The sequence below is a fragment of the Gavia stellata genome, chromosome 18 (assembly GCF_030936135.1).
Source record: "Gavia stellata isolate bGavSte3 chromosome 18, bGavSte3.hap2, whole genome shotgun sequence".
In the NCBI taxonomy this organism is placed as follows: domain Eukaryota; kingdom Metazoa; phylum Chordata; class Aves; order Gaviiformes; family Gaviidae; genus Gavia; species Gavia stellata.
In genome coordinates, this window is record NC_082611.1 from 8,422,694 (window position 1) to 8,535,726 (window position 113,033).

Here is a 113,033-nt window from a genome sequence, read left to right on the forward strand (position 1 = left end):
CCTGCCCACATAACGCCCAAATAAATAGATAGCAGAATCAAGTGTGTCTGTTCATGCTTTCCTTCTGCATTTTGCATTGTGGTCCAGCTTCAGTAAACTAAGGCTGCTCACCACATTGCCCGCAGCCTGTGATTGCAACATCCCTCATCTGCATCTAAATTTTGCTGATTTGGGGAGCTGTGAAACAGACTATTATTGTAACTAGTTAGCATAATTGAAAACCAGAATATAATTTTCAGAACAGACCTATTTTTCTGGTTCAAAGATTATGACAATCTGTGCATTTAAAGCTTTTACCAGCGAGGTGATAAATTTTCTGTTTAGCTTTGAAAGTCTACAGACTGAAAGGTCTAATGTCCCTCTGACCACCGAGGAGCCAAGAACTGAGTCTGAAAGGAGAGACCTTCCCCAGTTTCACACATCTGATGTCAGAACAATGAGCAAGACCAAAAATTTACATTAACATCTGAACCTTTACTTTTAAATCTACAAGCCAGATACCAGCTTGCCAAGCTGTCCACTGTGAATGGGACTTCTGTGTTTGTACGAAGCCACTGTCACGACCTCACACACCTGGAACACTTTATAGAATCAGTATAATCAATGATCAGTAATCAAGAAGTACAAGAATACAGCCCATACAGTTTTAAAATATCTATGCCTTTATTGTACTTTTTACTATAATCTTTACTCACATAATCAAAACATTGTTTCTTAAAAAATCCAATATAATATTATGAACTTTTCTTAAGGACTAATTTAGAACTGTGCACGCTGAAGTGATTTATATTTTAATTCCCATGCACTCATCTAAATTGAATTTAATCTGACATCTTATTACCGAGTTCTAGTACATTCTCCTGGAGCTCTTAGTAATCTTTTCTAATATTGCCTAATTTAAATAAATTTATGACATTACCATGTATTGACATCCTGCTTTTCACTGTTACTCTAGGCAGATAACATAGTAATATATCGGTCGGTGTACAAAGCCCCAAATAACCCCAATGTTTGACTTCTTTCTAGTCCTTCCCAGTCAGAGGTCTTGCTCTTTACATTTTCTACCTCTTCATGTGTTTTGCATGACTGGCAAAACTTTCTCCCTGCCTTAATTGCCTCAATTTCCCTTAATAATTTTGTATGAGTTACTTTAGCAAAAACCTTTCAAATGTCTAAATATATTATAGCTCTCAGTCTCTTTTATTCTGTGTTTCATTAAATCCTTCAAGAATTTGTAGCAGTTGAAAAGATGTCATTTAACTTTATAGAAGCTATGTGGATTTGTTCTTTGAATTCCTTTACATAATGTCACTCATAAATACATATATAGCAGATTTTTGTTATCTTTTACGATCTTCTCAACTGCTTTCCTGGCTCTGAACAACAATCCTTCATATTCTTCTAAGATGAATTGCTATCTTTTAAAAGGATGACTACAAACCTGAGTACTCATCAATCTCTGGCACAGACGCAACTGGTAATAGAAAGTTATGGTCTTGCTATAACTGTTACTCTGAAAAGTCCTGTAAGATTTCCACGAAAACTTCCACTAGACATTTATCACAATATAGATTTGAAGCCTAATTTCTTTACTTTTTCCCTCCTTTCTCTTTTCTCAATTTCACTCCCAGCAGAGTAAGTACTATCTTCCTGGGTCAAACCAAATGAATGAAATATCAGCTAGCATTTCTATAATGTCTTGAAGAACATCTTTATTCTCTTTAACATGCTTCTTTCATACTTGCTATGACTTGATGAGCAAACAGTCTTCATGTCATGACTGAGCTCAGCCTCAACTGGCTAGTCTTGAAACAGACACAAAATTAAATAAGCCTGTTGGGCCCATTTTTGAAACAACAAAACCTGTGGAGTTACTCTAAAATTGCACTGTTAAAGTGAGAACAAACTGCCTTCTACTGCCATTTTTAATTAATATGTCTTAAAATTACAAAATTTTGCTTAACTAGAACACAATTTATGTCAACATTATATAAAAAAGCCTCTAAAAGCATATCACTGGTATAGTTACTACTGTGGTTATTGATTAACACTTTAATGAACAGAATAATGCTGCTACAGAGCTTTAAAGATGAAAAATAACTTAATTTGCAGAATATTGAGGCAATACATGTTTTATACATATCTGGAAAAAATCTTATTTAAAGATTACCTGCTTGAGAAGGATAGAAATACTAGCAATTCAGAGACAAGCTGTACGTAACACCATATGCAAAATGCTATTTTATTCTGCTAGATATTAGATGGCTTGATGAAAGCCAAAGGTATTGCAGGTTAATAAAGGAGAAAATCGTGTTAGTACAGAAGGATAGCAATCCAAAACATATGCAGCTTCTTCTAATCTACACATTACAAAAGAATTTTCTTTTGAATTACGTAACTGTGAAGGTTTTAACCATTACTAAAAATGAGAGATGATCACACATAAATAGAATAAATTATAAAAGATCAAGAACTTACAAGTTCCTTTTCTTCTTCTTGACTTTGCAGTAAACTTTGTACAAGTTTTGTAAGTTGCTTAAAATAAGCTTTAGATTTCCTATCTCCACAAAGGCCTTGAGAGGCCTAAAAAAGGTTTTGATTGAAAACATCTGCGTTTGTAGTTAAGCGATACTACACGAGTGTAAAGAATCACTTTACTGTTTCCATCAGAGATAACAAGAGTGTTTCTGAATTAATACAAATAAATGGATCGGGAACAAAGCTATCCTACAAATGCCAATGAGAGAGGACAACAATTTCTTACCTAAAATATAGACTTCTAATGAATTACAGTATACTCCCACCAGCAGTTATAACAATTTTTGCTAAAGAACAACTGTATTACCTGCCTCAGGTCTCTGTTGATGTGGCAACACATTGTCATTAACTGAAACACAAAACTATCATCAAATAAATCCAACATTACCGTAATGGATCATGCCGCTATTTTAAAACTTTTAAATGAAACTGCAAATGAATATGGAAAGGCAAAACACTATCTTCCTAGAGAACAGTGTGCCTGCAGCACGGATAAGATTCTTCCATAACACAGGACAGATGCCTACACATGCTGGTCAGCACTGAAAAACACATTTACTTGGCTTTAAACACTATAAAAGCCTGTTAGAGGAATGATTCCTCGGAACAACAAATATGACAGATGGTATACTCATTATTCTAAGATTGAGTAAGTAGAAAATAGAGAAAGGTGCTGTTCTGCAAAACACAGTAGAATAAAGGAGAAAGGATGCAACAAAGGACTCGGCAACATAAAACCTAAGCTCAGCTAGCTTTTAGGGGTGACCTATGTTCTATACAAAAAATAGAGGGAAAGTTAGACCCCTCAAAATAGCATGCAGAACAGCAATATGCTAAGCACAGAGATGCCTAAAGTCAATGCTTGAAGCAGTTGTCAAGAACAAAACATTGGGATCCATAAGGATAGGTGCAATCCCTATCTAAATAAGAGGGCTACAAGAAAGACATGGAGGTGCTGGAGCGTGTCCAGAGAAGGGCGACGAAGCTGGTGAGGGGTCTGGAACACAAGTCTTATGAGGAGCGGCTGAGGGAGCTGGGGTTGTTTAGCCTGGAGAAGAGGAGGCTGAGGGGAGACCTTATCGCTCTCTACAACTACCTGAAGGGGGGTTGCAGAGAGGTGGGTGTTGGTCTCTTCTCCCAAGTGACTAGTGACAGGACTAGAGGAAATGGCCTCAAGTTGCGCCAGGGGAGGTTCAGGCTAGATATTAGGAAAAAGTTCTTTACTGAGAGAGTAGTGAAACATTGGAATAGGCTGCCCAGGGAGGTGGTAGAGTCACCCTCCCTGGAGGTATTCAAGGAGCGTGTGGATGTGGCATTGTGGGATGTAGCTTGATGGACATGGTGCTGTGTGGTGTTGGGTGGGTTGGTTTTTGGTGTGTTGTGCCTTGTTGTTGTTGTGTGGTGGTTGGCTTGCGTGGGTTGTTTTGGGTTTTTTTTTTTTTTTTTTTTTTCCAGGTTGGACTTGATGATCTTACAGGTCTTTTCCAACCGTAGTGATTCTGTGATTCTGTGAAAACACTACAGCCGCAACCATATTTATAATAGGAACGTGATACTACTTGTTATTAATGAAAAACAGGTATAGAGATTATAGATACCCAGGTACTTCTCTCATACTTTCAATGAACTGCCATCACCTAAATCCTGCTGGTTTTCTTTCAAAAAAATTACAAAAAAGGGCTACCTACATTCTTCCAAAAAAAGTTGGAGACACTATGCTCATTCCATTCAGTTTTACAGCTCTTACCCAACATACAACAGAGCCAGGTTCAAGTCCTGCCTCAAGGTGAAGTATCTCAAAGCTATAGTTGACATCTCTCACAAGAAAATTATTATGCTCAATTAGAGTATCGACTGTTTCTGTATTTCATGTAAAATAGTTACTGGGTAAGCATTAAGTAACTAGGCAAAATAGAGAAACAGCTCTAGTAATAAGATCTAGATCTGAAGGTTCTCCACTCACAGCTGACTTCATGAATCACTAAAATATTACAATCTAGTTCATCCCATCCTTATGTTCGGTAATAATGAATCTCAAATATTTTTCATGGATAGTGGCACACTTCTGACCAAAAGAACTGCAATTTCAGGTGTCCTAAAGTTGAGGTCTCAGAAAGTTTTAAGATCACGATTTTAGACAGGAGAGCCTACACTATAGCTAAATTTACTCAGCTTAGAATGTTTTTTGGCTCTAACATTATATTCCTGAATAACTGAAATGCATTAACTGTCATTTTATAACACATTCAAAATAAATGTCATATCGAGACTTCATATCATTTGAAGACTAGAGTTCCTCAAAGTTAGTGGAAATTGTGACATTTGGCACACTAAAAGACGGATGGTAAATGGGGGCTGAAATTGCACTTATTTGCCTCCCCTGCTCTCCTCTCGTGAAAATATTCAAGGTCAGTGGCAATGCTTGGGCTTATTGTAAAGAAGACAGATATCTGTAGAGAAATGTTCCCCTTGGAGTTTTTAAAAATCCATAATAAAGAAAATAACAATGAACATTATTTGAATATAAATTGAAAAATGTATTTCAGTTCTGTAAGTTAATCAGACTTAAATCTCCATGGGAAACTTGCAACACTGTTCTCAGTTTAAACGCCTCCCAACAATTTACAGCTTCATTTTGCACACTTTCCCCCCAACCAAACTCCCCTGAATTTACACCACCTAGAAGGATATTCATACAACAGCTGCAGAAAGCACGCGAAGAAGAGATTTAATATGTTAATGAGAAATAGTGCAGGAAAAAGCAGCAGCAGTTCCTGAAGAACTAAAAGATAATATATTATTACAGTAAGTATATTCGGGTAGATTAAGTAACACCTAAGTTTCTGTGCCTAGTTACTTCCGAAAAGCAATGCAGAGCCCAGGTAAAGCTCTGAGCAGGAAGCCACCAGTGGGAAAGAGTACGGCACTGAGACTCAGGTGGGATCAGACCATCTCAATAGAGTATCTTCTAGAAATAAACCACACACTGGATATTTACTATGTTATTTTCTTGCACTGTAGAAGATGCTACCTCACCCTCAAATGCCACCTACACGTTTTAATCTACATCATGCCAATACTTATGCATGTAACTATATATACTTAACTTTATAATAAAGAGACTGAAAAATAAGAACAAGAGATGTAGGCAGCTTACAGTGAATGTGATCTTCTAACCGGGTATAGGCCTGGGCCCCTTCCTGATGCTTTCGTGTCACAACACTGGGAATGTGTAAATCAGGGCCACTGATTGAGAGAATACAGCATACAAATTCCATATCCTGGACAAAACTGCAAGACAAAACAGCATCCTGAAGAAAGGCTCCAGGTGACCATGACTAGGAGCTATATCTTACACCTACATTTGCCAAAGCAGAACAATCTGCTGCTGACTTTAGACTTGATTCCATGCAAAGTGGACTTCACTATATGTACAGGCAATCACAGAAGTAAGCATTCCAAAAAAGTAAGCGGGTTCAGAGATTAAGGACCTCCTAGTTAAACAAACTATGAATTGTCAGCTTTGGCAAACAACAGGAAATAATGTGTATACATTATCACAATGTATTTTTGTTATACTGCAATATTTTTCAGTGTTTTCAATTTATAGTCCAAAAATGCTAGCACATCTCTTATCTTACACAAATAATGTTCCTATTTTACACAAATATCCAAGTTGCATACTACTTTTAAACTGCAATTCCAGGTGCCAGAAGGTCTATCCATTTCATTTCTAGATAAAATCAAAGGTCCTCCTTTTTATTCAGATGAAAGATGCCTTAGTAATGGATCACTACTTTCGACATTTTAGATCAACATTTGCACATCTCTCTATGACCAGAAATGTTAATTATCATTAGGTTTCTTTGACCTAAAGGCCATCATTTGCATCAAGGTGAGAAAATTATTAGGAAGGGGGACAGACGGAATGAGGCAAAAGCTACTTAAAAGATGAACAAAACTTATTAGTTTCTCGCGCTTTGTGTAGATCTGCTAAATTGATTCGAGCTGTGAAGCTGTCAGAACATAGAATCTGTTCAAAATCTGTTATATGGAGACTAGGTAAAGAGGAAGTGTGAATCAACAATATAGTATAGCTTAATCTATTTTTCATTTTCCTCTCTGAGCCAAAGTATAAAAATGTATGATGTTGGAGTAAATGCCAACACCGTTAGCTTCCATACATTTTACTTACAACGTACTTAGGGCTTTTTGATCACCATAGGAAGGCAATGCTGCCAATAGATCAGCAAGTTTTGATGATCTATGTTCCTATCCAGCAAGCAGAAACAAAGACAGTATATGCTGGATTTTCTTACTAGCCCCCAAAGAAAAGTTAATTCTAAAAGATGAGTTTTGCACTTAGATACTGTTTCAGTTCATGAAATGAGCAAAAACTGAATCAAACTCTTAGTGCTAAAAGAATGCTATGAAGGAAGAGGGCACCTGCACCATGAAATCTACATGTACACCGCTCTGCTGGAAAATTTTTTTCTGCTCCTCTTCATGTCCTCTTTCATACGCAGTCACTGTGCAATTTCCTGTACAATACAGTTGTTACATAAATGTCTAAGTACAGAGAGAAAGAGATATAGCAGGAATCATGAAGATGGATTCATGTTAGGATATGGTCCTTGAAGTGGATTTTGTGTTCAGTGATGCTTATTTGAATATAATCAGAATACACACACACATATATGTTTTGCAGTAAAAAGGAGAATTTCAGCTGTATTTTCACTACATATTTTGGGGGTTAAAATGCGTGTTTCTATAGCGAAACAAGACAAAAAGGCAAAAATTAAGAAAGAAAAAAAAAATCAGGAACAGATAGTTCTGTTCCCAGCCAAACAAACTGTATCCAACAAAAAATTTTTGATGTAACATAAAATGTTTCAAAATATTTATTTCAGATTTTTATCTTATTTGAAACAATATGGAGAAATCCAAACACAAAAAGATTTTGTTTCACTGTAATAAATGACATCTAAGCAATATCAAAACTAAAAAAAAGATACTTTTTTTTCCAAAAATTAAACCATCTCTCATGTAAAAGTTCAATTTCAATTAATTAGTCTTTCAAACAACAACAACAAAAATCAGAAAAATAATTAACTGTTCCAGCTACCAGTAGCTTCTACACAATTGGCAGTTATTTGATGGCTTTCTGGCCAAGATACTGGGAACTTCATGTGCATCCACTAGTTGCCCAGTGTTACATGCAGCTCTTCTGGAATTGAATTTTCAGGCTAGTTCCTTCAGCGAAAGACTGAATTCTATTTCTTGCTTAATCACTGGTTGTATTTGGTTATTATTCTCACTTTCTTTGCAATAACTGTACTTAAGCTGAACTAACTTGCCTTCCCCAGGAGCAACTTCTGCTACAAGTCAGTCAACAGATTAAGTTCCTGTCTCATTTTAGAAACCCTGCATGACAGCACAGTATTTGTAACTGCAATCCAAAAGTCTGCATTTATATACAGTACTAACACTATTGCACTGACCTCTGATGATTACTTTTAATTTATATACAGGTTAGTCCTTTTTCACCTTCTGGTCTTTAAGACTATAACAACACAGCAACCTTGACAAAATTGGAATCAACTGTTAATTAGTATTCCATTTAACAGAGATGAAAGCCAAAGCATTCTGACTAAGAGGATACTACACTTATTACATTACATTAAGCTATATATAACTGCATCAAATGGAATATTTAAGCATTTTAACTTGAGCATTTTATGCATTAGTAATTCACTTAATTATTTTCTCTAGAGAACAAGTGATATAATATCATGCTGATGCATGGGGAGTTATACGAATAAATCTTCAGACATCAGGATAGGATCAGATACCCAAGAGCCTCACTTAAATCAATAAAAGCAGGAGGAAGAAGTGGGAATGATGCCGCTTCCAGCTTATTTCACATCACTGTATGTATAGCAGGTACACAAATCATGCTGGAGACCTTGTTGCCTTAACTTAATAAAAATGTAACTCAAATTTTCACACTTTCATACAAAATAAAGACCTACCTATCTATGTTACATTCTCATTTAAAATGTATCTGCTAGCCCTCTTGCTTCATGATAATCATGTTCTAATGAATTTGAGCTATTTAGGTCACATTATATTTCTACACGGTCACTACAATCTCGGAGAACAGGTGAGAATGAATCAGTAGAAAGAATGAAAGGGCATAAATGGGAAACTTCACTAACGATTCCCTGCAGATAAATAAATTAATGTGTCACTATTCTCCAACACATAACCTCACTAACTCAACTAAACCAGCCCCTCTCTAAAATTTTCTGTACTGTGGCCTGTTTTTATAGCTCTGAATTTGAGGTGGAAAATATTACATCTGTGATCAACTAATGCAGAGAGAAATTGAGATGGGAAGGAGCCATAAAATGAGCAGGGAAGGCAAGGAGGAAGGGAACATAATGTTAGAGATCTGAAAAGGGGAAACAGAACTTCTGTTAGTTTCTGTGTATGTGGTTTATTTTATACAATATTTTCATTCTATTATATTGGTAAATACTACCTGTAGGTGGGGCAGGAGAAATTGAAAATTAAAGAAATAGAGTAAGAGACTGACTCAAAATTGGCAAAGAAAAAGGAGCTCAGAATTTGAAGTGTACCTGATCCCAGCTGCATCTGATACTAGAGGCTGGGTGGCAGCCAGGGAGTTCCATTTTCAGACCTCAAACTCCATAGCAGCTGTGATAAAATCTAGATCACAGTGTGAGTCAGACCAGCATTAACATCAAACAGAATTCAAGCTATGGTGTTGCCCTAATTCATATGCTGGCACCCACTTTCTTGGTGGACTGTGCTGATAGCTGAGACCAACTCAGAAGCAGAAACAAATTTCCAACTCTTGTTTTGCTCTGGAATTTCAACAGATTGGACACTGGAGAAAAGTTTACAGTAAGCTGCTATAGTAGTTGTCTGTTATCGAGGGATTCACCCTATGTAAGTGGAATTCCTACCTAACCACTTTGTCTGCCTTTTCACCTACTTTCTGCTGCTGCTGGAGAAGAGATGTGATTTTGGCCCACATTGTCTAGAAACTAAGAGCTAACAAAAAATTTCACATTTTTACATTAACCCATTAACATTAACCACACAGCACAAACTGTTGGCTGCACTTAGCAAGCTGAATATTTCTGAATATTTTGGGGAAAATATCCAGCTGCTAGCTGGTGAATCACCATAACAAAATGTTCATTTCTCTAAAAAGTTATCCATCAGTGTGAGCAATGCATGGTTTTAAATTGCCAATTACACAGCCCATTTGACTTGGTCATTTTGACGTCATTCCTTACGTGATGCTAGGTAGTTGCCATAGTTCTCTTGAAGGCTTGGAAAATTCCCCACAGTGAAAGAAAATCAAAATAAATTAACTATCCTTTTTTCCCTCCTTGCCTGCAGTTATTCCAGTAACCAGTTTCACTGTTGCTACTAATGAAGGTGTTCAAGATCTCCTGGTCCATTTGCTACAATACTGCCTATCTTTCACCTTTTTGTTTTCCGTGAGTACAGATTTTGGTCCTTGACTGTCAAGGATAGGATGCTTTTATTCTTTTTACAAGCATTATTCCATTATGAATACACAGCCAACCATAATAAACCCAGATTTCAGGCCTCCCCTTAGCAGTCCTTGTAATGTTGTCATTGTTGCACTGTTAACAGCTCTTATCTTACCTTTTTAATTTGCAACATCCTTTTTTGCCTAAAGAGCCATCCATGGGATACAGACAGACCTAAACTGGTCACACTCCACAGAATGCAGCTCTCACAGTAAAGTAGTTCTGCTGCTGAAAGTCTACGGGGTTATATAATAAAGTTTGGGGAAAAGAGGTTGTAGATACTCTCCCTGTACATTTCCCCTGCAGTGCTGAAGAAGTACTACTTGTATCGATATTTTCATCAGCAGTATTAATTCTACACACTATCTCATCCCTTAGAAATTTCCAGAAAAATCAACAAAACAGGTTAATACTGGAAGTGTTACTTGAGAATTAAGTTGAGAATTAAAATGGACTAGAGGTATAGGACTTCTTGAAAGAAAGACCTATCCCCAGTTCCTCACAGTGGGGATTTTGAAGGGATTCAGAAATTGTAGGAGATAGATGAACCATCTGTTCTGTCAACTGGGGGAGGAAGGGGACTTAGTATACTGATCTGGAATAAGCTCCCAGTAAAATACTACATCTTCTCTGGGTACTCCAAAAAAGGGGACAATCATAATCGTCTTTTTTGAATTCATTACTATGTATGGTAATATTTTTGTTTCATCCTTGTGTCTTGGTCTGTAAATGCTATATACAGAACACCCAAAAGCAGAACCAGGTCACTCTGATGACTTTTCACACTTAAAAGTAAGAAACTGATGCCAGATCCCTGAACTTCTGGACATTTCAGATCCAAACCGATATCTGAATTTTGCAGCTTCTGCCCTTCTCTCTATTGTAAAGAGGGGCTTTGAGTGGTTTTTTGTTGTTGTTCTTTTGATTTAGTTGCTAAGCAGTATTACAATAGTAACAATGTGGGCAGAGAGATAAAACTTTATATAAGGCTTTAGCTGTGAAGTATGTATATTCCTTGATATTAATGAAAAACAGCTTTTCAAAGAAATTCCATCTCCATACACAGCACAACCAGCTAATTGATGAAGAGCAGGCAATAAAAACGTGGCATGTACAACAGCTATCTCCCAATATTTTAAGAGTCAAAAAAGGAGGAAATAGTATCAAATTATGTTTCACAAATCCTATCAGTGTAAGAGTTTCTGAGGAACTGTTTTCTCAGGAAACTTAAAAGTTCACATTACTTGAAGTTTAACACAAATCAAGAGAATAAAAATGAAAGCTGGGCTTCACTGAAATACATTGAAAACTCCCATTGATTCTAGTTCAACCAAAATTTTATCCTAAATTTAAGAGAGACATGAATCTCATAAACAAGACTGGTCAAAAGAAGACCTACTACAAGCCTTCTTTCCTAGTTTGGACAAGCAGTATTGTACAGGCTTTCTATATGAAAAAGAGCTTCAAAATTTAACATATCATCCCTTTAGAAACCCATGAAGTTAATGAGAATCTCTATATTCAATTCAGTGAATTCTAGGGTGGAGCAGCAGCAATAAGCAGCATAGAAGAAACTCCATTTATCTCCTGCACCCAGACACAAGATTCTCTGGTTCCAGGACAGAGTTAGCTCTAAAAGATCCCCAGGAATCCCTGAAACTGAAACTATAGTCTTTATGTGGAAAGGACAAAAGAAATAGTAAAATCCTTCTTCCTCAGAAGCCATACAACTGAGCAGCTGCAATGTCTATATTGTAGCACAACACAAACAATTCTTACCTAACACGTTATCTACAACTCTAATAATTCATTGGCTTAATATTATGGAAGAATTATGCCTTAGAAGCCCACTGAAAGTCAGTGGCCCACTGCACAGTCATCAGAAGCCAAGTGCTTTCTTCTCCTCATGTGTCAGGTGAGGATGACAAATAAGCTCCTTAGGTCACTCCTAGATCCCAGTCCCCTGATCACCTACATAACACATTACATGCAGGATCTCTTATGCTGCTAACTTACCTTTAAAATGAAATGTGAGCTCCACCCTGAGAAAAGCTCATTGCAAGGACCCACCTTTAAGGCCAAACATGTACAACCACATTGGATTTAGCTGCCTCCACCCAGCACACTGCTGTAATGCTGTGGAGCTCAATCCACCCTCAGACTCTCACACCCCTCGTGCCAAGCTCCAGGGCATGCACCACATACCTGCAGTATCGCTCCATGCAAATGCTACTCAGGCAAGCTACAACACAGCCCTCAGATTAGTTCAGACACTTTGAACTAAAAAAACACAAAACAAAGTAATGGTTAAGGGTTTACAGTCCTACGGGTGGAGCCCAGCTGGAGCCCAGCGGTGACCCAAACCAAGTGTTAGCCAGCATGGATGCAGTCAGTATGCCCTACACCAAACCCACCAAGAACCACTTTGTCTTGAGGCTAGGAATCACTCCTTGTGATATAGCCCACATTTTTTATTTTCAAATGAGAAAGCTGAGCTGGAATGATGAAGGTGAAGCCAAACTTTTTTAGCAAATGCATAGGAACTGTACTGACTTCAGTGGAGACAGGTAATCAGGAGCTGAAAAGCCACCTGTAATCACTCCAACTTCCTTAACCATGTTTTTTTGCCAATCTCAATGGGACTGGAAGTGAGGTTGTTTGACCCTGGAGCTACCACGTTTCAGACAAACAGATTAATCTTCCTCTCCATCAAAATCCCCAAGACTGCCTTCACCAGTCTAATCTAATCATCACCTTCCCATCTTTGCAGAACAGCCCACTGCCTCCAACCATCTCCCTTCTCAGGAGGTTTGCAAGCCAGATGTAAGACCTCAAGTGGAGACAGTAACAGTCAGCGCCTGCTTTGGAGTCTGCTATGGAGACACACTCAGTGCACACCATCAGGCTGCACACACGCTTGTGATAGGCGTGATTATAAATATCCATCATAGGCTGCACGGATTGCTCCCAAGATTTGCACTGTTGAACATCTACCATCACTGCCAATACATTTTCTAGAAAGCATTGCTAGTATTGCCACTAGCCAGTAGGTGTCTAGAAACAAGGAGCAGGCAGGCACAGCAGTGTTATATTCTACTTCAGCAGCTTCCTGGAACAGCAACTGAACATAAGAGGAGAGGGCAGGCTCATAAAGAGTCCATACAGAGAAACTTCAGTATGGTTCAATCCAAAATATCCATGTATGGTTTTGAAATCATCATATTTTTATTACCAAAAAATAAAAATAGATTACTTTTTTGGTATCAGTACAGCTTCTAAAAATGTTCACAACTAAATGGTAAGTTACAGGAAGAATGTAATGGTATTTTCTTTGAATTGTTTATTATTAATACAGTCTTCCTTGAACATGTTTCTAGTAATTCCCCATTACAGTAAGGCTGCATAAAAGAGAGGGGTTAATGAGCTACAAGTTTCTTTTCAATATGGAAGTGCAGTTCTAGGATTTTTGCCATTTTTAAACTACAATCAGACTACCAGTATTATGTACTTGTTCTATCTTTTTCTAGCTGTGATAAGGAAGAGGTAAGGAGAGCACCAAAATTTATGTTGGAGTTATTTCAAAATACTCACAGAAATGCTACTTTATACCTGGTGCACATTTAGTTCCTAGACCAGCAATAGTATCACATTCCAGTTGAGGTCTTTATGTTCCACCCCGTAACAAACATTGGTAATTCTTACTCTGGTTATAATATGCACTCTATTGATATTACTAAGATCAGCAATGTGCAGATGCTATGTTTAGCCGCAGTACTCTACACTCAGCCTCAGGCAAAACCAGTTTATCCATTTGGAACAGAGTACACCTGTTGTTAGTTAATCCCCAGCTAACAAATTACAAAAGGGAGAATAACAAATATGTAGTTATTTAAAATGTTTTTGTTTTTTAAATGTATTTTTGGCATGAGTCACCTCATAAAACCCTGGAACCTAAATGGATTAGAAGTTTATAACAACAGTTTCACCAGGATGTTGGCTTGCTCCTAGTGCTGACTTCCAAAATAAAGTTACAGATCCCAAGGCATATTTAGATTCTAATAACATGAACATCCCAACAGCACTTACAGTCTGGAGAAAAAATTCCAAGGCTGTGTATGAGCAATATAAAGGCTGTTCCATTTGCTTACCACTAATATCTATCTTATAACATTATAAAGCACTTTGAGAAAGCCTTGAGCATAAAAATTATGCAAGTTGATTTTGTTCCATCATACATAGCTTGCTTGCCATCTAGTGGACACAGCATATGAAATAAAGTAAGCATATCTACTTTCAGCAAGAAATGAGCAGTCACAAAATGTGTGGGTGTAACAGTTTTGAATTAAATGTTTCAGTTAGCAGCAGAAAAAGATTAGGATTGCTAACAGCACTGACTATTAGATTCCCCTGAATGCTAAATTTTGTCTAAATCCTAGGCAATCTCAAAGAAAAACTTTAAAAAAATGCACTCTTCTGTGCCATACATTCTTTCCAGTCTCAAAAAATAAACCACAATGAAGAAATCAGATTATAATTCATTTTATAATATTGCCAAAATAATTTGCAACGTGAAACAATTGAGGCACAAAATAGAAACATCCAAAGCATTCATCTCCAAGACAAAACCATCATGCCATTTTTAGTCTGGAGAAAGAAGAGTTCATAAAAAGCATTTTGCACCTCCTTGATTCCCATCCAACCCCTCCCCCCCTCGTCTAGTACACTGAATTAATTACATGTTCAAATTAAGTATTTGATTAAGTGTTTTCCTTGATTGGAGAGCTCAGTATCTTATTGAATTGACCTGTGGGTCTGAGTTACAGCTCATTTCCTTGGAACCAGCTCAGGACACCGAACAGCAGGGAACAAAATGATTTTGTGCTTACTTGCATCAGTTTAAAAATGGAGTAACTCCATTTAACTGACCATAGCTAAATCAGACCAAAAGGTTCAGTAAGCCTTCAAAAGTTTTATCTACTTCTTTTGAATGACACTTTGTGTCGGTTTTAGTGGGCTTTTGTATCGTCAGCTTGAAGGGGATTAAATACTTCAAAAATTCCTTATAATTGTCAAGAGAGGACAAAAAAATATGTATCAATCAGAAAAACAAGCTGGTAGAGTCACTTTAATTTCCTGTTCAGAAAATTGTACTCTGAGTCTGAATGTTGTTTGATATCACTAAATAACGCGCTGTGTACATATCTTTTTTTTTCTTAATCTAGTTAATTGTCTGCTAATGACCACAGGGAATGAAATAGGCCACAGCTGGCTATATCATGCATATGCAATTGCTGCTTAGCCACAATTTATGTAATTAGTTACAGTGATATTAAGCTATTTAAAACACATGTTAAAGATCTAATGATGAGCTGACATTAATGGGTCATTACAGCATGCTTAAATCATTTCCAAAGAATATTTGAATATGCCACTGACATGCAAATACGACACTTACAGAAAACAATCATACATAAAAGTATTACTGATTTTAAAGAAATATGTATATTTACTCAAAGGAATATTTCTGAGTATGTACTTTTTCAAAAGATACATCAAAGATACCATTTTCTCATTACAATTTCAGTTCTATAAAGCTGGCAATGCATGGGGAAATTTTTATTGTTGCTACTCATGTTCCAAAGCTTAAATGCTACAAAAGAGAATTGGCCTTCTGTATGGAATAAATATAAGCACTTATTTTGAGTTAGTCCCTCGGCAGCAGTTTTGCTTCCAAATCTATGCGATTCTGCCTTTGGCCAACATGGAATCAACTGCCGCATTCGGGCCCAGAGCATGCACTTCACAGAAATACATGCAGGAAGATAGGTTCAGATGCAGACGGCCTCAGCTCCCAGGCAGCCCCTGTGCTCCCTGCCTGCTCCTGGTAGCAAAGTACCTGTGAAAGGCCAGAAAGCATCTTAACCATTGCAAGGACTAGATCAGGAGACCCTGAAGTCCAAGTCATCTCTTTTAAACTGCCAGTATCAAGGGGGTCTGCTGGAGATTATGCATTATTACAGGCCTACAAATATTTCTATTTGACATCAGGAAAGTGTCATGTGAGGCAAAATGACAGGTAGTGAGGAAGGAGAGGAGTTTTGTTTTCTCAATAGGCAACGTGTTACTGTCTAGTATCAAAGCTCTAGTTACAACATGGAGGATGTCTGTCAAGGATAGGCAACTCAATTGGAGCGGTAACATACCTCAAGGTATAGCCCCACATAAAACGTTACAAATATTGTCTCCTATAACACTGTAGAGGATTTTCTTTACTTACCAAGTTACAGGTTGTTTCAAATAGAACTCTTTTTCAGTTCTGTTCCTCAACTTTTGCTTCCTGGAGACTTTCAAAATTCAACTGGACAAAGCCCTGAGCAACCTAATGCTGAAATTAGCCCTACTCTGATGGGGGACTGGCAAGCTATTAACCTACCAGGTTCCCTCTAACCTGAATTATTCTTGAGATGCAGTTATTGCTTGAGATGCAGTACAAAGAGTCAACAGACATAATTATGCCATAGGATGGATTCACCACCAAAGTAAGAATATTCCCTTCTTCGTTTTTTCTGGCCATCAAAACAATATATGTTAAAAGTAAGCATGAAAAAAAGTAATCAGATTAATTTATTTCCAATCAGTTCAGAGAGCTTATATGATTAGTGATAACAGCTAGACTCCTGCTCTGAATTCCTCCCCAGAGCAAAGTTAGCAAGTACTCTTTCGAGTCTCTAAGAAACAATTCCAAAATGCACAACCCTGAGTACTTATACACTGCTGCACCCAAAATTCAGTGCTGTCGATGAATACGATAAAGCAGAAACTTCTAAATAAAAATAATATATCTCATATCAGTATGTTTATTATGAATGCGTACTGTAGTATGTAGGCAACAAAGCATAAAGATGTATTCATTAGGGTTTCAGTTTTGCAACCTATTACATATTCTGTCCTGATCAGACAAAACTCTTTGGTATGTTGCTAGAGGACTACTGCACACATGTTTAAATGTACAAGCATCCTTAGGTAACTTGCAAAAATGGGAGCTCATTCAACCGTTCTAAATTCACGTTGTTTGCACAGTATTAATTCCAGCTAAGTCAGTAACGTAACACTAATCTTAACACAATGTAAGATCAAAAATCCCCTATTAAGAGAAAAATTATTTCCATTTGTATTACAAGTTCAAGCAGACTTTTTTCCTAAATTAATTTGAAAATTTATAATTTATAGCAAAGGTCTGGATACTTCTGAATTAAGAATTGGATTTGCCTGTCAAGTTTCAAGTTTTTCAGTCACACAGTAAAACACAACACTAAACTAGAACAGAGCAATGCTACTAATTATTATGATTGATACATAAAATATTTCTAACACCACAACAGAAACAAAATACAGAAAATGCTTCCAAATGCGGTATACACTTGTAATATTCTCAAGATTTGGGAAAAACAATACAACACTATGGTGACAAAGGAAAACATGAATAAAGATACAAAAATTATCTTCCACACTATTGTTTTTATACTAGCATCTAATTTCAAGAATAAAACAGATGGTTGTTTTTTCCCTCAATAAACACACAACCTAATCTCATAATGGTTCTGTAAGTTATTACTTCCAATGCTCATTTCAGAAATTTGAAGAAAGCTCTGTTAATTCTTTTACTGTAAAAGAAAGGTCAGTCCTGCTATTTTCCATTTTTTCCTGTGTCTCAACTACTTATGGTCATTTTTATTTTAATCTGCACACAGATGAATAAATAGAAACAATCACTACCCCAAATTAAGGATTCTTCCTTGCTAGCTTCATTTCCCACTTAGGTATTCTTTAAAAACTGCTTTTTCTTGTTTTCTTTTTTTTCCTCCTCTACTTCACAATTGTATTATTAATCTCAATCTTTATTTTCCTTTTTTTAATAGTCTACAGTACTAAAAACTTCAAAAAGATCATGTAAAAACTCTAAAAATTGTATGTACATGAAGACGACAGAAACTAATACCAAAGGTCAAGAACACAAGAGACTACAAAGTTCAGTAGAACTTTAAAATATTTACATCTGCTTACAAAGTAAAAAGACCTTCAGAAATGTGTATTTTGAAATGTTGAGCATCCCCACGATATGTTAAGTATCATAACATTTTCAAACAATTCTGCCTATATAAATTATCCATAGAGTTTCTTTCTGATATGCATATTTCATTAATACTTACGTTGCCACTTACTATGACTGACTTTAGCACGCCAACTGGAAACAAACACACTGAATCCTAGGTGAGCTCCCAGAGCTCCATAATGTTCAGAGGAAATAAGACAACTGCTTTGCCCCTAACAGGAATAATACGCTGCCTGCTATACAATATACTCCAGCTCCTTTAGCAGGAGTCAAGAAAGGAAAAGTCTTTTTCTACATCTTCCTTTGGGTACCTGCTTCCTCAGATTTGAATGTCAGCCTGTTAGGGAGGAACATCCTTTTCACGCGTTGGCATATGGTAACACAAAAGCAGTAGTACCCAGGCACAGTCTGTTTCCAGAGTTGTAAAAAACTCTTCAGACAAAAGACTTGGGAATAAACAGTGTGATTCTTCATCCCACCCTCAGGTAAGGCTGCCATATCACATTCGAGAGAACTGTTTGTATGAGCAAACACTGCTTAGTGGGAACATAAATTGTAGACTTGGGCCCAAAATAATTCACTATACCTATAGGATAACATTATAAATTAGATTATTACAGAAAGGTGATTAATACCATAAATACCAGAAGTCTGCAAAGACTTTACCTGGGAGTATGAAGTCTCATAAAACTCCCTCTCTGCCCAGCATTTTAGCTGTATTCAAGATAACACTCTAAGTGCCCACTTTTTTCCCAGAAGGTAAATTGTAGTTCGAAAGGTATAAACACCTCCACGTGCTTGAATGAAAACATTTTTACAGCTCTGGAAACTTGATAACAACCTCCTCCCACACCAGAGTCCAACATCTAGGGTTCTGTTCCAAGTCCAGTTTTTGTTGCATGCCTGCCATGATTTATTGCTACAATAAGGTGGGAGAAACAGAGGGAGAGACAGGGACCAAGAAAAGGATGTCCAGTGTGTAAGGATGTTGATTACCCCTCACATACTCAATGTGTAGCACTGCATCTGAGTTTTAAACAGCCAAGATTATGAAATTCCCACGAGGTCCTTCAAGATAGTGCTGGTATTACGTTATCAGAAAGATATTCCAACTAGCATACTTTAAATTAATCTCACAATCTCTGGACAGTTTATGGTCCACAAAAATTTATAGCTTACTCCAGCCTTCCTTCCCCCCGCCCCACGAAGGCCTCATGAGTCATTTCACAGAGCAAAGATGACTGAGGGCACTGTTTTATTAGTGTAAATTTAAAAGAAATAGAAAACTTAAGTGTGTAGGATGAAGCTCAGGTGGTGCACCGGAGCAGGATTCAGGAGAAAGACATTTTTGTCCTTGCCTGAGAGGCCCTGAGGAAACCCCCCACACCTCTCCCTCATGCGGGGCTGCTGTGGAAGGGAGAAAGGGGGCAATTCTCAGCCTCACCAGCATCGCTAGGGCTACGCTAATGAATTCTGACAAGGCTAATTAATTAATTCTTACAGAACCCTCACTCAGTTGCTGGGAGGCAGAGTTTACCTCCGACTTCACTGGGCGCCCACAGCACGGCTGCCTCCTGGAAAGGCCTCCACAGGGCCCAGGCTGCGCTACGGCACCGGGGTACTCCGCGGGGCCACGACCCCCAGAGCCCCGATGCCGTGGAGGAGAGGCTCGGCGGGGGCTCCCGGAGAGGGAGGCGGGGAGGAGGAGGAGGCGGCACCGCGGACGAAGCAGGCGGCAGCAGCTCAGGTAGAGGCGGCGCGGGCCGCCCGCCCTCCCCGCTGTGGCGAGGCGAGGCGAGGTGAGGCGATTCCCGCCGCCCCGCCCGCCGAGCCAGTCCTGCCGCGTCAGGCAGCCGCGGCCCCGCAGGCCCCGCCCCGGCGGCGCTGCCCGGCTGGTTCCACAAGTTTTTGACAGTTTCTTAGCGGCGGAGGGAGAAGCCGAGTTTGCTGTGGCGGCGCTGGGCTGGGGCCGAGGCGCTCTCCGGAGGACGAAGCTCTCCCCACCGGCCGCCTCCCCGCCGGCACCATGTCTCGGGACCCCGAGGAGGTGAACAAGCTGACGGAGAGCACTTACAAAGTGAGTACGGGCTGGGGAGGGGGCTGCCCGCCGCCGCCTCGCCTGAGGAGACGGCGGCCACCTTTGCCCCCGCTGGCCGGCACCGGGCGGCTGAGGCGGGGGCCGTTGGCCGCCTGTCCGCAGGCGAGGGCCGGCGGGAGGCTCAGGGCAGCCTCGGCTCCTTACGCAGAAAGGGAGCAAACTTTTCTCCTTTCTTTCTTTTTTTTTTTTTTTTTTCTTCCCTACCTCTTTCCGTCCCTTGTGAGTGATCTCGCCGATCCCAGTGTGTCAAACGCTGCTCGGTGCTCGCTTGTAAATAACCCGAAAGGGCTCGGGGCGGGGGCAGCGGGGAGGCTCGGCTTCCCTCGGCGTGCTACGGCTGAGGCGCTTCGCGCCCCGCAGGGAGGCCCCGGCGCTTCGCCGCAGCCCCCGCGGGCGGGCACGGCCGCGGCCCCGACCGCACGGGTTGGGCCGCTTTACAGCTGGGAGAGACAGCTCCGGGACAAGGCAGGCTTTAAGACTGGTTTCTCCCTCTCTAGCAGGCTCAGTTCTCCGGCGAGCCATAATTCTCTCAGTGTGTTTTGATGATGAGGTGGTTTGGAGATCTTGGTGCTTGCGGTCCTCTGCTTAAACCGTTTCTTCATACGGGCCAGAGCCTAAAAATGGCTTAACGCTGAATTAAGTTGCTTGCCTGCGTCCTGAGCTGCTAATCAGATTTATCATAGTATACCCTAGCACTGCCTCAAAGCCCTGACTGGTGAGGGTAGTCCAATTTACGTCGGTAGACTTTTAAACTTTGCAAAATGCCTCATTATCTGTAGAATTAAAAATATTTTGGATGTGGGCACTAGACACTTATAACTTTTTCTCTCTATAAACTTGACCCTTCCAAAACGCACAGATTCTAATTGGGCAGAAGTCCCTTAAGAATCATACTTTTGGTTGAGTAGCAATGGCAGTGTTGGATCTGTAATCTTCATTTTGTGCAGTGTGTTGTACTAGAGAAAGCACTTAAATTTGCAAATGCATTTAATCATGCAAATGAACACAGCTGCAATGCATTTGCAGCTTTGAGCCCAAAGGAAAGCTTTTGGGGGGGGGTTCTTCTATTTTACTATTTACTAAATCTTGCTGATTTACTATCAAATGTTTTCCTGTTTCTGAAGATGATGTTGTTATCATTTGAAGGTCTCTAAAAACATTTACTGGAGTATTTTGCTGTTGGTTTTGTTGTTCTCCAACATACTTAAGTCAACTTTAATGCTTCAAGTAGTCCAGTTATATTGGTGTCATGTTGTATTTGCTGTTTACTTTCTTTGGACTTAGATAGCGAAAACCATTAAAACCATTAAAAAAATGAGATGACTTGGCTATAAATTTTGTCCTCTAGAATTGGTGCAGGTCATCTTAAACAGTCTGGTGCTTTTTGATATCAGTAACATTCATGGCAAGGCCATAAGCAACATAAATTCCTTTTTCTCAGAAGAGCAAGCAGCCTGTAAATACAGGCTTACAGAAGAGAAACCTGGGAAGTTGACTGTTCGGGCTGTGCTGACAAAGGAATGTCCTACCCTGTCTGTTGACTTCCAGAATGTAGCTAAAACAGTTTTACAGAGGAGAGGGAAGAAAATCTCCTGTGTTTTAATGGACATAATATAAAATAGGCTTTAAAGGAATGACGGACCTCTAAATAAACAAAGCCTTCCCTGTTATTCAGTACTTACTTCCTGGGAAAGTTTACCCTTTTGTTTTGTTTTTTAAACTAATTCAAAGGGATACTTAAGACTGAAACAACCAGCAAAAATACAGTAATATGAAGTTAATGTTGACAGTGTAATGAAATGTTTTCTATGTGAGTATTTGGAGAGGTCTGGTATGTTGCATCACATAGCTAGTACTCACAGGCCTGGAAACCCTCCTGCCCTGCCCTCATTAAAAATTGAAACTTTATCCAGATAAGATGTAAAGGCTGCTTCAGATAGATAATGGATTCTGGGTTTACTTTAAAGTAGTTATTTCTATATTGAAGTTAAAATCTTGAAAATAGTTCTTAGGGGCAGAGAGCACTAGCCTGTGTATTCAGCATTTGCTGTGGCTGTAATCACAGCTCCCTCATCTAAAACAAATGAACACCTCTTTGTGCTGTGCTTTAGTCTGCACTGTGACCATGCTCTTCTTTGTTTAATAATGTTCATGTAACTTCTCATCTTGCTGTGTGCCATCCTTAGCAATACAGCGCTTAAATCACCATGCTGGTATTGACAAAATCAGGAGCGGTGTTTGTGTTTCTCCTACCAATAAGTAGAAAGGCTTCGTCTGGGGAAACCAATTCAGTGTAGTGATGGCATCTGTGTGCTGCAGGACAAAACACAGGCTTTTGATGTCTCAAAAAAAAAAAAAAACACCAACCTTTGGGTGACCTGGAAAAATAATAGAAAATGAATGCCATGCTAGTCTGTTTTCTTTTTTTCATTTTCTTACAGTGCTAATCCATTGGCTTTATTAAATACATAGTAACCTGTGTTATACAAAGCTTCAAAATACACTTACAGAAGTCATCATGTGGCTAAGTAATGCCCTTGTATTTTTATCTTATTCATCCTTTTTGTTGGCAACAACATCGGAAAGTGAATACCTCAACATTTTTTAGCTAACCTGACTAAATAAACAACATAATCCACAAATACGTGCCTGTGTGCACACATAAAAATCAAAGCTGACATTTACTCTTTATGTAATACCTGAAGAATCACTTTAATGCATGATAGGAATGGCACGTGCAAAATGAAGCCTAAGGGTGTGGAAGCCTATGACTAAAGAGGGCCACAGCCTCCCTTTTGCCAAGGAACTGCTGAGAGGTTCACTGGTATGACATTGCCCTGCCCTGGTAAGTCACTGCAGTGATGTGGCATGCTGTGAGGGGACATTGTATGGCCCCCCTCACACACACCGACTATGTCAGTTGGTAACCCCCGGAAAGTTGTTACGTGTTGGTATGTCACCACAGCTCATACAGTTTCATTTTATCTGCTGTATACAGGGGACAATTACGTGGCATCCAGCTACAACGCACACAGTGCAGGGGAAAGGGGACAAAACAGGGAAGTACCGAGTTACTGACCTGTCATTCTGTCTGTATGCTCTAAGGGCTGGGCAGGCAGCTCGCATATTGCTCCTGCGGTTTGAGGCTTCCGGAGCTCTTGATAAATAGTGTGATAGCTGTAATTCATTGGTGTTGGTAATCTTGGCTTTTGAAGATATATTTCTCTGTATTCAAGTAAATCTTACCCACAAATTTTGATTATCAACCAAAGTGTAATAAAAAACACAACAAACAAAAAAACCCCACACCAAAAAAACCCTACCAACTTTGTCTGTTCAATGGAGTGCTCTGTTCTCCTGACGGTCATGTGCTCTCTACAGGGGCATATAGAATTATTTTGGTAGACTGTATTGTTTTATCATGGAAGTATCTGATAAATTCAGTTTAAAGTCTTAAATTCCATGTGTCTGTATTTTAAAAAGACTTGCAATTAGGGTAAACTACCAGACTCATTTACCAAAATCAAAATTCACCTATGGTCCTAGCACATGCTGCAGTAAGGCTGTTGGTTTGCATCACTGAAATATAAATGTAATCTGGGGAAAGAGGAGCCTTTGGGAATTTGTGTGTGTGTATGAAAACCAGTTCTATCTTAGTGCAAATTATCTATTTTGACCTTACTTAGAGTTATGCCTACTTAGAGTCTATCCTGGGTCATGTGTTCATAACCTGAAAAAGTTTATATTTGAAACACACTGATGGATGATGTATTAATGTTTCTCTTAAACAAGAAATGTTCCATCAAACTGACTAATAATTAGTCATAAGAATTAGTCTTTTTGAATAAACACTGTCATCCTGATTTATTTTTTTCCATTCTGTTAAACCTGTTTTAAAACAATATTAAGCTAATTTACAACTGAGATAGCTTAATGTGAGATGTGTTGAGGGCTTAATCATGCCCTTCTGAAAATTGTATTGTGGATTTCAAAAGCTAAAGGAGGAGATTAAATGCAACAATGTACAAAATGCTTCAAGTACAGTAGAGCACAGTATGATTTACTCTCTATACAGCTTTTCGAATCTTCTCAAGTGGGTTCTCAGACATAGTGTAGCAACACTAAAGACTTTTTCCAAAAGCTTAATTTTACTGTTTCCCAAATTGAGGAATAACTATTTAAACTAAATTATTAGTAGCTATGAATAGCTATAGTGATAGTAATATGAGTAATGTTAGACATTAAGATCTGCTTTTCTGTGCTAGTTTTATAATTTCAGTTTTATACCCAAATACATTGTTATCCACTCTTGCAAAAGTGCCTGCAGGATGTAAACTTGAAACTACAGGGAGTCTATGCATTGTTTAGTTGTATTCATACCTGCTGAGCTATTGTTCTGCGAGGTGTGTCTTTAAGTAAAAAGCAAAGCTGAGCATTTACAGGAAGGCATTTTTACAATGGCTGTCATTTGTTTTGAAGATTAACATTGTTTATATGACTATCAGGAACTGCGGAAGATAGAATACCTATACATAACAAGTGGAAATATAAGGCTTGTTCCTCTTCAGTCAGCTCCTTGCTACCAGGCTGGTTAGCTCACATTGGTTTTATGTGGTGAAAGGCTCATAGCAACTTTCATACTGGATTATAGGAGGATTTAATGACTTGAATGACCAGAATAGATTTCTCTTACGCTTTTTCTTGGAAGGTCACTTCTGCAACTCTAAAATTCTCTGCATAAAAAGATGTTTCCTGTTGCCTGTTTTGAGTGTTTCCCTTTATTTCCATTCATCCTAAATAATAGAAAGCTGTAGGATCTCATCATGTGCCTCTTTTCTAGTTAATTATTCTGTTCATGAGAGGTAGTGTGTCACTAGAATATAGGACAGTAGATTGACAATTAGGGGGCCTAATTTGTGTTCCTCACTGTACAGGCAAATGATGTGTTGTGAACTGCTTTGTCTCTCCCAGCTTTTTTCTTACTTTGTCATGTCTATTTGGATTAAGACAAAAGCTTTATTCCCATGACTTTGTACGGCATGGCAGATAACAAGATTGTGATATTTTCTGAGACTTTTGACAATTTTAAATTAGTGAGTCTCTTGATCAGAAATTCTTCCTTGCTCCTCTGACTCTGCTTTTTTAGAAGTTTTCAGATCTGGCTTTAATGTATGACTTGCGATTTTGCAGTCCCAGTCATTTTCATGACTTTTTCTTTAGACTGCAAATAAGGGAAGCTATAGAATTGTAAGACATCATCTGAAAATAAATAGCTATACAAATTGATTTCTGAGTGGCTGTTTTCCCTATAACTTCTGAAGTTGAACAAAATATTGCCATCATTTTAACTGATCTGAAATGCCTTGGCAATATCAAGTTTGTACCTGATCCTGAAGAGGGAGTTGCCAGTGATAGTTTCACTTTTTGAAAAAGTGCTCTAGATATTTCTGCCTGGACAGTACTTCAAAGACAGCAACAGTGGTTAACTGTATAAAAAGAGCACTAGAAGCACAGCCAGGTTTTTGTTTGCTTTGAGAATCTAGTCTTCAGTAGAAAGGAAAAAATACATATTATGCTCCTTTCTAATGTTGAAGAGAGGAAAAAAATCTAAGAATTATTTCATTATATCATTGGGGGAGGAGGGGCTAAGTCTTTCTATCAAACACAAACCTTGGTAGAAGAGTAGATGAGCCTTGCACAGTGCTGTGAGGATCAGCTAACTGTACCCTGTGTTAAACCAAGCAAATTCCAAAGGGGAATTTCCATTGCGAAGGTTTTTGCTGCGTCTCAGGCGTTCATGTCTAGAGACTGGTGCAGACGCTTCTGCTAACAATCAACCACTGTGGCAGCGTGAAGACTGAAAAACTTCCAGAGACTGCTTGGTCTGATGGAGGAAAGATCCATTAGTTGTATGCCTTCCAGCTACTGAAGGCACTGAGCTATAAATTGTTCCTTCATCTTTCCCAGCAGTTTTACATATACGTTGAGCAGATGTGATGTACTGGAGCTCTTCCTCAGAGTTCTTTGTTTCAGTAGACCTGTTGTGTTTCCACAGAGTGGTCTGTATCTGCTGTACATGAATACCCAATATATATCAAATCGGCTAGTGAAAATATAGAGCTATGGGGTCTGGCTTCAGAGAGGAGAGCTGTTGAGGGCATTTTTGCTGGGTTTTGTTCACTTCCTCCTAAATGAAAACAACTAATGACACAGGTGTAATTGCTGTTTTCTGTTTGAAATCTGAATTAGAAGATGTCAAGAGAACTGCAGTCTTACCCCCAAATCCTTAAGACAGTCATTCCAAAAATCAGTATTTCAAGACCAATAATTATCATGTTACTGTTAGAATTTTTGGGTAGGTGGCAATAAGGGTTTTAGTCTTGTTGCGAGGAGCAGGGTAAGCAGGGATAGGATCTCTTTCAAGAAAAATATTTTCAGTATAGGGTGGCAATTCAGGGTGGCATTGGGATTCTTACCTGCCATGTATACACACGGTTTCTATGTCATGTATGCCTTTCTTCTCCCCCATATCCTTGGAATACAGGACTCTCTATCCTAAGACGATCCTCTAATTCAGCCATATTATTTTTTTTTATGATTCACTGACTCCATATATGCCAACAGACATCATCTTTAGTACACTGCTGGGAAGAAATGGCAAAAAGTTGGAATAGGAAGAGACGACTTACCCTTTGGAACAAAAGCCTCACAGTTGCACTGCCTCAGCTACGGGGAGGGCAACAGAGGCACAGCAGCAACATTTACAGTAGTAAATTAAAGAGTTGAGGCAGGAGGGGGAATGTTCCCAGACACTAGAGCTTGAAAATCTTAAGTTGTTAGAGTAGCCCTTGGCATTGTTGGCCCAACCTGAAACGCACTTTTCCAAATGATTTCTGGATGTGGTTTGTGAGTTAACACAAATCAAGGGCCTGGAGACAATAGGGAGTTTGCTCGCAGTGATTGTGTTTGGGTGGGTGAGAGTTTAATGGTATACACCAGAAAACAATCCCAGTTGCATTTAATTTGTACAAATAAAGGCAGTGGGGCTAGGTATTGTTGTTCTGTGTCTGCTTTTGATATTGTATATACTATGCCAGTATCAGAACCTAGTAGTTTTAGATCTTTTTTTTTTTTAAATATCTCTTACTCAATATGAATGAATGTTAAAGTATTATTGGTGAAATCTGGAGTTAATTCTTTTCTTCACTTTTTAAATTGACTGGAGTTCACGTATAGCACTATACTTAAAAAAATAATAATAAAGTTATGTCTGAATGACCTTGCCTGAAGATAGAACAAATGTGATGGTATTCCTGTTCTTCCTGGGTCCATGTATGCACTAAATATTTATATTTTCATTCTATTAGTAGTATAACAGACAAAAGCTTGATACTATTTCACTTGTCTTGTATTTCTTGTAAACAGAAAGTGTCTGTTTTGAATTCCTTGAACTTGAAAGTTCTGCTGTGTGAAGAATATCTAGGAAGATGTGAGTTGTGTCATAAAAATAGTAAGAATAAGAGAATGATGTTTTCAGGTATCTCATGATCTTCCTTTCATGACGATAAAATTTTACAATGTAATGTCACAGCTATAGTTTTGTTAGGAAGATTCTGGGAAAAGAAGGTCTAGAATCTGCAAAAACTTTTTAAGGTTCTCCTCTATGGAAATATAGGACTTATACTAATTTTATTTTTAAAATAAAATATTCATTACCAAATTGTTCCTGACACTTAGTAGCTGGTGTTATATGAAATTGTATTTTGTATGGAAGAGAGAAAAGAAAGGATTAGAACATTGCCGTTACTTCACTATTAAATGACCAGGCACATACGGCAAATTCTAGAATACTTGTTCAGAGGTAGTTATTTACATACACACAAAGAGTGTTTTGTTAAACAAACATGCTGTGTCTTTTAATTCAGATAGCGATTCTACCTGAAGAAACCAAGAAGCCACCAAATAAGTGAAGCTCAGAGGGCTCTCTTTCAAACTTATTTAGCGTTGTTCAAAAGTTAATTGCAACATCCAGTATTTTGTAACAGTGCTATTTAAGCTACATATGTTCGAGACATCTTAAAGGGCATGATTATGAGGAGTCTAGAACTACTGCATGTATATCAGCATGTCAGCTTTTTTTCAGTGCTCATAACAACATAAGAGTAATTCTGGAATATTGGGGCGTGGGGGGGAGTTATTGTCTTTGACCAGGAAGCGGGAAACTGAAGCTTTCTTGTAAGTAGGGACAGCTCAAACTCTGTGGGCGATTTTCCTTTTTGGAGTGGGCAAAAGCTTCTTCTCTTTTCTTCACCCCCCAACTTTGGGAAGATTGAAATTTGCATTTGTACTTCATGGCTTAATTTATTTTCTACTTTTTGCAAAGACTTGAAACTTTTCTATCTAATAGTGTAGCTGTTTTCTTGCACTATGAAACTGCCAATCACAATTTCTACCACTTCATTGGTTTATAGAATTTGCTAGGTATGAGAGTAGTCATGCTTGGAGCTGCTGGATTTCAGATTCTGGCTGTTTCAGCCAATAATTGTATTTAACAGCCAAAGCAGCTGCAGTGGATGTTTTTTTTCCTCCTTCTATTTAAATAAGGTAATAATTTTCATTTTCTTTCTGAAAGAACTATGGCTTTGCACAATAAAATGCAGCATTTTTGGAAAAAAAAACAAAAAAAAAAAAAAAAAACCAAAAAACCCAAACCAAAAGCCAACAACGAATTTTGCTAAATGTTGTCTATAACTTAGATTAATAAAGTCCTTAGTTGTTCCATAATCAGATATCTGGTGAATTTATTTTCTTTTTTTCCTTTTCCCAGCATTATTTTTTCTCTGCGCAGGGTGGGGGGAAAGAACTCAAATCTTGAACCATTGTCAGAAAGTTTGTGGTATTGTCTGACTTTATAAAACAATTAGTGGATAAAGGTTTTTTCTCATTCTTATTTCACCATCACCTACCATAAAAGAAGGATCTGTGCAAACTTTGATCACATACTTGACATCCTTTTATACTGTAAACAGCCAGATTCCTTTTTATCCCTATTGAAATAGTTTACCTTTTTTTTCCTGTTTGTTGATCTTAAATGTTCAGTTTCTTCTCTCTTCCATCCTTTGCTTTCCTCTTTCTCCCAAGTCTTCTATTTTTCATCCATCCACAAACTTCTCAGATGTATGCTGTATATATGAAACATAAAACTAGACCTAAGTGACATTGAGAGAAATACTTTCATCCACTGTTGAATTGCCTTGGTTATTACACAAATTTTGTTTTCTGTTCACTAGAATGTTATGGAACAGTTCAATCCAGGACTGAGGAATTTAATAAATCTGGGGAAGAATTATGAAAAAGCTGTTAATGGTAAGTCTTCTAACTTTAGAAAGAATGTTTAATTTTAATTTAAATACACATTTTGGATATCAGGGTTGTATATAAGCTTAATTTCCAAGTTGAATTTTGGATGTGTTTGATTAGGGAAAAAAAAAAATTGCAAACACACAAACATATGTATCTTCTCCCCCTTTTTTTATCTGTCCTGCAGAAGTTGCATCCCAAACACTTTGGCACAGAGCTACTGCAAAATAAACTGAACATAAAGTGTAAATAACCTGCATTAGAATAATAATATAAATGGAAAAAAAACACTTATGTAAATTAGGTGTTCTCTTTTTTCTCCTGGAAATATCTTCCAAAGATATTTCACATTCTTAGATCTGTTTCTGCTCCCCTATACACATCACTACCTAAGTAAACCTGTGAACAGAACAACTTGAATGAGTAAGAGTTGCAGGAGTGGATTAACTTTTTTTTCTTATCCATACTAAACCTGATGGTATATTTTTAATGGAGTCAAAATCCGAATGAATAAACTTGAATCTAAGGACCCAGTCCCTCAAACTTTTTCTCATGTGGTTGTTTACTTCCATTATTGACTTCACAGAAACTATCTAAGAATGGGTTTCCAAGACTGGGCTCTGGATTCCCAAGGCTTAAATTGTAGGACCTGTTAGAGCTTGCTCCATTTCACCAATGCAGACCTGTTGAGCTGCTTGATATTGTATTAAAAGCAATGTAAAATCTCTCTAATTTTGCCTCATTCAAGTCTGTGGTGTATATTTCCCCTACGTGTAATCTAGTACTGTGAGAAATGTGATACTGCAGAAGTAGTGCATAGCCAAATAGACACTGAAATCTCTCTTCATGCAAATTTTAGACCAGGCTTGAGGAAAAGATAAAACCAAAGCCTGCTGCAGATGAAAACAGGGAAATGTTGACTTATTGGCAGTAATGCCTAACCTGATGGCTTAACATTGTGGTTACCTAATACCTAACCTTAGGGATTATAGGTAGTACCGGAAGTAATAACAAGTGTTTTCATGTTTGGCTGAAAGATTTTTATACCTGTTTCTGAGGGTTCTGCTTTTAACATGCTTTACTGTTGATATGTTACATTGTGCCTCTTCTCTTTTAATTCAATTTGTCATCAGTAATTCACAATATAGCTGTGCACAGCAACACTGGAGAGGCTGATAAGTGTTGTGTTCTAGCAAGTTTGCCTTTTAAGACTGGCTGATAAAGCATATCCAACACGAATGCTTAATTTCAAATGAATCAATGTTTACAATGTTGCAACAACTGTTGAGAAACTTCATTAAAGTCATCTTTGGGCTCTCATAAATTGTTAATCTTTTCTCCGTAAGTTCTGCATGGTATAAATAGATCTGTAACAAGGAGTAAATACTCTGTTGCTAAACAAATACTTTGCAGCTTTCCAAACAAGTCAGAGTAGGCTGACAAAGAACGTAACACTTACAAGAACTTCTGATAGGTTTATAATGTATTTTTATACATTTTGAGGATAAAAGGCCAAAACTCCTTTTCTGCATAAGTAGTTTACTAGCCATAGTAGTGGTGAAGAGAATATACAAGTGGAGTTCTTGATTAGCACAGCAGAAATCACACACTTTCTTTCTTTTTAGTGCCTGTATTAGCATAAAAGATTGACTTGGGGCTATCTTGAGAAAACATTAGATAGGAAGAGTTGCAATGGCATAAAATCTTCGCATACGGGTGGCATACTGCTCTATCAGTAGCACCAGTATAATTCTTCGGTTCAGAAAGTTTGAATATAGAGCACCTATGAGATGCAGCTTAGACAGAAATTACTCTTGTCTAATGCAACAGAGCCTCAAAAAACCCCTTTGTTTCATTTGGAAGTTTCAGGCTTCTCGGTGAACATACTGTTAGGTAACCGAAGATGTCACCTTTGCTGGTAAAAACTATAAAATACAGACCTAAAATACTATAATTGGCAATTGCCAATTATATTCCTCTCAGAAAAAAGTATTCTAAAATAAACAGTGAGAGTTTGCTTGGCTTCCACTTTAGGTTAAAAATGTACTACTACAAAAAATTATGAAGAATTACTTCAATAAGTATTTTTTCACTGCCTTTTACAATAAAACCTTGCCAGTTTGTCCTTGTTATTTCTTTTCTTTGCAGTGTGCAGGTCAGTTCTAGATACTGTGAAGATGCAAGGCAACCATTGCGTGGTGTACAGCTACTACATCTGCAATCTATTTCTCACTACTGGCCTTCCTGCAGTTTGAATCTTGATGTTTCCGTGTTCGTTCTAGCAAAACTGGCTTTGCTGTTTAAATTGGCTATAACCAGAAAATGATTAACTGAGAATAACTGAAACCTCAGTGATTATATATAAAGAGCTTACTGGTTCCTGTAAAACTGGAATTGAACTATAAACAATAAAACAGGGGGAACTGTCCGGGGCGGGAAGATGAGCATCCAAGTGTCAACTAGGGTCTGTCTTTTTGGTCAGGAATGTTAAACGTTTAGGTTTCTTCTTAAACTGCATATGCGCCTGTTGCCTGAGGTTTTTATTACTTAATGTACTTGGAATACAGATTCCTCTGCCATACTGAGTTCAGTGACAAAGATAAAAGTAGGCACTTCCCTGGAGTGTCAAAATAACTCTGTGCAGAAATTGTATATATTGATGCTAATTTTCCATGTCTGTCCAAGAAACCAGAGACCTTCCAACATTTAAGTTCACTAATTTGCTGAACAATGTAATTTATAATAACCTCAGGAACATTGATGGTATATTGAAAATTGAGAAAAGCATGCCAGATATGTTATCTCCACAACCTGAAAATCATCTTTCAGTGACTTAATTTTTGAAGTTTTAGCATTTGAGGCTTAAAATTTCCTTAAAGTGGAAAAGTTGTTGTTTATATGTAGGATCCTCAGATTTCAGTATATTGTTTTGACAAAAAATCCTATTTGTTGTTGCAGAATATGATAACTGTACAGTGGTATCCATAATGATAATCTTTAGGAATGGCTGTATCAGATGTATTGAACCTTTCACATTTCGCTTTTCTTTTAAATATATCGCACCAGGCAAACTGTATTTCATCCTAGCTTTTTGAAGCAAGTTACTCTTTCAGCTAACTTAAACAGTAAATGATGATGTGCTTTTGAAGGGCTCCATGTCACCTTGTTGCAACTGTAGGTCCGTTGTCTCATGGCCAGGAGCCATTTCTCAGATCAGTGGTCTGTCTGGCTAATACAGGCCAGAGACACTGGCATTTCTAGTAAGTTTGAGATTGCATTTTGCTTTTTTCCAACAGTTTTATCTATACCAAGGAATTTTGTTATGTCCTGACCAATGGCTTATGGCTAAACCTACCCACTGGATGCTGATTGCTCCTGGAACTAAATAACAGGCTGAAACATCATCAATGTGTTCTGTCTTTTGTCACCTGGTTTCACAAATTAGCAGGTAGCACAGGGACTTGTGTAACTTTCTCTGATAGCAGGATTTCCTTATTGCTATATACCCCTCTTTCGCTATGTGCCCTGGAGTACAAAATTTCATAGGATCATAGAGTAATGAAAATGGAAAATACTTTGATTTTTTTTTTTTTAAACATCTTTTTTTTTCCCCCCCTCTGTCCCCCCTAGCTATGGTAGTGGCTGGAAGAGCATATTATGATAGCCTTGCAAAGATTGGGGATATATCAGCTGATTCTCCAGTTTCTAAAGAATTAGGTAAGTGAAATATCTTTTTTTTTTTTTTTTAAATTACTTCAAAATATAAACTTTTTTCCTGCTGGCAGTTCACAGAACTAATGTGAAGTAGAGAAGGATCGGAAAAAGTGTGTTTTACGCTTAAACAACGCATAGATGGAAGGGATTAGATTCCTTTAAGGTATATTATTTCCTGTAACTCACAATAGTATGTTAATTTAGCTGATAAAAAAGGATGGTTTTAGTAAACTTTTTTTTAATGATTCTGCTTTAGCAGAATTTAGGAGAAAGACTCTTCTTGAATGGTGGCCACTGGTTTCTGTGTGCCTGCATACACTTTTATGATTTGTTCTGAAACCACTTTTGTGTGAGTGTTAACATTCTGTGTTGAAAGTTGGGAGCGGCAGAACAGCAAACAGTACAAAGCAAACAGTCCTAATGTAGTCGCTTTCTGTATTTGCTTTGCAGGTTGTTTACAGAAAGCAGAGTTGCTGGTTTCAAACTACAGAACAAAAGTATGAGAAAGTTAAAAGTAATAACCATGCAGAGTCTTATATCAACAAGTGCATAATTACAATTTTTGCAATCAAGCAATTAGTCAAATGCATGGAAGTAATCTATTTATTGAACTTCGTATGACTGTGGGATATTGTCTGCTTGTTTGAAAATATTAACATCGGGTAGTCTTGAGCTGAATTCTGAAAATAACTGTTTTTCCCTATTATTGGGGACAATACAGATTTGTGATTGAAGATATATTTTTGTTTAACTATGAATTCTTTCCTGCACTTATAAACCTTTATCTAGATATACTGTACTGAGAAAGCATGACCTTCTTCAGTGTCAGGCCTCTAACACTGCTCTCTTCATCTTAAACTGTTACTGCAGAAAAATCTTTTCTTATGAAGGAAACTAGCAACTCTGAATTTCTTCCAGCATACCTCTAAATTAAGTATTCTATCAGAGAGTAAGGAAAGTCAATGGACATTGGAAAAGGCAGGATAATGTGGTTAGGAGTCTGAGAGAGATCATTTGCATTTTCTTGAGAAAGTCTTAATAGTTCTGAAGCTGGGCTACAATACTGAACTATTTAGCAAAGAAATATGATACACCCCAGATGTGTCTATAAGTATCTTTGCTTAAAAAGAAAAAAAAGTTTACTTCACCTTTTAGTATTTTAAAAATATTAAGATGCATGCTGAGCAGTATCAGCTGTGTAAAGACTAGATCAAACTTTGCTGTGATTTGCTCATTTGTGGACCCTATCAACCCTAGTGGAGTTACTGTAAGCCCAGCCCACTGTGGAATTCTCTGTTCTGTGAGTTCCTTTGGACTTGCCAAAAGACATGTTATTGGCCACTGACAGCTCTATCATGCATAATACTTCAGTTACCTTTGCCAAAAAAGAGGTCAGTAGTTATCAGTTCAGTTTTGTGATATGCCTGTGAACTGCTTTTCTGGAGTGTGTTCTCTTGAGCATCAAGTGAGCTGACACACTAGCTTGTTTTGTAAGAGCAACGGTTTAAAGGTGACTAGCAAAGAAGCAGAGAGGAGCAATTTCCATAATTTTATGTGTGCGTGTTATCTGTATCCAAATCTGATGTTAGGAATATTTCTGTAACTTTTTACTTTTCCCTTGTTTAAAATTATATTATAAGGCCTTTTCCTAGATCCTATATTAACTGAAATCAATAGCAACATTCCCACAGATGTCAGTAGGAGTTCATTATATTTTTAATATTTAAGACATTATCCTGGCTCTTCACAATGAACTAGATAAACCAACAATGACCAAGTTCTAAAGTGTTTTGGAATGCTTTAATATTTGAGCACAAATTGAGGTACTATGGTCTGGATTTCCAGTGTTTAGGTCTTTGGACAACCAGAAAATGTAAATGTTTTCATCTGAGTAATAAAAATTTGAAACATCCAAAGTAAATATTTAAACTAATGCTTGAAACTAATCTATATAAAAACAAACAAGCCCCTCCGCCCCATGGCTTACCAATTTAACCACGATCAGGACAACTGGCTTATGGATGGCAAGACTTCATAGTAGTTAGAAATCCATGGTGCTAATTTTTTAACCTCATTGTATCATCTACAGCAGAAACTAAGGGAAAGCATATCTGCCAATTATCTTTGACTCATCTTAAATGTACATGCCTCCTCCATTAGCTTTGTGTTTCACCCATCAGCCACTAGGTAGTTTTTGGTTGTAAAAGAAGGTGTTAGAACAAGATTCCCCCCTTTTCCCCTTTTGCCGATAGCAAATCAAGCTGTAGTTTTTTTCAGATGCAGTTCACATTAAAATCAGTTTTCTGAATAATGAACAGGGGAATGAGGTAGGAACCAAGGTTTCAGGTCTTTCCTGTAGCAACTTCATCTTTAGTAGTGGCAGATGAAAAATAATGTAGTATTCTAAATTCAGTCGTGTTGCATTAAACTTCTTACACTTAATTACAAAAGGACTACAAGGCTCAGACAGCTAAAACATAATATTCTTCAGAATTTATGGAGAGTCTTTACTGGAATATTGCACTAAGTCATTTTACAGTTCAAACCCAAACCTGTTGGGTGACCTAGAGCATATTTACTGCCAAGTGTGATGTAAAGATTTGTATCAAACACAGTCAATCTTTCCGTCTCATAAGGAAACGCAGAACATGGTCTTCCTGTAATGAGACAGTAAAATGGATACCAACCCCACGGGCAGGGTAGAAACAGAAATGGAAAAGAAATATGGAAGAAAACTTTTGAAATAGAGGATAAAAAGCATAGAGGACAGACAATCGAGAGGGACAAAAAATCAAGTAAAAATGCCAGAAAGTGCTTTCTTCTGTTGAATGAGATTGGAGCAGAAGAGGGAAACAAGAGAATGAAATGGAAATCTGGATATTCCAGCTGATTCAGGGCTTTTGTACTAAGTATCTGTATCTTTCAAGTCTGAATTATTTTAATACAGAATAACTTAATATGAGTAAGTTGAGGAAGTACAAGAATATACTGCATTCATAATACAATCCTTATGAATAAGGGATAAGTTGATTTAGGTCAACTTTCTTTCTAACTTTTTATTTCCTTAAATTTCTAAGCTTGTAATCCGTCAGACTTGGCTATGAGCATTTAGGAACATAACCTGAATTTATGTAGTGCAAGTTATTCTGCAACATGGAATTTGCATATCTTTTTCCTAGATGCCTTTTGGAAATCCCAGTAGGAAGAAAAGATAGGAAACAAGAAACTGCACATTTAAAAATGTTAAGATTTCATACTATTCAAATTTCAGCCTACTGCATCAGCACAATAAAAATTTGTGTTTCAATAATGCACTAAAAATAATTTTACGTAGATACTATGCCACTGGTAGAGTCTTAAAACAGTAACTTTCATTATGTGTTGCTCATCTTTTTTGTCTTGACCAAAATACAGGTCTATGAGGCTTCGTCTTCTCAATTTTTAGTGCTTATAATTTTAATAAACTCTCTATTCTAGTAACATAGGCTGTCTTTGTAGCCTTCGCTAGCTCAAGGAATCAGGAAGTTTTCCTGCTTACTCATTGAATACTACTTCTCATATCTTCCCAACTATCCTCTTTAGCACCTGCCAGTTGTTGTAGCTACAACTCATTATATCGTGGGTGTAAAGTCCCAATTTGTTTGTTGTATGGCAACAGTATCTATAGCAGTCACCCACAATTATATTATGGTCTGTACCTCAAGCTTATTGCTCAAGAACTAGTAAGTGTAAACTATTCCTTGCTTGTCAAACTATAAAAAGCCAAACTGTAAGAAAAATATTACATTGCATGGTCTTGACCAACGGAACTAAACTGCAGAAGTTCAGCATGTTAAAAGAAAAATCGGAGGAGACAAAATCTCTTCCTTAATCTAACCAAGACTGATAACTTATTTAAAGATTACTCTGTGTTACAGGCTTATTTTTTCATAGTCTCATTCTGTTAAAACTTAGTTGGAAACAGGTATGCAAACGCTTATGCTCATCTACGGTCTGAAATGTAAGAATTGGGAGGAATTTGGGTTCTTTTCAGGAGAAATTTTCTGGTTAAAAACCACTGCAGGCAATCTACAGAAGAAAGTATTGGACTAAAAGATTGCTCTGTGTTGTGGTAGTCACAAGATAGGGAGAGGTGGGGAGAAAAAAACCCAAAAACTTCTAATGGTGTGCATAGTAAGCGGAATTCTTCTCTGACAGAGGATGACCCCTGAGCTTGATATTCCTCTCATGCACAAAAGAAAGGACTGTTCTTCGGGTCTAAAAGACAGTATTTTAACATATTCATGAAATGCAGTTTTGCTTATAAAGTTGTGTAATTTTAAAGGTCTCCACAACTTTGTCGTGCTTTGTCAAATACAAAATCTCAATTATGAAGTCATACAGTAATGTAGCATTTACAGTAATACTACAATGTGGATAACTGAGGGCAGGGGTTCTCTATATACACGTTTCCTTTTTTTGAGAGAGTCCTATCTGATTCTTTTTTTTTTCAGTGATAACCACTTCATTTTATATTTGCAACTAAGAGAAACCCTGTGGACTTTCTCTCTCTCTCTCCTCATTTCTGTTTGCAGAAACGAGAGATTTTTCTATATCAGAAACTGTGAGCTTTAAGTGGCCAACTGATATAGAAAAATTTTTGGAACGGAATTGGAAAATTCTTTTTTTGCTAAAAAAAAACCATACCTCCTTGCTGAAAAACGTCTAATCGGACTGTAATGTAAGGCAATACCATTGTTTTAACACTTACCTTGCAAGTATTAGTCATTCAAAACTGTCTATTTCCTTCCTGATTAATAAACACAATTGCCACTTGAGCAGGTACTTTTCAAAGCTATAGCTCTCTCTTGCTACTTCTGTGATATAGCACTTAAGTGTCACTCTCACTATTGAGAAAGCGAAGCAGAAAAAGAGAAAATTCCATAGTTTAAGATGAATGTAGCTGGTTGCACTTCAGTTAAAAAAAAAAAAAAAAAGGGGGGGGGCAGAGTTGTTGGCTTACTTTAGCATATAAATTGACCCTTTCAGCTGGAATCCTATTCTATTTGTCTTAGAAAGATGACACCTAGCACTCTTCCCTTCACCTGCTCATTTAAGCTAAAGAAGAGAGATCTGTCATCTTGTCCCATCTTCCTTACTGCATCAGTGTTGTCTCTTCTATAGTATAAATGTTCTGCTTTTGGAGTAGATTAAGTTGGAGAGAAAGGCAAGTGAAGTGTGCCAGCAACTACAGAACCCCTTTAGCACCTCATCTGGTGGAAACTTCTGGGAAACGAGCTTAAAGGCTGCAGTTTAAGTAGTTACAATATCAGGCCAGCTTTTCCTATGGAGCATTAATAAAACGCTATTCTACTATATTTATAATAAAATTGCATTGCAAGAAGCCACTTCATTCTTTTCCTATGAAAGGGAAGTACACAGAGAGCTATCTTGAAAAGGAAATACAAAGTAGTCGTGTGGGTTTTTTTAGGAGTGAGGTTTTGTAGCTTCTAATTTTATAATAACATTCTGGGTTTGTGCTATATAGACCTCCAGTCTGCTGTAAGAAAGCTAGAGGAAGATGAGCCAGCCTTTCTAGGTACATTTCTACCGATGAAAACAGTAACTGGATTAGCAGAAACTTCCTGCTATTCATAGTTCTACTTTTCAAGGTCATGTACAAGGCTAAAGCAAGCCAAACAATCATATTGACAAACTTTTCTCTAGAATCAGTACTGTGGCTTTTGATGTTCAGTATTCTGCATGTAAACTTTTGATGAAAGTCTGCTGGAAGAAGGGAAAACTTCAGTCTTAGATTCTTAGATATGAACAGCTTAACTCCACATCTAATAATTTTCCTGACCATCTATTGCAGAGCTATTGGAAGCTGTGTATATTCACTGATTTATAAATCGATTTAACTATTCAGGTATCCATAAGCATGTGCCCTGCCAATGGCCTGGCGTTGCTCCTGCAAGTCCATGTTCATGAATGGTGGAGAATACTTGGCGCTGTGCTATTAATAAACTAAAAAGAAGGTTGCCGCAAAACGTGTCCTGGACAATAAGTGATCAGGTGGCATCATACAATGAAGCTGAACAAACAGTCGTTAGCTTAAGATATTTTCCTTGTTGTTTTTAAGTTCTATAATCTTACCCTGCTAAAATATAAAATAGAAATGATCCTACCAAGAAACAGAGTGAACAAGAGGAGGGTTTGTTATTAAACATAAAGAAAGTAAATGATTAAAAATGGATATTGCAGCTCGTTCTTGTAAGACTACCCCGAAAAAAAAGTTTGTTCTGTATACAGTCATGTTGGTAGAACTTCTGTTATGTAGACTTCCTGGTTCTAGAAATGGCTGAAGGGAGGAATAGAATATGAAAATACATGAGGCTCTTTGGGAACAATTGCAGGGCACTGATGTTGCAGAATACTAGCACCAGGGGAAGAAAAGAAGACAGATATTCATAGAATGTAGTGATATTTTTCCAGGTTTTTTTCAGATTAAATTCTAGATAATTGGTCATATTTCTCATTCAATTTCAGTATTTTATTCCTTTTTTTCTTACAGCAAGTTGTAAGCTGAAGCTGATTATCCTGATTTTAGTTAGTGATAAGATATGGGTATAACACTCTTACAGTATATAGTCCTGAATTTCTCAGGGTGGTTGACTTAACAGTTCATAGGTAGCATTGGCTGTACTGTTCCTTGTGATGCAGTTAGTGTTACGTTATAGTGTTACAGCTGTGACACCCGTGCATGTGTCTCTGCACCTGCTACTGTAAGCACACCTACTTGTGTGACTTCGGAGTTTAGCACAGAACATTCATAACGATACACGTGACCACACACCCTCGAGGGGAAAAATTAGGTATTCAAAACATCTACAGTGAGTGTGCATTTAATTGATCTCTTCATGCTATGCCTCAAAGGCCTGAGAAAATAGCGAAAATACCACGAAGGGCATCCTTGAAGATTTTCTGACTATATTGGAACAGTTAAATTTCACTTCAGTCTCACAGGTAGCGAAGACATCTTTCATCTTGCAGTGGAAACCCTGGAAATGATGCCCTGAACTTCACCTATGTGTACACACACTGTTTTCTAGACTGTGGCTGGTGTCCGTCTAGAAAGGAGTAATTCGGAAGTGTGGGAACAGGCATTCTGCATGCACAGCAGGTGTGTGTTCCGTGGCAGCTCTTTGAACTTACCCAGGCATAGTACAATCAGAAGGCGCTGGGGCTAGTACAGCAGGCAGGAGGCTGTTCTCTCTCAGCTGATGCTTAGCAATCATAGCTTTTCTTCACCGCCACCCCCAGGTAGGTCTGTTGGCAAAGAAATAAGCCTGAGAGCCTGTATAGAGGAAAATATCCTTAGCTGTCTCCTCAGTGAGAGGAGCAGACGGAAAATGGAAAGTAAATGACAACACTGCGAAGAAAATTACATCATATATGTAATTAGCTTGTAAATTCTTTAACTGAAGGTCTAACTGTGTTTTGTATGTACAATCAGCTCTTACTGATGAATTATTTCTAAGCAAAAAAAAAAAAAAATTCCTGTATCAGTTGTAGATGTCATTAATGTTCCCAAGATGGGGGGAAACAGTTGTCTTGGACTTCTGAGAAAAAGACTTTTATCAAAACTTTCAGCTCAGTTTGGGTGTGGATTTTTTTTTTGGACACTCTAAGACTGGGAAACTCTATGGCAGTTCCAAAGTGCTGTAATAAAAATTGCAGTGATGCCTTGCATTTTATTGAATATCATGTAACGTTTATAATGATAACTTAAATATTTATCCTCTCTAGTACTGGAAACTGATAAAGAACTTCAGTTTTTGCTGTTTAGCGTGATTTGTTTGTCCCAGTCCTGCTGAAAAACGGAGATGAGCTCTGTTGTATGATCTTCCCTAACTAATCTGCCTAAAACCAGCAGGGCTTCATACAGGCAAGTTCAGGCTTGTGGCTGTATTGTAACTTATTTTCTTTGCACCTGCCTTGTGTAAGGATTACAAGTCACTTCTTTAACACCACTGCAGCTCAAGTATGAAAAGCTGTTGTATATAAGGCTTCCGAGGCCCTATGAAAGATGTCTCTGACATACATACCTTAATATATTGTGGTTTTGTATGTTTGGGTAAAAAAATACCTGCAGCAGCCTTCATATATATTAGTAATGGAGTAGCAGGTGGAAAAACAAGTTTGCCATTTCCGTGCATTATTTATGTGGCGTATGCTTTTCCTTTCCTTTTTTTAACATTGAAATTTAGTTACTATGCTTACCAATAATCTGAAACAAGATGAATATTTCATGTTAATTAACATCTATTCAATGATATAGTAGGTTTAAAAAATTCTAATCTCTGAATTTTTTTTGACTAAGAGATCAAAACAGCTTGGGAAAGAAAGGGGAATTAGACTAGCAGACTGAACTTGCTAAAACTGTAATAAAGTCACATTGCTTTTTAAAATATAATGTAAGATAATATTTTTGTTCTGTTTAAAATTGTAAAATAGGAGCATCACACCAAGAACAAACTTAAAGTAACTGGAAATTGTAATGGTCTTTATAATCTCTTAAGTATTCACTCCTGTAGTGTCTTATGTGGGAATAGCTAATTTATGAACAGTTCATTGCCCACTTTATAGCATGTAATGCGTGGTATGAATTTTTTAGTACTTTTTAAAATCACTTGTGTCAAGCTGAAAGAATTTGGCATTAATTTTAGTCTGAGTAAAGTATATTTAAAAAGCAAGTTGATCCTTGGGTTTAACTGAGTATGGCTTTTTTTATAAACAGTCGTAGACTTTGATGTATAAATAGCTGAGGAGTTCTGTGTATCTCTTAATACTTAAATATTCCAAAGTTTTAAAGAAAAATTGTAATTTTAATTCAAGTAATTTTAATTCTGTCTTATGTATTGGAAAAGTACTTCATTATGCAGTTTTACAGTATTTTCTTTCACATGATCATCAACAAAGATTTAGGACAACGAAAAGATTACTACATAATTTTGATCCTGAGCTACAAAATAAAATGGTATCATAAGTAAGTGCTAGGTGCTAGGCTACTACAGTAGAAGTGAACTGTGCTCTATCCCTTCACTGTTTGTCTAATTATGAAATGGGAGAAGGATTTTTGAATAGCAGGATTCTTTGATTATATTCCTCACGCTGAGAGCAATGTGTAATCTAACGGTAGAGGAAGCGTTAAAGAGAGTATTGCCAAGTATGTGTTCTAGCAAATTTTATTCCAAATAATATACAGCTAAGCTGCTGAGAACTGGTGGTTAGGCTTTTGTTTTTCCCTTTAGAGCTATATATGCATTTTGGGTAAAATCCCAGGCATCATCTTATAATTGGTCCTGAATGCATTTTTCCAGCCAGTTCCACAACATAATAAGCCTGGGACTAGAAGATGGAGGTCCTTGAGAAGATGGTGGCCACAGTTGATGGTGGTCACCACTAATGCAGTTTATCCACTTGGCTCTATGCTCCTGGCTGGGTCCAAGCAGCTTGCTAGGAGAGAGGATGACCAAGAGAATACAGCAGTGGCAGGCTGCTACTAGCTACCTTTATTTACGATTTTTTTTCCCTGATGCTCTTTGGCTCTGGTGCAGAGGGAACAGGCTGTCAGTGAGATATAGATAGGTATATTTGTATGTGTATGCTGTATATGTACATACAAATATGTACATATCAAAATAAAGCAAATATTTTGGGAAGCATTAAACTTAGTGTACAGCATTTGCTGTAAAAGTAAAATGGTAAAAGGTCCTTTTCCTCTTGTTAGAAGAGAAGTATATTGTACCTAGAGAGTAGTCTTTGCTAATTAAAACAGCTGTGGACTCCTGTTAAATTATGTTGGCCATGATGTAGCTGGAAAGAAATTATTTGACTGGATAAAAACAGAGGTGATAGTACTTTCTTTTTGAAAGTTGATGAAGTTTTGATTGTGGTCAAACATACATTAAAACTCTGTGCATGGGGTAGAATATGTTTTTTCACTAGGGAGCCATAGGAGGAACACAGGCAACGAAGCCCTATGAGAATGAGGAAGAGCACTATGAGTTCATCACCACCTAACAGCATAGGTGCCCAACTCACAAAATTAGCAACAGTGTCTTGTACAATCCTCTTTATTGCCTACTGGTTTTGTCTGGACGTGGAGGTAAGATACTTAGACTTAGGCATCTTCCAGGGTCTTACAAACTTTGGAAGACTGTTTCTCTCTTCTGTATTAATGAGACTGTAAAATATCTAAAAGGGTTTTAAATATTTAGGAGTAATGGAGCTTGTGAAAAAATAATGATAAAACTGAGCTATGAAGAAATTGAAATTTCTTAACTCTGAGCATTAAATCAGTTTCAGATAATTACTTGAAATATTGTGAGCTAACTTCAGATGACAAGTGATGCTTTGAAAGCATTTTATATGAAGTTGCTTACGTAGTTAAAGGAGAGCTGAAAGCATGAGACTATTTGTATTTTAAATGAATAATTGCTGCAGTTTATTTTGTGTGGGAGCCTAATGTGAACAACTTCGACAACACATGCTGTTAACAGGACTACATTTTTATATCTTTATATATCTTTAACTGTATAGTACTTTAAATTATATTTTTACATGCCCAATAATATCATAATGCTCAGTTTCATTCCTCATGGTTCATAATCAGTATCACTTTTGGATATTATTTTACTGGACTAGTACATGAATACCCAGATTTCAGCCATTGTGTTGTGGAGGTTTTTTAATTTCCTTTAACCTGTGTTTAATCTGTTTTAAATTAATTAACTTATTTGCTTGTTATAGCACAGAAACATATCTGTTGCTCACAGCCTTAGTGAGAACTGTGCATATTTTAAAATAAAAATTGATCCGAGAATGCCAGTTAGAATGTGAAGTTCTCTTTACTTCTGTTTTTGTTTTATTTACAGATTTTTGTTTATTTATTTGCTGTTCTAGCAAAACATAACTATCTATTTGGAGGTGCTGCTTCAAGGCACCACATCTAGCATGCGGACTTAAAATACTTTATGATACTCTGAAATCTCTTCCCCTTTTCTCTGTTTTAAGTTTTATTCTTTTTTTTATTCTTCACCTTCTGCAGTCACCTTCATAAAATGGCATTGAATGGTCATGTGTCAATGCCATTTTATAAAATGAACTACAGAAAGATTTACTCCTTGCTTCTTATTTCATGTTCATCCATGCAGTAAGGAAAGGCAGACGACCTAGTCCTATTGATTTATGTGCATATTAGTATTAATTCTACAGATTGTGGGGTTTTTTAAAGCATTCTGGACAAACTGTATTAGAAGTAAAGCACAGTTAGAGCTTGGCAAGTTTTGCATTACTTTGTCCTTCATTATGATTTTATTCGTTCACATTAAATTCCATTAAGGCTTTTTGCCTTCTTTAAAGCATCTGTTGCACAATTAAATCCTTCTGCAATAAATCCTTCCTATGACAGAATGATAAATTTACTGCATATGAGGCTTAACAGATCTTTTGTTCAATCATACTTATTTGTTATACTTTATTCCTTTGAAACTTTCTATTTTACTACCTTTCAGGGGCTACTGGCTTCAAAGGACTTTGTTTCTAACTTTTGTCATAAATGCCTTTCTTCTGGGCAAAGGGTAACTTGGAAGAAAGAGAGCATCCTGACAGAAATGGCATCTAATAATAGACTTGAACTATTGTCTCCATGTGTAGCTTTGACTCAGCCTTTCATTCTCTTCTTTAATGTAAATAATTATGTGGTTTTGTCTCTAAGACATGAAGTTACTAGACCTGTCCTGAACGCAAAATAGGACAACAGGAGACAAATGAGTGATATAATTAAGCACTTTGTCCATTCCCAGACATCTAAGAAGGTCTCTCTGTTAAGAGACTTTAAATTTTTCAAGAGCAACTGCCTCTAAATAAAACAAATTTGAAGTATATTTCAAGTAAGGTGATGCAATTAATACTTCTATTGATTCTAATATAGCTATTTAGTATTTTAAAAGTTTAAGTAATTTTGTTGGTTGCTGTTAATATTTGTTTCTATGACAGAACTCTCTTAACTGAGTTCCATTTTTGTTTCTAACTTGAACTAATTCTTCTAGTCTTCTACTCATAAAAACAGTCAACATAAGCTAAAAAGAGAAATATCCAGTACAATCACCCAGTGTGAACAGTGAGGTTGAAGTGTAACTGCTGCAGAAGTTCTGTATTCCAGCCTTACAATGAGTATTTCTGTTAGAAATTGCTTTCCTTGTTTTTCATCTACTGTGAAGACAATCTTTTAAGGATGTCTTCTAGTTCATGGGATACTGTGTATGGAGAAATAACTGTTACACATTTTGGGTTAGTAAAAAAAACCACAACAGCATTAATGGAATTCTAGTCTGTCTTATTTTCTCAATAGAAAATACAAATACAACCAACGGCCTTGGTTAAGCCTAAAAATATTCCACAAATTCCTGAAGTTTCAGCTTAAAAGATCCTTCTACCTGAACCTATTTGAAACTAAAATAAATTTACCATGGAACTTGGCATTACTGTTCATGGTCATATTGCAGATTATAGCTGTATTACGCAGCATGGTTTCAAGAACCATACATGAGAAATATTTGTTTTATTTTTAACTTATTTAAGGTATTTGAGAAGCTCCCCCAAAATCCCTCTCTGAAAGAGATTGTTTCTTCTCTTCCCTGTAGTGCATTTATAAGGTAATAGCAAAATAACAGAAGAAGTATCTGTAAACATTTACAACTACATTTCCATTTTCTAAAACAAATGTGGGAATATTTAATGTACCTCTACTCTTTTAGTCACAAAGATTTCACATTCAGGATGTGGGGGAATGGAAAGCAGGAGTAAGTATCTTTGAAAGGCAAGCATTTGAATGGTTATGTTTATCACCAAGACCCCGGTGGTTTTGGTTTATTAATTCATTGCATAATATGATGCCTAAAACTGTTTCAAGTTTACAGTAAGTCTGTCTTAAGTGGTCTGTTATCATGCACATCATCTTTGATAGGTTTGGGGTTTGCCAGTAAATGATGACAAGGTTAATATTTGGTTATTGTGTATTATGAGCTCTCATATATAAAACCTGATCATGAACAGCTTTAATACATAGCAAAATATTTTTAGTTGATGTGAGAAACATGTTTGTCTTCACCTTAAGTAGTTTTCTGTACCTTTTTACAAGGTGAATAATTACTGAACACTAGAGCCTGGCCTTAGGTTATGCTGTTATTAATCCGGAGTAACCCATTGTCTTTATTAGAGCTATTCTATGATTCACCATTGTAATTAAAATCAAAATATAATATTGAAGTTTTTCAATTTCAATTCCACTTGGACGCTGTTACAGGGGTTGTTTTGCCTTCCCTGAACTAGTCTTCTACAAAAATTTGTCTCTTTGTATGAATCTTATTTGTGAGGGTCATCAAAATGTGGCTAACCCATTATCATAAACTGGCAATAAAAGACCATGGTGTATGTTCACTTTAACAATGTTCTCTATTTATTCAAAGTGCAGAATATGACCTATGATTTAAACTGTAATTTAAATCTTAATAGGTCAGAGTGTGCTTACTATGGGTTCTTTTCAAAATGTTGATTCAGAACATGAAAGAGGAAATTAAATGGGTGAGCCAGTACATACAGTGCCTGTGGATTACCAGTCGCGGTAAGGAGATTCCAGCATAAAATGGGGTTTGCCTGATGCACAGCATACAGGGCGTCTTTGAGAGAAAAAGAAAATGCAATTAGACATACAGTCACTGATATCTAAAAATGCTATTTTAAAGTGTTCTAGAACACTCTAAAATAAACTTGTAAAATAATTCAGCACAAACCATTTAGAAGGAAGTGTAGTTCTTAGTTCTCTTCATTTCAGAACGTGTTTTGGCAGTATTCTTTGTAATAAAGATGAAAAAACCTGTTTCTAACCAAGCGTTCAAAGACTTGAAGGCTGCAGTCAGTTCAAGTGCTGCATGAGACAAAAATAACAACCTCTGAGCGTCAGGTTTTCCATTCTTGACGCACCAGGTGAATGGGTTGTTTTATTGAACGTTTACACTGTGGTGGCAGGGCCGGCCAGAGGAAGGGAGTGTGAAAGAGCGATGCGAGAGCTGAGTCAATACCCGACGTTGTTGGATGTCTGTCAGTACTTGGAACGCTAGGGCCGACTGCGTTAGCATTGCCAAGTATTAGCTAAGTGTGCTGCTTTGGCAGCAGACTCTCAGAACGTACTTTTTACAAAGAGTGAGAATAAGTTCATTTTAAAAAGCATAAAAATATATAAGGGCAATTATTTTGAGGGCCATTTCAACACTCACCCTGAATTCCTGTAACTTCCCATATAGCTTTCTAGTCTGCGTATTTAAAACGAAAGAAACTTTGTAGTTTTATTTGTATTTCTTGATTATTTTTTCCTGACTTCTTTTAACGCTTATTTTCCTTTTAAAGTTGCAGATAAGTGTTTACAAAATTCTTCTAATTTTAAAAGCCATTCACAGTCTAAAATGTGTATTTTCAGTTGAGTTTGGTGGAACAGAAACACTATGGACTGAAGTGCATTCATTTCTACAGCCTTAAAATAACAAGGTGGCTTACTCATGTCTGTTAATTCAAGTGTTTATGTAACTGCATTGTATTTACTTTTCTATTGCATATGAGCAACTAATTACTATAGCACCTCTCACTTCTCATAGTATTTATACTTCTGTAGTCACCAGCAACTTTAAATAGGAACAAAAAAGCATAGCATTCTGTAGGCTGTACAGGACTCAGAAAAACTATATATGGGGAGGAAAAAAAAACCAGCACCCTTCTGTCTCTCCTATCTACCAACCTGAGTGTGAATTCCTTTTTCTTGCTAATCAAGGGATTGACTGTTCTCATTGTATTCTGATTCCTTCTTCCAAGTCTCCTGTAGTCTGTTGTGCAAACAGGCATAGAGGTGGGGATTGGGGCATGAAGAGGGATTCCTGAAAAGTCAGGAGACACGTTTTCTTCTTGAACTGTCTGATGGTTCCCCATAAACAATAACGCAGACCCACATTTTACATTATTTAGTTCAAGATCTGATGTGTTGTATTGCTTCACAGGACAGGAGATACGGTTCTCATTTCAAAGAAACTAAAATTTCGAGATGTTGTAACTTAAGAATGACAGATAAGAAGGGAGAAAAGTGATAGTACATACCCAGGCACTATGGGAATGCATCTGTGCTATACAGGAAGGTTACCAAATCACTAACACGCACTATGGGGAAACAGGTTTTGATGGCTGGGGAGGTGCTGAAAAAGGAGAAGATGAGAAGGATCTCATGAAAAGTTCTGTCATTCATTTTATTTAGGCAAACTTTTTAGTTAGCTGCACTTTTTGGGAGCTTCTGTGTGCACCTGAAGGATATGAAGCATTATAGGAGAAGTTTTTGCTGACTAACTCAGGAGAGGTTCTCCATATGGATGGTAGAAAACAAGATTTGTAAAGCAGCGTGTTGAACAGTTAATACATCCTTTTTTTTCCTTTGAAAAAAGGAAACTGGGAATCATGCAAGATAACAAATAGGAGGGGAGACACACAGCATTCCCGTGCAGTGACTCTGCCAGTGATATGTAATCAGAATTACAGAATTGTGTCTGTACATTAGGACAGCACTATTGCAGGTTTAATGCTGCAAGCACCTGTATGGCAAATACTTCCCAGTGGGGTAACTCCAAAGTTGATTGAGGAACAGACAGATTACTGGAGGGGGTGTGCCACTGTGGAACTGAACCTGCCGTTCTTGCCATGGAAATGGAATGACAGCAAAACACATCTCTAGTCAAGACTCAGATGCAACATGGTTTAGGAATCTGGTCATGGCCCTGGCACTTTCAGTTTTTTTTGTAAAGGCTCCTGGTTGAGACCTGGTAACTATATACAGGTCTAATTTGGGTGAAGTCAATGGGCACTCAGGACACTTCCCACTACTCTTCTCAGCAGTGTGTTGCAGTCTCCCAGACAAGACTGGCAGACGCTCGGTGTGTCAGTGCCAGCGCAAAGAAGGGAGTGGGGATGATGTAGCGTTCTGTATCTGGAGCACGATGATGTGGCTGCTTGCATACCAGGCAGGACCGCAGCAGGCATAGTTTACCTTGGTTTGCACATAGAACCACACCCAAAGGATTGAGGTATTTTTTCCTCTATACCCCCCCTAAAGCAAAATGAAACAGTCCAGCTTTTAACTGCTCGCAGTTAAGACTAAGCTGTGTAACTTTGTGCTGGAAGACAGCAGAGCATAACAGGCATATTTAGGATCTGTTGAGAGGAGGCTGAGAAATCTGCTGCTGCTTGGCTGTTAGTTAATGCCATACAGTCAGGCTGTAACCGCTGATAAAACACATGGGAAATTAATCAGCATATGTATCAGATCTGTTTTAGCAGGTGTGCTGTGAATGAATGTGAAAGGTTACTTTGTTAATTCTGAAGGTGCAGTTAGTTAATAAACATTAATTTTCAGACTAAAAAACAGCAGCTATTTGGATAGTAACAACTATCTCTAGTTCTTGTGTGCTGTTCTCTGACGTGGCAAGAAAAGAGGCTGTTACTAAATCAGTATGAGGTATTCTGGAGAGAAGGAAGTGTTTATTTTGTCTAGCACTCCATGTCCCTTTTGAATAATAATGCATGATTAATTATTCTATCACTTATGAGCTTCTTGGTTTGTCTGTGGCCATATCTAGTTATTTATTTATTTAAACTTCTGTAGTGAGCAACAGCAAGAAATTTCTTATCCCTCTTAAATACATTCTAGTTAATAAATATATTAGTTAAATATATTTTATTACTGCTCTTTGTTAACTAACTTCAGAACTCTATGAAAGAAACAAATATGGCTGTATGTTTATCAACAGGCCAAGTTCTCATAGAAATTTCAAGAACACACAAGAAACTTAATGACAGTCTAGAAGAGAGTGTAAGTTAAACAATTTCTTTTTAAATTTATTTTCTTTTTGAAATGATAAGCTATTTCTGATAATTTTTAATAACCCTTCATTCATTTTTTTTAAAGTTCAAAAAATTTCATAAAGAAATTATATCTGAACTGGAGAAGAAAACAGACCTGGATGTAAAATATATGACTGTAAGTAAATTAAATTCAAAAAGTTGTATTTTATTTATCTATTGCTAGTCAAAGAATTTTTCAGAAATTGTTCCCTAACAGTTAAATAATCAATATGTTAGAATCGAGCTTTAGATACATAAACATGGTAAAAATTTTCATGCTTATTTTGAGTTTAAAAGGGACCCAATGCATGACTTAATGGCATTTTAAACTAAAGTTGGGAAAGGCAATTGCCTAACACTTTTGATGTGTATTAGCAGTATCTCATAGCTTATAGTAATACTTTTTAGTTGCTTACCCAGTTACATTGCTGAGTGCATTATGAGATGTTTTAAATGCTTTGATTGCAGGCAACTTTAAAGAGGTACCAAACTGAACACAGAAGCAAATTAGATTCTTTAGAGAAGTCTCAGGCTGAGCTGAAAAAAATCAGAAGGAAAAGCCAAGGAGCACGAAATGTAATGAAATATGAGCATAAAGAAATGGAGGTCAGTGTATTGTCTCTTAAGTTACTTGTTTCTTTCTTTGTATAAGAACTGGTCAACAGAACATGTTAAGCTATTACAAGTCACATCTAAGTCTGTTTTAAAACTTGACTTCTGAAGCTTACCACAGTTTTTGTATATGCAATGTTATTAGTTAATACACATAACTCCTCTGTAAGTTGTTTGGCACCAGTTAAACTCTACAATTTCAAAGAACGTGCATTTTTGGTTCCTCAAAGTTGATTTATATTAAAGGCAGTCCTCGAGTATGTATTCTAGTCAAAATTAAGCTCTAGAGTGCTCTGCTGTACATATTCAGAGACTTCTGCTTCAGTTTCTAGGTTTCATCCCTTGACTACCACTTGATTTTTTTTTTTTTTAACTACACCTTTATGCAGAGGTTTACACAGGGAATCAGCTATGCTATGCAAATTCAGTAGTAATTTGCTATAAATGAATTTCCCAAAGTAGGCAAATGCCAACTTCTGTTATCAGTTGTTACTACCTTTCCTACTGCTCTTAAAACAGCATTGCCATCTTGAGGCAAAATAAGAAATGGCAAGGCAATGAAGAGAAACTTTATTTTAAATAGTCAGTCATATTCTGGTTGTCATGTATCTCTCAGAAAATACTTGCCATTGATATTTTTATTTGCACAATATTTTTTTTCATGCTAGCTAATATGTTTTTTTCTCCATATTTTTCTATTTTAATTTTCTTTTCAAAGAAAGCTTTGTGTATAACACGGTGCAGTAAACATAAATAGTACTAGCGCCTATTTCTTCTACCTATCTTTTAACCTGCATTCATAACAATTCTTTTTTTTTTTTAAGGTATTGGACTGAGAATTCAAGGATTAGGATTTAATCACAGTTTAGCCATGAATCCTCATAGCCTCAGACAAACACAGTTTAGTCTTTTTAGTGACTAATTTTTCCCTCTCTAAAATGAAGTAGAGATTCATCATAACTTTGTGAGAGTAAATTTAAGTGTTATGGAGCAGATGAAGATAATCTGTCTAATTAAAACACCTGTGGCCTAAAAATTGCTCAGCACAGTTGCTGTGTTGATGTCATATTCTTATTTACTGCAGCATTTTATTTAGAGGCTAAAAACTGTTTCTTGTTTTGCTTCACTCCCCCCCCCAAATAGATTATTGATTGCCTGTAGTAAGAATATACATTTACGTGATGAGATCAGAGAAGTTCGGTGTGTGCATGAAAAGAGAAAGACTTGGAAGCAAAGCCACCCTACGCCACCCCACCTTCCCAAAAACTTTTTCTAAGGCTTTTGGAGTTTGCTTCAATAATTGGATGTAGTATCAAATAAAACTCAGAGACTGTATGTGACTTTTTCTTTTCTTTTTTTCCTTAGTATTTGGAAACCGTGAGCTCTCGACAGAGTGATATTCAGAGATTTATTGCAGAAGGCTGCAGAGAAGCTCTTCTCGAAGAAAAAAGAAGATTCTGTTTTCTGGTTGACAAGCACTGCAGCTTTACCCAGCACATGCACTTCTATCACATTCAGGTCAGTGGCATGAGTGTAAACAGAAATGAAACTCCTGAAATTTAATCATATAGGAGATCAGATAGCACTTAGGAACACTGTAGTGCCAGACAAGTGATCAGGTCATAGAAAATGTTTACCATGCAATATTCTCTTAAATGTAATGTAGCAACAATAAAGGGTTACTGTGATTTTTCTTAAAAATCATATACTAAGAAAAAAATGCATGGACTGATCAGGTATTTCCAGTATCTGACCCTGAAAAAGGACAGTCTCTTTCTACAACATATTGTTTCAAGGAGGTATTACTTACAAAAATCTTTGAAAATATTTCCATTTTGCTGGTGTTACTATTTTGCTATAATAAAAATTAACAAGTAGGTCTGTGCAATTTTATGAAAAAGTGTATCTTTGACAAGTACCTTTTAAACTTGGATGCAGTGTGCGGACTTCCTAAAATCCAAGCTGCCTGGGTGGCAGGAAATCTGTAGCGATGCCACCAAAGTGCCTGAAAAAGTTAGAATGATGATAGACGAAATAAGGACACCTGGTTCCACGCCAGTATCAGGAACTCCACAGCCTTCACCAATGATAGAGAGAAATACCATGGTATGTTGTTCTTCGATGGTTAAAGGTTCTTTCTCTTAAATGGGAGCAGAGTGGCTTCACGAGCTTCTTTTGTACCTAAGCATTTGGGATCAAGTCTATGATGTACCTCAGTTGGAATATACTGGGGTTGGGTATGAAAGCAAAATCATTATGCTGAAGCTCTGCTACTGGAAAAATACACAGTGTAGTAGGCAGAAGCACATACCCAAAGAGGGCCTAGTTTTCAGTTGGGTGCCTAGGACTTTCTGCAGAGCCCAGCCTCAGGACTACTGTTGTTCTAATCATTCCACTTCCTACATTCTTATCTGTAAGCAATAGTAATTATGTATGACAAAATACTATTTTCTATTTTCTTTCCTTCTTCCCTCCATGATTCTTATTAGCATATTAGAGTACAGGTTAAATTCTAAATTCTACCTATGTGTATGTTGTGTCACCATTAGTTGTTGAATTTCTAAATTGTATTAGTAAACCTCTAAAAAAAAAAAAAAAGAAAATCTGGAGATTATCTTGGTGTAACTGTGCTATCTGTGGGGGTAAGAAAAAAGGTTATCATAGCATTCCCACTAACAAATATTTATCAAGGGACAGAAGCCTCTTTAAAAACTATTCTATCAGCAATTTCATGGGAACGTGAGGACTTGCTGATGGGTCTAAATATGTATCATCTGGGAATATTTAAGTATTTCTTTCCAGAATGTAATGTTACAAGTAAGTTGTCTCCTCAGTGTTATAATACTGTTGTTTTTGCGACTCTAGATTGGAAATGATTTTTATCCTCATCATGAAAATACATCAAAGGTGCCCCCTGCTCCTACAGGTAGGGCATACACCAGTCCACTGGTTGATATGTTTAACAATCCTGCAGCAGTTCCAAAGACACCTACCGAAAAACTAAATAATTCAGCAGGTGAGTGTCACTTTATTGTGAACTATGTAAGTGTAAATGACATACAATAGTGTTCGACATTATCTTAGGACTTCTTGACTACTATGATGATGTGAATTCCAGGACATAGAGGAGTCGAAAATGGTCTTTACAAAGTATTTATATAAGTTACCTAACAAGAGAAATATGTGTTATAAGAGGAGAAGAATTGTTTGCAGTAAAATACAGGTCAAGGTAGGTAGATTCTATTTTAATGACTTTCTGTATGTCCCTGATTAACCCAGCTTAACTGCTCTTATGACTTCCAATCTTACCAGAAGAATACTTTCTATAATTTTGAACAAGATACATCTGAGTGATTATTTCAGTGCACACAAATAAACATGAACTACTATTACAGTCTTGCTTTGGTTTCCTTTAAGGGTGTGCAGCAGTTAGAGAAGAATGCACATGGGACAAAATGAGCACAATCTTGTATTTCTTTCCTGAAATGTAAAATCCTGTTAAGATTAGTTTCCTAAGTTTGTAATACACTGTTTTTTTTTTTTTTTTTTTTTTTCACTTTCTCTGCTATAGGGAAGGAAGGGAGAGAACTAAGCCTAGATCACAACATAAGAAATGCAGAACTCTTCAATGTGATAATAGCAATTCCAGCATTTATTCCTTAAAAATGCTTTTACAATATATTGTACTGGTCAAATAACATACAATTTTGAGACACCCTTTAAGCTATCTTCTGGTAAACATCTGGTGTCTGGAAGGTGCCAAGTATCTGCAATTCCCATCGATTCAGCAGAAGCTGAGTCTTAAGGCACATTTTCAAATGAAATCTTGGACTTTATACACAGCTAAATTTTTTATTATTTTTTTTTTAGAATGGGAAGTTTCCAAAGGTCTTTTACAGCTGTGAACGTTTAGCATTTGTAATGCTGAAAGAGGAAAGAAGTAGCAAGTTAAAACTTACATAACTTTTTACGCCTGTTGGTTCAACTTTAAGGGGTTGTATATAAATGCACATGTTATTAAGAACTTCATGGTGATAAGAAACACTGGCAGATAATTGAGAGGTGTTTAAGTGGCAACCAAAGCAGCACAAAGTCTCAGAACTTGATTTGCACTTCCATATTCCTTTATCTACTGTTTTTCCTGTTGGACTACTAATTGTATTTAATTTTGTTAGTGTGTGGCTAATTTTCCTTTTTTTTTTTTTTTTTTTTGCTTGCTTGTTATTTTTTGACAGAGAATTCAGATGATGCCAGTTTATCACGTTCAACTTCTGTTGCCACGGGACTAAATATAATGAAAAGGCAAAAAGTGAAGACAATCTTCCCACATACTGCTGGAACTAACAAGACGTTGCTTAGCTTTGCACAGGGGGATATCATCACACTTCTTGTAGCTGAAGAAAAGGACGGCTGGCTTTACGGGGAACATGACTCAACTAAAGTGTAAGATAATCAATATATTGCCCAATTTGAATATGAAGGAAAAACATGTCTCATCAGATTCTGTTAGCAGATATTAGTAAATGGTTTTCCACCTTTTTTGCTGGCTGTCATTGACTGGGGACTTGGCATCTTTCTGTAAGGTAAATCACCACACTTATTTTAGGGAGATTTTGTATGCTAATTGGGTATTATCAGAAATCAGGTCTTTAAAAGTTTATCTCAGTTTGTTGAGTCTAATGTTTTGTCCACTGTTGTCTTTTGAAAGATCTTTCCAATTTTGTATAATATGACATTGAAAAACTTTCCTATTGCAGAAAAGGATGGTTTCCATCATCATATACTAGACCACTAGAAGAACCAGCAGAAGAAAAAGCATTTGTCCCAGTGCCAAGGTAACATTTTGGGTGGGACTTGCAGAAATACCCAAATCTTCTCTAACATTTATTAAAAATGTTATTTTTCTGCTCATGTTCTCTGTTATTCAATATTTTATACAGTAAATACTAACAGTCTGAATTATGATGCCTTGATTACATTAACATGTTTTAATGGTTACACAAAGACCCAAGAACTAGCTTTACTCCAACTCTGTAATTTAGAGTCCCACTGACTTCAATGGGATTGTACGCCTTTATTAACTTTCAGCTTAGGCACTTTTGTGCTTTCCTGGGGCTAAAGGTAAGTGAGAGAAATGTATTATAGGAACTGAAAATGTTATTTGTTGGGTTCTGCCTTGCAGCCCTGCACCAATCCGAAGTATTAGTTCTGTAAATCTTGTGGAAAAAGGTGATGTTGTCCTCCCACCGCCAGACTATCTGGGGTCTTTGCAAACAGATAAAAGAATGGAGTCTTCCAAAGGTACTACTGTTAAAACACCAACCGACAGACCAGAAAATGCAGGTCCGGTAAGTAATCAATACCATGAATCCAAATGTTCTGCCCTGCTTACTTTTCTGACCTACTTAACTGAGCTTTTAAATGAGGCCCTGGAATATTCTACCTTAGCTACTTGCACTTGACTTCAGTGGCCCTTTGATGCGGCTGTCTTCAGGAGTATCATGGGTTTTGGCAATTCAATCCATCTGTAGTAGTAGGAAGGGAGAAGAATTGTTCAGGGATATAGCTAAGAGTACGAGGAGACTTACTCTGCATAGCAGACCTCTTGGGAATGACATCTGTGAAACATGAAAAGAAATTCTCACAGAAAGTAGTACAAATCCATCATTTGAAGTTATTTTAGAGCTATAGGGGGACAGGGGATTTAAAACAGCATAAACTTGGTATTCAGGAATGCTTTACGCAACCCCATGAAAGTTAGTGTTGTTTTTGTGGATGTCACCGAGGGATATATGTAGTAACTAATGTCTATTCAGGAAAACCACAGCTGACTGAAAATATTTTTATGAATAGATAATGCTATATAAAGATACAATTTCTGCTATTTAGTCTCAATTTTGAATCATTGTTTGAATGCTGACTTACCTAATCAAATTAAGCAATTACTAGTCTTTTTCTTGCTGCTTGTTTAACTAAACATTTTGCTGACGTGTATCTAATGGTGATAAATGCTTTTGAGACTTTCTTCAAAAAGCCTCTTGAAGCAGAGATCCCATTTTGATGGCAAAAAACTTTCTGTGATTATATATATATAAAAAAACTATGGTTGTCACTGCTAAAATTGAGAGACTGTAACAGAGTAAGATGCAAAGTTCCATCAGTAGGTACCATAGCAAACTTCTCAGAGGTCAGGAATCCTATAGTTGGCTGCCAATAACTAAAAAATTTACATTTTATTATTTAACAGTATGACTAAAATATTTTGTATATCACTGTAACATCTAAGCAAATTTTGGGTTGTCCTTCTGACAGATGTTTTTGCTTTCTAAGTAATCTGTTGAATCATACAGTAGAAATTGAAGTGGCCTCTGTAAATTTGTACTTTATGGAAGTAAAATTAACTAAAGGAACTTAAAAAGCATAAACTGGAAGTTTTGTTGTATCACATTTTGATTAATGGTGAAAGAGTCCATTTAAGTTCCAAGGATGAAAGAATATTTATAACAGTGCTTGTGTAAAATGGAAAGGCACCAGGAAACAATGGCTGTCTTCAAAGAAGCCTCCTCTCCTTCTGTTTCATTTAGGTCTAGTATTGGGATGTTGGGTATACCTACAGCATTTTTTACTTAGAGGTATTAGGCATTGGAGGGGGTTAACAGGTCTTTGTTATACTGACAAGCAAAGAGAATGAACTGTTTTTAAAATCAGTAAAAATAGAAACATTCACTAAATAACAAAAATCTAACTTCCAATACATCACTGTAGAAAAAACTACCATTGGAAATACACAAGCATGACACAAATTACATCAATTGTCAGTAACATCTGAATTTTAAACTATTATCTGCATTATACAGGCCTTTCAGAAATGTTCCCTCCAGTTGTACTTGGCTTTGTAAAGCCACTCTACAGCTATTTCAGAAGAACAGCTATAGATACAACACAGAGACACGCTTCTACTAACTACTGCCAAAATATCTCTTGCAGATGCAGAAATTGAAACAAAAAAGCATCTTTTCTCTGGCAGGGAGGGGAAAAAAGGCTAGTACTTCTCATTACAGACAAATTTGTGTTCCTTAAAATGCATGAAGAAGTAAAAGCAGAGCTAAGTCTTTTATAACAAAAAGGGTGGAACTTGCTTGACAGGTACTTGTGAAGCTCTCTTCTCAGTTAGAGATATTGCCCCATTTAGACTAGACTAGCGATGTCTTGGGATACTGTTTTTTTAATCTAAATATTCCTATTAAAAGATTAGCTGATTTTTTTTTTTTTTTTTGGTCAGAACAGTCTAATATTAGCATACATCTATTTGAATACAGCATACTTGAATCTCCATTCAAGTAAGAGGTTTTATTCCTCAATAATGAACCTTGTTGTGTAGAAGTACATAATTTGTGCAGTGATGTCATGTTCCTAGGACAATAAAGCTTTTCCAATACATGAAATTAATATCAAGAAATAAGATCTAAATTTCAGTGTTCAGTCACTTTCAAATCAAGTATCTGGAAACTTCTAAAACGATTATGAAGACAGGCATCTATATTTTGACACATTGGTGGTTTTCATTTTTGGACAAAGAAGCAATGAGCCTTAACAATTATGTCATGTCAGATTTATACATTGGTTCATTTATTCTATGGCTAGCTGTTAAGACCTACGGGATCAACATGTCCTTCAAATGCAATTATGTTTGCAATAGTTAAAAGATGTATCAGCCTGTGGAAGTTGCCAAGCAAGCAGTACAGGGAGTTCTTTGCCCCGTGACAAGTAAAAAGGTGACTTACTATAGAGCTTTAAAAATTACTGAATCTGTTAAATTGTCTCAGTATCACTGTACTGTGCTGCTGTCTTTAGTATGGCTAACTGTTCTCAGTCGGTTCTCAAGAGTAGTCACCTTAAGGGTTGTTTTATTTGTTCTGTGGTATTAGTTCAGGGGGTTTAGGAATAAACTTAAGGCTACTGGACTAACATTCTTGTTGAACTGAAAAACCTAGAGGAATGGCAGATTTTTTTAGCTGGCACAATTCTAACTGGAACAGTATATTCTCTTTGGGGGTCAGAATGGGCTTACAGCCTGTTGAGGAGTAGAAAACAAATACATCTTTTTTGAGATTCTAAATTTCCACAGAGAGTGCAAGACAAAAAAAAAAAGGAATTCTGGAGTATAAAATGATGACTACTCTTGTTGAGGTACCACATAACTCATAGCAGCTACCTTTTTACTGTGACCCCATGATTCTTCTTACCTGTTACCGTACAAAATAAGGAAGAGAACTGTAGAGGAGAGTCGCTGCACTTGAACCCAAGTGTTCGTTTGGAAAGTTGCAGAGCTTCCTTGTCTTTCCTGCTTCCGTGCAAGTCACCAATCCCCACACCACCATGAAGCTTTGGAAATAAGCTCAACATTGTACCAGGCTGGTTTGTAGACCCATACAGAATTTACGTACATGTAAACCAGTATGCTTACAGTGCCTTTTATGCAGAAGCAGGAAATGATTCATTGAGGCATCTTATTTTTGTTTCAGAATATACAGAAAAAATAGCTCAGTATTTCAAGGAGGAAAGATGAGGAATGGTTCTTGCGAGTTAAATTGTTCATTCTGTGTTATGTAGGACAGTACTATGCAGAACAATATCAACTAAAAAAGACATAGTAGTTGATGGACCTTTGATAAGGGTTGGTGTTCAGTAAGAAGCAGCATGTAATTTAGGCATTCATTCATTCAAATTAATTTTAAGGGCTAATTAGGCCTAATTCTAAGGTCTAATTCTGTTTATGACTGATGTACATGAGCAATTTCATTGGAATCGCAAGTCAAGCACATGCCTAAGAACCCTGCTGAATTAGGTTCTGAATAAATAGAGGTTTCTTCACCTGCATCATGGTATTGTGAATAGGGTAGCTAGGAACTACTGGTACAACAGATAGTGTACCTGAAAAGGAAAGGCTTCCAGGCCTTGTTCAGCAGTGACATTTTAAGTATTGGAAACAAAATGGCCATATAGACTGAATGATTAATACAAGTCAAGCTGCTACATAAAAGGTGACTGCATGTTCCTGCTTCTACATGCAAGAACGTGTATTTGAATTTTCACTTTGAACTTTATCTGACACCTATTAGAAGCAATGCGCTTAGCCTGCTGTTTGAAATATGTCATTTTGAAGTACGATCATTACTAAAAGTCAGAGGGGAAAAAAGTAGAAATTGTTTGCCAAAACTTCCATGTAGCACAACAGGCCTGTGAAGGGTAATACTTTGCGACAGTTTTCCATTTTATCACACCTGAAACACTGTTTCCTTTAGTAGCACTGTGACAGAGCGACACTGCCATCTTTTGGGTTAGCTTAACTTCACAAGAATGATGTACACTTAATCACAGAAATACGGTGCAAACTGTAGCTATAAAAACAAGTCTCTTCAGACTGTACGCTTAGACATGACACTTTCATTATAACGAAATATTAGCAATAGCTATGCAAAACTATTCCTCCTTTTGTATCACTCCCATACAAACAAAGCAAATTTATGTAGGTACATGCCATCAGCCATTTTTTTGCCTTTTTTACTCACCACCACTACTCAGAAAAGTCACAGGAGATACCTGAACTTGTACTTTGTGCATCAGCAACAGCTAAACACAGTAGGTTGTACAAAAAAACCTCCACATAATACTGATCAGAAATCTGCCCTCACTCCAGGCTTTTACTATTAAAATGTCATTATGCTGGCTGCTGCCTTTAACTTCATGACTTTACAGTTATGTGAAGATACACTAACTGCATTCACTCTGCAAGATCTGCTCCAAGCCTAGTTTTGGCATTTTGCTGTGACAACTAGCAGTTTATAAATTATGCTATAGAAACGGTATGGTATATTTGTGATGCAGGTAGTTCTGTCCTTTTTTTTTTGGGTGATGGCTGCTGCAGTGACATTTCATTTGCTATTTTAACCTGTAAAATGCCTGGCTAGACATCAGGTGATCACCAGTCTTAAACTGGGGGGGGTGATGGAGGGGATGGATACCACACAAAAAAACCCCAAACCAACTAATGCTAACACCATTTTTTAGCTTTAATTTTGATGTTCTGAGATAATCCTCACCCTCCACAACTACATCTCTACAGTTCAACTGAACTACACAATTACAGTAACTAGCTAAATATTTTAACCTGCTTGAATGATAGGGTCTCTTTTCCTTAGCAGGCTAGTGAAATCACCTGTAGCATGTTTTTGTGAATCTATGTAAATATCTTATTTTTCTTTTACAGAAACCTGATATGAATGGCATTATGAAACCACCTTTTCTAAGGTATTTTTTTAAAGCTCTTACACTAATTTAGTTGTGTTGGTTTTTATATTGGCTTATATTATTGTGTTGTGAGGGGAAATAAGGATGTTTTCCCCAAATTACTCTGTGACCTTTCCTAGGCATTGGTAAAACATTATGGCTGAAACTTGTTGCACTTTTCTCAAGAGTGGGTCGCATCAGGTAAAATACATTGCATAGGCCCTTCTCAGAAAAATGTGTGTTTTGCTAGTAGTTTGACAGGGAGCAGGACTTAAACTATGTCTTTGAGGGTTAAAACCAAAAAAAAAAAGTCCAGATCTAACTGGGCATTAACTTCCCAAATTTTGGATCACTGCAAAATGAGTCTTCATATGTAAGCTTGTTTTAAAAATTCAAGTTAAAGTAAGAGTTGCACAGAATCCTTTAATCTAAAAGCAAACTTAGTCTTCAAACAACTTGGATGAAGAAACTGCATGGCTTTAAATTTGGTTTTGTATTGCAGCAAGCCTTACAGTAACTTTGTGCATTTCTTTTCAGTGGAGAAAATCCTTTCGCAACTGTGAAACTCAGACCAACAGTAACAAATGACAGATCAGCACCAATTATTCGATGAATATACAGTCCATCCACATGCACTTCCTCCTTATAAACACCATTTTCAGTAATGACAATTACTATCTAAAACTTGTTCTAAAAATTTATTTAAATGTAATTACTGTACAATAGAATCATACTGGAATGGATTTCTGATTTTTTTTTAAGCCTGTACTTTCTAATGAGGTAATTGCTTTGGGCTAATGTTTGAGCACTTTGCTTGATTTTATATTATGCCTTTTTTGTAGTAGGAATTGTGAAAATACTGGAGATAGTTTGGCTACTCTAGTAAACCAGTGTAACTGATAGCTCACAAATCTAAATCTTTGGCATTATTTGGAAACTGCAATGGTAAGTTCTACAATATAAGCCTGCATATGCCACTTACTCAATAAGAAAAAGATGATTTTTTTTTTTCCAAACAGAACAATGTAACAACTGCCTTATCCCAGAACAGAGAATTGCCTGTATAAAGTGATTATACATTATTTTGTTTAAGAAAGACACCCTAGGTTATAAATAAATATTTATCCTTTAAGAATAGACAATTTGTAATGTTTTGCTTAATGTTCAGATATTAATTTTTCAAGAGTTAATATAAACCTATTTTAAGGCTAATGTTGTACTGTCAACACATTCTTCAACCGTAACTTTTTCTTTAAAACACATTGTCAAACTTCAGTCTTATAAAAAGTCATAATAAAACAGTGCCACCGGGGTTTTTTTTCCTCAAATTCTAATATAAAAAGCTGCCTTTGAAATTATTCCATTACTGCAGCCTTCCACAAAAGAAACACAGATTAAGTTTGAAAATTTTTGGTTAAGGAGCCTAGCAATGGTATAGTACCGTATCTGAGTTAAGTGAAATACAGCTTTTAACTTCAGTCATAAGCACAGTTGTACAGTTTATTACCTCAGGCTCAGACTTTATCTGAAAGACTTTTTCTACAGTAATAATCATCTCAGAAATTTAGCCTGGACTGTTAAAAGCCACCCCTTCACTCTATGTCAGCAGTGGGTACTTCAGCACTATACAGTTCAGGTGGTATTTTGCACCTCCTGTATGAAGTCTGTATTGTAACTACTGCCAGTGATTCATCTTTACTCTAAATCATTCTACTTTACATATGTACATGTTTCCTACAGCATCCCCTGGATATTAGTTTTGTTGTGCCTGCTTGTACTACTATAAACAGTCAATTCAAGTCATGTGAAATGTCTTTCAGTTACTTAATATCAAAAAATAGTATATGAGCATGTGATGGCTGCAGAGGTAGAGTCCACTCATTCCACCTCCTCCTCTCACACTGCCTTTCAAGCTCAAGGCTGAGGACACTTCATTTGCTATGGAACCTTACATAAATACCCCTTATCCCATTTTGAAACACCAACTTTTCAGAAGTATAACTTACACCTGAGCCCATTTTCTAAAGCATATTAGAGGCAAGTCAGCCTAGACTCTGTAAGCATTCAATAATTTGGTATCAGAATTAAATAATCTGAAATGCAAAAATCTTTACTTAGGGCAGCTCATATATGGCAGTGCCCCAGCCTCTCTTTCTAGAGAAGAATGCCCTGCTGTTGTCTGTGAACTAATACCAGCTATAGCAGCCAGGACACTGCCACTGCAGCCCAGGTTGTCCCTACAAGCAAAACCTTCACTAACTAAAATAGGGCTCTTACTGTTTATTAGTACTAGGGCCATTAGCACTTGTACCCCTTTCCTCAAAAACAGCTGATGTGCTTGAAGTCCACCTTAAACCATCTCTTTATTTTTTATCATAAGGACTCTGGCAAATATTTATCCCTCTTTGTAGCTAGGATTACTAACTCCACTTTCAAACTACATGTTATCAGACACATTAGTCACATACTTAATAATCCAGCCACAAGTTGAGGATTGCAAAAGGAAAAGCAGTTTTATTTAGTTGTCAACAGGTGCCACTAAACATGGAAAACAAGTTGGGTTTTCATGTTTTGCAATGCACATGCTCATAAAAGATTAAGTTTAAATTACATGCAAGAGACTAAATTTCTTCACACTTTACAAAACAGGTCTGAAGCAAATAAAATGATTGTACATGACATTTACATTAGAAAGAGTATGCTAACAGTTGTAGCTTCCATAAGCACATCCACGTTTGTCCCCTTAGCCAAAAGCTGCCCCACAATTAGGGCATCTTCTCTGCCTCAGTGCAAGACAGAACAGAATCCCAATTGGAAAGAATACAATGGCACACAAAACACCAAGACAGGTGAAGGTGTCCTCCAACACGCCAACCCTGTAAAAATGGAAAACAGACTCAGTCAAGGACACCCACCAAGTTTGCCCCAAAGTTACCACTCTGATCTGGCAGTCATTAAAAAAAAAAACATTTTATATAGCAAGATAAAACACAAAGAGGTTTTGGAGTGGTTTTTTTTTTTCCTTTAAAGGGCCTTTATTTTCATAGCTTGCAGCAGAAGATTTTGAATTATACCACTTAAAGAAAACCAGGAAAGTTGCAGGTGATCAGACTGTAGATAAGAAGTCTAAAAGGTTTAATTCAAACTAGCTCTTTAGTTCCAGGCACCAACCATTTCTCTATCACTGCAATCCAGGACTGGTTCTTGATCAAAACATAGCCACCACAGCTCTAAGCAGCTGTATCAACTCCAAATATTGGTTACAGTAAGTACACTGAAGAACACATTACAGGCATAGCACCTGCTATACAGTGGGAGCAAGTCCCACACACTCTCACTTCAGAAAGCTTTAACAAGAAAGCCTGTGCCTCTGCAGCCATCTCTGGTCCCTAAAGAATCTGAAAGTCATGGCTCTTCTCCTGTATTCTTACACCCTAGCTCAACTAACCTTGCACAGCAAAAGATCATCCACTCAGGACAGAGACTGTAAGCAGGTATCAACCTTTATACCTTGCTAGCCCTTCTTGGGGTAAAGTTTTTCTGTACAGGTGAGGGTACAGTTTTCTAGAACTAAGCCTTAGTGTCACTGAAGTTTACTGTCACAAAAATTACAAGAAGCCTGCTTTTAAAATAATTTACTGACTCTTCTGGAATGATACAATGCTAAAGATTTAATTGTAGCAGTGTTGTTATACTGGTTATCGCATACCAAACAACTCTATTTCTCAGCTTTTTAGGTCTTCTACAGCAGGCAGCAGTCACACTTGTGTCATATGCTTTGCCTGCCTAGTTTCCACAATTATCCTGGGGTGAACCCTCTGAATTCATTCAAACTCAAGTCTCCCACAGTATACATGCAGTAGAGCTCTTTCGGGGGGGTGGGGTGGGGGGTGGGGGGTGGAAATCCTTGTTTTCAGAATGTTTTGATCTGATGATTTGGTGCTTTTTCTCAGCTTCTTCCTAAGGGAAGGATTTGAATGGGCAGAGAATTGTGTAACACTGGTTAAGGGCTTCTGGCAAAACATCCAGCTCATGCTTTCACTAAGCAGGTTAAAACCACTGCAGACAGCAAGATGCAAACAGGTTTGTTTCAGTCTGTTACTTCAAATTAATACACAACTCAGCAATGTCTGGTTCCTGCAGTATCTTTCTTCAGAGAGTAGAAGTCAACATAACCAACATGCCGAGGGCTAGGTGCACTGGGCTCTGACCAGTTTAGCAGGGCAAGAAGGACTTAAAAAAATTCTAACTGTAGATTTACAGTGAAAGAGTACTCCAAATGTCAGCACTTCATTGTGGAAAGTGCCAATTAAATAAGTGTGGAGAGGACTATGCCAACTACTCACATTCAGACTTCCTAAGTCACCAGAACAGCTCAGAGGTGCAGCACTACTGTCATAAGCTGTTTAACAAGTTTATTTCTGGTAGCTAGAAAAGTCCAAAGGCCAAACACACATCACTATTAAAATAACCCTCAGTAGGTGATCCCAGTTTCTACTTGAAAAAACTGATGTCCCTTTAGAACTGTATGAAAACTTACTATTGATGTCATTTGGTTCCAGCTGAGTCCGAACTGAATGACCACCCTAGATAAGAAATTCTGTTTCGGCATAGTTCTGTGACAGCAGAAATTTACCTGAATTTCAGTCCTTGACTTCCTTCTGAAGTGCTCCCCCAAAATGAAGACAGACAGTAAAACCTGAGTATTCAGACTTAAGAGATTAGAGCAGCTATACTAAAAAGTCAAAATTCAGAGTTTAGCAAAACACTTGAACAAAATGTGTCCTCTTAAGATTCCCTGGTGCAGTGAAAGTCAACAGAAACAAGCTAAGTGACCTTGAAATACATGCTACAAGCAAGGTGCCAAGGCCAACAAGTTGTTACTTCCCTACAGAGCAGTCACAGACAATCTACTGTACATATAAATAGAGTGAAGGAACATGCAGACTCAGAGACCATTTTCTTACTGCAATTGGCTAAAACATTACAACTTGATTAAACTTAAGAACCATTCTCCTTCCCCTCAGCCATCGTAAGAAGTCAAACACTTTTCAAAGTGTTCTTGATATTCTGCTGATTATACAGCTTCATGTTCCACTTAAGCTTTCAACACAAGTCCCCTCCTTTTGATGAACTTTATTTCTGTTTACGGAATTCTTGTGATAAAAGTCGACTTTGTATTTGCTATAAAGGTATTGTCAGGATGCAGCTGATCCCAGCAGTAGTTTTAGTTTCATATCCTCAAGTAACACTCCTTTAAGGCAACAAGTTAAAAGATGTAGACTAATGCTCAAATCACCAAACGGATTCTAGTCTCGGCACACAAGTGTCCCAAAGCTTAGACTTTTGTAGCCTATGCTGTTCATTGGGGCTACTCCTACAAACTCAGCACATCATCACCCCTCTGTTCCTTGTAAATCAGGCATGCACACTACCAGAGCTCCATCTATCAGTGCAAACACTTTATTTTGCCACAGTGTAAGATTACTCTGTAACACTGACATCTGTGTGTCCAGAGAGGTAAGAACAACAAGAGATCAGCTCTGCAGAACTGTTCTGCTTTTATGACAAACTCCCCAGGACTTCAGATCCTACTGTTTTTCCCAGAGCTGGAACATATTTTGTAGAGTTAGTTTCAGTGGTGTAGGTACCACCTTTTTTTTCCCCCCACAGCTCCAATGCACTTCAGGAAAGCCTCCTCAAACATGGAAAGTTGTTTCACCTCTCTCTCCAGTCCCTTTTAGCTCCTATTCCCATACCTCTATCACCAAATCACAAATCCAGGCATCAACATTGGCCTAAAATAAAACTTCAAAAGTATTGTGATACTGCCCAAATCCATAAAACCACCTTTCTCCAGGATGGAAATGCCATATTCAGCACACTGATACAGCCAGCCAATGTTGTAAAGGACAATGGTTCTGGCGTGTCACCCACAGATAGTATTGTTAATACCAGAAGTACTTTAAAAAAACTAGCATTTACTGAGTACTTTGTACAATAGTTGCAGTATCAGTAGTATCTTATTCTCCAACTGAAGAAAAAGCAATGTTTAAGAAATCAAGCACAAGGTTACAGTGGAACTTTTTTCTTTATCAATAGATTTCTTTACATCTTCCCCAAAAGGATATGACAGTCTCCACCAATGAGACCTAAACAAACAGACTGCCATACCAGACAGTTGGTCCAGCTTACCTTCTGGGACTTTGTATTTGATTCAAATTACTGAGCCTTGCCACAGTGAGTTGCTGACTTACAGAATGTACAGACTTAACACACAGAATCCCACTTTCATTTCTGGTATTTCTACTACAAGTTTTAATTTCTGCTACTGACCATCGACTACAGACACACTCAGGAGCAGCAAGAGCAAGCTGCTTGGAAATAGCACTACTGATTGTCTTTGTGATGCAGTTTACCAGAGTTTTCTTCTGTAGGTCAGGTTTGGCAACGCCTACATCTGCCCAGCTGATACTGCAAGCTTTTCTTGTGGGACTGATGAACATAGTTTTGCGTGCCATCAACTAGCCGTTACACTGCTGCTGGCTTGATGACAAGTATGTCCAGTGGGTTTATGAGGGTCAGAGAGAAAGGCATCCTGTACCCCCCAGCTGGCCTGCAACACATTTGTACCTCTATGGTGAAAGTGCTGACAAATTACACTATATGCCAGCAGACAAGAAGGAGCCAGGCCATTTCTGCTGCAAAGCAGAAACTCACCCTTGTGTTGGCACATTCGTCACTGACTCACAGTACTTGCCCTTCATCACCTCAGCAAACAGCACTCAAACTACAGGCACTAGATTTGCTCAGCTTAGTTAATACTTCTTTTTAGTAGCAGAACACTAGACACAGACTAAGAACTTTATAGCCCAGGATTCCCACCAGACCATGGGAGCAGTGCCTGCTTCCCTTCCCCTCTCACCACAGAGCATTCCACAGGAAAGTGAAATACCAATGGGGGAAGCAGTCAGAGGGGATAGTACTGCCAGGCAAAGAAATATGGAAGGAGTTATTGAAAAGTTATGAACAGAACAGCAGTCACTATCACTACTAGAAAAAAGGCAAATATCATACAGGGGCGTATCATGAAGTAAACTTTTCCCATATACTCTGGATTATCAATGCTTCATCCAGACCACTGTATACAGCTTTCGTCCTAATTTTAAAAAGAAAAAAAAGTGGATTAATGAGAAAGTCTCAAAGGAAAGAAAACTAGTAAAGAAAATGTAGCTCCCGTCAACTTACCCTTGCTACCCAACTTTCAAGTCCCAATCCCAAACCAGTTGTTAAACCATTAGCCTGTGCCAGGAAATGTCAAAATCTGCTTGCTACGTTGAGTTCAGAGTACTAACCCAAGCAGAGATGCTTTTATTAGACTGACTTTTAAAGCAGAGTTGAAGAGCCTCCTACTAACCCTTGCTTCCAGAGATTTCCAATTAGCTGTCCTACCTGAGCATATTATTGTGTATTGGGGGGGGCTATATAGCATGGCTTAAGGCTAACAGGAAAGCTCTAGCATAATTCCTTTGCTGTACAACCTCTTTGCCTAGGACATATCCGGACACTAAAATTGTAAAGTTACATTGCAAGTGACCCTCAAAATTAGACTGCAGTTAAAGACTGGAGTCAGTAAACAGGGCTCTCATACTGTCGACTTCATTCACCAGGGAAAAGATGTGCTACTAGAAGTGCCATCTCCTGGGAAGAATCTGCTAATAGGACTGAAATGCAAAGCAATTCAAAACTGTTTAGATAGCCAGACTGGTTACAGATCCAGCGACAGAAAGGACACTAGCATTCAACCAAATATGGCAAGCCTGGATGCAGAAGTTGATTATGGCAATTCGTACTCGTGGAAATGCATGAAATGCTGAGCACCCTCAGACCAAATAAAAATCAGCAATAGAAGCTCAGGAGGTGAGGCCTCTCCTTTTCCCCCTCCACAGGTTAACCCAGTAATATACTATGTGTACCAAGAGCCTCAGACATAATCTAGATGTTTCGGAGTAATTAAAGATTTAGGCAGTTTTCAGTACTACAAATCCAGCCAAGAAAGGCAAAGTCCCTTTTCCTGGCATTTCAATTACACCAAAAATAACATTACTTCGGGAAACACATACTAAGTGCAGTACACAGCACATTAAGGCTATCATACTTCTTGCTGTGTTTTGCTATTACACTAATGCCATCTTTTTCATTCACACAGATTGAGCATTCCCTTCCTGCAGGCATTCAACTCTTGCTTTGTTAGTGTTTTAAAATCTTCTCCTTGTCTCTTAATAATTCCATATTCAGTTCCTGCCCTGAAGTCTGCCTTTTTGACAAGTAAGCCAGTGTGTTCAGTTAAGAGTATAAGCGGGCTAATTTTGCCCTGACCTTAAAGAATAAACACACTAATTGAACATTAGAGAGGGACCAATCAGGGTACTTCTGGTCAGCCCCAAGTAGCTGCAAACCCAAGCACAGACAACTGCTGTCTAACCCATTACAATCAACCCTCTTAATCAGCTTGCAAGGCCCAAGTCTATTGGTCAGCAGATGTCCCTGACACTTTAAATAGAATTTATTTTGAACTCCGTTCCCCCTAAACAGAGTTATTCAGGAAGTGTTTTGTAGTAATGCAAAATGCCAATTAAAAAAAACAAACAAAAAAATCGCCATCCATATTCAACACCAGAGCCAGGGAAAAGGACCAGCGAGGGATGAAGCCAGCCACAAGAAGCACTGCTGGGTCAGCAACAGAGGAAGACCAGGACAAGTACAGCCAAGCAGCAGACCGAGTCAGCTACAGGCAACACTCATCTGGAAAGCTTACCAGAACTGTATCCGCGTGACCTCCACCACAACATACCTGTTATTTCAGAGCCAGTTCCTATCGCATCTATAGCGGTATGATTACTACTACAGCATTAGCTACACAAACACTTTTTGGCCTCTGGTGATTTGTGTCACCACCTAATTTTGGATGAACACTTATCCAATCACTGCTTAGCCAGTTACTAAATTTAGAGGGAGAAATAAGAACTTTTTATAAAGGAGAATACAAATATTTTGGTTTTTGCTTGTGTATCTTACCTGAGCTTCAGAGTAATTAGACACTCCATATTCAAACTGTAGATTCACTAATGTAACCAAACATAAATTTTGTTCTACAGCATAAACCACATAAAAGCTGATTATAACTGCACCACTCCCAATCTAAAAATAAAGTGGAAAGGTTTATTTATACTGCAAGCAGCATCTTGGATTTAAGCTATAACTGCAGCTTCCAACTCCATAAGGTAAGGTCAATTATTTCACTGACAAGTATTTAAAACCAAATTACTTTTCAGATAACCCCCTTCTTGAAAATAAATCTTAAAACATTGGTATCTTAAGTCAAATGCTCAGGATCAGAGGGCCAATAGTGAGATCTGCAGACACAGCATCAGTACAATTTAACACGTGCATTTTTAGACTTCACACTACCTCACAGTATTTAAATGTGTGCTTATCAGCTTTTTTATCCCTTACAAATAAACTCAAAAGGTCATCCCAGCTAATCAGAGACAGTTTGGTTGTACGACAAGCTCTGCAAGACCTGAAAAGAAACTACACTTCACTTAAGGGTGTCTCCAGCTGTCTTTTACACAGATACTCCCTCACTGATCAAGCAAGTAGAATTTTCAAATCAGTACGCCATCTCTCCTGCCACCGAGGCCGGTTGAGTCTTTAATTTTAGATTTCAATGGAAACTTTGGAAGCTGCACACCAAATCTTTAATTCTGAACATATAAACGAACGATAGCTTTTCTTTATGTCTGTCCTAGCTAATGCAACAACAGCAGCTAGGTTAAGCATGTTTAAATTTCACCTGCAAGCAGCAGAAGAAAAAGAATTGACAGTTATATATGCCACTACTGAGTAAGCATGGGACGCTAACAGTTTTGAGTTTCCATTAAGAGAGGTGCCAGCTCCTCTAGGCTCAGCTTGAAGGCATATTGAATGGTTGTTGATCCGTATTCACAGAAAGGAGCCCAAATCTATACACAGCCACTGGCTCGCCCTCCTCAACACAAGCCATACATATATGTAAAAACGCCATTATCCTTAAAAGTCACCTTCAAGTAAGAGACACCACAGTATTTGCAGATTTATCTGAACTTCCTTATGCTTTAGGCCCCACTTCCTATACAGAAGGCTGGCTGCAGAACCAGAGAGATTCTGGCAATGGGAACAGCCTGTATCTAGCTGTTGTCTTTCTTGAAATGCCCACAAATCACCAGCCTTCTCTAATGCAGCAGCACCACTGCTTTAATTCCAGTTCTGAGAACACACTAAGTAAGAGACAAGCTTCATGGCTTCACACCAACAGCCTAGCCTCACAAATGAGGCTACGCATGCCAGTTAAAATTCTCTGTAGATGGTGGACATCTGTCCATGATGAACTAGACTGAGACCTGGTGTGGCTTTTCCTCACTCCTCTGCATACACAGGCAAATCAGTATCACCTCTGGTTACCAACAAACAAGACCAGTTTCCTCCTCTCACCCAGACCAACTCATTGCTACAAAGAAATCCTAATTACCAGAGTACAGACACCAAGACAAATGGTGACACTAATAACAAGTGCTATCAACTCAGGCCCAGTGACAGACTGGGCATTAGGGACCAGATTATCATTTTTATATGGTCCTATTAGGGAATACATTCCTGCTGTATCTTATTAATTGCATGAAGTCTCATTTATTAGAAAAATGTGTTTTGATTATTGTCCACAAATCAGTTCAGACCCATAGAACAAAAATCCTCAGAAACAGCAAGAGCTACGTTGTTCTCACTTGGGACCCTGTTAACAGGCTTACCACCTCCTCTCTTCTGGTCTTAGGTAAGAGACTTCCTGCTAAGCAGCTGCGTGCCTCTGCTGTTAGGCTGAGGGGAAAGAAAAAAAGTTACAGCTATCCTAGTCAGTAATTCCAAATGGCAGACTCATGGCATCTGCTCAAGTCCGCTGTACCAAGGCTTTCTTCTTTGCAATCACGTGCATAAGTCACTGCTGAATTTCATGCCCTGACTGCTCCAACCACCAAATTACAGCGCAGCAGGGATGAACACCCCGGCCTGCCTGAACAGCATACGTTTACGAAAAGCTGCAAACTGTAGTATAAGGGAGCTACACTGATTCCCAGCACAGGCTGATCATCTTTGTGACTAAAACCAGTGTCAGGAGCTGCTGCACTATTAGAGCTATTCCTCTTTACAGCACTTGAAATGGTATTTCAAAGTTGGCTTTACTCACGAGATTCAAAAGGATCTCTAGCATGGCAGCCTGCTGTTAGAAACAAAAAATCTGCAGGTTTTCCTCAGAATATCAGACATGCTTTCTAAATAGCTACGTCTTTTTTTTTAATTCCTTGCATATTTAACCAGTACATATTATGAAATTATAGTAAGAATATTTACATAAAGCTTAAATGTAGTTGCTGTGAATAACTATAGAAAAACTATATCCTGAAGAACCTTCTATCAAACCACACACAGCACTTGTAATTGAAATAATTGAAGTAAAACCAGAAGACTGAAATTTTGAGGTACTCTATCACCTAAGTGCAATTTTCCCAGAGCCTGTTCTCTCAGGAGAGATGCACTTAATTGAAGAAAACAAAATTTCAGTCAAAACCTGATAACTTACTACTTTGTCAGGTCAGAAAACCTCCACTCAAAAGAAAAACCAAACCCAAAAAAACCAAGCCACTGTGGCAGGGAGAAGGCTGTAAGAGATCTGAGAATAAACACAGTTTTAATCAAACTTGTCTCATCTTCCAGTCCTGGAAGAAGCTTCAGTGTTATTATAATTTGGGACCCCCTACAATACTTCTCAAGCAGATGTTTCATAATTGTCAGAAGAGAAAGCCGCCACGAGGCAGTGGCGTTATGTCCTTTCCCCCACCCTTTCTTCCAAACAAATGAATACGTGTTAAACAGGAAAATAAAAACCCAACAGGGTCCATCACAGGCTCTGTCCCAGATTTTGCAAACATCAGATGAAGAGAATGTTTTCACGAATTTTTAAAGGGATCTTTCTTCTATTCAGTAATAGGAAAGCAAACATTCCTTTGCAGTTTGTTCTACTCAACAACCCAAGACGGGGAAAAAGAAAATGAAAGTGACCACAAGAGAAGCAGCCAGACTGCACTGTCCAAGCTAAAAAGATAATTACACCTGGCTGAATCTCTGAAGTTAGTGGCTGTAATGACTCAATCTGTACTTGGGAACATAAAATAGTTTAAAAGCATCCTTAGATGTCAACTACAAGCAATAAAGCTAACAAGATTCTGCAACTCAGTTTAATTCTCTGCACATCAGGGTTGGGATAAGAACTCACACTAAGACAACAGGACTACAACCACCCAAGACACTTTAATAATGCAAGGAAGGATGGAACACACATTAATACTGAAGTCTGTAATTAGAAAGCAACACTGACCAATGATGAATTAGTATGATCTGACTAATGAATAACTAAGCAAGAGGTACAGCTTGCAAGACAGGAGAGTCAGCCTCAGATGCAGCAATGCTTCAGAGATGGAAGAAAAAAAATGCAATTACATAGCGACCAGGGGCATACTACCTACTTGTGGAGAGGCTACTTTGGGAGATACTTTGTACTTTTTATTACTTCATACCATAAATCAAGCCTAAAGATCGACTGTACTGTAGCTAGCTTATTAATCCCAAGATCATTCGTGACTGCAATAAAATAGACTCTACCCAAATAGCAGACCAGTACTGTGTATTTCTCCTCAACACCATATATTTTAAGTTGGAAATTGTTTTGCTTTCCATTAGCAACATTCATAAATGCCATAGTGTAAAAGACTGGTTTGTATTTCTGATGGTAGAAGTCCTCTCAATGGGCTTTAGCCTACTCTATCAGTTACATTATTCCACAGCCACAGCCAAGGCTCTTTCCTGATAATCTAAAGCAGATGGACTTCTCTAACAATCATGCACAGCATCAAATCAGAAGAGTAACATAATGACTGACTTGGCAGTTTAATAACGAAGTTTTTTATGTACCATTAATAGCTTTTTATCTTTATCAATGCCCTTTCAACAACTTTTCTGTTCAGTGTTGTATTCAGAGTGGAGCTGCATGTCACATTCTTTATCAAATAGGTTTCAGGCCAAGGAAGTAATACAGAACTATGTTTAAGGTCTTGAGAAGTCAAAGAGGATTATGAGCTCTTTCGCTAAGAGAAGCAGCAGCGTAACCTTGCAGAACATGAACCCTGACCCTTCAGGTTCCTGTGACTATTTCTAATAGTGTGCTTCCCACCCAGCCTCCCTGTCCTTTCTCTTGAAGAACCAGACTATCAATTCCTTAACTAGTCAAAAGACAAGCAATCTGAGATTTTTCCCTCCTACCCTGTCACTTTGACTCTTCCTCTAAAGACAATCAGGAAAAAACATAGTGATACTGCGAAGAAGGCTACGGCACGCCATTACTAGATGCAGTTACTCATCCTAGGGATTCCCTGATCAAGACTATTTCAGAAGTGCTGAGAAGAGTCCTACAGTTTAAGCAGTGCAGTATTATGCCTCATAGTAATCAACGTGTCATAGTTCTCACACCTCATTTTTTTTTTTTCTTCCACAGCCTAAAACAAAACTTGAGGATCCAAGAGTAAACAAGGGTTTTGTGGAGGGTATTTTGCTTTAGGAAAGAGTCTGCAACGCACAGAGCACTGGGTACCTCCAGCAGAGCAAGTCTGATACCTTAAGAACACTATTCAAGTGAGGTCACTTACAAACACCTTATGAAAGACAGCTCATTTTCCCAAATTTGGCTAAAGTTAGCTATTATGCTTGCAAATGATTGCTTCAAAGGTGTCTCCTAGAACATCCCAGGATAACTTCCAGAAAAAAGAAAAAACCCAAAACCCTAAGAACAGCAGCAAGAGTCTACCGATCTTAAGTTACTGCAAAGACCACTTCCATAGTAAAAAGTTTTGAGATTTATCGGGTTCAGGGACACAAGGTCTGTATAAACACACTACCTGCCTTTTACCAGGCAACGCATAACATCTTTCCTGTCTTCTGGTTGAGCTAAAGCATAAGCATTTTAATTTAATTACTCACGTGGCAGGATCTACCACATCCTCTGAACAGCGCAGCAGTTGCTTTCCCTCACTGTTTAAAACATACAGCTTCTAGATCAATAGCTCTAGCTGGTACAGGTTTTTCAGCCTTAACTAGTGGCATTTCAGCAGGCACCTGTTTTTACATAGCACCACAAGATACTTCTCATTTGAATCCACCTTTGAAGACAGGTACCAACTCTCAGACAAACACCAATTCTAACAAAACCAAAAGGTATCTGGGGGACAGCCTCTGCTACTATGACAATCTCCATCACATTCATCACACTGAAACCAGGTATCATTTCAGCTACTCTAGCAAGTCTGTTTCCTACACATTTTGAAATGGATAAGCGACGGCTCAGACTTGCTGAATATTAAGCAAGTCTTCACAAGGCCTCACAAGAGGCCACAAGGGTAACTCCCATACATTTTAACGGAAGGGGAATGATTCTGCATTTGAGTCAGAGCTGGCCAGGCACACCAGTGCCTGAACTGCACCAGCAGCAATCTGGCTGCCCTCACCCATCAGCTAATATCCTGGGACGAGAAGAACTGAGAAGTGCAAAGGGACTACAGCTGACTTACAGCACTAATGTGGAAACAGAGTGCCTCCTTCCTTTTTTTTTTTTTTATGGCTGTTGATCTCTGAGGGGAAGTTGTTCTTTTGTTGCAACTCCAATAGTGACCACTTTTTCTGGTTTTCACCACTTCATCAGATTAACACTTTGAATCAAATGTATTAATCTCCCTGTTCTTCTGCAGTAAAAGGACTTTTAAAGTAAAGAGATCTTTTAAAGCCTGAAGATACTGATGTTTTCAACCAATACTGACAATCGCCCTGCCTGGTTTTGCACAGTCTGGATGTTGGTAATGTGGATGTGCACCACAGCGGCGGAAGCCCTTCCACAGGACTGCCAGATAACCAGAAGTGATTATGGCCAAAGATTACAGAAAGTTTCACAATAAAATCATGCTACTCACTATCACTGGGCATAAACACATCAGAAGAGACTTCCTGTCATCCTCTCCCCCAAGAACTGACCCTTAACATCTGTGACTAAACTGCCTTTTCATTTGAAATACCACGTACAGATCTTTCTCCACCACAAAGAACAGATTCATGTTCATATATAAAGTCTACTGTATTAACTATAGCAGTTGTCACGAGCCCCTTAGGACAAGTTCATACTACATAAATTAAAGGACTCAACTGCTAAATTTTAGAGCTTGTTGAATTAATTAAATTCTAATACACACACATACAAACTATTGAAAACCAAGGAACTATACAGATACCTGTAATTTAAAAAATAAAACCCAAGACTGAGTTTATTGCTCAACTAGAGAGCTATTTTACCTGCAGGCAGGACAGCCACCAACTACTACTACAGAAGTTGTGGTAGCAGGCTGTTGAATAATGGTGTACGTGCTCGAATAGTTTGGCTGTGATGTCGGTGGAGGAACAGCATACCCTGAAATAAGAAAAAAACCTCAATCACCACACATAAGGCATAAAGAACAATTATAATAATTAAAAAGTATGGAAACAGAACATGGAAAAAAATAAATAGAAATGTAGTCTTGATTGAGCACTTTAAGAAGCTCTGTCAAAATCAGAGTTGGAACACACTACTCAGCACATCTAACAGCACTTCATAAACCCAAGTATCTGACACAATTTAACCATCTAAAAAGGACACTGAGCTAATAATTAACTTTGAGAATTTGTTTCAATGCTGTTTGAGCACTAGGGAAAAACAGTTTAAACAAACAATGATCACAGATTTCACTTCTGGACGTTATGGATCAGGTATGCCCCACTCCAGCAGGCAAACTAGTTGAAAAAGACTAAATCTTCCTCTGGTGTCCAACTTAAGCTCCATATATTAAGTTTATAACTGGAGAGAGATGTAGGAGTGATAGTATGCAAGTGGAAAGGCAGCAGCCTGCATAGCAGAGAAAACAAACCTTTCAGAAAACCCATGTTGTTAGCTAGTGAAGGTGTCATTTTAACAGCTGTACTTAGAAAACACAAGCCTTTAACTACCGCATAAATGTTAAAAAAAATTTTAAAACCCAAACTTTTTAAAGGGATGGTTAGATGTATGCAGTGTAATCATACAGTCAAGGTACACTTTGCCCAGGTACAATCCATTTTAAGCTTCTCTCCCAGGGTACGGTTCTCAGATTTTCTTGAATAAGTCATGCATCTGCAAAGTCCACCAACCTCACTACTTAAAATTAAACTGAAAATAATCAGTAATATTTGTATTGTAGGAAAATAAGCTCCAAGTTACTAGCAGGAAATCAACCTATGGCCTCAAGAGTCAGCCCAATGCTTGATGACTGGGGTCTGTGTCTGCTGCATTCAGTGTATTTTTTGTAACTTTTGAAGCATTCCCTTAACTCTGCAGAGTCTTTCCCAAGAGTCTACTTCTTTCTTCGACGGAGGTTAGTATTAATTCAGTTAACAAGAGTACTGTACCTACTCACCTGCTTAAGTGTCTCCAAGACTACCGAAGTGTATCAGAAAAAACAAACATTAACCAGAGTACAGTGAAGTGCATGCAAAGACAAGCGCAAGCCCGGGGTCTGTTTCACTGCTAGCGCGGCTGTGCCCCTTTGCCACTGAGGTGGCAACCCCCGGCACCCGAGGGACGCACGCAAACCCGCTGGCTGTTCCGGGGAGGGCAGAACACCAGCACGACCTTACACCTCAGAGCGCCCGGGGAAGGAGGGGAAAGGGAGGTGGCGCTTTCCAACACCTGGATCCGCCGCACGCCCTCCTCCCCGCACTGTTTTTAGGCGTGAAAACTGCAACGACCCGACCGCCTCGCTCCTGACAGGGCAGCCCCAGGCAAGAGAGGCTCGAGAGCTTCCCCCGCCCCGCTTCTCCCGGGCAGCCCCTCCGCGGCGCAGGCCACGGCCCTTCTCCACAGCCCGCGGCCGCCCCGCTCCAGCCACCGCGGGGCGAGCCTCGCCGGAGCCGCCCCCCGTCCCAGCGGCGGGGGGAGCGGGGCGCAGGCTCTCCTCCACACGGCGGGGGCCCCCCGCCCCCCGGCTGGCGGCCAGCCCTCCCCCGCCGCCTCAGACCCACCTGCGGCAGCCGCGGCGCCCGGGTAGGGGTAGGGCGGGGGCGGCTGGAAGCCGGGCTGCGGGGCGGGGATGGCGCCGTAGTTGCTCTGCCCGTAGTCGTAGCCCGCGCCCTGGGCGGCGGGGCTGTAGGCGGGGGGCCGCTCCTGCAGCAGGGGCTTGTTGTCCATGCTGGGGGGCGGCGGCGCTGCCTGCCCGCGGAGCCGAGCGGAGCGGCGCGGCGAGCGCCGGGAGGGCGAAGAGGAAGCGGCGCCCTCGCCTCAGCGCCCAACTTGGCGGGCGCCGCCCCTCCGCCCCGCCCGGGGGCGCCGGAGCTCAGCGGCGGCGCGAGCGCCCCGGCGGCGGCGCCCCGCGCATTCGGGGCCGGGCGCGGTGGGAGGGGGGGGAGGAAGCGGCTGAGCGGCCCCTGGCGCGCGGACGGCCCCTCCCCGAGCGCCCCGCACCGCGCGGGCGGCCCCGGCTGCTGCGCTCGCGGCCGGTCACAAGACTGCGCCCCACGTGACGCCGCTCCCCAGCGGCGCGGGGTGACTCGCCGAGAGGCGCAGGAAACCCTCGGCCTTAAAGGCGCCGCGCCGCCGCCTCCCCGGCGCCCCGCCGCAGGCAGCCGCCGGCGGGGCCCCGGCAGCCGCCGTGCCTTCCCCCTTCTGCCCGCCGGCCGTATGGCTGCAGCGGGGCTGGGAGGGCGCTGTGCTCCGCGTGCTGCCCGCGTCTCGAGAGCAGCCGCCAGTGGGACGGGCTGCGGCACGCGACCGCGAGTCACCGGGCCTGCGGGTGATGTTTTCATTAAGCCGAGGGTGGATTTTTAACGTGCTCGCCGAGACCCTCTTTAGCATCTCTTTTCCTTCGAGTGCTCCTCTCCCGAAATGCAATCCCTGCTGGAAACTGGCGGCCGGACCAGGGCGAGGACGAGCCCCGTCACCGGCCTGGCCCCAGCTAACGCTTCGGCCGTGGAAGCTGGAGGGTCTGCTCGACCCGGGAAGACCCCAAGAACGTTAATGGGAAGAGGGATGCGAAAGGTTATCAGATCACGGAATCACTACGGTTGGAAAAGACCTGTAAGATCATCAAGTCCAACCATCAACCACCACCACCATGCCCACTAAACCATGTCCCATGCTCGGCACCTGTGCCAGGGCCCAGAGCCACTCTGAGTCCCACGGTGCCAAATGACTTCAGCTGAGCCCTGGGAAGATGGAAAGGTTGAGGGAGTGGGACTGTGTGCCCATGTGTGCCTGTATACATACAGAGATATTCCGTGTGCCTCCGTGTTTGCGTGTGCACAGAACCCACAGAGGAAAAATCAAAAATCAGCAGGAAATAGTGCTGTGTTCTGCAGTGACTTCTGCAAACTCTTACATCCCCACTGGGAAGAGCCGCACTTGAGTGTTAAAGGAAAAAAACAAGAGCTCTGGGGGTGGTGGCACAGACTGGGAATGTTGTAAAAAGAGGGAAAGTTTTTGAAAAGAGATTGAGGAAAAAGCAGAAGAAAACTCACATGGTTTGAAGAAACACTAAAGAAACACTGAGGTAAGAGAGAGGAAGGCAAGGGGGGTGCTGCTTTCTCCTGTGCAGCAAACTACAGGAACGAGTTCAACAGCACTTTCACCAGGCTCAGCTGCTTCGAAATCCAAGTTCTCGACGGTTGGACAGCTCAGGCCAGATGCTGAAAGGATCTTAAATGTCTTTTATTGGCCTCTTCCCTCCACACCTTCAACCCTTGAGCTGTCTGATTCACCAAACCTTTTGTTTTTGAAATACGCACAGGTTTGCCCTTCACTGCAGGTACCAACACGGCCCCTGTCACCACAGCAAACACTGAGCGACTCCCATGATAGCACCCCTGTGCAGTAGGGAAGGTTTAGCCCCATTTCATAGGAAGGGAAAAACAAACATAAAAAAGGAAAGAGATTAAACAATTTACCTCAAAATCAAACAAATTCTTGAAACAGATAGGGACACAGATTACACGACCCAAAATCCAAGCCAGTGCCAGCATCACATGATGGTGAGAGGATTCCTGCCCTCTTGGGTTCTGTCTCCTCCCTCCGGTTTGCAGTGCCTGACTCATCTGGAAGGGGCACCGCTCACGGTTTGCAGCGACATTTACAGACCGCCCCTACTCTGAGGAAAGCTTTTGCTTACTGTAACTGTAGCGGTATAAATATTACATGAGGTTTTTGAAAGAAAAATCTGAAAGCACAAATGTAACACAGTAGTTCCTCATTAAGGGAAAGATACTTCCCTAAAATGAATGTCAAGTGACAAGGAAAAATCTCCCTTTTAAAGAAGTGAGGCTTGGGAAAATGTAGAAGAGCCAACAGTAGGGAAGCTACTCGTATGAACCATCTCCGACTGCGTTAAACAACAACCACAAAACAGTGAAAGAGGATTTAAAATATCTTGACTGTGCTTTGGACAGAGCAAAGTCTTTCGTAATAACAAGAGATGTAAAAACTCGCAAAGTTAAGTTTCAGAGCACTCTAGCCTTGCCTAGGTCAGGGATGTGTCCCAGTCACAGGGGGAGACCTCCCTAACCACATTTTCAATACAAACCGCGCCTTTGCCGTGGTACATCGCAGATTGTATTTAGACAGCTACAGTTATAGGCAAAACTGAGGGACATCTCCCCATCTGATGAGGGCTAGCAACCTTAACCAGGTGAAACCTGGCTCACTGAAGATAACTCCTTCCTCCAGAGTCATGCAGTAACCACAAGACTGAAGGACAGAAGTAGGAAAGGATATCTGGATGTTTTCTCTCTCTTTTGCAAGGCCTCGGGCCCCGTTCAGGGAAGACTGGGGATGCACCCTTCACATCCCACAGACTGGAAGTGAGGTTCATGTTAACCCAGCGCCCCAGGATTATAAAGCAAATCCACTGTTCAAATTGATGGCACAATGAAAATCTATTTACGTTTAGCTGTTTTTGCAAAACCTTTCTATTGTTAGCTCCTTACAGAATGGAAGTCTCTATTGCAACAACAGCAACTGAACAAAGCAGGGCTCAGCATCGGACACCCACAGCAAGCAAGAGTTTTCATAAGGCATCGATTCATTCCTAACTTTCACACTGAATTACAGACGTAGCAGAGCCAGCATACTCGTTAGCTGGATACAGACCACAAAGAAGTTACATGCTGCCGGTGTTACAGAGAGCATTCATTTGGTTTTATATGTAAGGTCCTCCTTAAAATAAGCATAAGAAAACTGTAGTGGTTGTAAATGACTTATCATGTGAACTCCTTGCATAATCAATCATTCATGCTGTAGGATTACAGGACTGTGGTTCAAAATCCAAACAGTGAGAAAATCCCAGAAAGTGCTCCTTAAATTCTTCTGCAATCCAGTTCCCATGGAAAACAACAAAATTCGTGTTTCCACCTGTTTAAAATGGCAACTGGATTGAATGCATGTCAAATGTATCAGAGTCACAACCGCTACAAACCTTGCAAAATTAATCTCCTAGGATGTAAACAGTACTTGGTCTTTATAAAGATGTTCTACTACAATGATCAAATCATCAAAACACTACTATGGAGCAAAAGTTCTGTCTCAAGGTAGGCACCAATCTGTGCAAGGGACCAAACCACAGCAGCGTGAGTCAAGTGTCCCTGGGGCTCAGAAGGAAACGACCCAGATGGGATGGTTTTGCCTCACACAGGCATCATTCTAGAGAATTTAATGTGTACATTAATCCTCCGAACCACAACCCTCTGCACATCAAAACCATCCGAACCTACAGGCCACAGAACAAGAGCAAGGCAGACGTATTCTCTTTAACTAACAACTAGAAACTCCTCAGGCTGGATTCACAATGGATCTGCCAGTTCCCTTTGAGAAAGGCCTGAAATGAAAGATGACTGCTTTTCCACCCTCCTTTACTGCGCCTTTGCGATAGACAAAGATCTGAGATACTTTTGTTTGCAGATCTCTTTTGTGTTTGGTTATTCGAATAGACAGGCATGGAAGTTCTTGCCTCTCGTTAGATTTTCTGACTCACTTCAGGATGAACTGGAATGTGATGGCACAACCTGAGATTTATAAGCAAGCACTTTCAAAGGGAGGTTATCATTTTGTGGCAGGGCAAGTCACAGTGGTGACCTGCGATAAATGTTGATCAGCACCTTCGGTGTCCTTCTGGGAAGGACTGCTCCCATGCTGCTACACTGCTACAAGCTGTGACGGTAAAGGCCGCCCCCGTCCTTATACCTCAGGCACGACATTTACTGATGCATCAAGAGTAAATGTGATTTCAGGCAAACGCTGTTTTCCCCAACTCGGACTGCGATGCCAGCCCTCTCTGCGCAGCAGGCTGACCGGAGGGATGGGCTCTGCCTGCAAGAGCCCCTTTCCCTGGAGCTTACTGCAGAAGCCGGCCCCGGCGCCTCCCCAGGGCCAGGGGCCCAGCCGGCGCTGCCCCCGCCCGCAGCCCCGCGGAGCCCGGACCAGGCCCCGCGCCGCTCCGGCCGCGCTGCTCCCCCGCGCGGAAACAGCGCCCCCGCGCAGCGCGGCGCGCAGCGGCCCCTGCCCCGCGCGCCGTGACGCGCCCGCCGCGGCGCCTCCCCGGCCAATGGCGGCGGCGCCTGGAGTCGCCGCGCGGCGGCGCAGCCAGTGGGAGCGCGGCGCTCTCCGCCGACCGCTGCCTCCGCGCCGCTGCGGGGCCGCCCTGGCGGGGCGCGGCGCGACGGCTCCTTCCGCCGGGAGCGGCGCCGGGCGGCGAGGAGAGGCGCGGCCGGCGGGAGGCAGGTGAGGGGCGAGCCCCGGGGGGCCGGGCTCGGGCAGAGCCGCTCGCTGTCAGCCGTCCCGCCGCTGGCAGTGGGGCGGGCAGGGCCGGGCAGGGCAGGGCAGGGCAGCACGGCTGCAGATGGGGCCGCCGCCGGGCCCGGCGCAACCCCCGCCGTGTCCCTGCCCCGCCGCCGCCCTTCCCGGCGGCTCTAGTGCTGGCGGGAGGAGTGAGCGGGGCCGTGGGGAGGTGCCGGCGCCTCTGCGCAGTCCCCCGGGGGAAGGCGTGCGGGGGGTCCGCGGGGCGTTTTCGGGCAGCGGGTTTGCGCCGCCGCCGCCGGAGACCCGCTCCCGCCGCCGGCCGCCCCCTTTCTGCGGGGGAGCCGGTGGAGGGGGGAGCGGGCGCCCCCGCCGGCCGCCATGTCGGCCTCGGGACGGCCCTACCGGCGAGCAGCCCCCGGCCCCCGCGCAGGCGGCGCCCCGGCCCCGCGGGGGGCCCTAAGCCGATCTGCCCTTAATGCCCGCCTGGAGAAGCGGCGTGCGCGCTCCGCTGCCTGCACCGCGGGCTGGTCCCAGGTGCTGCTGACGCTTTGTTAAGTTTGCGAGGCGCTTTGAGATCCCCGCGGATATAAAGCAGTGCGTACATGTCTTCACAGGAGTACTGGGCAAGCTTGCCAAGGGCGTTCATTTGAAACGGAGGTAAAGCTTGTCAGTGCGTATTTTGAACAAATTGAGTCCCGTGGTGGTTCACCCCCGCGGGCACCTCCACGAGATCCTGCCACCGCCACGGTCTGAAGACAGGGGCACATCCCCTCTCTGCTGAGGAACTTCATTACTTTTATAATACGCAAGGAATTGGGATATTTTTCTTTAATTCTGTAGCAATCTGTGTTATGCCAGGCAGATGGAAATTTTAAGTAATAACATGCCATCTTCACTTAAGTAGTTCTACCAGAAATTACCTGGCTGATCTGAGGGACGAGGAAGAATTTAGCAGGTGTGGGTCTGACTTTTTCCAGTCCCCCGAGAATACTAGGCAACTTCTGCATTCACTGAAGTGCTCGTGAGCCATAAGCGCTGAGCATCCTTCAAAGTCAGGCAACACTAGTCGTCATCTTCTGCAGCGCAACCAGTGCAAAGGGGCCTAAACTCAAGTCTTGAAAGCAGTTTATAATCCCAAATGCATCTGGGATTTTCCCATGATTCTCCAAACACTCCATCTCAAAAGTTCAGAAGAAAGACTATGCAGAAACTCTCACTTAACCTCGGCTGTCTTGAGTATTTGAATCCAGTTGCATCTGCCTGGATTATCTTAATTCTATCCCATCTATATTTTTCCTAACTTCATAATTTTTTTAATATTTGGAATTTTCACTACCTTTTTCTGAACTGTTGCCTGTACTTTTCTGCCTGCCTGGACTGTCATTCCAGGTGCAGGCCTTCATTTGTATATTTGCCCACCTTTAACGCACCCAAGCATCACTTCTCTTTAAAACTGGCGAGGCAGATATCTTTATTGCATTATCCATAATGCTTCCTTTACTCCAGACTCGCTGGCATTCAGGTTGCTTAAGATTAAATGCATAATATTTTCCTCTGTTTTAAAGACTGTTTGCAGAATTTTAAGTGCTAATAGTGAAGGGCTTATTTTCATGGGCTTTATTTTCCCAGCAGTACACACATTATAATATTCACCTCATCTTCACTTTGTTCCATTCCATTTTTTCCATACTTTGTCTTTCTGTACTATCCTACTTTCCCTCACATAGAAAGGCAGGATATAAAGAGGATAAATGGCTGATCCAAGAGCAGGCAAAGGCAGTAATACATGCCTTCATACACCCAGCAACAACAAAGAGTCAAAACTAGGGGATTCATTGTAGTTACGCTGCCACAGCTGATAGAATTTTCCTTGTGACCCTTCCCTGCCCTTGCTTGTTCTCTGCTGCTATGAATTTTCTTCTCCCTGTTACCTGTTCTTCACCTCGTGGATCCAGGTTTTTAGGTACTTAGCAGCAGCAGTTCTAGGAATCAAAGAATTCTGAAACATCCTCTCTGGGATCCCACGTGAATTTACTGTGCTGTGCTTTGACACTCGCCCAGCTGTTTCCAGATTCTCTGCAGTTTCACCTCTGCCATTCAAATACACCGTACAAGTTAGTCCTGCTGTACCACCGCTTATTACCAGTCAGAAAGCAGGCAGGCAAGTCTCCTTAGGCTCTTGTGTTGAAAGCACAGTTGCCGTTTCATAACAAACAAGCAGGGTTCCACGCTGACTCCAAGCAAGGATTCCTCTTTTCTTTCATTGTGCTGGATCTGAGTTCTCTTCTCTACCTTTCCCCTCCTGGTTCACCACTGCATAGTTTATAGAACTGGAGGCAAAGTTCAAAATACTCATCAGTAGTTCTGACTGACAGACATACAGAGCAACTGAAATTTGTTCAGTTTAATGGCACCCAGGCAGCTGACTGACAGAAATACGCTGGCCTTTCTTGACTTACGAAAGGACTGGCCTACACCCACCTCGCATAAAATGCTGACCCCTCCGTGAAGGGTAGGGCTGCAGTGCCCAGAAGATGGCAGGTTATTAAGTGATAAAACTCAACAGGTCTCTGCTATCAAACCACACTCTATATATACTTAAATACACGCACCTATGTATATTAAATAAAGATCAGATCCCAAAGTGGTCACCAGAATGCTTTGGAAAGAGGTTTCCTGGCAGCAGTAGGTAATACATCCATGGATTAAAACTAGATGTGTGCTTATGGAGAAGCTCCCTTTCACATCGTTTCCTTTGTACCTGCGTTAGCTATGTTGGCATATGCCAGGAGGAGGCTGAGGAGATACTGTAAGATACCATGGCTTTGTGGAACTGAGATGAGTGGTGTGTGTAGCACCAACAGCTTTACCAGCTCTTCAGAGCAAAGCCTTCTGGTGTAAAACGGTCCACGCTATTTCATCTCAGTTCAGTGTTGACGACTGTCCTCAGCCTGCCAAAGCTATCGTGTTGATGTGAGCTTTTGTAGGATGGACTATAGTGTGCCGGTAGCAAGGTCTTTCACGTGGATTTTCAGAGCCATCTAAGCAGTGTAACTGCACAGCTCCAACTGAAAGAGATCTGGCTGCCAGCTTTGCATGGGCTCTTTTTAAAAGATCATTCTTTACATCTTTATTTAATTTGTCTGATGATGGCTCAGAGCAGGACTGATCTACAGTAGGTTCAAGATCCATTTTTTAAAACTGTTATTTCCATTAATACCTCCTTTTTGCCTTTCAGACATGGCCATGCCCGGTTCCCTTTTGTGGGCTGTTGACATTTTTGGGAGGGTTTACACTCTGTCTACTGTTGGCCAGTACTGGGAGCTCTGTAAGGACACGCAGCTGGAATTCAAACGGGTCTCTGCTGTCAAACAGTGTTGCTGGGGAATAGCCTGTGATCATCAAGTATACACCTATGTGTTCTCGGGTGACGTTCCTATTAGATACCAGGAAGAAACCTATGAGAATCAGGTATGACATGTTACGGGTACCTCTATCACACTGCCACATACTCGTCAGAAAGGAATGATAGCAAATCCGTACATCAGCTGTCTCTGCATGTTCTTCTCACAGGAAGATTGTTTGGTTTTATTTGTTTTAATTTTTCACCTGATGTTTCTGAAGAGTATGTATGTGTCAAAGGGCAGGTTATGCTTTTAATATTTTAATTCCCAAAGGAAAGTTATACTTCCCTGCTCTTAACCAAAAGCAACGCCAGCATGCACTATAGCCTGTTTTATGTGAGCCATTGCAGACTGGAACATTCACCCTTTTCACCTGATGTGTTCCTTTACTTAGTGGCACATACACAGTCCCCTTAGGAAAATGTCCAGTGTAACTTCTAGGCAACAAAGATACATTACGAAAAATGTATTATTCTTAAGAAAATGCTATTTTTAATGTTTCAAAGAATTCTCTAATAAAGGCATAACTCTTCATTGACGTACAATGTTTCCAGCTTTTTTGCCTAGAAGAGTTATCAAGATGATCTTTCCTATGTGACATATTTTAAAATACTATTTTAAAGACATTCTTTTTAAGGAAATTTAACTGGTTTGTTTTTAAGTTAACCAAAAGTTATTAGAGAGAACTGAAGGGTTTTCTTGAGCACATTCTCTGCTTTCTAATGGGTGATGGAATAAATTTTAATTGAGAAAAGACATTAACTTATCTACATGGGTAAAAATATAACAAAATAATTTTATACATTATTTAACATTGATTCAACTTTCCAGCCATTTAAGAATGTTCCTTTTGTTAGGTAAACATGTTATTTAAAAATGCAAAACTTCAAAATTTCTTTTATTTGTTATTTTAAAACTTTTGTTTTGTTTGTTGTAGACTATGAAAAAATGGAAAACAAAATACTAGAAAGCACAAAAGGAAATATTCTGCAAGAGCTAACAATGACAAAATTAAACTCAAATAGTGTACAGATAATGTGCAAAGCAATTTAGCCAGATTCCTAGTAAAAGTAAATAATATTTTACATAAAAATTATAGAAGGATTTTGAAGCACTCATCTTCCACACGCCCTAAAATGTAAGACAGTGTTACATGACAAATTTTGCCAGTATTTCTATAGTAGGTAAGAGTGTGGGGAAAAGAAGAAAAATCACAGCTGCACTGGCGAAAACCCCAGCAAGTGATTTGTTCTGTAACTGATTAAAGCCAGATTTGGAAAAAAAAAACCCCTCTTGTTATAACATAAGATACAAGGAAGATGTACTGATGCAGTTGTCTTGACGTAGTTTCTGGCACAGAAGCTATGCTATTTTTCTAGTGCAGGCAAGATGCTAGTCATCTTTCTCATGAGTAGATTAGAGATCCCAAGGCCATCTATGCAGCATTATCCTAATGCTGCAGTATTACTGTGCCACACATCACCAAAGAAAAAAGCACCGTTAGTAGTAAAATACATCATCAGATGTTCCTGTTTATGTAGCTGAAAATGACTGGGTTGAGACTAGCTCTGCAGTCAGCCCTTCTTTGATACTTAAAAAAGCTTCCTCCAAAGACACTGTTAGCTGAGGGCTTACAGTATGAACACCTTCTCATTCACCCCAGGAATTTATTCCTCTTCTACTGCAGAAAAAAAGAAATGTATCATTTAGGACTCCCTAGAACTCTGTAGGTGTACAATGAGATAATGTGATCTCAAATAAAATATTTTATTTATTATTTCTGGCAGCGCTGGAATCCAGTTGGTGGCTTTTGTGAGAAATTACTGCCCAGTGACCGCTGGCAGTGGAGTGATGTGAGCGGGCTAAAACATCAGCAGCTTGATAGTTTCACACTGCCTTCACCACACTGGGAGTGGGAGTCTGACTGGTATGTGGATGAAAATATTGGAGGGGAACCAACAGAGAAAGGGGTAGGTGAACAATACCAAAAAGAGATCTATTCTGGGAATCTTTAGTCTGTAAAATAAAAGGCAGTTTTATAAAAGTGTAAAAGGTCGGTAAAAATAAAAGGCCCTTAACTTGCCATAGCTACTTCTTTCTGGGAAGTAGCTGAACTATAATACAGCACAAGGAAGGATCTTGTTTGAAAGCTTTTGAAGTCTATAGGAGCTTCTATGGACACTTTTTTCTTTTAATCAGGCCACGAAATGCTGGCAACTGGATGCCATTGTTATTTAAGATCTTTACTATGAAGAAAGTAAAACGCTTTACTGTGTCTTGTTTGTTCTGTGTATATCATGCAGAGGAATTTGGACATGATTCATAAATCGTTCATGGAATTAGCTGATCTGTTAATCAGGGCTGTTGAGACATGCACAGTAACTTGTTGTGTATTTGTAGGAGTGACTCTTTTGCAGAATTGCTCCGAGTTATGATTTCAAGCTTTCCCTTGGTCCTGATTTTCATACAAGAAAACCTCTGTTTGCAGGGCTGGACATACGCCATAGACTTCCCCAGCACCTACACAAAGGATAAGAAATGGAATTCTTGTGTCAGACGCAGGAGGTGGATCAGATACAGGAGATACAAATCACGGGACATTTGGGCGAAGGTTCTGGATATCTTTTAAATATTAAACTAACTGATTTTCTGAAATAATCAATTATAAGTGCAGGGAAATTGATTTTTTATCACTGCTCTGTAGGCTGGACCTGGATTCCTTGACTTCCAACTTGCAATTCTTGCAAGCACAAATGGAAGGCTAGGATTTTTCATAGAAACCTGTGATAATAAGGTGCCAAATTTCATGGTAATGCAGTTGGAGATAGATGCTCAGCTCCTTTGCAAATTTCAAACCAACTTTTTAACTTCCTTTGGTTGCTTGACAAAGCACTGTCTTTCAAGGTGGCACCTGTGTAGCATAATTCACCAGCTGTGTCCTTTATCTATATGAATAACTGTTCTTTAATAACTGTTGTTCCATTCTAAGAATGTACAAAGATTGTAATTTGTGATGTTCCAGCTTTCCAATTCAAAGAACATTTGTGTGCTGTGTTCTGTGAGTAAAAATTTCCTTTAGTTAGGGGATGAAACACAGAATTCTTCGTGCTGCTTCGGCAGCATTTACCCTCTCTCTGCATATAGCAGCCTTGAATGAGAGGAAGAATCTCCATGCTCAGGCACTTTAGTAAGCGACACATAAACCAATCTGCAAGAAACAAGTTAGGCCACCAGCCAAATGACCTATCTATTTGCAGTGGCTATTCTTCTCTCCTAATTTTCCTTCTCTTTGTCTCAGATCGTATCACATGATGATCTAGATCAGCTGCCAGACCCTTTCAATGACATCTCCATTGGAGGATGGGAAATCACTGATGAGCCTCTTGGCCGTTTATCAGTATGGGCGGTTTCTTTACAAGGAAGGGTATGTGCATGTTCCTGAAGTTTTCTAATATAAATTACTACTGAAAAGGAGTTAAATGCTTTTAAAGCAAGGCAGGTTTGTTATTGTCTTGTGTTGGTAAGGAAATACGCTGTTTGAGCATCTGGCAGAGGATGTAAAAGCTGCTTTGGGACTACATTATGTAACAACTTGTGTTGTAAGTGGAAGGGCTTGGTATCTCATAGGGTTGCTGTTTTATGGAAGCCTTAAACCTCTATAACCAGATGAATCTTAAAAACTTGGGCTGAGTAGTGTCTTGTATCCTGAAAAATGCCCAGAATGCAGACTGTGGCACTGGTAACAAAGAGAAGGAGCCTTAAAACCTGATAAAGATTCTTGCAAAGCATTGTGCTGTATCTCTGTGGTGGAGAGTCAGGAATGATTCAAGAAAGAGTTTACAGAAAGGTTTTCTAAGACTTACTGATCAGAAAATGGTAAGCTCCTGACTTGGCAATGTGGAATCCAGCTCTGGAATGTTTTCAATTTATTTTCTATTGAAAACTATATATCTTCCATGTTTTTTGTTTTTAGGCCTACCATAAGGTCTCTTCTCTTTTGCTCAGTGCTGTAAAGATTTGATTCCTGCTTTCCTTCCTTCATCCTTACAGCATGTATCTGACATTCCTTTGTCTCTAAACAATTTCTAACATGGTCTCACAAGGAAGAATGTAATAATTTCAACAGATAGCCTGAGATTTCAGTCACACTTGGCACTGCCTGGACAGGCAAGCAATCTAGGTTAAATTGTTTAAAATAAAATTCCCTATGCCTCATACTTCCCAGTAATAAGTGAAAAACATTCCACTCTACAGGCTTACTTGACTGACATTGTAAAATGTTTTCATTTCCCAAGTAAAAGTCCCCAGAAAAATAAAGTATTTCTAAATATGAAGATTTAGCACTCAGCAGTCATGTTCTGGAGCACTCATATGACTATCGCAGGATGCTTTCTGTGTTTGACCTTCCTATTTTGACTGTGGTCTATAGAAAAGTGCACAGACAGTAGGACCAACACTAGCAAATGGACTGGATGTCATTGAAGGGTGCACAAAGAATGGAATTTTTTACCCATATTGTAGCTAGCTCTGTTCAGTGAAAGTGAGGTCAGGCTGTCATCTAACAGTAACATTTTTGTGTTATATATTTGTTCATTCTTGGTTTACATAACATGCCCTGAAATACACTGAAGTGTTTTTTTAAATATTGAAATATACACAGAACTTGTAGCAGTAGGTTACTGTACTCAATCCAGATTTGCTTCCATGATAGTCTGTAGAAAAGCCTCCTCCCTTAGTACACAAGGAAATAGTTTTCAACTGCATAATCAACATCAAAAAAAAATACCTTTAAAGGTCACAGTGCATACACTGCGTAAAAAAATCCTATTGTTAAAGGAGGACTGTTCTTTCCAGTTTGTCTTCGTGCTTGTCTCAATGGTTTCATTGTTGTAGTGATATTTTTCTAAGTTTTAGTTGTTTTTTTTAAACTTGTCTAGGTATGGTACAGAGAAAATGTCTGCCATCACAATCCAGAAGGTTCCATGTGGTCCTTAATCACCACTCCTGGTGAAGTTGTACAGATCAGCTGTGGACCATATGACCTCCTTTGGGCAACTCTTTGGGAAGGGCAAGCTATTGTGAGAGAAGGAATTGATAGGAATAACCCTCAAGGTAAAGTTTGTTAAATTTAGCTGGAAGACCCTTTGATTTGTATAGTGTTGAGTAAGAAACTAACCTACAATGCCTTCTGGGTTTTGTTTCTTGCAGGAATTTCCTGGACTATTGTGGAGTCTCCAAGCTCTGAAAATGGGATTATGCACGTCTCTGTGGGTGTTGATGTGGTGTGGTGCGTTACAAAAGATAGAAAAGTAAGAGGTGTCATGCTCTGTTTTTTTTTTTTTTCCCTCCGTTTTTGTATCTGCTTTTCTCAAACAGGCATGTAACTTTCATAGGAAACACTGGTGATTTGGACTCACTATCCCCATGGTTTGGGGAATTCCAGTCCCACTTGCTGTGGTTTGTGATACATATAGTTGCATTTAATTTATGGGAGACTTTCTGCTTTTCTCTTCAAGGAATTTTCTAAACCCAGGTCAGACAGATGTGATAGGTGGGTGGGGATGCTGGGATGTAATAAGGGTCCTACTTCTAAGGGATATTAAGCATCAAAATTGAAAGGACTCCTAGCAGCTCAGTCTTGTTTCTACATGGTCTGAAGGTTACATCAAAAGCGGCACAGGGAATATTTTCATCTACGCTTTTCTGTATGATCCTATTTTTTTATCTTCCTACTGTAACTGTTCCCTCTTCATCAGCCTTTTAATGTAGGTTTTTTGTATTTATTAAGCGACATATCTGTTATTTGTATGTGTGATCACTTTCTTACTGGGAGTTTTAACTTAGCATCATAGAATCATAGACTATCTCGAGCTGGAAGGGACCCATAAGGATCATCGAGTCACAGGGAGTCTTGGAGTCTTGAAGAATGTACTAGAGTGCTCTTGGGCTGGTAGCAATGAAATCCCTTCATATTGAATTCCAAAACATAGATGAATTCTGTGCATGCATAGCAGTTTTAAGCAATTGAGTTACTCTGGTTTAATGAGTTACTACTTGTCAGCTGAGCCATGATAACAGACTGTGTCCAGCCTGCTCCATCTGCCAAATAAAACCACTATAATAAATGTAGATAAGCTACCACGTTTTTCTTCAGATCTGCCGCAAAATAGTCAAGTCCACTGTCTGTTAATGTGATACAACCACCAACTTCTGAAGTAGCTGCTTGCCACTATATAACCATATGCTAAATACAGATGGAAATTTTTCTAGGTATTCAGCCCACAGACACCTTCTGATTGGTAAAAACTAATCTAAGGGGAGACAATTTAAAGAACTGTACCACTGAAAAGATCCCCCTGACAGTTCCCTCCATCAGGCCTGCTTCTAGGGTTTGAACACAAGAACACTAAAAGCCCATCCAGAGTGACCAAAAATAGCCTACGGTTGACATGTAATAGAAAGTATTTTTCCAATGCCAGAGAAACTAACTCTGTCACAGAAAGTCGTAACAAAAAGTCTCCTTGTGGGCTGTTCTGCCTGTAGTTGGTCACAAGGACATACAGTCTGGCTACTATTAAGGGAATTATTTTATCTCTACCTGATAAAGAAAAAGAACCAAGGAGGTAAGTGACTTCGTAAGGCAATGCAGCAAGTCAGTATGAGAGATTAAGACTAATCAACTAAAGAAATTAAATTCCAGCTGTCTGCTTGCTAATGGAGAAGGAGAAAAATTCAGACTTTTTGCTGTTGCTGTTGTAGGTGTGGTTTAGAAGAGGAGTGAACTCACATAATCCTTGTGGAACAAGCTGGATTGAAATGGTTGGAGAAATGATGATGGTAACTGTAGGGTTAAATAACCAGGTAAGACAGCTGTATACCAGTTGTGAGGATATTTATGTTCCCCTTTGTACTGGCAGTATTCGTATGTGGTGAGGACTGTCAGCAGTGCCAATAAGGACAGCTGAACAAGAGGTCAATGTGCTTGAACTGCTAGGAAGGAATGCGTGGCTGAATTCTTCACCAGAAGATAACAGTCAGCATGTCTCTTATATGCCACATTCAGGTGCAAACAGTTTTTTCTTGATGGTACAGAATTTTATATTGCATCTACAGTATCAGCATTAAGGAAGAACACAAAAGGAAAACGCTGTGTCCAGCAGATTTTAACCTTTCTTGTAGCTGTTATCTACTTGCATTCCATGCCATTTCCTTCACCAAGCCCTTTCTTTCCCTAGGTCTGGGGAATCGGCTGCGATGACAGAGCAATTTATTTTCGTCAAGGTGTCACACCAAGTGAGCTCAGTGGGAAGACATGGAAGGCAATTGTATCTGGCCGAGAGAGTGACAGATCGCAGACTGGGAGCTCAACAAGTCTGCTCAGGTACTTAGTAACATACCTACTTGAGACTTTGTACACCAAGAGTTTCAATGCTAGGAATTACTTCTTTACATTCAAACGGTACAGACAGGGAGGAGCGGAGAAGGCATCTCTAAATATTATGTATGCGAAAAAGCATTTGCGTTTTTTGCCATTGAAATTAACAATAAGCAGCAGTTGTTGCACTTGGAGTAGAAACTGAAGCTCCCACTTTGGAATTCACTGGATGCTTGCAGTAAAGCATGTTTCTCTGGGCTTTACTATCACTATCTGGAACTAGCCTCTAATAAGAGAAAACATTACCTGAGAAATATCATGAAGGGAGTGTCAACGTTCTCCTGAGTGTTGCTGTATGTTTCCTTTCCTAGAGAGATTAAATCAGTAACTCCCTGCTGACTGCTGGCCTCTTGGCTGTGCAAGATGTGCCAATGAAGCTGGGAGTGTTGCAGAAGCTACTTGTTTGAGTCAGAGTGTGCTCTGAATAGAAGCCCTTTCTAGCTGAGACAAAAATCATGAGGTTAATATGGGCTTAAAAAAATCCTATTCATTATTTCATATCCAGAAAAATGTGATGTTGCTTCAGTGTTTTCCTGAGAGTTGTAGGCAGCCAACACCATCGATTGTTTGAAAAGATCAATGAAATATCTTCCTATGTTTCAGATTTACTAGACTGGTCTGCCAGATTTGTGTTAGACTCTTTCCCTCTTTTCCCTAGAGTTTGACCTTTAAAAAAGAAGTCCGCTGTTTCTCTCCTAAAGCTGAAATGCTAGGTTGATCTCTGTATGTCTGTGATGTAAGGCCTGTGCTAATTTATAATGCTTTGAATGATAGTTAATTAATTATCTATTTGTCCTTCAGTGCTGGCTGTTTCTTTACTGATGATATTCAGAACCAAACAAATGCGATCATTCAGGGTGATGCAGATACTTCCTCTGACACAGAGCTTCCAAGCGTACCTATGAACCTTGCCAACACTCCCCCAATGGGAGCTGCAGCCAGCAGCAGTGGTAACAGCACAGGCAACCAGACAGCAGAAATATGTGCAAATTTGACTGTGGATCCTCTGGACTCTGATCAAGGAGAAGCCACTGGTGCTTTGACTAGTAATGAGAAAGCTAATCTTGAAATCCATAAACCTTCTACAAACACAAATCCTGCAGAACTGCAGTGGACAAACATTGACTTGAAGGAGGCCCAAAAGCATCCAGTCCTCTCCGTCAGCACCTTTGCAGAGACATCCAGCCTGTCTTCCCTTGGCATATTCTCGGTGGGAGCTGAAGAACAGTATGGAGCCGATGAGCACCCACTGTGGGCCTGGGTGTCTGGGGGAGGCTGTCTTGTAGATTTGCACAGCCCGTTGAAATGGTTCACTGTTCCATCAGGTACTACCCAGTCACCACAACAGACCCTAACTCCCAATGCCCTTTAAGAAAAATGTTGGTTTGGGGTTTTTTTGAACAAAACCATGTCGCAAAACTTCTGATAACCCATTTACTCTTATTGCAGTTTGTTAATACACTCCATGTCTGAGGATAGTGCATGTGCATGTATTTATCTGTAAAGCACTTTGGGACTGAGATGTAGAAATGTAAAGGTGATATTTTCTCTTGAGTTTCTGTAAGAATTTTGTAAAATAATCTGTGCTGGATCTGCATCTAGTTTTTAATTGCACTGAAACTGCAACTTCAGGCAAAACCCATAATATCACTGAATAGTAACTGAAGGCAGTGAAAAGGGATCTCTTGAGAGATGCAGAGGTCACAAATAACTGCCTTGCTTCTACCATTCCTACTGAGACAAGGGTAAGATAGAGAAATTACTCAGAAGCATTGTGAATGTGAGCCCAGCTGATAACTGGATAGGGTTGGAATTTAGGTTCTTGAAAGACAGTGGAATATAACCATATTTTCAAAATAAACCATGAACTGTGGCATCCCAGTATTTAATAACACTGTAACTCTTAATGCATTGTATTACCTAATTATCTTGCAGTTCAGTGACAAAACTCACAACAAAGGTTATAGCTTTGAAAGATTCTATATAATCATCTAGTGATCCCATTTCTATGCATCATTTACAAAGTTTGGCTGCAATACATTGATTCCAAAGTACAATAATTAGAAAAATTATGTTAGGCTGGGTTGATTCAGTCCAGTGTTCAAAGCAGTATCATGTTTTACCTTTCACAGAACTGCATTCAAAGCTCACTGGAGTTTATTGGTTTGGGTTCTGTTCTAGGTTTGTCATCCTCTGTGCAATCTCTATCTCTGTCTATCACTCCAGCACAGACAGCAGCGTGGCGAAAGCAGATTTTTCAGCAGCTCAGTGAAAGGACAAAGCGGGAACTGGAGAATTTTAGGCACTACGAACAGGCTATTGAGCAGGTTAGCAGTGAGGACACTTACCTCTTGTCTACTAAACACATCTGTCGATACTGGACATCAATAATACATTTCTGATGTACTGTCAGCTTTATGTTATTGTCCTTATTTCTGTCTATGACAACTTTCCTGGATTATCACTGTCTGTGCTCCCTGTGGGAAACTAGCAGCTTATCAAACATGGAGCAGCAATCTTTATCTAAAAACATTAGCTGATAATTTTGTATAGGAGCAAATGAAGCATCAGTCAGCATTTTTTAAGTACACTGAAACCTCAAATCCACAGAGAAATGTTTGCAGCAGTGGAACATTATATGAATTACTCCACCACAAGACGAGGCTTCTTAATTGAAACAGTGACTCAAGTAGGTGAACTTTTCCTCTCTGTGACCATTAAGGGATTAATGTAACTTGCATAAATAAAGCAATGATGCAAACATCAATAGCAGCACTTAAATAGCAGCACTTTGTTTGATGTTCCCTTTGTTATGACTCCTTGGCTCTTTTCAGATTAATTCACATTTTTGGTCCCTTCATTGCTAATTGCCAAATGACATCTGGAATTCTTTTGATTAAAAACACTTGGAGTCTAGGGGTTTAATCAAGTTTAAAAAGATTATGTCAAAAACCTTTAAAGTCCAACTAGAAATAGTGTTATAACAAGGAGCACACTAGAGTCAATTAGTATCTGTGTGCTGTTGTATTCTTGCAGAGGTAAAATGTTAATACTGATGTACACATACTATTTCAGTGCCTTTCTATCCAGTTTTGTCAGTTTTCATTTCGTCTTCAGCTTCCTGAACACTCTGGTACACTTTGTGTCAGAATTAACTGATATGATACAGACTAACCTGCAGCAGAGCTCTCTTGTGGTCACAAAAAGTAGTATTTGGGAGAAGGAAGAAGAGTCATGCAGTTTCCTTACTCCTGTAAATTTGTGTTTGCCTTGCAGTCGGTTTGGGTTAAAACTGGGATGTTGCAATGGTGGAGGAATTGGAAGCCTCATAAATGGATGGATGTTCGAGTCGCACTTGAGCAGTTCACTGGGAGTGATGGAATGCGCGACAGCATCCTGTTCATCTATTACATGTATCATGAGGAGAAAAAGGTCTGTTCAACTTGAGGCCCTTGAGAGAGTTGCATTTGGCAAAGGAAAACCTTTGAAGGGAAGACAGTTTTCTTAAGGGAGGCAAATTATGGTACGCTATTGTTCTAAGTTTTGGGAACCAATTCAAATGTAGCCCAGGGTACTAGCAAATTGCAAGCTTTTCTAAGCTGTAGCTGTGTTGGCACTGTGTCAGAAATATCCAGTCAGCAACCATCCACATTGCTTAAACCATTAGCCTTGCACCAGTTAGGAATTATTTTAGAAGAAAGAGCCAAGCTTGGCTGGCCATGGTCTTCATAAATAGGGTTAATGCATACAGGCAATAGGAATCAGAGGTAGCGCAGGACTGGAAATCGAGCCCTATTCATTCTGCATCAAAAACTGATTCTTTGCTATCCTTGGCAGGAATGCCTTGTTCATAGTCCTGAAGTGCAAAAATGCTGACGCTGAGGAAGGTATATCTGAGTTTGCCTTAGTCGCAATTTTTTTTTCTCTTGTCTTAGTATATCCACGTGTTCCTGAATGAAGTCACTATTATAGTTGAAGTTCTGAACGAAGCCAAACACTCCTTTGCACTGTATACACCTGAAAGGACGAAGCAGCGATGGCCGATCCGCCTGGCAGCCACAACAGAGCAAGAAATGCATGACTGGGTAATTCTGTGAATTTTTCATTTCAAGCTAGCAATATCTGAAATAAAACATAAAAGCTAATCTCTGAAATCTCAGCATTACATTTACAGCATCTAGGCTACTTACCTATTTTCACAATTTAGTTATTTAAAAAGTCTGTTCAAACTTATTTAGAGGCACCTGAGGCTTCCTGTCCCTTCTGGAGTTTGCACGCTTTCTGATGCTGCAGTTATCCACAGTAAAACCAATATTGTTTTTCTTTCCCTTCCTATCTCCGGATATAGATTAGGCTACAAATGAGTTAGGAGTTTAATTCAGTTAGTCTGTTCTTCTGCGTTGGTAGAAGAACTGTTATCTGTTGTCACTGTTGTAAGGAGTCTTATGTGTAGGCAGGGAGGCATATATACACTGAAGCAATGGAAAAGCTGAAAGATACTTCATAATAATCAGATACTGCAAACCACATTGGTTCCAGTGATTGTGTTAATAATTTCTAAGACACTGAATGCAGTGCCTTTGAGAAAAAGCTGCTAATTCACTTTGCTGGTTTGCAAGAACCTGCAAAGGTAAAACTTCATTTTGTATTACTGAAGCATCTATGGAAATTTTTGTTGTCATTGTAAACAGAAGCTTTTGGTTCTCTGCTTCTTGTTTTGTAGCTGTCTTTGCTGAACATGTCCTGTTGCGAAAGCAGACGGATTCAAGGCCCCCCTTCTCACCATGCCATTTGGTCTGTTACTTGTAAAGGAGACATCTTTGTTAGTGAGCCAAGTCCTGAACTGGAGGCCGGACCACACCTCATGCCATGTGATCAAATGTAAGAGATTTCAGAAGCTGCTCTTTCTGCATGGGATCCAGCAAAGACTGTCTTTCAGCTCAAGTCAGTGGCTTTGATGGGCTGTTGGGAGTGTATAGTACACTGCAGATGCCTGTCAATGACAAGGTTAATGGCTGCCTTCATACTCATAAGTACCTCTGAAGAAATCACCAAATCATATTTTAATTCTTAGATAGGAGCTATTCATGCAATTTCAAAAGCCTTTCTCATTGAGATCCCATTTTTTTGTGATTGCATCTTTAATGCTATAATTATTTAAATTAAGAGATGGCTTAGACTAAAAGTAAACCTAATCACTGTAATTGTAATGTAATTTGAGCTTTCAGTTTTATCTGAGTCAGGAAATCCGAAATTCTCAGTCCTCCATAGTTACTACAGTCCAGGAGCAGCTCCTCTACAGTTTCTATTACAACTGTGACAATATAGTACTGCAAACTCTTTAAGCAAAAAAATACCAGCCTCAGAACTGATGGGTTAAAGGCCAATCTTCAATTTAAAAAATACCCCCAGTTTCAAGTTACTTGCACAAAGTGTCTTTGAGTAATACCTGAGAGATCCTTTAGTCCTTTTCATTCAGGGTAGAGCACCTCCAACATGTGGCAAATCACAAAGCTCATGTGCTCTTGCATCTTAGTTTGGGGGGTCTGTGACCTAGATGATCTCCTGCCATTCTGGTAACTAAAATACTCCTCTACAATCTCTTTATTTTCCCCATTCTTCCCCAGAGAAGTACCATGGCCAACTGGCTGTGTAAAGCCCTAGAAAAGGATTAACTTGCAAAGATTAGGAGAATAGCAAGAACTAAAGCACTTGTTTTTACCAAACTCCATAGCAAATATATAAATAATTTGTTTCCTTTTTAGATAAAGGCAATTCCTAGATTTAAAAAAAATTAGGAGGAAGTTAAAGCTGAGGCAGTTGATGGTCATTAAGGTGTAAAGATTCTAGCAAGATAATCCTAACTAGTGTTTAAAAAAATATATATATATATTAAAAACAAAAGCCATAAAAATAAAAGGAAAGTAAAATACTTCAAAGCCTGAAAATTCCAAGTGGAGGCAGACAGATTCCTTTCAGATAACTTTTCAGAAGTTGTTCAGAGGGAAATGCTTTCAATTGGCCTTCACTTATAGATTGCACAGAGGTTGAACAAACAAGCATATAAAGTTGCCTGTCCTTAAGATTGTTGAGTTGTAGGAGGGGAAAGTGTACATTCCTGATGGATGTGGTGTAGAGTAAATGTGTAATTTTGTCCTTTTTCTGGCAGGTTTTGGCGTCAAGTTGGAGGTCATCTTCGACTGATAGAGTGCAATAACCGAGGCATAGTATGGGGCATAGGATATGATCACACAGCTTGGGTTTATACTGGTGGATATGGAGGTGGCTTCATTCAAGGTATTCATTTAAGACCAGTCAAGGACGACTGGTCTACTGCGGCGTGCACATTTCTTACTTACCTTCCTGACTGGGTCAGCTATTCAGGCTATTTCAGGTGTCCTTCCTTTACCCTAACTAACCCTAACAGGGTTATACAGTGAACAGGCCACACATTAGGAAGGAATTGGTATTGCAGTTTTATATTTATATTTTCAGCTGAAGAGTGAGAAACAGGATAATCAGCAATATTACTGTGGCTATTGGAATTTAAAATGTAGTGTCTTTAAGGTTTAGCTTTACTATAATCAAAATCATTTATTTCTCACAGGACTGGCCAGTAGTGCTGATAACATTTATATGCAGTCAGATGTGAAATGTGTTTACATCTATGAGAACCAACGCTGGAACCCAGTCACTGGATATAGCAGCAGGTTATTTACTCAATTTATTGTATTTATTTACTGCAATTTTTTACTACTGTCAAATGAAACAAGGAGTTTTGTTCTAGCTTTTCAGAACAGTTATTAAGGTTATTCTGTCTTCAGTCTCCTCCAGCATTTATTGATACATTGAGTCCCTCAATAGTGTATTTGAACAGAAGTATTGAAAAAGCATTCACATATACGGGTGTCTATGCCAGAGAAACTCAGGATTCACCTTCCAGTTTTAAATAGTAGTGAGGAATATCACTCTACAGAGAAAAGTTTACGTGGTCCTCAAGTTTGGTGAAACTGGAAGAAGCAGTTGTACAGATTCTTTCCCAATATCCTCATCACTCACACGGTATTTCTAAAAACAGAGAGTAATCACAGAAAACTGTTTCATGTATGAAAGTAGGAAGTGCTACAAATAGGCTTTTCTTCCCTCGCCTTTTAAATTCCCTGTTGTAAATGACCTTGCATTCCTTGTACACTGTTTCACCACAGAGGTCTGCCCACGGACAGATACATGTGGAGCGATGCATCTGGCCTGCAGGAATGTACAAAAATCAATACCAAGCCTCCTTCTCCACACTGGTCTTGGGTAAATTTTGTCTTACAAGTCTTTTTACTAAGAAGGCAAGGCTTAGCAAGTAGGATGCAAGGCAAGACTTAGGCTCAAATGACACAGATTTTCTTCCTGGATTTCTCATAATATTTAAACTTGGTTTCCCCATTGGAACAAGAGCATTAATCTTCCATAGGCAAAAGAATGGGATTGAGTCGGATTTTTTGTTTAGTGGGACTTAGACTTTTGTTCTGATCCTTTTCTCTTCAACTGAATCAAAAAGACTTGGGAACCTCTCCATGAATTTATATTGCAAGTATTAGAAGGTTTCTAGCAAGTTTTTGCACTCCAAAAGCTGGAAGGAAATAGTGGAGGAGGTTATTTTTATTATACATTAGGTGTTGATTGTGCTTGTTATTCTTATTGTCTCCTTTTGACAATAGGTATCCGATTGGTATATTGATTTTAATACTTCGGGCGGAACTGATCGGGAAGGCTGGCAGTACGCAGCAGACTTTCCAGCGTAAGGAGATACCTTCTTCTACCTAAAATACTAGCAGGAAAATGCCATACTTAAGCCCTCATTTCTTCTTGTTTGCTGTTTTGCACATTAACTGTGCTTTAACAGGGACAAGTGTGCTTTGATTTTCTCCCTTTTTATGGGGACACTAACACTGAAATTTGCCAGGGAGGTAGGGCAGCAAGGTGAGCTTAGCAGACTATAGTTTCAAGCATTTTAAAGTCAGCAGGCATGTCTCATGGGCAGATACGTAGACAGTGCTCTCAGGCTGGCACTGACATTGGAGATGCTCTGACATCCTCACAAACACCTATTTAAATCTGTTTTGGTAGGTCCTACCATGGTCACAAGACAATGAAAGACTTTGTCCGACGGAGGCGCTGGGCAAGGTGAGAAACTAAGATAAAAATGAAAGTTTTGAATTTGAATGCTAACTGTTCCCTAGAAGTCTCCTTTAGTTATGAGGGGAAGAGTCTCGTCACCCAATCAACAAAAGCAATAGTAAGGAAACCTGCAATAAATAACCCCTCTCCAATAGAGAAGCTGATGATCTTCAGTATTATGGCATTAATTTTAAGCCGTTACAGGTAGATACCCAATTTGATTTTGTGGGATCTGTAGATAAAAGTCATGTAGTTATTCTCTCTATCTGATTTTCCTTATGGTAAATGATTAAGGAACAGTAGAGTCTAGGTATATTAGTACATACTAGGTCACTTATAACAACTGGTAATACATTAACATATGAATTCCAGGTACTGCATACTAGGCCACAGATAATCCCAACCCCATTTAAGTCACAGTACACTATATTCAGGTGGAACCTGGAAAGTAGCAAACTGCCACTATCTTCTATTCTATTAAGCAGGGAAAGCCTGTGCATTCACTTTTTCCAGCTTTTCTATGCTTTCTATACTAGAGTATCGTATAGCTGTGCTAATAAATTGCTGTGAACTTACAGTTCCACATTGTTCTGTTTGTTATTGAGGCTACAAAGGTAGTATTTTGGCCCTTGTACAAAGATCTTTGAAGTAAGGTCCTGAAGCATCAAACTGTTGTTGTTGCAGGATGTGCAACAAAACAAACGACATCCAATCATCAAAATGGTGACTTGAAATAAAAGAAGCAACTTGAGAAATACCCTCAAGCCTAAACATTTCCTCTTTTTTTAACTATCGATTGAAAATTGAAAACAAAGAGGGAACAGCTCAGGGCTGGATCCAGTTTTTCAAACCTGGAGAACAGAGGAATGTCCTGAGCCTTCTAGGACATTCTTCATACACATAAATTACTGTTGTGATGATAGAATCTAATATAGTTTCCCTAATAGACAGTACTACTTTGTTGCAGTTTCGACAGAAAAAATACACCAATTCCCAGAATGACCTACCTCCAACTCTTTAATTGAGAGCTGCCTTATCTCTGGCTACCTCAAGATGCTACATAACTTTTTAACAGGCCCCACCAAAAAACTAATTGTAAAATGATTCCCTTAACCATACAGAGGAAGAAATGAACTGGGTGTGGAGTTCTCTCTGCAATGGGATTCTCAGCTGGGGTCAAATATTCATTATCCAGCTGTTGCCCAGTGAGTTTTAGAGAGCTAGGGAGCAGTGTAGCACAAGTTGCAGACTTCTTGGGTTTATAAAGTAACTTTGGTTTTATAAAGTAACTTTTTTTAAAAACCAAATGCTTTGAGAAATCAGTAATATGTCAAAATTCAAAACGTGATGCAAAACATGATTGATTGTTGTAAACCCCTTTCAAATTAAAAATACTAATACTTACTGTACCTACTTAATGAAAAAACTTAAGGATTGTTTGCACCAAAGGCAACAATGGACCAGGAAACAAAATTCAGTTATAGAAGGTACGTACTTCTGACGGGTTTGGGGTTTTTTTGCTTCAGAAAATGTAAGATAGTCACCAACGGGCCATGGCTGGAAGTGCCTCCTGTTACCCTGTGGGACATCTCCATAATTCCCAGTTCAGATGCAGATGATGAAGAAGCAGTAGCGCTGTGGGCAGTCAGTGACAAAGGAGACGTGCTCTGCAGGCTTGGAGTGACACAGCAAAATCCAGCTGTAAGGCTCCCTGTTTATTTTTACTGCCTTATTGATGTATTTAATGTAATGATGCAAGGACATACACACAATCATGCAGTGCCTTCTCTTATAGCACCTTGTTATTTTTTTTTCCCTTTTACGTCCCAGATTCGAAAGTCCTTGTCCATCAACTGTAACACAGTTTGCTGCCCACATTTCTTACAGTAGCGCTTCTCTTCCATAATCTACTTTAGCTTCTGCCATGTCACTTGCAGGAGCCTCTCTCAGCCCCTGTATATCTTCTCGTGAAGCATTTTACTTCTACTTTCTGCACTAATAGCTTAGTTCCTCTTTCCTTTTTTTTTTTTTTTTAATTAAATTGTTGCTAATGTGTGTATCCCATTTAAATAAACTGCCCAGGGATAGAATTTCTCTAAAGTATGGTCCCAATCTAACACCTATTAATATCAGTAGGAGTTTGTCCATTGGCTTTTCTGGGCCTGGAAATGATTCTGCTTATTTAAAAGACAGGTGGGCCTGGATGTACCTGCAGATTTGACTTTTTTCTATGAACTGGGACAGACTTAATGAGCTAACATCCGCTACAGTATGCAGAAAGGAACAAATAGTCCTAGTAACTTCAGTAGGAATACTTCTTTCCCAATAACAGACACGTGCTGAAACACCAAATTGGGGTTGATACACACTAATTTTAAGCCATATTTATAACAAAGGGAAAAAACCCACTAATGATACACTTTAATGGAATTTGGAGAAAAACTGCAAGAAGTTAAAATTTATAGGAATTTTTTTTCTTCCTGTTCAGTCAACTACTGTAGCACAGATCTGTACGGCAGTGTAACAGCAAGAACTGGAATACTGTGTCTGGAATTTGAAGCCCCATATCAGTCAATTTTTGTGAGACTATTGTTCTATGTAATCAGAAAAGGGGTTATTAAAAAAAAACAAAAACAAAAAAACAAAAACCAAAAGGGCTGTAGCTCAGCTATTCAGAGATGTGTAGATGCCTGAATTCCAGCAATTTCAACAGAAAAAGCCCTGTTACAGTTCAACATAGCTATTGATTTCAAAGTATCTTTGAGGATCAGAGACCTTGTTTCTGTTCAGTCACAAGGTACAGGAATTATTCTTCAGAGTATTTTTCACTATCTAGGGCTTTTCCCATTTGGTAATAATCAACAGTATTTTGTTGTGGAGTTTTTAACCATTGCTTCATAATTCATCTTCCATGATTTGTTAGGGAACATCCTGGCTTCATGTAGGAACAGATCAGCCCTTCATTTCCATCTCAATTGGAGCTTTTTACCAAGTGTGGGCTATTGCTAGAGATGGTTCTGCCTTCTATCGGGGTTCAGTGTCTCCAAAGAAACCTGCAGGTGAGTAGTTGTACTTTTTTCTGTACAAGCTCTGCTACACTGCCATGTCTGAAAAAGACCAATCTGTTTAGCAGAGGCCTTTCTTGTAGCTGTGCAAAACACTGCATATGAATAATACTCATGATAATTATAGCAGTTAATCTGCTCTTCACTTGTGTGATTTAAAGTGTTTGTTTCTGCAAATAAGCTAGTAAAAATACATTGAGTGTAGTGTCATTCACAGCTTTCTTGCACAGCTGTGTATTTCAACTGCAGACATTTCCAAGACTTCTTGTACATAATTCTGTTTTCTCAGTGTTTTACTCAAGTATTTCTGACCTTTAGGTGACTGTTGGTACCATATTCCTTCACCTCAAAAACAAAAGTTAAAACAAGTCTCAGTAGGACGAACGTCCGTGTTTGTGTTGGATAAAAATGGTAAGGAGTTTTTAAAATAATTTATCAATGTTACAAAAAATGAATCAGCATACATCAGATTTAAAAAGGAGAGGCTAAGCTAGAGCTTCTGCTTGGACAGATGATTACTGTTGCTCCAAGAGGAGTAATATTTCATATTGAAAGAGATGGAGTAGGCAGCTAGGCAGCCTGCTTAATTACTGGTTTTGAAGACTTGTTTTTTATTATATCTGATAGTGCCCTAGATGGCAACAATCCAGCATCTGTGCTATTCTTGAGGGGAAGAGGTAGGTGAATCTCAAAGACGAGAATTGCATGGCAGGATTTTGTCTGAAACCCTAGAACATACAAAACTGAAGAGGAGTAGCTTCCTGTTGCAAAACGTAGAAATAGCACCAGCATTGCAAGATACGTTATGAAGCATCCTTTTGTAAAAGAAACAAGCCTTTAACACCAGTCTGCTTCAGAGATCTTAATCTCATTTTCTTTACTGCTCTAGTGCATAGTTCCTTATATGAATATCTTCCCCAGGAAATTTTACAAAACAGAGTATTTGCTGTTTTCCAGAAAAGTTATAAAGAATAACTACAGAAATACGAATTCCAAAGTAGAAGCTTCATTGTCCTTCACTGTAACACAGTCAAAACCATAACACATTTCCACAGAACACAGAAAGTATTAGCTACTGATGTAGAAAGTATTAACTACTGATTTATTATGCTGTTGACTAGCACTTTATACAAAGCAGAGATCCTGAGCTGTAACCTGTATTTTACAGGCAATCTTTGGTACCGGCAAGGTATCACACCAAGCTACCCTCAAGGATCTACTTGGGATCATGTTTCAAATAATATCCGTAAAATGTCTGTAGGGCCCCTGGACCAGGTGTGTATTAAACTTCTTTGTATCTCATTAGTTTATTAAAAATTATGCTTAACATACTTTCTTAATTAAATTAAATGTTTTCAGAATTATTTTTGTTTAACTAACTTTATTCCACAAGGTGATTGTCTAAATGCCGGTATACTGATAGCAAGACAAAAATCAATGCAATGAAATAGTGATACAGCCAGCCCTTGGAAGTAAAAAGCCTCATCAATTTTTTTCTTTTTTTTTAATGATGCTATTTTATATATTTAATCTCTTTCCTGCCACGTCTTACTATCTGGTGATGTTTTAATTATAACACTGGTATCTGGTTGGTTTCTCCTTCTTTCTTGAGGTCTGGGTGATAGCTGACAAAGTGCAAGGAAGTCATAGTTTGAGCTGTGGGACTGTCTGCCATCGGACTGGTGTTCAGCCAATGGAACCTAAAGGCCTCTCATGGGATTATGGTATTGGGGTAAGTTCTGGGGGCAGAGTACTGCCTAAAAGTTGTACATCCAAATACCCATGGGCACGCTTAGAAAGGAAAGTGCCGTCCTGCTCCAGTTAGCAAGCTTTCTAAAGCTTCCATATACCTGCAGGAAATTGACCTTTGTTCTTCTGTTTCAGGTTCCTTTTTTAAGTTAATATAATGAGTTATGCAATTACAGCTGGGAAGTCATTTATTTGCCTTTGATAAGTAGTCATTTTAAATAGGTAATTTAAAAGTTATATTGGAAAAATGAGTGAAGTACCACTTTTAAAAAACTGATTCCTTCCAAGTGATTGTTCCTCATTGTTGTTCCCTGTATTATTAGCCATTCTCAAAACATTCAGGGTATTTCAAGGTTTTGGCCTCTTTGAAGTTGATGGAAAACCTGCAGTAGCTCTGTTATGAATGCCTGACCCTACTAATCTCAATTCCCTGTAATAAAAATAATCCTCAAGCTTACTACCCATATACCTCACTGTCAGGGAGGTATGTTGTGTTGTGTTTTGTTTTCCAAGGAGCCTTTTTTCTGATTCAGCCCAGAGGAGGATTACTTTCCTCATGAAAAAATAGTATAAAACTAGTAGTGTACATAAAGCGTCACATCAGATATTGTAATTCCAGGGTGATGTTTCTCCTTTTATATTTCTCTGACAATATTTTACAGGGTGGATGGGAGCACATTACAGTCAGAGGAAATGCAACTGAAGCATCTAGGGTCACTATGCATGATGCTTCTGAGGAAAACCCTGCAGTATCAAAGAATTTAGAAGATGAGGAGAGTAAAGAGAAAACGGAACACTCTAAAACCCCTCTGATGGTCAGTGAAAGTCAAGAATTGGACAGAAATGCTGTTCATTGTTAAGTTGTTGCCATCTACATGTTGCAAACAAGCAGTAGTCAGTATAATTTAAAAAGAAACTAAATGTCTATTGCCTGGAGAGAATAACATGACCTTTTTGTGCTACTAATATATTTTACTGAACTGGAATTTGCAATGGGGTATTTTAAATACTGATTTCTTCTACTATATCATGTGTAAAATGTGACTTGATAGAGCTAGTAGTTTTGTCAAAGCAGGCAAGCTTTTTAGCCACAGTGTATTTCTGACCCTTTACCATAGCTGCTACACAACCATACAAATGTGAATATCTTTGCAGATGATCACTATGTTTACTACTTTTTTTAATGAATATTACAGTTCCCTTCCCTACATTTCTCTCATATTCACACACCTTGCACACTATTCTTTAGATTCGTATTTGAGCAGAGATGAAGATGTCATATAAATTTAAATTAATTACAGGCAACCATGATTGTACAAGCATTTATCCATGCACATAACTCTGCTCATGCGAGTCCTGCTTATATAAGCACATAGCTTGGGTCATGCTATTCTTGCTCCCATTGGTAAAATGAAATTCTATACAACTCAGCTTAGGGGGCAGTTACCAGTAAGGGCCAATTTTTGCTATCTTTGCTCACAATGAGCAAAATCTTAATCAAGAATTGGAACCACTGGTTTCAGTGAGACACTGGAGAGCACAGTCCTATCCAGTCTGACAAAGTCTCATCTAAATCGTCAGTCCAAAGGGTGGTAAATTATGTTTTGTCTTCATCTTAACTGGAACCATGACAATTGAGGTATACAGATAGATGCCTACCTAATGAGGTTGGAAGGCACCAGACACTTGAGGAGTTAGGCTGTGTTCCAGATCATTGCAAATTATGCTTTCATAGTGTAAAAGACAAGAGGAGGTCTTAAATAAGATTCTGACTTCACAGTGGTAGGAATGCGAAACAACTTTATTGATAGCAGTGGAGTTTGCCAGTGTATACTGACGTAGGTTCAGAATGAAGCTCTGCTCTTTGTTTTTAGTAAGTGATTGATTCATCCCTTCAACAAGAAACCACTTTTTATTCTCAAAAGAAGCTTTTTTTCCTGTCTTACTATAATTTGACTGTGATGTGAAATTATTATTCGAAATCCAGTCCTTGGGAAGTGCTGAAAAAGCCTCTCCGAATAGCTTCAGGAAGGCACCACGTTTTTCCCCTGGCAGCAGTTTACAATCATTTTTCCTCTCTGACTGTGACTGTGTATGGAGTTATTTTTATATGATGAGCAGTGTGGTGTGGTCTCAGTACTGTATCTGTAGCAGTAAAACTTATGTTTGCACGTATTTAAAGAATATATTTGGTATTTTAATGCCAAGGATAGCACTGTTTCCAAGTCCAAATGTGAATGAAGATTCAAGATGCTTTACTGTTTAAAAAAACCTGTTGATCTTTCCAGTATGTGATTAGAGATTTCTGGTTTATACATACATTGTGGCAGTACCATAAATATGTTTGCATTAATTACCATAATAGGTTTTGCATAACTTGCACAGTATCTTGTCCAAATAAATAGCTTTATTACATGTATTTTTAGAGAATTATTAGGATTGTATTTTCTCTGCATTGCATCAAAACATTTTTTTGTTTTAATAGTCAGTGTTTACATAGCCAACAATCAAACTGATTCCATACAATAAGCTTTATAATGTACCTTTGCATTTTTCCCTGCATTGCCAAGTTTCACTTACTTTACTGTAAAAAAGCTGGCTTTAAGCGAACAAAAGATAAATTATTTGTTTCTGTTTGAGTACTAAATATTTGCCTTCTGAAACTATTATTTAGAAAATTATTTAATTTAAAAATATAATGTCATTGTTATGGCTAGTTAAAGTAAGGAAAAGTTATTTTAAATTGAAACAATTTTAAAAAATTAAAGTAATTTATCCCTTTTGACACGTCCAATAAAGCAGCACTTTGTAGCAAAGTACCATTTTGGAACGAGCAGTTGTCATTCCATTAAAATGCCTATGTCCTGTGCCTGACTGTTCATTGGGGATGGCTGTGTTCAGAGAAGGGGTAACCGTCACCTCTGCTACTGTATTTATAGCGCGGTATCACATGCCATTTTGGGCTTAATATTTGAAACAATGCCTCTTTGTTTGCAGGAAGTCCTGTCATAAATAATACACTGCCACAAGCATTTAAGCTCCATATTTGTAATAGTGTATCAGTAATTGGTTCTTCGTGATGTGCAATTTTTCATCAACGGCACTGTTAAAATACTGTTTTTGCAACTCATTGGTTTCCTTCCTCTGCCGAAGTAACCAAATAGCAATTCAAACTCAGCTAACCCACAAAAACATTTCAGGGATGACAGTATCTGGAAACTCTCAGAGCTCCCTTTATCATGCAGCCAAATAGTCTAGCGGACCTTTAAAGAATCCTACAAAAAATAACGATCTACAAGTGGTTAGTCGTCATTCACTGTGAATGATGAACCACATACCACAGCAGCACAGAATTTAGGCTGGAAGGGACCGCAGGAAGTCACCTAGTCCAACGCCCTGTAGGGCTGATACGATCAGGTTGCTCCAAGCCACGTCCAGTCAATCTCGGAACACCTCTAAGGATGGAGGTTCCACAACCACCCGCTGACGCTGGTTTTTGAGGCCACCACTGCTGCAGCGCGGGGCAGAGGCCCTAAGCCCTCTCGGCAGCCCACACCTAGGCAGCAGCGTCCTGCCCCGGGGCAGAGGTCCCTGCAGCGACACGGCGCCAGGTATCCCGCCTGCAGCGCCTTCACACGGGCTCGAGGCCGTCCTCAGAGAGCTGCTGAGCCTCTCCAGGTCCTGCGGCTATGTCCCGGCCCGAGGGCCCCGTGCGTCCGTCCCTCCCTCCTCAGACGCCGGACTCTCCCAGCAGTAGGTGCCGCCGAAGGCGGCAAAAGCAGCGCCCGAGGCCGCTGTGGGAGCCGCAGCGGCGAACGCCGGCCCGGAGCCCCGCCCGGCCAGGCGCTCACCCCGCTCTCCCCCAGGAGCGGCACCGCCCCCCGGCTCCTCTCGCGAGAGGAGGAGCCCGCCCAAACGCCTCACGGCCGCGGGCCCTCAGCGCCGCCGCTCGCTCCCCGCTCCCTCACAGCGAAGCGGGGCCGCACCAAAGCGCCCGCCGTTCCGGGCGACGCTCCCCCCGCCGCGCCCCTTCCCGGGTACCTCCTCTCGCCGCCGCGGCTCGCTCACTCCGCTGGCGAACGCCGTCGCCACAGCAGCCCCGCAGCCAGGGGAGACCCCCTGCGACTCGCGGGCCAGACCCCGCCACGCCCCTTCTGGCGGGACGCGGGCGGCACGAGCTGCCCGCAGCCGCTCGCCAGACTCCGAGGGACCCCCGGGCCCGCGCCCGGGGCGGGATCATCTCCTCGGCCTCCGGGGATTGCCGGCAGGGCACACAGCAGAAGCTGCTACCCTCACCTGCCCCGCTGCGCCCCGGGAGCCCGAGCAGGGGACAGTGTGAGTTCACGTATCCGATTAATGCATTCTGACACCCAACTCCATTTAGTCCGGGCACAGACACTGACCTATTCCATGAGCCACGACCAAGTGGCTCCCATACCTCCCGTACCCCCAACATGCTCCCGGAGCTGAAGGGAGGCTAAGTAGAACAACTGAAAGAAAAGGCCTTGGCAGTACTGATTTCTCCCTTCATAATCATACAGCATATAAACACATTCAGGGCTTTAACAATAAGGAGCAGCTGTTGAATGACAGAAGATACAGCACTGTTACGGCAAGTCAAATCTATAAGAGACTAGGTTAATACTTTTCATTAACACTTGAGTACTAGGAGGGCTAATCCCAACTATTTTAGTGTGAAAACAGTTTGGAAACTAAGAAAATCCCAAGTCAAGGCAGGATCCAAATAATTTCTCTCTCCAGTAAGGCAACCACACCTATCCAACTTCACATTGTTCTACATCATATCTGTAGATCGCTACGGTGGAGAAAAATAATTCACGTCCCTTACCAGCCTGTCTGGGAAGCCTTACCTGCTAGTCCAAATGAAATTGTCACATTATCAGCCCTGCAGGAGCAAAATAAATAGCATGTTAGAACTACGCAGTGCAGCATAACCCTTCTGTGATGGATCCAATAAATCCCTCCTCAGCCACCGTTCCTCCTTGGACAGCCCTACTTTGCAGGGAGAAGGACCACACTGCATACTATTATCAATCCTACTGGCACATGAGATGCCGGATGCTGCCTTCCCAGAGCAACAGCCCTCCTGCCAGCACAGGACTTCGGGATGTGGGTGGGAAGAGCTGTAACACAGGGGCTCCACAGCAACACTGTTCCAGCTGAGGGCACCTCAGCTTGTTCTTCAGGTACGAGAATACGAGAGGAAATGAGAGTTCCTCAGTGACATAAAACTTTTTATAGTAAGATGGGGGGGGGAGGAAAAAAGGCTCATTTTCCTTTTTGAAGAGCTCCTGCTTCATTTATTGTGTTTTATAATACCAGAAACTAGCACTAACCCAGAAAGAATCCTGATCACATTAACAGGCTTCATTAGCAAATAATTTGTAATTGCATAGATCATTATTTAACTTATGACTATACTAAAATATTTTTATCATAGTTTTGGCAAAAGTAAGTCCTTTGTCCCTTATTTATTATTTGTATTACAATGGCACCCAGAGACCCACTAAAGAAAAACTCCATGAGGCTGGATGCTCTGGAAACATAGACCAGAAAGTGTCCTTACTCTAGAGAGCTTACAATCTAAGAAAGCTTTGTAGACATTTACATTAACAAGTACTTTAAAGTTTTTATGTTTTGCGAGGTTCAAAGTTATCAGAGCAGATCCAGACCACTCAAGATAAATATTCAGATTTGGTGGCCAGTTTCTCATATGTGCCACTTCACTCATCAAGTTAGTCAAATGTTGTCATCAATTTTAACTTTCGCAGTAGCAGGATAAAAACAGTCACTGAACAGTTGGTGAACAGTGCTACAGTCAAGACTCTCAACAAGCTCTAGTGAACTCAGGTGATGCAGGCCTTAAATGCTCAACTCTTCCAGGGAGGGTGATTTTCAGAAGTTACTACAT

General features: G+C 39.4%; 3 protein-coding genes across 3 annotated transcripts; 2 read left to right on the top strand and 1 right to left on the bottom strand.

The window, feature by feature from the left end:
- The first annotated feature begins 20,269 nt into the window (after window positions 1-20,269).
- Window positions 20,270-61,932, top strand: BAIAP2L1 (BAR/IMD domain containing adaptor protein 2 like 1). Its single transcript, XM_059826506.1, has 14 exons — window positions 20,270-20,320; window positions 29,632-29,707; window positions 33,332-33,418; window positions 50,302-50,363; window positions 50,460-50,531; window positions 50,864-51,001; window positions 52,373-52,525; window positions 52,946-53,113; window positions 53,873-54,023; window positions 55,243-55,450; window positions 55,765-55,842; window positions 56,190-56,355; window positions 61,278-61,318; window positions 61,835-61,932. The coding sequence occupies exons 1-14, from the start codon at window positions 20,270-20,272 to the stop codon at window positions 61,908-61,910; spliced, it is 1,527 nt and encodes a 508-aa protein (XP_059682489.1). The 3' UTR covers window positions 61,911-61,932.
- Window positions 61,933-63,784: 1,852 nt separating this feature from the next.
- Window positions 63,785-78,686, bottom strand: BRI3 (brain protein I3). The gene is made up of 3 exons (XM_059826488.1): window positions 78,521-78,686; window positions 76,781-76,895; window positions 63,785-64,173 (listed from the first exon to the last, which is right to left on the bottom strand). Exons 1-3 carry the CDS (start codon window positions 78,684-78,686, stop codon window positions 64,041-64,043), a joined length of 414 nt encoding a protein of 137 aa, XP_059682471.1. The 3' UTR covers window positions 63,785-64,040.
- Window positions 78,687-86,510: 7,824 nt separating this feature from the next.
- Window positions 86,511-109,735, top strand: TECPR1 (tectonin beta-propeller repeat containing 1). The gene is made up of 24 exons (XM_009821281.2): window positions 86,511-86,750; window positions 88,471-88,653; window positions 89,172-89,294; window positions 89,982-90,107; window positions 91,621-91,795; window positions 91,892-91,992; window positions 93,443-93,544; window positions 93,919-94,064; window positions 94,920-95,443; window positions 96,300-96,445; window positions 97,395-97,550; window positions 98,054-98,203; window positions 98,842-98,999; window positions 100,288-100,415; window positions 100,726-100,828; window positions 101,324-101,420; window positions 101,828-101,907; window positions 102,237-102,293; window positions 103,814-103,988; window positions 105,211-105,346; window positions 105,671-105,763; window positions 106,521-106,627; window positions 106,965-107,084; window positions 107,764-109,735. The coding sequence occupies exons 1-24, from the start codon at window positions 86,520-86,522 to the stop codon at window positions 107,959-107,961; spliced, it is 3,615 nt and encodes a 1,204-aa protein (XP_009819583.1). The 5' UTR covers window positions 86,511-86,519; the 3' UTR covers window positions 107,962-109,735.
- The last annotated feature ends 3,298 nt before the right edge of the window (window positions 109,736-113,033 follow it).

Bases quoted from the DNA above. Each gene is read 5' to 3' on its own strand.
- TECPR1 (XM_009821281.2), top strand. From the start codon at position 86,520: ATGGCCATGCCCGGTTCCCTTTTGTGGGCTGTTGACATTTTTGGGAGG. The intron at 94,065-94,919 runs GTACTTAGTAAC...TTTGTCCTTCAG, and splicing joins AGCTCAACAAGTCTGCTCAG to TGCTGGCTGTTTCTTTACTG. The intron at 100,416-100,725 runs GTATTCATTTAA...TATTTCTCACAG, and splicing joins TGGAGGTGGCTTCATTCAAG to GACTGGCCAGTAGTGCTGAT.
- BRI3 (XM_059826488.1), bottom strand. From the start codon at position 78,686: ATGGACAACAAGCCCCTGCTGCAGGAGCGGCCCCCCGCCTACAGCCCC. The intron at 76,896-78,520 runs GTGGGTCTGAGG...TTCTTATTTCAG, and splicing joins GGGCGCCGCGGCTGCCGCAG to GGTATGCTGTTCCTCCACCG. The intron at 64,174-76,780 runs GTAAAATAGCTC...CCATTTTTACAG, and splicing joins GGTGGCTGTCCTGCCTGCAG to GGTTGGCGTGTTGGAGGACA.
- BAIAP2L1 (XM_059826506.1), top strand. From the start codon at position 20,270: ATGTCTCGGGACCCCGAGGAGGTGAACAAGCTGACGGAGAGCACTTAC. The intron at 52,526-52,945 runs GTCAGTGGCATG...ACTTGGATGCAG, and splicing joins TGCACTTCTATCACATTCAG to TGTGCGGACTTCCTAAAATC. The intron at 56,356-61,277 runs GTAAGTAATCAA...TTTCTTTTACAG, and splicing joins GACCAGAAAATGCAGGTCCG to AAACCTGATATGAATGGCAT.